This window comes from Lathyrus oleraceus, chromosome 2 (genome assembly GCF_024323335.1).
Source record: "Lathyrus oleraceus cultivar Zhongwan6 chromosome 2, CAAS_Psat_ZW6_1.0, whole genome shotgun sequence".
NCBI classification, from domain to species: domain Eukaryota; kingdom Viridiplantae; phylum Streptophyta; class Magnoliopsida; order Fabales; family Fabaceae; genus Lathyrus; species Lathyrus oleraceus.
In genome coordinates, this window is record NC_066580.1 from 146,257,037 (window position 1) to 146,401,215 (window position 144,179).

A 144,179-nucleotide genomic window follows, 5' to 3' on the forward strand; every position below is an offset into this window, starting at 1 on the left:
TGGAGTAAAGTCACTTGAGACTTTTGTTCAATTGGTTTTTATTTAGTTTAACTTTAAGATTCAATGTCGTTGTTACCGGCATTGTTGGTACAAGATCACTTTGGTGTTATAGTGAGTAGAAATCCCAATTTACATTATTTCAATGTCTATTGAATTAATGGCGCTGTTGTATGCTATTTAAAGAGAACATATTAAACACTTGATGGTGAAGGTGCTTTTATAACTCCTAGTTCTGTTCATCTGAAAAGTTCATTCTATGGTGGCGTCGTCCAAAATGAAAAAGATGAAGACAAACTTGCTCGTTGCAATTTGAGCTTTTCGTTTAAAAGTCTAAATTCATTTAGAAAGGTGATGAATTCATCTGAAGCCATAGATCTGAAATCATCACAATATGGGAAGAACCGGATAGAAGAGCATAAAGATGCGAGTCAAATTGATCAAAAGGCAAAGGAAAAATCTCCTCACTCATTAAATGGTTTTGATGACACAACAAATGAATCGTCAAACTCATCTACTAAATATACAAATTCTAAATCAATGAAAGAAGAAATTAAAAATATTTCAGTAGATAGCTTGAAAGCATTGCAAGGTAGCAATGGTCATAGACATGAAGATCATGCAGCTTTTGTAGACAAAAACAAATTCAGAGATCATTGCATGGAGAAACTACAATCTGACTTTATCAGTGAACAACCATTGACCGTTTTTAAACATGACAGCAAGTCCGAGAAAGCCTCTACTTCCGAGGATGTTAAAAAAACAGTGCAGTTGGGAACATTCCCTTTCCTTGTGTGAACAGCATAAGCAAAGAACGTAACCGGCTTTCATATTACGACAATCATCATTTGGGAAATCTTACACTAGTCTCTGCAGATAAAAGTTCAAGTTCCATTTGCCTATCCAAACAATCTTCAAGCATTGTCTACCCACCGCCACCAAACCAATGGTTAGTTCCTGTCATGTCTCCATCTGAAGGTCTTGTATATAAGCCAATCATTGGACCATGCCCTCCAAATGCCGGCGGCATCATGACACCACTTTACGGAGCTTGTGGTGCATTGAGCTTGAATCCAGGAACCAAAGATGTTTTAGATCCATCTCTTACGAGTTTTCATCAAAAGATTGGAATCCTTTCTGGTTCATCATTACCACAACTGTTACCACCATTCATTCTTGGAAGATCTGACGCAAATATTGAAAGAAACAAGAGTATGAGAGCTGAATTATTGAAACTCACAGCAGAACAAGTTGAAGAGTTAAAGAAAAAGGCTAATGAATTTGATATTCCAAAAGGGTCAGTTCACACCAAAACCTGCCTTGCTGTAAACCAAAGCTGAAGACGAATACATGGGTCAGCAGCAAGTAGAATCGCCGACATATTTGGTGATCTTGCAGCAGCATACCACTGATTTACACTGCTATCCTGCCAGAAGTTAGCCCCTGCAATTCAATAAAAAGAACCAACTCAGTTCAGCTCATGTCAAGATGGAATTTGCAACATGCTACAAAGCCATAAAAAATTTAAACTTCATAGCCAATTCCTATTCTTTGAAACGCGGAAAGGCCTCCTTTCCGGACGGTAATTTTCCCTTGCAATAGGAATCAGTATCCTGTCATAGACAGGGACCCATAAAAACAACACTTGCCATATCAAAATTTGAGAGGATCATGCTAGAGTTCTTCGCAATTCGAACAAATATTCTGCTGAGAACCCTGTTAGCCTCGGTGTAGTTAATTGTGATACCAGCCTCGTCCTGAAATCCCCAAATCTCAATGTTTCCCCAACAATCCGCAGCAGCATAGAGACACTAACCAAATCACATGGAAACAGTGATCGGGGTTTAAAAAAAAATTGAAAGGATTTGACGGGCTTGCGATGTCAATAGGCAATGGCAATGTTGAGAGCGCTGGCAATGTTGAAGGGAAAACTGTTATGCAAAATAGTCCAGTTTCTAAAGAGATTGCAGCTTCCAAAATGATGGTGCCAGTTACCCAAACCAGTGTTGCAGAAAAGTTTGTTAGACCTGTACTTTCTTCATGTATGACCACATCATTGGAGCTGAGGAACCCTTCAACTGTTCCAGTTGGTGCTCCACAACCTTGTGGAGTTTTTGCCTCCCGAACCTTGGATGCAGAATGAGCGTGAGCTGAAACGAGAGTAAAGGAAACAATCAAACCGTGAATCTGCTAGAAGGTCCAAGCAAGAAAAACAGAATATGAGCGTTAAACCAATGCCATGTGAAGACCAAAGCTCTTCTTGTTTTCATCGTTCTCACTGCAGTAAAACGCGAATAATTACCAAGTCGGTTAAATTTCAAAAAAATCTCAAATTGGCATTAAGACAAAAAACGAAGAAGAAAGCATGAGTTCAGAATACCTTTTCCAAATCTAGCATCAAAGAGACCAATCCAAATTCTGAGCACCGAAAGGACTTGGCAGAGATACTTCTTGGATCCACCATACCAAACTGAAAACCCTAATTTGTTGAACATAAATAGGGAGGAAGAGAATCAGTGAAAAAGGAGACGAAAAATTGGAAAGGCTTGAAAACGAAACCCTAAGAGAAATTGGAGGCGGACAAGAACTCCACCAAGAACCCTAATCCCCAAATCAAAAAGAAACCAGTATCTGAAGAGGCGAAGGGAGAAGATTCGATCATTACCTGAGCCGTCATCGTCGCCGAAGGTGAGCTTTTACTTGAGTCTCTTTGAAACCAAATTTGTGCATTTCTTATGAGCGATTGAGAGAGAACCTGAGAGGTGATGAATGATTGAGGATAGTATCATGAGAGTTGAGGGTGAAAGCGCGATTGAGAGAGAGATTCATGGAGAATGGGTTTTGACGAGAGAGACATGAGGCCGAGAGGGTGATTTTTGTGAAAGTGAGATTGGGAGAGAACGAAGATGGAAGCATCTGTTAAGCTATTTCAATTTTCTTCTTTAATTTATTTTTAAACAGAATAAATTTTGGAAACCATTAAAAGCTTCGTTTAAACTTCCTAAGTTTTAGTTAATAAATGTTTTCTTATTCTCCATTCATTAGTCCATTGAAAAACCCAACAGCCAGGCGGCTAGGGTATCTTTTCTTGGTTTCTCCCATTTGGTAGTCCAACAGACTACTTCATTTTAGTTTCTATTTTCTTTTTTTAAAAAACTTTTATTCCAATTTGTTCTGGTTTATATACCCAAGTGTTTGTTGTAAATAATAACTAATCATAAATGGCCTAGTGGAGAGAGGGTAGTTTCATAGTCTTTAGTGGAGTGGGTTCGATACCTATATGTAGCATTTTATTTCTTTTAGCATTCATTTTTTTTATGTTTATGTTTTATTATAATTTCTCCTATACTCATAGTTTCATTATTGTTTAATAACACAAATTTGATTTCTTTTAATTTCATCATCCATTCAAAACCGCTTTAAACTATTAAAATCACACTTTTCTCGATTCAATGTCGAGCCCATTTCCATACCCTTGTAAGTCGATTGCTTTTAAGCATCGCCATCAACCTCACATAGCTTACTCTTGGGCTTTCTTACAATGAGCCGGTTCTCTTGCACTTACACTCATACATTGCATTATTTGTTTGTTTGGGCCTGATTTAATTATTTCATGATTTTTGAATCCCCATTTGACAAAATGTACCCACTTCCCCGACGTGTAATAATTTTGTACTATTTTATTTCTTTATTTGTTTGACTGTTTAGTTAGATACTAACACAAGAATAAAATCAACCATTTCCAAAAAAATACAAAAATATGACTCGACCCAACGTCGAGTATTTTCTCAATAAACAAATCAATTCATTTCTCCCTCCCATTCTATTCCATTTCTTTCAAACTTTCATCAAACGCTTGATTCAACGTCAAGCCATTTTTTCTAATAAAAACTCAAAAAATATTAATTCATAGTTAAGACTTTTCAATAAAGATGGAAGTGGAACGTGGTGTATACCGCGCACTCCTGAGACTAGGATTCGAGATGTATATCTCGCCAATCCTAGCTCTCGCCATCATCCAAATTTATCCACTGTGTTTTCTCTCAAACACTCATTCAAATTTCTCTTGAACGTCCATCAATACTTGATCTAGGGTCAAGTCATTTTCACAACAAAAACTCAAAATAACTAATTCTTATTTAACACTTTTTCAATAAAGGTGGAAATGGAACATGGTGTATACCATGCACTCCTGAGATTAAGATTTGAGACGTATGCCTCGCCTATCTTAGCTCTCGCCATCGTCTAAAATTGTCAATGCGGTTTCTTCAAACCCTTTCTCAATCAAACCTAAAAATACTTAATCTCTAGTAAACACTTTTGCCAACAAAGATGGAAATGGAACATGGTGTATACCGTGCACTCCTGAGGCTAGAATTCGAGATGTATATCTTGCTCATCCAAGTTCTCGCCATCACTCAGAATACATCCAACCAATCAAACTCTTTTTCGCCACCGTGTGTAAGACCCCAATTTTGTCCCTAAGATACCTCATCATATCATATCATATCCTTGCATTGCCTCAAGGATCATTGTGGACCTTGCTTGCTTTCTTGTGGGTGGGTTATCTTTTGAGATGGTTTCTTGATCACCAAGCATGTTTTGCATTTGTATATCATTGCTTTTCATTTGTTTACTAACCAAAAGTACAAAAATATGTCATCTAACCTGGTTACTTGCAGATGAAGCAATTACAGGTCAAGGCATTCAATGCCTTTCAATGAGCAATAGATGGTGGCCATTCTGAAGAATTTGGACCCCACAGTCATTAATCAAGAGTTCATATGAGTTGTGATATCATTTGGAATCAAAATCTCAGGTGGTAGAGGCTTGAATCTCATCAAGGCATTCTTCAGTCAACTGAAACCCTAGCCAGTCAACTACAAAGTCAACTGTGGATTTTGGAGGTGGGAAGTGATGGGAGATACTTCATTCATGTTCAAACAAGTCTCATTTGACATTTCAAACACTCTCTTTGAAGGATTTGAGGTCCAGTCAAAATTTGCCAAAAATAGAAAGTGACCTATAATTTGAACTTTCCAAAAATGGAAAGGTTTTCATCCAACTTCAACTTCAAATTACATGACCAAAAATTCTTCAAATGAAATTTTGTTGAACATGAAAGTTGTAGATATTTCTCTCCCATTTCCAAAATGTTCAAGAACATCAATTTCTCATTTGTGGTTGAAGAGATATGATCAAAATATGGCCAAGTGTGGATTGAACTTTAAAAGGGCATAACTTTCTAACCATTGCTCCAAATCATGTGGCTCTTTTTGCTAAATTCTTGTCATGACCTATAATTTCATAATCTTGCATTGCATTGCATCATTTCTTATTTCATGATCATTTGCAAAAATCTTGATTTTTGGAGGGAATTTCTAAAATTCAAAATTGGTAATTCATTTGAATATTTTACAATTGCCAATAACTCCAAAATGTCATTTTAAGTGAATTTGAACTAAATTCGTGCACTGTTCATTAACCATTCCCATGCAAAGGTGAAAATGCCAATTTGTCCAAACACCTCCATTCTCCCTAATTTTTCATTAAGCATTTGTTAATCTTGATTAAGCATGACTAATTAGGAGTATATAACCTCAAACCCTAAGAGAAAATGCTAACGACAATTCACAAATTTCAGATCTACAAAATTTCTCTCAAACATTCTCTCAATTTTTCTCACAATTCTTCAAAGCAATTGCATAATTCTTGCTTCATTCATCATCTAGCATCATCACTGATCATTATTCAAGCAAGGTTCAAGTGGATTCGTGCAAATTCAAGTTGCTCAAAGCAAGAACATCAACAATGGTGGATTCTCCAATCTGTTGAATCGTGCTCAATTGGACATCAAGAACTCCTCCAATCCACTCCACAAGCTTGCTAGAGGAAGATCTAAGCACTACAAGGCCAGGAACTCGTGGATTTGAAAGCTGCTCTTCGAGAGGTGTTGAAATCGATCCTCTCTTTTCTTAATTTCATTATGTGAATCTTGTATATCTCTCTCTTGTGAGCATGCTGAGCTTTAAATCACTTGATTCCATCCATTATTCATGAAGTTTCGAAGAATTAAAGTTTGACATGAAAATTTACTTTGATCGATCCATGCGATTCTTGATGTTAAATGTTATGCCAATGATTGATTCATGTTCTAGTTTGTTTAGGCTTCATGAATATGTGCTCATTTCAAATTTCTGGAAAAAAATGTTCATCCACGTTCATGTATGCTTGCTGTTTTTCTGGAAAATTTGAAGAAGATGATGCATGTGCTATGGCAACGGTTTTCTGGATGATTACGCCACGCTTTTCTGTTTTCTGAAATTTCGCTAAAACCGTTGCCAATTGCTAGGGTTTACGTACTATTGGTTGCATGGGAGCTTCATGCTCCACTCTGATTGGCCAAGGCATTTGTTAGTAAAACGGTGCGTTTAGGGATTAGGCGCCAATCATCAAATTCAAATTAATTCCATATTATTTCAATTAATTCATTTTCCTTTTCAATTTTTATTTCATTTTTATTTTGCATCTTCAAAAAATCATAATAAATCAAAAAATGATCCAAATGACATGGGGATTTTTGATATGGTTTTCTCTTTTCCTCTAGTTTTTTATCAGCATGATAATCAAAGTTGTTCATGGCCTGGATTTAATTTTGCTTAGGATTCTTGTACATGTATGCATTTTGACATTGCTTTGCCTTTTCCTTTGTGAAATAATGAGATTTAATCCAATGCTTCTGAAAATTTGTATGATGAAACTACACTCTTTGATTGATATTTTGGTGTTGAGTTTGCATTTTTATCATTTGGGGTTTCTGGTTTGTGAATTTTCTAAGTAGGTGTGACAATTTGTGTCACACCTTTTGATGTTCATCTTATGCTATGTGTTTACCCTATCAAATGATGCTCAATTGTTCTGATTTTTTGCATGCTGATCATATGACATGTCTTGAATATGCATGAATTTTTCCAGATTTTTGTGAATCATTTTTGATTTAATTGGGATTTTCCTTGCTGGTTGATCACATGTGGACTTTGAAATTGTCTTGAACTTAGAATGATCATGAAATGCATTTGGTAAATGATATTGATGTGAGACTTTTTGCTATGTGTCAATAATTGTTTGAAGTTTCATCATGTCAAATTTCAGCTTCTGTTTTGAATTTTTTCCTCATCTTTGACCCTAGGCTTTGACCTAATGGTTTGCCTCTCATCTTTGAGCTTTGTTTTCAGGTTAATCACTCAAGTTCCATAGTTGTTGATGCTCCATCATTTGGGCACTTGATGTTTACCATTGTCTAATAACATTGTGTGTTTTGTAGGGTTGTTAACTCATTTGAGCTTGACTTGTGGCTTATGCCTTTGCTTATTGGGTTTGACTGTTGATATTAATGTTGTTTGTTTGTCTGTACAGTTGAACTGATTTGTTTGATGTTTCCACAGGTACATAAGTTGCTTAAGTTCACTTTGAACTTGCTTTTGCTTGGTTGCTTAACCAATTAGGTATAACCTCTCTTCTTCATGTTGTCTGGAAGACCTGGCATGTTATGTGGTCAGGCACCTGTCTGAAGCCCTCCTTAAGAGGCAATGTCTTTGTGTGTTTAATTTTGTGCTAAGTAGGAAAAGTCCTTTGATAAGGCAATTGGCAGATAGAAGAGATGTGTAGTCCATCTCCTGCTATTCAGTGTGTCATCCCTTTGCTCACATAACATGTTGATGCATTGTGGATCTTAACCCAAGATCTATAGAGTTTAATCTTTGTGGAGAAGAGTTCCAACTTTCTGAACTCCCGCACCTTCTATTATTCAAAAGCTCTCCCTGACCAGGGATAAGAGCTATGAGGCACACCCCTCATCTCCTTTTCATCTGCTTCACCTTAACTCTCAATGTTAAGGTTAAGAGCACAACTTACCCCATTCCAGTTGACTGTAAAGTCTAACCTTGTTTGAGCCTAATTGCTTGTATATAGTGTGTGCTAATTGACTTGTTTGGTTGATTGCTTGATTCATTTGTGCATACTTGCTTATGTGTGCCTTTGTGCATTTATCATCATTAATTGTACATCATTGCATGATCATTGTTCATTGCTTTGTGACATTCTTGCTTTGCCCTTTTGAGGAGTCAACTGTAAGTCCATTTATTGGCAGTTGTTTCCTATGACCGTTGAGGAGTCAATTATAAGTCCAGTTATTGGCATTTGTTTCCGGTGATATGGTAGGAGATTGGTGTAAGTCCAGTTGATTGGCATCCGGTATCCATCCTTTGTTTTGGCTTAGGAGATTAGTGTAAGTCAATTGTAAGTCCATTTATTGGCAGTTGTTTCCTATGACCATTGAGGAGTCAATTGTAAGTCCAGCTATTGGCATTTGTTTCCTATGATTTGGTAGGAGTCGAGTATAAGACCATTTATTGGCAACTTGTTTCCTCTTTACTTTTGTTTTGCTTGTTATGTGTGAGGAGTCAATTGTAAGCCCATTTATTGGCAGTTGTTTCCCATGATCATCCTTTGGAGATTGGTGTAAGTCCAGTTGATTGGCATCCGGTATCCATCCTTTGTTTTGTGCTTCAGTGAGATTAGTGTAAGTCCAGTTGATTGGCATCTGATATCCATGTTTTGTTTTGCTTTAGGAGGCTAGTATAAGTCCATTGAGTGGCATCTGGTATCCGTCTTTGTTTTAGGAGATTGGTATAAGTCCAGTAATTGGCATCCGGTATCCGCTTTTGTTGACCTTGCCTGATACTTTGTTTATCTGTTATTTGCATTGTTACCTATTCCAAAGGAATCACTTGGATCATCTTCCATATGATTTCAAGAGGTGAACATCTAAGAAGTTTTACTCCCTCACCCTTCCATTTTTGTGTGTGTTTTCAAAACTCTCTTTTCACATGATAATTCAAATCTTGACATTTATTGTGCAAACATTCTCATTTCTTTTCAAACTAGAAAACTAGGCTTTAAGCCTTTGACTTTTCAAACTTCATTTTCTTAATACTTCTTTGAATCAATTTAATCATACTTTGACCATACTTTCATGAATACTCAAACCAATTAATCTCACTCACTCAATTGCTTTTGTGGCCCAAGCCCACTTCTCACTTAAGTTTTCATGCATTAGCCATAGGTTTGATTTATCCTAGTTGGTTGATGTTAATCTCACCTTTTGTCCTTAGTGATCGAACTGTAAGACTTCCGTACTGAAAACAGGGTTAACCCCTCTAGTACGTTGAAGCTTTTCTCACATGGTGGACTTGTTGTTTGTATAAGGTTGAGTTTTCTCCCGTGGATAACGAAAGACCTTAGGGCTTTTGTTTAAAATGAACCCACTCATATTTTGGAAATCTTTTAGCCGAACTACGGCGTTTTGATCCTTACCTTCCATGGAAAGGTACGTAGGCAACGGGTTCATCCGTTCAAACACAAAAACAATAAAAGTTGTATATTCTTTTCTCATCCCTTCCATCATTGTTTGCACAATATGTCATAGACAAATAAACTTTTTATACAACAAGTGTGAAAAGAGGTTCCCTAGGAGTACCTAGGACATTTTGGGTGCCTAACACCTTCCCATTGCGTAATTAACCCCTTACCCAGATCTCTGACCTTTTCATTAGTTTTCTATGTGTAAAACTTCTTAGGCTTTTGTTCGCTTTTTAGCCAATCCTTTGGATAAATAAAAGTGCGGTGGCGACTCTATCTTTGTATGCTTTGCTTTTGATTTAATCAATAAATCATAAAGTGACGAATACCCCGCTACACCGTGCGACTAATCAAAGAACCTTTTTCATAAATGAAAGATATATTATCTTAAGTGATACAAAACAATGTTTCGGCCACGATTGTTTAGTCGAGATAAGTGACGCTTTTCCGAATGTAGATTTATAAATCCGTTCGATGTGTGGTATGCGTCCACTCCTCATCTGTTTTGGGTAAAACAATGTTTTCATCGGTTAATACAATATAGCTTTCTCTAAAATCGACCAACAAACAAACATTTTTCTACCCAGAACTACGTAAGCCTTGATTTCTCTTTTGAGATACGTAGGAGCATGATTTATAAATCTTGTCAGGCCCACTAATAAAAAACTTAGGTTTAATCCTTCGTCAAAAATCCAAAAACATTCTCCTCTCATCCTTTCTTTCTTTCCCACCTAATAATTCGAAAAGCCTAATATTTCAACTAACACTAACGCACACAACTAACCTAATCGTTCCCGTTGAGTGCAACGGACGTGAGGGGTGCTAATACCTTCCCCTTGCGTAACCGACTCCCGAACCCTGATATTGGTTGCGATGACCATATCTTATCCTTTATTTTAGGGGTTTTATCGATATTTTCCCTTTCCCATTTTGGGAATAAATAAAGTTCGGTGGCGACTCTGTTTAGTCCATCATTGCGAGCGTGCGACTGCGCTTCGCTTTGTAGTCGTATCCCCATTTTTTTTCGAGGTGCGACACCAGGGCTGAGCATGTTTCTTTCCAGGAAACCTTTTCATTGATCATATGCTTTTGCTGCCACCAAAGTGCTAAATCATAAACCAATGTACTATCCTTCCTGTGATTCTGCACAGGATCTTGAAGATGAGATATTCCAACATCTTTTAAAACATCATTTATCTTGAGCTCCAAGGATAATCAATTAAATACTTGTACTTGGCACAAGTAGACATTGATCTTAAATCCTTTCCCAATATTCCTTTCAGATACTTCCACCATAAGAATACTTTGAAACTACTCTTCTAGTGTCAACATCTTCTGCTTGCAAGCACCTCAATAGATTTGAAAGTCTTCCCAGATTAAATTCACCCTTAGGAATGAGAGAGATGAATTCTTCCTTGCAAATGTGTCACACACCCACCAGAACCCATGTGACACAGGTCGACAGCCAACCAGACCCTCGGTTGACCGAACGTGAGGAGGTTAACCAAAACTCCCCCTCAAATTAACAATCATGGAAGCTCCACACCAATATCCATGCATTGTACACACATGTCTCAACATGACATACACCATCCCTACCAGTGGCACGTAACTCTATGAGTTACACCTATACATACTCCAGCTGGCCATCAGTACTAGTGAAAGAAAACAACACCAGTCAATAGCAGATATGCATTGCCAGAGCATACTACCTCAACCAACCTCTGAATCTTCATATTCTCACTCCTTGAAAGAACTGCCACTTCTGAGCGTGGTGTTTGAATAACAAGATTCATGGTTCCAATCCTCTTCAATCAGGTTACCCCATCATTGGTTTCTAACATCCAGGTAACTTATCTTCCAACACAGGATAGTACTTCAAGGAACAACTATCCAATCCTGATCAATCTATAGGAATAAGACAAACAGCGGGAAATTGCACCGTGTCACATCTCAACCAGCTCCACTTCTAGAGATCAGAAGTCTAAAAGTGACCTTCTTGAGCACACAAACAGTTGACCCTACCCTTGTCAACTTAGCACCCACGGATGTCTCCTCTTCCAGGTCAGGAGTAGGTTCCAAACAAAAAGTATCCCTTTGTTTGACACCTAAACACATCTGCTCTTCAACCAGTAGCTGCATACTTGTTGAACAACATGTTCTAACATTACATAGAACATTAGTTCCATCTCCTTGTAACAGACCCTCTTTGAAAATCTTCAAGGTCTTCATATACACTACCCAAAAGAGTAAAAGAATCAGTGATCAGGTGATTCTTACCATCCTGTCGTGAGAACGTCATGATGAGGGACTTGAGGAGACTCAAGTATCTTTGACATCTTCAGTAGATTATGATGAAATCTTGAATACAGCAGCCTTTCATCCACATGAGGGGAACCTTCATCAGAGTTTGAGTTTAGCCAGGTATTATGCAGTGAAAATCATAATACAACTCAACCTATGACCACGCACTTCACCAGATCAGCCTCCAAGAACATACCAAGTTTGAATATGTTTCAATACTAGCACAGTTGTTCCACATAAAGGCCAATTGCCAACCTCCAGAGACAGGCACACACAGTTCCTGTCATGAATAGTCCATCCACCTACTTCAAGGGACCATTCAGGGAAATCACAGAACCTTCCACATGTTCCAACATCAGTACTGGCATAACTCCTTGCAAGATACCCGAAAGTATCACCCATGGATCTCATCCAGAAACAGAACAGGATGCCTGCTCTAATACCAATTGAAATTCTGGTATAGTTAGAGTTCAGATGTTCTACACGAAGTCATGACATCTGATCCAACATTGTTCCTAATACAGCAAGACAGTTAGGAAAAATAAAACCCAGTACTCATATGCACTCAGTCCCAGATGTCACGACATCTGCTAATCTACCACCATGGACAGAAGAACATCCAGTTTTGTCCATCTAGTACAAAGACACAATAGAGATCAAACATAGCCCTTTTGTTTATTGATCCTGCCTAGTTATCAGCATGATGTCTCAACATTGATTTGAACATCACCTGTTCCAACATTACAGAAGGATGAACTGTAACAGACCAACCAGTCTATCAGTAACAGCAGTCAATAATGAATGTCATAACATTCTGTTTTGCAATCAGACTGCAGGGTATGTGTTAGGTCTGTTATTCCCTTCATAAACAGACTAAAACCATACTGAGTTATAACATACAGAATATAGTGTGTAGAAGGTAAAAACACCAGTAATTGTTAACCCAGTTCGGTACAACATTACCTACTCTAGGGGCATACCAAGCCAGGAAGAAGATCCACTATTAGTAGTATTAATTCAGAGTTAAACTCCCCCGTTTACAACTCCTCACTTAATCCCTACCCAATGCAATCTATACCTAGGCACTCCTAGATAGAAACCTCCAGTTTCCATTCTTGTCACTACAATTACCATGTAATGTATAGATAACTTGAACATGCTTCACAGCTTCGTTCAAGAACATAACCACTCTTTCCTACAGGCTTTGAGTTACAAATAATCTCATGCTTTCAAGCACTGAGAAACATCTGGTAACCTTCCCACAGGTTGGGAGGTTTACCTCTCACACACACCCCTAATTTTTACATTGTTTGAGGCTTACAAATCCTAGGTTACAATCTACTATTTATAACCTAACCACCCAACTGGATTTGGGCCTTCAGAAATCGCAGCAAATCTTTCCTTTGCTGTTACAGAGCTGGCAGAATTCTTCTGCTACAATCATGGTCTTCAATCTTTTATTTCCTAAAAGATCTCCATATTTGGGAACTGTATATTCACCAAATATATTTACCAAATCTTCTGATTGAATCTTCAAGATCTTCACATAGGAGATAGGATATTCACCAGATCTCCTAATTAATCACAAACCAAACCAGAATTAACTGATTCAGTTTGATACACATGTGAGATGTCACAGTCCCGATGTCGTGACATCTTACATGACATGTTGGTCCAGATGTTGAACTTCTTCAACCCAACATATTAAAACAACAGAGGTGATTACATTATTTGTTTTACAAAATTAATGTCAATCCTAAGGTACTAACAAGATCAGTTTAAGTAGGGAATGAAAAGGCATAACCAAGAGAGTAAGAGATTTAAGAAAGCTAGATTTTGAAAAGACAATTTACAGAAAATATTTTGGAAAACCAACAAGTAAGATAAACAAGTACAAAGAAAAAGTAAGAAATAACAAGAGAGAGAGAGAGAGAGAGAGAGAGAGAGGGGGGGGGCACATCGAATCCAAATAGTAAATCGTTACTGCTCTACAAATTTTACCCAGATAGCTTCGTAGCTAGCATAACAATTTTCAGACACATGGATTTTTAGAAAACAAATGTCAAAGATATTTTTCATTTAAAGAGTTACAAGTAATCCTTATACCTTTTCTGAGTCTCAGAGCCTGATGCTTTTCATAAGCCATGTGTCATCAGAGAGAGTTCAATACTTTGATGAAGCTACTTCTGATCAATATTAGTCTTTGATACTCCATATTCATAATCAAGCTTTTTAATAAGATCAGAAACCATTTCTTAGAAAAGACTTAAGTCTTTAAAAGAGATAGGGTAAAATAATAAAAAAACTCATTAATGAATTAACTTGAACAACGTACTTTATGATCAAAACTTTTGAGCCCACAATGCTTGGTTCTGAATAAAGAATAGGAACAAGGGTATAAAAGAAGGAGACAATTTAAATACTTTCCCATTGTTCTAAAATTCTCAAAAGCAGACATATCATCTAAGATAGTTATGCATCAAGGAAATAGATACATGGACTAAAGTAAATAATATCTCATCCACAAAAGTTGTCTAGATAAAAATAAGGAAATTAGACATGCCTCAGTGTAGCTTCTGAACAACTTTTGGTTTCAACGATATTCTTACTAATGAGAATTAATCTTAAAGCACTCTTTTTGTTGAACCTGGTCATTATTCAGCACAGTCATGGAGTTCAGTAGTACCAATAACCATAGTACTCTTTTTTTGCTTTTCTCCAGACTCCAACTTTCCCTCCTCTTTCAGAGTCAGATTTTGAACATATGATTTCCTCATGTTATATTTTGTAGTTATCCATTGTTCATACGTTAGGACAGATGCTCTATCTTTTCCTTTTAGCATATCTGCAAACACAATTTCAGATTTTGGTACCCATAATCTTATGGGTTCTTTTGTGTTAGTTACTCTAGGCTTTTTCTTATTATGTGCCCTTGCGTTATAGTAATGTCTAGGCTCATTCCAGACTTTTTTTATAGGAATTATGTCTTGAATAAGCTTTGACATTAGTTTCTGAATTTTTCAGAAACTTAGATCCATAATTCTTAGGTACATGTTTTCTTACAACCTTTGACTTGAAGGTCTTAGGTTCTGAATTCCTTTGACCTTTAGATCATAGTGTCTGGTTTCTTTAAAACCACTAACTTAAAGATCTTAGGTTCTGACTTCTACAGAACTTTTGATCTTGAGGTATCTGGTTATATTTCAATAAGAACCTTTGACTTCTCTGTTGTTGACTCTGATAGATTCAAAACTTCAAAACTTTCAGTAGCAGACACAAGAAAATCATTAAGCTATTTATCAGCGTAGCTTGAAAAAGATGGTTCTGAGGGTTTCTTCCATGTCAAGGTTTTGGAATCAAAACATTTTTAATGAAGGCCCGAACCTTATCCTTTACTCTTTCTTACTTAATAGATCATTGATACAAGCTTAGTTATGTTAAGACCTATTGTCAAGAAATATTTGAGAGCCATATCTTGCTAATTTAAAGGTTCCTTTGAATCCTTTTTAGCTTGAGCAGCTAGATTTATTTCCAATGTCTCAATAGTTTCTTTAGAAGATTTATATTCTTCTTTAAGAAAATCAAGTTGTTTCTTAACAACCTTCATGTGTCTTGCCTTATCTTAACAACGGCTCATGAGATCGTGAATAAAAGTAACAAGAAGAGAACGAGATAGGTTAGAATATACCTCATCTTCCTCATTAGATTTTGAGCCATAACCTGACTTAGATTCTAAATCAGAGAGTGTGTTAGCCATCAGTGCAAGGTTGGCATTTCCAGGTTCTCTGTCTGAATCTTCTTCATCATAAAGTCCATCCCATGTTTCCATGAGACTCTTCTTGAACTTGATCTTGAAACTTTCCTTCATAAGGCTTACCTTAATGAATTTTTCCTTTTTTACATCAGGACAATCATTTCTGAAGTGACCAGGCTTTTTGCAGTTGTAGCAGATCTTTGGTCATCTTCCCTTAAATACAAGAGAAACTTTTTGCAAGATATCTTGCTGCTTTCTTTGAGTCAAGCTGCAAAATTTATTAATATTGTTCTTCCTCAATAAGCAGATCAAGACATTCCTACAACAAGCATGTTTGCCCAACGAGTTGGTATTAAAGATTAAATAATTCTTTCATACTCACAAAGCAAATAACTTAAAGCAGAAAAAGGTTTCTTGATTTCCACCAATAGTGCTTTAATCATGATGAACACTACTAAAAGTATTTTCATCTCTGACTTCACTTGTTTTAGAATCTAAGATGTCAAGCTCGAATTCTGATCCAAGTAAGAGGTTGAATCAGATTAGAGTTTGACTTCAAACTTTGTTGCACAATGGAATGTAAAAGCAAAAGTAAACAAAGAGACACATAATATATTATGGTTCCTCTCAACCCGAGAGTAGTCCGGCCCCCTTGTAGCACAAGAGATTTTCATTATAGTCAACATATTACAATTGCTCAATCCAACTATAGAGAGACTTCTGCTCAAGCAAGAGACTATCTTGCCTAAACAACATGTTAAGGACTTCCTGCTCAATCCCACGGAAAGAGACTTCTTGCTCAACCATACCAGATAAATACTTTTTACTCTACCCTCAAGCATGCGACTTCAATACTCAATTACAATGATCAAGACTTCCTGCTCTACCCTCAAGCCTGAGACTTCAATGCTCAATCTAACTAGAAAGAGACTTCCTTGCTTAAGCCAACTGCTCATGACTTTCTTCTTGAACCCTTGTTCAAGACTTCTTTGCCCAAGCACTCAGCAAGATACTTTTCTTGCTCAAACACTAAGTCTAAGACTTTCACATATTCTAAACAACAGTTTAGGATAGTAAATACAAATGCACTTGATACTCTTATCAGTGGTGCACAGTTACAACACAGATTCTGATGTCTTTAATATTTCTAAGATAAACAAAGATAAGAAATCATAAGACCCTATTATACCAGCTAACATATATACAAAAGTGTTCTTGCTTGTATCAGATCCTTATTTTGTTGTGTGGTTCTGTTGACAACTTCTTCAAAGACTTCCATGACATTTGAATCTTTAGCACTTTCAGAGTTTTCAATAATAATCAATGAACCCATAATTATCAACTTGAATAACATATCCACACACTTCTTCATATCCTTGAACTTACTTTTATTGGACTAGGAAAATAGTTGTTGAAGGATTTGAACATAACGAGCAAGCTTAGTGAAGAAGTATGCTAAGAGAGACCTTGGAGACTAGCATCTGGTATGAGGCTTTGTCCACTGAATAATAGCAATGCTCTCAGTACCTTTCAAAGTACTGGGTATCTACCAAAAGGTAGAATAGACTGAAGATATCATATCTCTATTTCTCGAGCCTTACAAAACGAAAACCTAGTTGACTTTATCCAGAAATCTAGGGATTTGATAAATTAAGACTGCTTTTAGTAGAGTCTACGGATCAAATTCCCTTCATCCTTTCAGAATCTGAGTTGTCATCAGAAGTTGGGTCGAGACCAGAGTCTGATGCCTTCAGATGCTGAAGAACTACTAAAGATGTTGATCAATCAGAATCTGAGTCACTTCTTTATGGAACTGAGTCTTTTAATAAGCTTGAAACCTTGATATAGTTTGACTTCAGAACCTGCACACTTAAACAACTATTAGCAAACCCTATTTTCCTTTAAATACATTGTTATCATTAAAACCTTTTAAGGGTGTGACCAAATCTTGTTCCAACAATAAATACATATCATCTTCAATACAAAGATGTCATGTGTTTAGGGCTCTCATTTCTTCTTCAGAGATCCAAATCATTTTATTTTATTTCTTCTTCAGAGATTTGGTACATCAAACATCACTACTCATATTGTTGTCGTTATTGTTATTGAGATCCGAAATCCTAGAGGTTCTCTCTTGTTATTTTTGTTGTTTAAGCATATTTATGTTATACGTTTATTGATGTTGTTGTTGATGATGTTGTTATTTTTGTTGTTGAGAATTCGTTGTTGAGACCCTAAACTCTAGAGGATTAATCTTGTTGTTGTTGCTAGTTAAACAAAATTATATTATATGTTTATTGATGTTGTTTTTATTGATGTTGTTGTTCTTGTTGTTGAGACCCTAAATCCTAGAGGTTGTTTATTGATGTTGTTGTTGATTGGTTTTTTGGGTTGTTGTTTAATGTAAGTTATTGTTTTTGAGTTGAGTTTATTAAATTTATATGTTGTAGTTTAGATCTTGTCATAGTTTTTGAGTTTGAGATTGATATTGATATTGTGATTATGCTTTTTGTGATTCTTTGTGCAGGTCTCATCTTGTTTTATCAAGTTGAGTTTATTATATCTAATATCATTTTTTTGTCTCACTATCCCCCTCTTTAACCATATAACCTATTAAATTGATTTTGGAAATAATCATATAAAAAATTATGTTGTATTAGAAACATATCTTACACTGATTAATGTTTTTCTAGCATTTTGCAACTCATCAGTTATCTCATGCTCTTTTATGGTTAAAATATCTCTAATGCTTCTAGTTTTTGTTCAACTTTCTTTCATATTTGTTAATTTTTCAAAGCATCAAATTTTATGCTTTCAAGAATAAACTAGTAAAAAAGTAAGTATTAAATAAAGAACTTGAAACATTGAAAATATTTTAACCATGAAAGAACGTGGGATGAGTGATGAGTTACATGATGCTTCAAAATCATTTATCAATGTAAGTTGTTCTTCAAATATAAAACAATTGTTCATATAACTATTTTCCTAATCAATTTTGAGAAGTTATATGTTCAATATAGGGTTTAGTGAAATAAGCAATCCACATTAGATTTAATAAACCTAAAATTATTTTACCCGTCGATTTTATGAGAAAACCGAGGTGAAAGGGTGGTATACCTGTCAATGAAATGTCAAAACCGATGGGGCATGTGTTTTCGCCATTTCACAATTCCAAAAAGGTCTTCATGGGGATCAAACACACGACCTTTACACAATACCCATCGATTTTTTTCAAACTGAGAGATAAAATATGCACTTTTCATGACACCCTTTGTTAGCTCGCATGTGAAACCGGGATAAGACCTATTTTTCAACCAAGGTGAAAGTCATTTTTTATTGTAGTCCATTGTTTAGCTCATTCTCTAAATCCAAAGTTATTATGTTTTAAATTGATACTTTTTGACTTACATCTTCTTTTGGATTACATAAATTTATAGATATATTTTTTATTGTAGGTATTATAGTACATAATGGCTAAGTAAAGATCCTAATAGAGTCCCTCCACATCAAGACATTGAGCTCACTAATGAAAGAGAAAAATCTTTCAGAAGGGTGTTTCCTGATGTTGATGAAAAGAGGACAGTGAATATAGAGTTCGCAAACTTCTTAGATGGAAGATAAGTTTTTGACAATCTTGATGCTATTGTTGATAGAGATAAAATGAATCCAAAAACATGATGGTTAGTTCATGGTGCTCGAGCTCCATTACTTCAAAAGATTGCGCTTAAGCTACTTGCACAACCTTATTCATCATGTTGTGAAAGAAGTTAGAACACATATTCATGTATTCATTCTTTAAAGAGAAACAAGATGACACCATATAGAGCGAAAAACTTTAATATATGTGCATAGTAGCCTTCGACTTCTATCAAGGATCACTCTCCAATATCATCAAGAGAAAACTAAAATATGGGATGTCACTGGAGATGAGCTTGGATCATTAGATGACTGTGGATTTTTTGAAGTTGCTGACTTGTCTTTAGATGAGGCAGACTTAGAGACTAGTTTTCTCAATGTGGAGCGACTATGATATGATTTGTATCATTTTGTTTTGGTGGATTTATGTCACTTTTTGTTGTTGATTGAAATTACTAAGTTTAAATAAACATAAAGTTTGCTTATTATTTTAAACTCTTTATAAATTGTGTTCATAAATTGCATTATTATATTAATATATAAAATACATATAATTGTTTTCGTGTTTTGTGTTTTTTACATTAACGGAGTTCTTGTATCTATGTCTGTGTTCGAGTCCGAGTTTCATAGAATGTAACCTATTTTCGATCAATCTTATTAAAGAATTGGTTTGCCAGTACTGCGGTGGAGTGGATTATTCTTAAAAGGGAGGACAAATTAGAAGAATATGAAGGGGAGGGATGGAAAAGGGGAGAGAAATGGAGGGGGAAATGGTTGAAAATTTAAAACAAAACAAAGGATTATTTATAGAAATAAGAAAAAAGAAAGGTTATACTTAGTAGACCAAAATATAATTAACATCACTCGAATTTATTTGAGTTTTTTTAAATAGACTCTACTAAATTTTTATATTATTTTTTACTTTTTTTAATATTCATATAATTTATTTAAAATTTTAAAATGAATTCCGTTAAGCAATACAATATATCTCAAATTTAATCATTATATAATATTTTTAAGCCAATTCAAGTAAATAGTTTGCAGAGAAACGGTTCAAAATTAAAGAACGACGCCATTGTGAAGTAAACATCCATGATTTATCATAAAAAATTGTGAGAAAACAGTAAAAAAAATTACCGATTTTCATGCTCTAAGTTCACCATATCTAACGCTATTATTTTCAAAATATTTTCCAACAAAATAAAGTCTCACACAAAATTATATAAAATAAAGATGCAATCAAATATAGGGGTGCAGAATCGAATTGATATCTCACTTATTTAATTTAAAAGATGAAAATTTCAAATCACTAAGATACTTGTCAAAAAGAATAAAAAATTAATTTAGAAGATAAAATTTAGTTATTATTATATATTTAAAATTAAATACAGTTTTTCTAATTTGAGTAATTAGCTAGATTAATTCAAATGTTAAAAGACAACAAAGAGAAATAAATGTTATTTAAAGAAGAGAGAAACATATATCAATTTTAATTTTATTTTATTTTCATTTATTAATTCAATATTTAAGATAAAAAATGATTATATAAACATAAATTTTCTTTAACTTTTGTGGTATTAATTTTACACCAATCAACTTAATAATTGTGGTATTAGTCCAAAGGGCTTGCCAATCCATACTTGACTACCCAAATTTTGATTCATATTAGTCTCAATCCAATCATCATGAGATAGACTAAAGAAGATAGTTGGAAACTTAGGATGAAGAAGGCCTTGCCAGGTTTCCTTAGCCACCGTGCAGTCCCGTAGGACATGCAGAACGGACTCTGCTTCACCTGGACAGTCCCCACAGAAAGGGTCTCTAAGCTTGAACTTATGTAGAAACATATTGGTTTTTAATCTTTGTGATATATAAGCCACACCAGGTTCCTAATTCTTCCAGGAACTTGCAGCTTCCAAATTTTTCTCCAACTCGGATACTGCATATCTTTGATAGGTTGAGACATATTCTCATAGGAACTAACAACGGAGAATTCTCCGTTTGTTGTTCCACTCCATATGCAAATTTCTTCTTGGTTGCTATCCTTTAGGGCAAGCTCAATACGTGAATCTTCTCAAAAATATCATAATGAACCTTAGACTTAATAAAGCTCCAATTACAATATCCTTCATTATCAATAAGGCTACTAAGCAAAATGTTATCTTGGATAGAGGCATTATTAAGCAGAACCTTTCTCCATCCAACGGTCATCCCAAGCATTTATCCTTTTCACATCCCCTATTTCCCACAAGATATGATTTTTAAGAGTAGCCCAATTTTTAGCAATATTTTTCCACTGACTTGAGTCATACTTTTTAACTTTCGTCACATTCCTATCAACTTATTTCCTTTTATATTTATTCTTCAAAATCTGACTCCACAAAGCCATGTCTCCACACTTAAGCTTTCAACCCATATTCATTATACAACCCCCATTCATCCGGCTAAGATGTCTTAAGCCCAATCCACCAGAATTCTTTGGTTTACAAATGTCATGCCATCTAATGGTACGGATCTTCTCAGTGTCACTACTATGGACCCATATAAAATCTATTTGAATCTTCTTCAAGCGCTCTTTAGGCACCATAATTCTCATCTTAGTGTAGGTAGGGAGAGCTTCAATAACAAATTTCGCAAGAGCAACATGCCTAGCAAAAGACAATTGATTGCGCTTTATCCACCAGGTATTGGCAGTGCCTTTGCCTCGGGCTCTTACCTGTCAAAGGCACCCCAACGTACATTCACAACTTCTCAACTTCTTTGAAGCCAAAAATGGAAGTTATGCTTCTTCTAGTACTCAAAGGGGTGTTTTCAGAAAACATGATTCTAGTTTTCTCCTTAGTGATTTGTTGCCCTGAAGCGGCACAAAACACATTCAGAACTTCCATGATGCTAGTGATTTGTCTTTTAGTAGCTTGTCCAAAAAGCAAGAGATCATCCGCGAACATGAGGTGAGAAACATTCAAGCCTTGTCTTTAAAACCAATCCAATGTTTATTCTCCACCGTGTCCAGAATCGAATGCCATAATTTATTCATACAATAAACAAAGAGATGGGGAGAGATATGGTCACCTTGTCTTAACCTTTTCTTAGTCTTAAATTAATCACCTTTATTCTTGTATAAAAATTATGAAAATTTTCTTTAAAGGAATTATTGATTTCAATAGTCTTATATCCACTTCCCTTGAGCATCCTTGATAGTCTGAACATGCTTTCTTCTTCTCTCCTTTGGAAGACTTTCACATGATAGAAACACATATTTCTATCACCAACCGCTAACCATTTATCCTTGGTTCTATGAAACCAAGTGATCTCTTCTTGACACATAATCCTTTGAAGCTCCTGTTGCAGATTGGGTTCCAGCGTCCTTAGCCCAGCATGGCTGCAACTCTTCACGAGCCTTTCTTTGAATTCCTTCAATTATTTTCCGTATATTCATAGCCATCGAATCCCAAATGGATGAACTTCTTACTGAGAATACCAAAGTGGATTCTAGTCTCCATGGTAATGAGCATCGCAGGTTGATTCTCCAGAATGTAATGATTGCAAACGCGAACAAAGGCCTTCTTACCAGCTCCATGACAATTCTAGAACATGATCTTAATTTGTTATTGGATCATAATCATAATTAATTATTGATGTGTGCCGCTTGGAGGTCCCTTGGCGTTTCCTCTACAAATTCCATTTCTAGGTCGTCATTAGTAGACCTTTTACCATTTTCTTTGCTCGTCTTTGTCTCCACTATTAGACGAAGCTAACGATCTAGAGGACGGGTGAATATATCACAATAAAATTTTCGTAAATTACAAATTTTATTTTGAAAATATTTACTATGGCAAGCAGAAATAATTATGGATTGACACTCGCCTATCTCGAGCCGTTATCGAAAGAATCATATATGTGTTTAAACCATAAGAAACATATGCTAATGATGAGAAAGAGAACCAATATGTATTACAAAATTTGTTTGAACAAAATCACACAATGATAATCAATTTTCAATGAAAATAGAAAACTAAAATTTATATAGACAATTTATCGAACCCTTAGTGTGCAATCACCAAGCTTAATTCTCTTTATGTTGAAAGTATAACTATTTAATTGCAATTGTTTAGATTGCAATGATCTTACAAAAATAGTTTAAGATACTTCAACACAATCAGAATTATCAGCTAAATAAATTGCTCACTAAATGTATTATCAAAATGGAGAGAGAGAGAGAGAGAGAGAGAGAGAGAGAGAGAGAGAGAGAGAGAGAGAGAGAGAGAGAGAGAGAGAGAGAGAGAGAGAGAGAGAGAGAGAGAGAGAGAGAGAGAGAGAGAGAGAGAGAGAGAGAGAGAGTATGTGTGTGTGTATGTGTGTGTGAGAGAGAGAGAGAGAACACCAAGATTTATTTAGACAGTTCCCCAATTATCCTCACTATAGGTACGTCTCTGGCCCTAATTCCAAATAGAATTGAGATATTGTAATTAACATTTCCAATAGTAGTTTATAAGAGAAGTAGTATCAATTCAAACCTCAAACCTTATGTTTAATTGTTGATCCTAGCTCATTCTTTTCCCTTGATCTCAGCTGGATCAAGTCACACAAGACTTCCAATTGATCCTACGGTTATTGTTACTCATTTGACCAAACTTCTATTCTTCAAAGCATTCACTCGCTTAAATCCAAATTGCAAAATCTTGACCCCAAGTCTTTCAATTGATCCTCCGGTTACCGCTACTCCTTTGCAAGAACCTTCGTTCTTCAAAGCTTTAACTCTATCCAAGGTGAAAAGACTTGTGCAAAAAACCCCAAATCAACCCTTGATCTCCTAACCAGTTTTATCAACGAAACTCCTAAAGAATACTAAACCCAATTATGATTACAACAATATTAAATTTGACCTTATCAATCTATTCTGGATGAACAATCAACAAAATGATTATGTGTAATTGTTGAATGTGTGAAGAAAAAGATTGAAGATGAAGAGAAAATTATAAGTATGTTCTTGGTTTCTATTTTTCCTGAAATGATGCATGAATGCATATTTATATGTGTGTGTATGTATAAAAAGAATAACAAACAAAACAGATTTTTAGTGAAAAATACAAGTTATGTAAAATAAATTGAATGTATTGACTCCAAATTCGAATGAGTAAATACATAAGGCTAATTATTCGATATATAGCTAGAACGGGTCGATACATTAAGGGAAGGGATAATTTGTAAAAAAAACACCTTTAGTAGGAGTCGACTCCAAGCACGGGGGAGTCGACTTATTCGTGTGATATATCGACCCATGCCAACAATGTATCGATACATTGAAGGCAGAGAGGTTTATTTGAAAACGCCTTACAAATGAAATTGGCTCCAAATGCGAATGAGTCGACTCATTCGCATTTTATGTCGACCCATGTGACCTATGTATTGATACATTAAGGTCAGAATCATTTTCTTTTAAAACTCATTCAATATGTATTGATACATAGCCATTTTATCAACCCATTGACTCATTTTTCATGAAAAAACATATTTTTAACTTGTAATAGCTTATTTAATCTGATTTTGCATGTCTTATTATGATGATGCACATCTAGACATAAACGGTAAGATCCAATATACACAAAGTACTAAGTGACCTAGTTTTGACATCATTCAAAACATACCTAAGAGAATAGTGCAGTCAGATCCACTTCTCCTTGTATGAGACTTTCTACCAGAGTTGAAAGAAGAATAGGAGAATAATAAAGGATGTTAGCAGAGGTTAAGTCCTCATTTTCTCTTAGGGATATCAAGGCAATAGGGCCAAGTTAATCCAGATTATTATGCCTACTTCTCTGACCCCCCTCCCCCCTCCCCATCATTAACAGTTCCTTTTTTCCGCTAAAGTGGTACCTTCTCTAATTTTTAAACCAGTAACAAGATCACTCGCTTCTCCCTTTGGCAATAATTTATCAATTTCACGCGGCCTATTGCCTCTTTAACCTCCCTTGAAGTTAACATTTTGAATTCCTCGATACGCCATTATTGAGAATTTCTTGACTTTATTTTGTTCCCTTATTGTCTCTCTCTTAACCTTGCTAGTATCCCACGATTTTGACTTGTTTGTTGTCTCTTAGCATCCTTAGAGACTTCTTATTCTCTTGAGTGAGCCTCTACTTGAGTGAATTTATCTTCTGTCTTCATATCCTCCATAGGCTCATCCAAATATCCACTAAGGGAATGGAATCTAGATCATATTCCACTATTTTCTCTTATGGCCTTCAAGGTCGTGCTAGCCTCGACTTTCTCTTTAACCTCATTTCCAAGCTCAAATTTTTGCTTTCGCATTCTTTTGGTTTTCTAGACAACCATCCAAGGCCCTGTAGTCGTATCCACCTTTTCCCTAACATTGTTGCCTTGAGGTTTCTCTTCTATATTCGTATTCCCTTTAACTTCAGTCTGGGGAGCCTTTTTATCAGAGCATCCACTTGTAGAGTGGCCAAATCTGCCACAAGAGAAGTACAAAAGATGTAGGCCTTCATATTCAACTTTATAATGACGACCTTTAATTGAGAACTTAGCAAGCAGAGTTTCATTAAATTCACTTGAATACACAGTCTCGCATATTTCCCTATTTCCCTAGAAATAGTGTTCTTGTCAACTTTAACAGTTTTCCCAATATGATAACCAATGTACGAAAGCACACGATTGTCGTAGTATTTTATAGGTAAACCTGAAATTATAACCCATATCGCAAGTTCTTCAATAACGCCACCAGCATAGCAGAAGTTTGCGCTCCAAGCTCTGACCATTAGATAGTCGTCATAGATTATTCAATGTCCCTCCAGAAGAGTGAATTCTTGATCTTCTTCGCTTGTGAAGGTGAGAAAATAAAATTAATGACCAAGATCAACTAAGTTGACTATGCCTTTTCGTGCCCACAGTTGTTGCAGTCTGTTCTCCAGCGCTTTGAACCCAATATGTCTCCCCAACATCTTAAAATTAACCCCTTTCTTCCACGGTAGCAAGATACGATGCTCTTCCTCCGACGATAATATGATTTCAGGACATTCATAGTCGTCATATTTTTGTTCTTTAATTCTGAGTCCTTTCTCCCTTTCTTAGGTTCCCAAAAGCTCTCTTCTAGTCATTCTTGGTCTGAACAAATTTCACACTCTTCCATTTGTTCACTAGTGACAATATTTTTGTAGGAAGGGAAGTTCGCTTGAGAGGGATGCATTTCTTAATCTTGCAGAGCTTGGATCAATCCTATCGAGGAAGAAACGCGAGTCACGACTTCAACCTACTATGTCCCCTCCGAATAGGTCCCAAATCCGAAGATGAGGAGTTTAAACCAACTCGTTAAAAAACACCTTCGTTGAACCGAAGAAACCCTACGGAAAAAGATCACAGCAGAACCCTAATCCCAAATCTCCAAAATCCTAACGAAGTCCAAAATAATTTCTTCATAAAAAAAAGGCTGAAAGAGAAGAATTTTTGAGAAATCATTTTCTAGTTTTGTTTTTATATGAGTGTTAATTTTTTTAAAACAACAAAAAAGCTCACATGTTTTCAATATTTTCATATATAAATCATTTCTAACTAGTATTAGCTCTTCTCTCCATCACAAATGTTGATTCTAAAAGTTTCATAACCTTTTAATAGTAAGCTTTTAATGACATATTTTAGAAAATGAAAATATAAAATATTTTTCACAAAGTAAACAGAAAACGATTTAATTATTAAACAAGACATCACATTACATGTCTAGATAATTTCTCTAGGTGGCTGTGGTATAGCTGCTGTAGTTCTGCAGCTGAAATTTCTGTTTCTTTAAGGAAGAATTATTCATCAAAGGAACTGCCTTCTAAGCTTACAAAAACTCAAAGACAAACAGAATTATAAAAGCATGAAGATAGTATCTCAATATAAAGCTTGAAGACCACACTTTACATGAAGATATAAGTGTAAAATCCAATAAAAACCAACAACTTTAATATGAAAAAGATACACTTGGTACAAAAAAAAGTGAGTCACATAAAAAGCCATCCAGGCTTGCATTCTTACACAAAATCACTGCCCCAACCTCAAAAAACAAAACTATGAAGGGTGCATGGTAACCTATACAGGGTTAGCAGTTGGATTAGAAAAACCTTCAAACACAAAAAAATCTGAATATTTTAGTGATTATCCTTTTTTCGAACAGCGAGCCAATTTCCACTCAGTTTGCTTGGACTTTGGCTTCTTGAGCTTGGAAAATCCATCATCATCATCGGATTCATCGCTATCATCACCCTTCTTCTTGCCGCGTTTCTTCTCTGCTTTTCCATATACAATAATCTTCCTTTCATCTTTCTCCTCAACGGGCTCGGATCTCTCCCTGGGCTTCCAAATGAATAGAGATCTGAAAAATTATAACAGGTAACTTAGGACCATTAAGATTAATAATAACTTATTGTTAAAGGAAAAACCTTATATCTAACTAGCAAATTCAAAAGCTCTTTATCTTCTAGTTGTTTAGGACTATTAGTAAGATAATGTGTGACGAATCATACCTAGAACTTCCAGTAGCTAGAATATCATCGCGTGGATGAAGCTTATTCACCGGACTGATTGTCGTGATGTTTGGGTCCATGACTTCCGCTACCAATTGCCCTGTACTGATATCTATAAAATCAATAGGATGCAACGCTGCACCGTTGAAATTTTCACTTATATAACGGCCAACAACGGCAAGTGACTCAGATGAATCCTGCAATTACATAAACAATAGTGTTCCATATATAAGAATAAAAGAAACATCATAAAGAACTGCGTAAATTCAAAATTTAAAAAAAAAACTACCTTTGGATCCCATTCAGCTTTGAAGGGTGTTAAATGGCGATTGAAATCATGGCTATGCACAATTTCTCGGCTAGGAGATTCCATGTTACCAAAGATAGAATCCCATATACGAAGACGGTTGTCCTGCGATGTAGTAAGAATTTTGTTTCCAGATATTGGAGAGAAATATGCAGAGTTAACAACACGCTTGTGCTCAAGGCTGCAAAGTGATGACCCGGCTTCTAAGTGACGCAAATCCCATATACGAGCCTAAAAAACGAGATCATTTTGTTTCATAGGTTGGTATTTCTAACATAAAACAATATTTTAAACTAACTTGAATATCAATCAATATATGAATAAACGGGAAGAACTCACGTAATGATCATTTCCACAAGTCAAAAGGATGTCCGGTTGAAGAGGATTGCAATGGATACCAACAACTTTACTACCTCTTTTATGAATCAGAACTGCATCACCATTCCTGTTGTTGGACCGCATGTCAACCCTATCAATGGCGAAGGGGGTTATATACTTTTGCTAAGCTAATTTGCTTCACTAACAAAAACATGATAAATGGACATGTGGAGAAAGTAAAAACCAAAGCTTTGTGGGTGAGCCAAAGGAAGTTACTTACAAGTGAAGAAAACCAAAGTTATCGGCAACAAGCACAAGACCTTTCTCACAATTAACATCCATGCCATAGAGCATTTTCCAAGTGTTCGGACCCTAATAAAAACAACACATACAAATAAACTTTTTGTTGCAAAAAGACAAGACAGACAATTACAGGATTACCTTGAGTAAACTCATGCGGTGAAGAGGTTAAAGAAATGAGTAGGAAATAAGTTAAGAAAGAAACACTTAGAGAAAATGTTACCTGCCATCCGTCCGGATTCAGGTTCATCGGAGAGGATGATATTCCAGTCTCCAAGTCAGTACAACTAACGGTTCCATCTGAGGATGCGGAATAGACCATGCAATCATTTCTAGGATTAAACCTACAAAATTTCTCATATAGAGTCAAACATTTGAACTTCAGGCTAAAACATGCAAATAAACTAAATGATGTCAACTACGCGAAGGTCGTGGTTTCATTAAGCAACTTACTTCATTGTATTCACTAAACAAGAATGTATGGTCCCATAGACTACTTTCTCATATACTTTTTCAAAATCCCAAACTCCGATTTGTCCTTTCTAGTACAATTGAATTAAAGCAGGGAAAAAAGAATCAGTGGCTAAAAAAAGGCAATCTTAAAGTTATTCCCAACTAATGTAATTCATTGATTATAATGAGTAACCTTATCCCCCGATAACAGGATGTTATTCTTCGTCGGGTGGAACTCCAAACTTGTTACCCGTCTACTATGATATCTGATAACAGCGCAATGCACTTGGTCTGGGATCACACATTTTGGCTTGATCTGTAGCATAAAAGATGCAACATGAATTTCAAAAACAAGAATCACATAACACTGGTCTCTGTGAAGAATAGCTTGGAACAAGATAGTACATAAACATTATGTAATCATATGAGGAATATATGGTTTCAAATTCAAGACTCTGTGTACGAAAAATATGAAAAATCCAATTATTTGTATCCACAATGAAGAGATTGAAAAGACCCTAAGAAAAAGCAAAAAATCTACATATGACTTAAACCTAAGGGTTCCGGCAAGAAAAGTACTATATGGCTAAAAAAAGTCTGTACTGTGTTATGCTGTGGAAACATATAGTAATGTTTGAACTAAATTACAAGATACCACATTGAAATAAATAAAACAGTAAAAGAATCACAATTGCAAATTTATGACACAGTAGAAATAAGAAATCGTCCAATTCGTCACAACTAAAGTAAGATTGACTATTAGTTAAAAAAGAGTTAGACTTACCAGAGGTATGGCATGTCTTAGCTGGCGTTCAAACACATACTCCAAAGGTTTAGTTGTTTTTCTGCGGGGTGCCGGAACAACACCATGCTCAGTAGAGACCCGATGCGGACAATTCAAAGTAGTATGCCCTTTAATTGAGAATCACAAAAGATGGTAAATATAAAAACAAAAATACATTCAAAAGCTGAACAGGTTACTGTCAAACTAGAGAGACTAATATGAGACAATGTCACCAAGATAATCGTTCTAATTGATAAAATAAAGAGTGTGTGTCTAGGTGAGAATTTATGATGAAATATGGTTTTCATGTTGGTTCAGTGTCACCAATAGCAGATTAAGGAAAATAGTGGAAATCTAGAAATTCACAATGTAAAATAGCAGATAGCATTATCGACAAACAGCGAAAGCATAGCATTTGGAATAACTCAATTATATCTATAAAAAGACATGCTACATGCAAATAAAAAATGAAATTGATGCAAAGCATAACTTAGACAGCATATTGAAAGGTTTACATATTATGGTGAATATAGGAGTATTACTAATTGACTCTTCACTTTTTTATTATAAAAAAATGCCAAGTTTAGGGAGCAGATTCTTCAGTTTAACTATTTTTAAAAACCTTAAAAGTCTATTTTTTCCCACTATTGCTGGTACATCAGCCAACAGAAATTGCAATTGAGAACGAATGCCACTATTCCCCAAATAGCAAATCTAAAGGTATGTCGCATCAAAGCGGATCAAAATCCATCATGATATAGCACTATAGCGCCGTTTATTTGACAAAACGAAACAATTTAATCTGAGTTTTATATTCGTCATGTGCTTTGCAACAAAACAAAACCACATAACTGACTCCACTAGTAGATAGTAGGATTGGTCCCCAGATTAGTCGGTTCTTAGGCCCAGTACATATGAACCACTAACTCCACATACTAAAAGCATGACTGCTATGTCAGACACCGACACAACACTAACACGTGTAATGACATTCAATCAATATCATTTTTCCTAAACTATTATCAATGCCTTCACGTTAGGGTCTGCGTGATGTATGTGCTTCACAGCCTAGTGAAGGTAGGTACATTGTATCGACGCATTTTCTCTACCCCTTCTCACACGAAAAAAATCAATTATGACAAGCTAAGCTATACAACCAAAACAAAACACTTTCATTCCATATAAAATCAAGTTTAGAGCTCATCATCACCTTCACAAACAAGCCATAAAATACCCTCAAACCGATCAAAACACTAGAGGAATCAATCCAATGCATGTTCAAATCCATCATACATCAGTATACCAATACAAACATCACGCAGAAGATAATAGTTATCACTTACCAGGAGTTTTACACAGAAAACAAGGTTTCATTGGGCAATCAATATAAGTAGCACCCTTAAACCCTGCTTCATGTCCAGGCTTCTTACACACCTATAACAACACCATCAACAACAATACACAAAATCAACTACCAAAACAAAACAGAATACCATTACCCATTAGGAAAAAAGAAACAACTTAGCATCAAAAATTAATTTTTTTCCCCATTTGTTAAAAAGAAAAAAAAAGGAGTAACCTTGCAAACTTTTTGGAGAGATAAAGTAATGGGTGTTTTCCCTTTACTGTTTGCAACAAAACCCAGTTCCATTTTCTTAATCTTGGCATTTTCAGCAACCCCATTTTCTTCTTCTACGAGTATTTCTTCTTCTTCTTCTTCATCGGATGAACTCTGTTCTGAGTCAGAGTCTTTCTCAATGAGAACTTTGGGGAAAGAGGTTCTACGAGTGATCGGGGCCATAAAGTTGAACAAATGAAACGACCCTTTTGCGGGAAAATTGAAAGGCGCACGAAGACAAAAGGAAGGGTTGGAAACTTGGGAGTTGGAGGGTTGGAAGTTGGAACAGGAGTAGTGTGAACACAAACAGGGGAATTGAATGAATGGATGTGATTTCACCGCTTGTTTTTGTTTTTTTTTGGTTTTGAATGGTACACGTCACGGGTATGTTAAATGTTAAATGACATGTTTACCCTACTATAGTAACCTACTTTAAGAGGAAAGATCTCTATTGATGAATTTTTAAGGATAGGCAGAAGTTCAAGGAGATTCTGTTGAGTTCAACGCTTTTATAAAATTGAGACTAATTCAATAAGTACATAAGATAGATTTTTCGTGTTTCAAAACTTAATAAGATTGTTGGAAGATTGTGAGACAAAAAACTGATTAGAGGGACATTTCAGGTCATTGTTCTTTTTGGCTCAAAAACAATAATATTGTCTTGGGTGAAAACCTTTTAGAGTAATAAAAGGGTGTTTCAGTTACACGAGATTTGTTTAGTTTGTAGAAGAAGAGTGGAAAACATAGAAAGTGAAGGGAATAAGGTTTATGGGGTGAAAGAATAATTCAAAAGATTGAGGGACAAATTTAGGTGATGGAATTGAGAGGTATATGGATGGGTGGACCTTTAAGTGAAACGGGTTGTGAGAGAGTAATGAAGTGGAAGTTAGCTTAAGTGAAATGAAGGAAATGGATCAACTTGAATTAATATATAAATGAAAAAGAGTGAACAATGAAGTTAAGAGGAATATTCGAAGGAAAGAGTGCTTCTTAAGTCATAAATCAAGAACTAAGTGGATAAAGGAAAAGGATATGAATTCAAGATATTTCCACAACATCATGAAATCAAGATATATGAGGAGTTCAATAAATTCTATTGAAATTAAAGGGGAATAGTTGAGGGGTGTATGAGATCAAGGAAAAAATAAGGCAATATTTCGAGGAGATATTTAGAGAGGGTCATGAGAATATGCCTAAATTAATAGGAATTATTTTTAATCAAATAAGTTATGATGGTTGCTCTTCATTGACCAATGACTTGGCAGTCATAACCCTTCAGCAAAATCGAAAAGAAAAAGAAGTTCGTTAAACGAACGTCCAAAGAGGACTTAGGCAAAAATTAGGACAATCTCGATGGACAAAAAGCTTCAAAAGTGGTCCAGACAAAAATTAGAGATTGAAGAGCAAAAAATATCAAATAAAGGTTGTCGTTAAATCCTTGACAAAAAAATAAAATAAGATTCAGTCACCACCGTATCAAAATCGAAGGGCCACCGACATCCATGACAAAAACAAAATAAAGTGACTGTCATTTCAAAAAAAAATCTTAAATCTTCATCTTTACATCGTGAAACACTCTTGGGAGTTGAAAGCGTATGTTGAATTAACTTAACGTAGGACTGAAGATCATCACGAATAAGGGGTGGGTTAAAACAAATTTGAGTCTTATATCCTTTCTTTCACAAACCATTAACCAGGCCACGTTATAACTCTCAAAAGACCTAATTGAAGCAGTATTTATTCTGAAAGCATGCTACAGCAAGGTTGCGTAAACTGACTCCTTAAGATTTGTTAATCTTCTGTATTGATATCATATTCTCGTTATATCTTTCACACACTTGCTAAATCGGCACTACATTTGGACTAATGGTTCATTCGTCATACACCATCACATCATTCCAATAAATGATTTTTTCAAAACTTGTATGAGCATCGCATTAAAATTACCATTTTTTGAATGAACAATTTTAACTACAAGTTAGTACTTAGCATCAAGGAAATTAAAAAGAAGCAATCAGAGAGGAACTTGAACATTCGTTGGTGATGACTCAAATCAAGACCACCTCATAACCGTATGGATCAGTGGCATGACATCCAATGACTATGTTAACCTAAGAATTGGTCAGTCTGAAACAAATCCCTAAGCATCAGTTGATTCAGGGAGGCAAATAATTTCAATGTTTAGTTAATATGGGGCAAATCTCTTCAAGGCTCGGGCATGGGCAAGTTACCTCAAGAACATAATGAAGCCCACCCTCCAAAGGTCGGTCTATCAAAGGAAAATTACTCTAAAAATTGTTTAATCGGGGGAAAACACTGCATGAGTTAGACACTAGGGCAAACCATCTCAGAACATGTCATTGCATAATTGTCCCAAAACTTCCTTTCGACGAAAACTCTTTCGAATACCCTACAGACTGGGGCAAGATAAATTGCAAAATGGTAAGTTCATTTCATACTTATAAGTTGATCAAGCATATCGTGCCAGACAATAGTAAATGCTGGTTTCAAACAAGAGATCACGCTAGTACAACATCATATAATCCCCTAGAAAGAAGCCTTGGGGCAGAGCAAAAGCACAATCGTCATGCATTGATCACATCGCTACGCTCATAAAGCCATTGTCCGATTGTCATGGCATATCGGTCAAGGAAGTTGAGGTTCTCTCAAGAACAAACACGCAACCTACCAGGAACAAATCAAACTTGGGGCACTAAGAACATCCACGGTCGTATCCTCCGATCATCGCATCATCAAAGACCGAGTGTCGGGAAGTCAAATCCTTTCACCAACAAAAGTCCAAATCATATTGGCAACTACCTAAAAAAACCAAATTCAACATTCTTAGAATCATCAGAAAACCAAATTCAGTCGACATTGGTATCCAGAAAATATCTCACCTTCGAAAAAGGATACCAATCCAAAACATCCAAACATTTATTTGCATTCAAACATGCATCGCATGCATCATTTCATGCATAACGTTCCTGCCGAAAAGAGAAGTTTAAACAAAAATAAAAAAATATGTCGTGTATCACTGCATACATAAATTTCTACTAAGATGAGCCATTATACATAATTATGACAATCACTTGGATTCCTACATGAAAAATACCCCCAGCAGATGCATCCTTACATCAGTGCATGCACAGTATTTCCACTAAGGTGGAATACTATGCAAAAATCAAGCGCACATAATAAGAATCAGGATCCAAGGTTAATCATAGGTATCCAAGTCAATCCTCAGCTAAGTCGGCGGTATTTTCTCTGAGTGAGTTCCTACTCTGCGTTGTTTTCTCATTGGGCGTTCCCCATTGAGTTACTTCCTTCAACCTTTTGTTGTTGAAGATGTTATCCTCAGTAAAGTCAGTGGTATTTCTCTGAGTGAGTTCCCATCTTGCTTGTTTTCTCATTGAGCGTTCCCTAGTGAGTTGTTTCCTTCAACCTTTTATTGATGAAATTTATATATTTCAGTAATACTTCCCTTCAACTTTTTGCTGACAAGGATGATGTTCCATAATAAATCTTTTTCTTCAACCTTTTGTTAATGATATCCCCAAGCAAGTCTTACCATTTATGTTTCAATATTACCCCAACAAGTTTGTTTTATTAGCCTTTTGTTGATAGTCTCATTCCCCAAACAAGTCTTTTATTATCATCATTTTGATGATATTGCCTTACTCATTAATCTAATCATCATTTCTCAGTGATGGTCATCATTCTTTGGGTGGTGGAAATTTTTTGAGAATCAGTATTTCCTATCATTCTATTGATGACCTTTGAAGTTGTGATCTAACCATCATCTTTTTTGGTAATGGTGATCTTTGAAATCTTTGCGGCTTACCGTTATCCTTTTGGTAGTGGCAAGCTTTATTATGATAACCATCATCCTTTTGGTGATGGAGATATGTGTCATTATAATCTAACCATCATCCTTTTGGTGATGGCGATATGTGTCATTATAATCTAACCATCATCCTTTTGGTGATGGCGATTCTTGAAGTTTGGTTTAATCATCATTCTTTTAGTGATGGCGACCTTTGTCATTATTATGTTACCATCATCCTTTTGGTTATGGTCATCATCCTTTTGGTGATGGCAAATCTTTGTCAGTATTATCTAACCATCGTCCTTTTGATGATGATAATCGTTGAAGTTATGGTCTTGCTATCATCTTTTTGGTGATAACAAGTTTTGTTGATTGATCATACCTTCATCCTTTTTGTGATGGTGATCGTTGAAGTTATGGTCTTACTATCATCCTTTTGGTGATAACAAGCATTATTATTGATCTTACCTTCATCCTTTTTATGATGGTGATCATTGAAGTTGTGTACATATTATCATCATTTCCTTAGTGTAACTAGGTTCTCACAAAAAATCACAATAGGAGAGAATATAAGAGAAGATCGATGGCATAAGCGTTGTCTAAGGAATCATCAACAAATTCTTTTCTACTTCCTTATTCTAGGGCTTGATTGTAAAGTTATGACGAGTAAGCATGCCTAAAATTCTCTTTTGTACGGTTTAGGTATAGTTGTCTTGTTACTTAAATTTTGATCCCTACCATGTAGTTCTATGTAATTATTTTTCATTTTTAATATTGATGGATTCTTCGTTCTTAATGCTTGTTTTGGAATAAAAATGTCCTTATCATCTTTCATTTCATCATAATACCAATAAAAGTAGTCACATCGAATTTTAGTTGACGTCTGCGTAAATTTCGGAAAACAGAATCCACTGTGCCAAAATGAAATTGGGGAATAAGTATAGATATTTTACCCTATAGTCTGGACATCCCTAAAATTGCTTCCCAAAATTATTAACCATCTTAAGCACAACAAAGTTACCTTACCAACAGGTAGGTATCCGTTGCATCTTCAAAGAAGATAAATAAACCCTCGATTCAGAATTATTAATGTCGTCTCCTTCATTACCAGACACTTTTTAAAAGGGAGTCAATTTTAGTGTTCGAAATGGAGATGCCCTAATTTTAACAAGGTTGAAGAAGAAAGCAATGAACTCTAATCTCACAAAGCAATTATGGAGTTTATAACATGTGATTGACCTGGATGCCACATCTTGCTGACAAGGATGAAACATTAAAATATTTAACACCATTTTAGAGACATGTCATCATACTTGAAAATATATGTGCTTAGAACTTTCAAGAAGTGGTTATCATTTATGAACTTAGGGAATTGATCTATATATTTTAGAGACCTTAAAATAGTGAGATTAGGGATATCAACGGGACAGAGAATGTACGGATGATGTTTCCCAGTCCCCCCTCAATTTTTTCGTTAAATGTTATTATTATATTTTTTATTTTATTATTTTAATAAATCTATAAATATGAAAGCATGTTAATGAGTATTTTAAATAAATAATATTTTAATCATGAATGAGAAAATAAATAAATAAGTTTGTACTTATATTGATTGGAATGTGTATTAAAATAAAGGAGGTGAGAAAAAGTAATCATAGGTATAGAATTAATAGATATTTTGTTTCTTATAGGAATAAAAAAAAGGAAATTAGACCTACCTTTGACATTCGCTACAATAACTTCCGGGACAACAATGATTTGCATCATGATTCTCTTCTTCGACACTGTGGAGAAAAGGAAACTTTGATTTCGGAAGCAAACCAACTGTCGAATTATTTTTTTTCGTTTCATTCCAAATTTCAGTATGTAATTTCTATTAATTAGTTATTAAACTTTCATATTCATCTTATTTCTTTTACCTTGTTTAAAATACTATTTTCTCGATTCTATTAATAGTGTCATTGTTTTTTATCTTCGTCACCATAATTTTGTTTTGCGCGTTTCTCTATGCACTATAATAAGTATTTTTCATTTACTCTTGCAAAGATTTCACTTCTCTGACTTCATTGATTTGAGCATTATCGCATTATCTCACCGTACTAGAGATCTCACGGCCGTATCGAAAAACTTTTCATCAACAATTCATCAATTTTAAATTTCTTGGAATATTTTTACTATGTACTACTCCCTCCGTTCATTTTTAAGTGTCATTTTTTGACTTTTTACACATACCAAGGAAGCTAATCATTATTGTTACTTTTCAAACACTAATTCTTCTTTTACCTATAATACCCTTAATTATTTATTACATTCACTTTATTTTTTCTTTCTCTACAATCATTATCTAGGGATAATTTTGACAAAATTGCAATTAATATTATCTTGAACTTTACAAGTGACAATTAAAAAGAAATAAATTTTTTTCAAAAAAATGACACTTATAAAGAACCGGAGTGAATATATGCAATAGACACAAAACATACACTTATAATAATCGATTACAATATTATAAGAATAATAGTTGCCCTCATAAAATAACTTGTCATTTTCGTTGGTAAAAATTACTTTTTATTACTTCTAAAACATTCAAATTTCACGAATTGATATTTTCTAGTGAAAGAAAAAACCAAACAATCCCCTAAATCAATAAGAAAAACACTCGGAGGATTGATAAATTTCCTCCCCCTGTAGTTCGCACCTACGCCCCGCTATTCAATCAACGGACAACGCTCCAAGCACCACCTTTTCTACACTTCCTTCGCGGGTAGCAGGGTTCTTTCTCTCCTCATTTTCATTTATACCAAGGTATCTATAACACTTGATTTACATGTTCTCTCTATGCAGTTCGATTCTAATAGTATATAAAATAATGTTTGAAGTTTTCTTTTCTGATTCCTGATTTATATTTGAAATTGAATCTCATTTCTAGTGCACACAACCTGTTTGACATAAATCCCAATATGTCATTTCTAGTGCACACAAACTGTTTGACATAAATCCCAAGCTCCAGTTACGTTTTATTATAACTTTGATGCCATCTTTCTATTATAGAGTGAAAATTATAATAGTTTATTATAATAAATTTTGCCCTAACCTAAATTCCTAGTTCTCTCTCTTTTTTTACTTGTAATAATCTTCTGTATATGGGTGTTGTTAGGTAAAGAGTAAAAGAGATATGAACCCGTTAACACTAGTGAAGCGCATTCAGAAAATCAATTCAAGAGAAGCTGCGCTAGGCATCAGCGAACAAGCTTCGTGGCATACCAAATACAAAGATTCCGCGTATGTTTTTGTTGGTGGCATTCCCTTTGATCTCACGGAGGGTGATCTCCTTGCCGTTTTTGCTCAGTATGTTATTCTCTTTTTATGCATTCTTCCTGTAAATGTTTATAAAAATGATTGAGATTAACTTTGATGCACCGTCGAAGTAAAACTCTCTACACTGTCAGCCAATCATAAACTATCTGTTGTGTATGATTTTTTAAGGTAGATAGGTTATGATTGGTTGATAGTATCCTTACATTATCGATGCATATTTATTAAATCTTATATTAGTTTTGGGTCTTGAAGATGAATACTTTATTATTATTTTTTATTTTCTGAAACCCAGATATGGGGAGGTTGTTGATGTTAATCTCGTTAGAGACAAAGATACCGGGAAATCGAAGGGTTTTGCGTTCCTTGCATATGAAGATCAAAGAAGCACTAATCTTGCTGTCGGTTAGTCTCTGTCCCATGATTCTAAAATATGTAGTTTTTAAAAATAAAAAAGTTGATTATCTTTTTTTTTTCCAGGGATCCAATGCTGAATTGCTTTGTAATGTTTGGTTTTTTGTGTCTTAGATAATCTGAACGGAGCTCAGGTTTTAGGTAGGATTATTAGGGTGGATCATGTTGATAAGTATAAGAAGAAGGAAGAGGAAGATGAAGAGACAGAGCGGCAGAAAAGGGAGGCCCGAGGTGTTTGTCGAGCTTTCCAAAAAGGGGAATGTACTCGGGGAGCTGGATGCAAATTTTCTCATGATGAGCAAGTAAGAGAAGCATTTACAATCCTTAATTTTCCCATGACCTTATCTTGAAAATTTTAAAATTGAAGTTTGACTAATGCTAAAACATAATTGAAGTGTTCATATGCAATGCCATTTGACTTATTTGAATGGTGTATTTTTGTATGATTGTCGAAGTAGAATTTTGTATTGGTTGTGGAGAATATCTGCTTAGGCTTTTGATGTTTCTTTGCTAAACGCAGGCTTCACAAGTTTACCTAAACTATTGAGTTTGACAACCAGAGAACCCTATTTTCCCTTTATCCCGAAACCTTGTAATGAGTGGAAACAAGAACATTGATGGTAATATTTAAGCAAACAATAACTCTGTTTGCATCATGATAGAAACCCATTAGTAACTACAAAAGCAAGTCTGTTTCACTAAAGCTTTTGGATGTAGAAACTAGAGCTAGAAATTCTGGAATCATTACTCCAGTTAAGTGAGCACAATACCAGATGTTAAGAGTTATACTATACTCCCTCCGTCTAACAATAAGTGACTTTTTTGTAAATATATTTTGTCCTAAAATAAGCAACCCTTTCAATTTTCAGTACAAAATTATTGTTTCAATTGCACCCTCTAATTAATAATACTTTCATCACTCCCAAGTCAACATCTTCCACTTTACATTGATGTTAATGGTGAATACACCAATATTTCATCAGGATAATTTAGTTAAAGAACTATTCTCTCTTTTTCATTTATATAGTTTTCTTAATCCATTTGAAATGACCTAGTGGTCACTTATTATGAGACAGAGCCACATAGGAATGAAAAGTTACTTGGGTTTAGCCTTAAGTATGGGCTTCACCCCCTTGTCTTTTTCTTATGTACCTACTCTCTTAAATATGAGGGCCACTAAACTCTGTACTGCATCACATTACATTATTCTCATGTCTTTTATCTTTCTACATGATATCTAGAGCCCCATAGGATTCAAAACAGTCTCTTTGCAGCCGGCGCCTTATTTAAAAACTCTTCACACCAGAGAACCTTATTTTCCCTTTACTTTGAAACTGTTGGACTTTCTGCCTTAATTGCGGTCTGCCCCTTGTCGCCTTAATTGTGGCACTTCGGCTTGCCTCATTGCAGTCCCTAACACCTTCATTGTGTTGGCTTTGAAGAGGTGGATTTAGTCCCATATTGCTTAGAGATATGACCTGTGTTGTGTTTATAAGAGGGGGCAATCCTCACCCTACAAGCCGGTTTTGTAGGGATAAGTTAGGCCCAACTCAAATTCTGAGATGGTATCAGAACCTATCCTAGATCCATTGTTGGGCTTCCCACATCGTCCACGCTTCGGGCTCATGAGGCCCAAGCGTGAGGGGGTGTGTTGGACTCTCCGCCTTAATTGTGGTCCGTCCCTTGTCGCCTTAATTGCGGCACTTTGGCTTGCCTCATTGCAGCCCCTAACACCTTCATTGTGTTGGCTTTGAAGGGGTGGATTTAGTCCCACATTGCTTAGGGATATGGCCTGTGTTGTGTTTATAAGTGGGGGCAATCCTCACCCTACAAGCCGGTTTTTAAGCCGGTTTTGTAGGGATGAGTTAGGCCCAATCCAAATTCTGAGAGAAACTATATAATGATTGTAAACACAGACATTGATGGCCACGTCTAAGCAAATTTCCCATGTAAAATGGTGCAGGATGGTAGGTGAAAAAGTTGAACATTGAATTTATTAGCAAACAACACTGAAGCTTGATGAATATGATTTTGCCATCACCTTGATTTTGATGATTAGGATATACCTTTTACACTGAAATTTATTCGAAGTTGTAATTGAATTGCATTGCACAGTTTTTTGCGCTTATTTCAACATGTATCCCCAAGCAGTAGTTTGTTTCAATTGTACTTTTGGGGGTATTATGGTATAGAATAAGCACTTACCACGAAATGTTTATGTACAAATTGTTTCTATAATCAAGGATGGAATGAGGGGGAAACTTTGCACAAGTTCTTTGTATATGTTGTTTCCATAAGCTACTCTAAAGAGCTTATGAAAATGAGCTAAATACAGCTTATAGTCATTTTGTAAAGTATTTTCATTAGCTCTTGCAAACTTGTACTCAAGTGCTTATGATACAGGATAACTCCATGTAAGCTGTTGTGAATGCCCCCTCTAATACCGATAAGGTCTTGTCCTCTTGCAGTAGTCTATTTATATGATAACCACTTAGGAAGTATTGAAAGATTATCAGTGATGGGATTTTGAAAAATGATTAAAATTAGTAAAAATCTTGGTTCCATACCCCACATTCTGCATATGTGGTGCAGTTGAAATAGGAGTATGAATTTCAATTCTCTATCTAATATCTTATGCAAACTATTTGTTGTCCAGCTACCCTATTGTATGTTTAGTTATGCACTGACTGCGTTATACTTTTGTAGAGAGCTGCAAATACTGGTTGGGGTGAGAAGGACAATTCTAAATGGGATAATGACAAATATGACGGTCCCACGAAAGAAAGAAGACATGATGTCAACCAATCAAATCGCTTTCCAGAAACTAGAGACAGAGACTCACGCCCAAGAGCCTATAGCAATACGATGGAATTAGACAACCATTCCAAGCGAAGTGATAGAAGAGAGGAAAAGATGTCGCGGAGGCATAATGACGATGAACTTGATCATCGGTCAAAAGAAGATCAACATAGGAAAGACGAAAAAAGATCAAGGAATGATTATGACGATAGGGAACCTGAGCCAAGGGATCACAGAAGGTCAATAAAGCGAGATGATGTCGAGTTTGAGCCCAGGTCAAGAGATTCTGATGTAAGAGAAGACAAAAGATTGAGTAGGCAGGATGTTGATGATTCTAGAAGCAAGTCAAAGGAAATGCATGGTAACCGGGAAGAGAGGAGATTAAGAAAACACACTGAAGATGAATCTGTGCCAAGGTCAAGAGAAGATCATGAGAGGAAGCATGGTAACCGGGAGGAGAGGAGATCAAGAAAGCACACTGAAGATGAATCTGTACCAAGGTCAAGAGAAGATCATGATGGGAAGCTAGATAACATATATAGAAATAATACTCATCGATCTGAATCAAAAGGAAGATATGATTCTGACCGAAGAGAAGACAAGAGAAGGTAATGGCAACTTTGAGGTCTGGGTTTATCATGGACAAGAAAGAGTATTGGAGTAAGTTCATTGACATTTGAAAACCTGAAAAGATGCTTAGTCATTTTGTCCATCATTTGATTTAATCGTACTTTCATAAGAGCTTTTCCTTTTGGAGTTGTGTTATTTAAATTTCAAAATATATAGTACATGGTATCTAACATCATATTTTTAGATATCTGATAGCTAGTATTTCTATCAAAATTGGTATTTTGTTGGTGTTGGCCCCTCCTAATATTGGCTCTATATCCTATTGAACCTTCTGTTTATACAAGTTAATGATTTAAGTTCACATTCTGAATTCGACTTGAGTTGAACTATACATCACTCTGAGTTCAATTCCATTATATAATGAGTTCAATTTTTACTGTGAATTTATGGAAGCTACAAAATGAAACTTTGTTGTGGACGTTTTTTTTTGCGGTGTCAACGTAAAAAAAAAAGGCAGATGACACACACGCCCCTTTTGCTTAGCAACACGTGTTTTGTTTTGAAATCTTTTTATTTTAAAAAAATCTTCATTTTTATTTGAAATCAGACTAAGTTACCTTTGACAATCAATTTGTCTGTATTGACTTTTATATTTCACAAGTTCAAATGTTAATGAACAATAGTATATACACTCTCCCAAGAAAAGCATATTTGCTTGAGTACATTTGTCATGCACAAACTGCAACTATTTTCATATTCAACTTAAAACCATTCAATGTTTTTCAGAGTAGAATGAATAGTCTTACATAAGATATAGTTGCTAACATACAGAGTAACTTCTTCCTTAATATGATTCCAAGAAAGGGAACCTCCAACTATAAAGAACAAAAGTTCATCAGTTGCTTCCTATAACATTATCAATAAATTTTCCAACAGAAATGAAAGAAGATCCACCACTTGCAATAGCATTCCTAGCCTTCTCTTTGATCTCTTGAACCTTCTTGTGCACAATGTTATCCCTATCCATCAAATCCTTCAACCCTTTCTCAATCTCCTCAGCCACCACATTTTCACTACCCTTTCTATAATCCACTCTCAACTCCACAGCTAGACCCCATTCCTTCACCATCCTAAAAGCATTAAGCTGCTGTTCTGCATAAATAGGCCATGTCAATATTGGCACACCAAACCACAAACTTTCCAAAATAGAGTTCCATCCACAATGTGAAACAAACCCACCAATAGCATTATGTGCCAATATCTCAACTTGAGGTGCCCATCCACATATCATTCCTTTACCTTCCAATTCCATCCATTCTAAAAACCCTTCTGGTAACCCTTTTTTCTCTGCATTGTTAGCCCACAAAAACCTAACTCCACTATTCTTTAGTCCTAATGCTATTTCTCTTATTTGAGATGGAACAAAGCTAATTCCCATGCTTCCAAAACATAGAAAAACAACAGATTTATTAGGCTGTTCATCTAGCCATTTCAATATAACATCATGTTGAGCTCGGTCTAACTTAGCACTAGGGTTACCTTTGAGATCTAACAAAGGTCCAACAGCATAGATAGGAGGGATTTTTTCATCATGATTAGATAATGCATCAATTGAATATTGTTCCAAATCTGAAAAAGTATTAACAATAATCCCTTTGGTGTCTCTAAACCTCTCAGCAAATTTATAATAAGCTACATATCCACCATCTTTGTTAAAAACAGCATCAGGTAAAACATTAGAAGGGACCAGATTTGAGAAACCATGAATCAAGAATTGACGATCAGGGTCGGAATCATCGAAAACATCCTCGATTCGTCGGTTTTGAAGCGATAGCATGAGACTTAAAAAACCAACATTCGATGTCATAAACAAATAAGAAGGGATACCGAGTTCATTTCCAACATCAATCATTGAAAGACAGAAGAAATCTAGGACTAACCCAACAACTTTGTCTGATAAAATGGTTTGTATAGTTGCTTTGACATGAGGTATGAGACTTTCCATAAAAGTTAAGATGAAGAACTCTGGAGATTTGAGGAGCTCTTGTGGTGGCAGTTCAACTTGAGGAAGATCAATGAGTTGGATTTGAGGCTGTGAGGCTAAAGCTGATTTGATGTATGAATCTGCAAAGGGAATGCCTGGGAATTTGATGCATATGACTGTGATGGAAAGATTGTTATTAGTGTTGATTAAGAGTTTTGCATATTCAAGTGATGAAGCTAAGTGGCCAATTCCTGGTGAAGGAATGAAAATTAGCTCTGGTTTTTTATTCATCTCATTCACAGCCATTTTTCTTTGTGCTTTCTTTCTGTGTGGTGTAAGACTCTGCCTTCGCATGGGAGAGGAATAGGATTACAAGGAAAAGGAATTATTTCTCATTTTACTAAACAATTATTTGAGCGCTACACCTTTTTGCTGGCACCCAATTATTTGATCATAAGAATCTTACACTTTTACCAAATCTTTTTAATTTAAATACAATTCAAACGACAACAACAAAGAACGCACATCATTTTCTCTACTATTGCATAAAATGTATTTTTCATTGCAAGTCTATATTGATCAAATTATAGAAAAATATTTCGATGTTGTTTTATTGATCATGAACATATATAATAATATACAGAGTTATAAATTGTATAATAGTAAATTAATTATGTCTAATCAATACAAATATTACCTTTGTAATATATCATTAGTGTACAATATATTTTCCAAATATATATATATATATATGTTGTAATGTTCTATCACACCCTCGCAGTTGAAGTGGGAGGTTGACGTACACTTAAAATATTTCGGAAATCTTGAAGGAGTATTAAGGGAATATCCTTGGAGAAGAAATCTTCAATTTGATAGCGTGATGGAATATGCAGGGCACATATCTGTCCACGAACTACTTTTTCACGTACAAAATGAATGTCCATCTCAATATGTTTTGTACGTTGGTGTTAAACAGGATTATCGAAAAGATATATGGTACTAATATTATCATAGTATACCATAGTCGTTTTGTGTATTGGACAATGTAGTTCAAGGAGTAAGTTACGTAACCAACATGACTTAGAGACGACATTGTTAACTCCTAAATACTCACCTTCCGCACTTGATCGGGACAACGTGGGTTTCCGTTTAGAAGACCATGAGTGTAAATTGTCTCCAAGAAAAACATAATAATCGGAAGTAGAGCGTCTAGTGTCGGGACTTCCATCCCAGTCAGCATTTATGTAAGAAATCAATGATGTAATGAATGAGGTATAAAGATGTAAACCATATTGACTAGTACCCTGAATGTAGCGCATAATGCGTCGGAGAGCATGCATGTGATCGTCCATTTGGTCATGCATAAAAAGATATATCTGTTGCACTGCATATGAGATATCAAGTCTCATGAAATTGAGATATTAAAGAGCACCAGCAAGGCTACGGTATAACGATGGGTCTTCATAGGGAGTGCTAGCTTTGGCGCTAAGCTTCAGTTTAATATCAACCGCAGTGAGACATGATTTGCAAGATGACATGTCTATTCGTTCAAGAATTTCATCTGCATACTTTTCTCGAGACAAGAAGAGACAACCATCATATGCCGAATAACTATAATACCAAAAAATAACTCAATGGTCCCAAGTCTTTCATAGCAAATTCAAAGCTGAGTCGTGATATGATAGACTTGCGAAGATCATCAGAGGAGGCGGTGAGAATGATGTTGTAGCACCTCAAATTTGCACCTACCTTTTGTACATACATTCTCATATTAGGTCATAACATTAACATAGTCCACTGCATAACATTGCATTGTCCTTTGCCCAAGTGCAAGTCCTCTGACAGGAATTAGGTCAAACTGGTCAGGAGATCAGTCCATCAAGCAAGCAAGTGCAATTTTCATTGAGCCAAGGCCCTAGGTTTGGTCCAACATGTTCACGTGACCTAGGGATCCTTTGGAAGTGTTTTGATCAAGGTTTGGATGCTCAGAAGTCATCAGTCAGTGTTCAGTTCACCAGAAACCCTAGAAAGTCCACTATGGTCAACTATGGTCAACTGTGCCTGATTTTATGGATTTCAAGGTGGGAGATGGTTTGAAAAGGTTCATTCATGTCCATACAAGTCTCATCCAACATTTCAAAGGTCAAGATTGAAGAATTTGAAGTCAAACAAGAAATTTCCAAAAATAGAAAGTTGACCTGTAATTGGAATTTGCCAAAAATGGAAAGTCTTGATCCTCAAAATTACATCATCATACAAGTTTCAAATGAATTTTTGCCCAACATGAAAGTTGAAGATCTTGTTCTCCCATTTCCAAAAAGTCCAAGAACACTCAATTCCCATTTATGGTTGGCAAGTTATGATCAAATCATTCTCAAAAATTTTTGAACTTCAAAGTGGCATATCTTCCAAACCATTTGGCCAAATTGGGTGGGGTTTTTTGCTACAAGTCCTATTTGATGTGCTCTATCCAAATCTTTCATCACAATTCACCAAAAATTTACCAATCAAAATGGCCTTTTTCCAAGTGACTTGAATTAAATTAAGTGAGGTGAAAAAATGAGTTTCCAAATTAAGCCTTTGCTATGCATTTTACCACTTGCCAAAGTTCTGAAATGATATTTGGAGATTGTCTAAGGCCCAATTCGCACTGTAGCTCATGCACATGCAACACTTAAGTGGGATTTCATCAATTAGCAAAAATATTCCATTAACCAAATTTGGATTACCATTTGATTAACCAAGCTAATACAAACCTTAAACAGACTATATATTTCACTTTTTCATTCTGAAAACCCTAGCACACTTTGCCAAAACAGATCAAAATCTCTTTCTCTCAAAAAACTCTCATGTTCTTCATTTGAACTTTTGGTTGAAAACCTTCAAAGAGCACGAGCCCTGTTGATTAATTCATCATCCACCAACATTTGTTAAGCTTTTGCAAGCCTCAAACCGTGACTGTAAAGCAAGGAAGCATCACTGTTCCATTGACCTTCTTCCATGGCAGTTTTCAATTTGAGCTAGAATCAAGGTTGCTGAGCCAAAATCCTTCTCCCACTCACCTTCTGGAGCATATTGGTGCATCTGTTTCAGCCATTTGAAGCCAAAAAACCACTGTATCATCACAGCTCTTCAGATTTGGTAAGAACTCGAACCTCACCATTTTCAAAATTATGACATGCTTTAGAAAGATCCTTCCATGCTGAGTTCATTGATGTTTGTGGTTTGAAAAATGGTTGAGTATTTTGAGAGTTACACTGAATTTAAGTTTGGTTGTTAAAGATGTTAGTGCATGTTTCTTTGTTGATAGCTCGAGTTAGGGGAAAATAGGACTAGATTATGATTGTACATGTTGAGATGGTTTGAATGATGTGTTTGATTCCCATTTCTGGGAAATTTGTTCTTCATCGTGATTGAATGTACACTGTAGCAAACCCTAGTTCATCCATGAACCCAGAATTCTGTTTGGGTCGTGTTTTGCATGATTACACTGTGCCATTGCCATGTGACCAATCGGAAAGCAGCATTCCCTTAAGTGAAACGCAGCGTTTCACTTAAGGGACCGGATTATTACCATTATGCCATTCTCGTTTTAATTATTTTATTTAAATCATTATCATTTCATTTTTTATTTCATTTGCATGGCCAATCTTCCCAAAATCATAAGTTGCTCATTTCTTATCCAATTTTCATGGGATTTTTTGTGGATTAATCCTCATGACATCTAGTTTTTTATGATATTTTTTCCAGATTTTTTGCACGTGTAGATTTTAAAAGATGCTAGGGTTTGTTCATTTTGATCATTTTGTGTATGTCTTACCAATTTGATTGTGAAATGGTGATACTTTATCCAATGCTTCCCAAATTTTTTGTGCTCAAACTAGACATGTTCATGGTGATTTTGGTATAGAGTTTGGAATTTTCTCATTGCTGGTTGTGGAGTTATGATTTTTTGAATAGGAGTGTGACAATTTGTGTCACACTATGCATGTCCAACTTCATGATTTTAATTCCATTGCTTAATTAACTCAATTTGGTTTGACTTTTTGCATGAATGTACTTATGGATGTCTAGTTTACATGTGAATTTTTCTGGAATTATTGATGGCATTTCCTATTTGTTTGATAATTTTCTCCCCTGTTTGGTCATATGTTGACTTTTTGTGACACATGTTCTCATTTGATTTGTGAAATTCTCATACATTATTGGATGGACATGAAATTTGACATGTGATTAGTAGACATCTTAAGGTTTATCATGGTTTTAGTCCCATTCATTTCTCATATGTTGTCACTGATTTATGATATTTTGAAGTTGGTGCATGTTTGGTTGACTTCTTTGAGCATGTTTGAACTTGCCTTGCCTTTCTGAATTTAATTTCCCTACTTCCTTTGATCCAAATGAGCTGAAATTTGGTATGCCTATCATGTTGTGAATGATGTTTGATCATGATTTATTTGAAGAATTTTTGAAATGTTTATGATTGGATTTGAGTTGAGTCATTCTGTTGACTTCTTTAAAGTTCTATTTGCCTTGCTTTGACCTAATTTGCTTGTGAAATGATGATGATGATTGATATGAACATGAAACCAATTGAGTTTGTTTCTTGATTGTTTGAACTTGATTTTGGACACTTGTCACTTGCTGTTTTGACTTTCTTATCTCTTTTTGACCCTAGGCTTGTCCTAGTGGTCATGTTGCTCATGTCTAAGTTTGTTGTTTCAGGTTAAGCCACAAATACCCAAAGAGATCAATACAAATTGATTGAGCTTGATTGATTATCATGACTAACTTGTTTGTTTTGTAGGTTGCTTGGCTCACATGCTTTGAGCCTTGTGCATTGCACATTTAACTGATTGTGTTGACTGTTGATCTCTATCTCATTTTGATTTAATTTTGAATTGTATACTGATGTTGTCTGACTGGTTTCAGGTACCTTTAGTTGCTTATAGTTCTTTGAGAACTTTGCTTTGCTTTGCTTAATAGCAATTTGCATTAAGGTATAACTTCTTATCTTCATGTAGTCTGGAAGACCTGGCCTGTTACTTGGCCAGGCAACTGTCTGAAGTCCTCCTTAAGAGGCAATGTTTGTGACTGTTTACATTTGTCCTTGTATATATTCAAAGACCTCCTAAGTGAAGAGGCAATTGGCAGAACCCAAGGGATATGCAATCTATCCCCTGCTATTCTGTGTGTCATCTGCTTTGCTCACACCACTGTGTTGATGCATTGCAGATACAAACCCAAGATCTTGTACAATTGTACAGTTGAGTCAGTTTCAAATGTGTAGAAGGGTTCCCACCTTCTGAACCCACACATTCTTGTTTTAAGCTCTCCCAGGCCAGGGATAAGAGCTGTGAAGTCTCATCTTCACTCACCTTTCATCAGCTTCACCCTAACTCTCAATGTTAGGGTTAAGAGCTAACATTACCCAGTTCCAGTGGTTTGTTTGTTGAGGTTGATATGACCCCTCGACTAAAACCTAACCTTGATTGAGCCCATTGTTTGCATATAGTGTGTGCTACTTGTGCTTGTGTGTTTGTTTGACTTGCTTCCTGTGCAAGTTAGGTTTAGTTTAGCTTGCTCCCTGTGCAAGTTAGGTTTAGTTTAGCTTGCTTCCTGTGCAAGTTAGGTGTGGCTTGCTTCCTGTGCAAGTCATGTTTAGGATAGGCTTACTTCCTGTGCAAGTTAGCTAGAAACCTTAACTTAGGGATGATTTGCATGATAACATCTAGGCTCGAGTCGTAGTCTCCCTAGTTGTGTCTCCCTCTGTTATCTGGTTAGGCTAGTCCTTTTTCCCTCCGTAGGGGAACTACGTCGCCCTGATCCTCATACCAGATGAGGTACGTAGGCAGGAGATGAGCTGATCTCTCCGGGCGCCTTTTCTTTTCTTTTTAACCTTTGTGTCTCCACACTCCTTGTGTGTGTTCGGTTCGGATGCTGATGTAAGTCCAGTGATTGGCATTCGGGCTCCACGTTTGCTTTCTTGTGTGTGTTTTGGTTCGGATTTTGATGTAAGTCCAGTGATTGGCATTCAGGCTCCACGTTTGCCTTTTCCAGTAAAGTACATCTTTGAGAAGCCGGCTCTCACCGGGCGCGTTGCTCGATGGCAGATGATTTTAACAGAATATGACATTCAGTACACGTCACAGAAAGCCATCAAAGGTAGTATCCTGTCAGACTACCTCGTCGAGCAACCAATTGATGACTACCAGCCAATGATGTTTGAATTCCCTGATGAAGACATCATGTATCTGAAGATGAAAGATTGTGAAGAGCCGCTTGTTGAGGAAGGACCGGATTCTGATGACAAGTGGACACTGATGTTCGATGGGGCTGTGAATATGAACGGTAATGGTGTTGGGGCAGTGCTGATTAATCCCAAAGGTGCTCATATACCTTTTTCTGCCAGATTGACGTTTGATGTCACCAACAATGAAGCTGAGTATGAGGCTTGTATCATGGGGATAGAAGAAGCCATTGATCTGAGGATCAAAACACTTGACATTTTTGGAGATTCCGCTCTAGTGATCAATCAGGTCAATTGAGATTGGAATACGAACCAGCCGCATTTGATTCCGTATAGAGATTACACCAGAAGAATACTGACGTTCTTCAAGAAGGTGAAGTTGTATCATGTCCCCCGGGATGAGAATCAGATGGCGGATGCTCTGGCTACTTTATCGTCCATGATAAAGGTTCATTGGTGGAATCATGTGCCACATGTTGCAGTGAATCGACTCGAGAGGCCTGCGTATGTGTTTGCAGCCGAGTCTGTTGCGATTGACGAGAAACCGTGGTATTATGACATCAAGAACTTCCTCAAGACTCAAGAGTATCCTGAAGGTGCATCAAAGAATGATAAGAAAACCCTGAGAAGGCTAGCTGGAAGCTTTTACTTGAATCAGGATGGCGTGTTGTACAAAAGGAATTTTGACATGGTCTTGCTCAGATGCGTGGATAGACACGAAGCAGACATGTTGATGCAAGAAGTGCACGAGGGTTCGTTTGGTACCCATGCTGGTGGTCATGCAATGTCGAAGAAACTGCTGAGAGCCGGATATTACTGGATGACTATGGAATCTGATTGCTTCAAATACGCTCGGAAGTGCCATAAATGCCAGATCTATGCTGATAAGGTGCATGTACCACCAAGCCCGTTGAATGTCATGAACTCGCCTTGGCCGTTCGCCATGTGGGGCATCGACATGATTGGGAAGATTGAGCCTACTGCTTCGAATGGACATCGCTTCATCTTGGTTGCGATTGATTACTTCACCAAATGGGTGGAAGCAGCTTCCTATGCTAACGTTACTAAACAAGTGGTTGCCCGGTTCATCAAGAAAGAAATCATCTGTCGTTATGGGGTTTCTGAGAGAATCATCACTGACAACGGTTCAAATCTCAATAACAAGATGATGAAAGAGCTTTGCAGAGATTTCAAGATTGAACATCACAATTCTTCTCCTTACAGACCGAAGATGAATGGTGCTGTAGAGGCGGCAAATAAGAATATCAAGAAGATTGTGCAGAAGATGGTCATAACATACAAGGATTGGCATGAGATGCTGCCTTTCGCTTTGCATGGGTACCGTACCTCAGTGCGTACGTCGACCGGGGCAACCCCCTACTCCCTTGTATATGGTATGGAAACAGTCCTACCAGTTGAAGTGGAGATCCCTTCTCTGAGGGTATTATTGGATGTCAAGTTGGACGAAGCCGAGTGGATTCGTACAAGGTTTAATGAGTTAAGCCTTATCGAAGAAAGACGGTTAGCAGCTGTGTGTCATGGGCAGTTATATCAGAGAAGGATGAAGCGAGCCTTTGATCAGAAAGTGCGTCCTCGGACATTTCAGATTGGTGATCTAGTTCTGAAGAGGATCCTTCCTCCCGGTACAGATAACAGGGGCAAGTGGACTCCTAATTACGAAGGTCCATATGTTGTGAAGAAGGTCTTCTCCGGTGGAGCCTTGATGCTTACAACAATGGACGGTGAAGATTTGCCGTCCCCGGTTAACTCAGATGTAGTCAAAAAATACTTCGCATAAATTGACCCGCTGGACAAAAAGAATAAAAGAGTCCAGGCAAAAAAGGGCATCCCGGCGAACCAAAAACAGAAAGAAAAGGTTCGGGCAAAAGTTAGGGATAAAAATGAAACGAATTTGTACACCCGGTAAGTCGAAAACCCGCAAGGGCGGCTTAGGCAAAAATGGGTATCCCGGTGGATTGAAAACCCGAAAGGGCGATCCAGCCAAAAGAGGGATTAGAGCGAAGACTACAGTCTGAGTTATCTGTACTTCATCGCGCTTCGTCAGCTGCCATCTCGAAAGATGTGATCGGTCCAGTCAGTCTTCTCAGAAAGCAAGGAGTTGGGAGGAAATTGATGATCTATGAATTATAACAGAATTGGGAAACAGTGGATGCCATGTTCACATTGCCATTAGGATAGTTTATTTTCCTTTTGTGCGCAATTACCTCTTCCTAGGAATTGCTTCCCAATGTATTTGCCTTTTTAGGCGCATTTTCAATCAATAAAAGTCGTTATTCAGATAAATTGCTCTCTTGCTTTTACTTTTACTGTTTTGTTTGCAAAAACGTCCGAATTTTTGATAAACATTACATATAAAAACATGGAGGCTAAACAATAACGTGCAGAAAGATCAAAACATTTGAAAATCATTTTGGATGTTGAGGACACTTGAGCGTATCTTGTCCGTGTACCCCCTGGGGGCATCTGTTATTCCGTTTTGCAGGTCGTTACTTGTGAGCATTCTCCAGCAGTTTATTTCCCAGAACAAAGCTTTTCTCCTAGCTACGGATTGGTTAGGTCGTCCCCGAGTGGAGCGGGTTTCATGAGATATTTCGCCAGCAGAGTTCATCCTACCGGTGGGATGGACAGGTTTCAGTATCAGAGTGATATGTGCAACCCCAGCTCGAATCTATTCTACCTGTGGATTGCGTGGGTCGTCCCCAGCGGAGTAGTAGTTATTCCCCAAAGCAGAGTTTATCCTACCTGAGGCTTGTTTGAGTCTTTCCCAGTGAAGCCGCTTTATCACTCCCCGGTAAGGTCGTCTTGTTACTCCCGTCGAGTATTATCCCCAAAGAGTTGCCTGGTCTGATCCCCAGCGGAGTATTGGTTGCTTCCCAAGCGGAGTCCCCGAGTGGGTTAGATCCCGTGAAGGATGTTCCCCATCGGAGTTTATCTTTTCCCCGACAACAGTTTTGTTTCTCCAGCATGAGTGAGAAGTCGAGGCTCTCCCCGCAGAGTATTTCTCAGTCAGAGTCTCCCCGCAGAGTTGGAGTATCTGATCGTTTTGGCTCCATAGCCAGGGTTCATTTACATTTTGCATGTAGGAATCATTGCATCCTCAAAATGCGTAGCATTTCCATTCATATGGAGCATTACGCCATAGAAAAATTCAAACATATGCATTCATTGTGTTCGAAACCCCATCAGACTGTATCCCCTGCAGAGGCGGATTTTTGTTCAACCTGTACGACACATTTGCTACAATTGCTCCAGTCAACATCTGGTGTTGACAATCCCCACAGAGGTTTATTTCCTCATCCGTTGGTGAAAGGAAAACCTGTTTCTCCCCAGTGAGACCCCCGCAAGTGTTCAGTCTTGCCCTGTCATTTGGTAGATGTCAGTATCCTGTCAGCACCCGCGTGTGTTGTTTTCTTTGGTGTCGGTAAACACCATCTTTCGGTGATTTCCAGTCATGCGTAAGTGTCTGGTCTTCTTTGGTGTCGGTAAACACCATCTCTCGGTGCTTTCCCAGTCATGCGTAAATGTATGGTCTGCTTTTGATGTCGGTAAACATCATCTTTCGATGTTCGTAACGTCGTCCTCCCTTCCCTAGTGAAGATTTATCCTCTCCGTTGGTGTCGATAAACGCCGAGTTTTTCCCATTCGTCCGTTGACGTCTGGTTGTATTTCTCTTTTTCCCATTCATCAGTAAATGTTTGGTCGATCTTTTTTTTTGGTGTCTGTAAACATCATCTTTCGATGTTAGTAAACATCGAGTCTTCCCATTCATCAGTAAATGTCTGGTCGATCTTTTTTTTGGTGTCTGTAAACATCATCTTTCGATGTCTGTAAACGTCGAGTCTTCCCACTCATCAGTAAATGTCTGGTCGATCTTTTTGGTGTCTGTAAACATCATCTTTCGATGTCAGTAAACGTCGAATTTTCTCCCATTCATCCGTTGATGTCTGGTCGAGTCCTCCCATTCATCAGTAAATGTCTAGTTACCTCTCCGTTGGTTTCGATAAACGTCAAGTTTTTCCTGGTCATCCCCAGTTGGTTACCTCTTCGTTGGTCTTGGTAAACGTTGAGTTTTTCCCATTTCGTCCGTTGACGTATGGTTGTATCTCTTCCAGTCATTCATTAATGTCTGGTTACCTCTCCGTTGGTCTTGGTAAACGTTGAGTTTTTTCCCATTTCGTCCGTTGACGTATGGTTGTATCTCTTCCAGTCATTCATTAATGTCTGGTTACCTCTCCGTTGGTCTCGGTAAACGTTGAGTTTTTCCTAGTTGTCCGTTGGCATCTAGTTGTGATTTCTATTCCCATTCATCATCGTTGTGATGTCTGGATGTGGCCGTCTCCTTTGAAAAAAAAAAGAAAAAAAAAACCAAAATACCCAGTAATAAATATCAAACCCCAGTGGACGTTTCCATTGGTGGATCCCTGTATTGTGCAAATTCTACGGTTCTTGGTATTCAATCCCTGTTTACCCTGAAAGTCTGATAGTCGTTGCTATCATCCGTTCGGGTTCCCAGCTGATTGAATAGGGGCAGCTGTAGCACCTCAAATTTGCACCTACCTTTTGTACATACATTCTCATATTAGGTCATAACATTAACATAGTCCACTGCATAACATTGCATTGTCCTTTGCCCAAGTGCAAGTCCTCTGACAGGAATTAGGTCAAACTGGTCAGGAGATCAGTCCATCAAGCAAGCAAGTGCAATTTTCATTGAGACAAGGCCCTAGGTTTGGTCCAACATGTTCACGTGACCTAGGGATACTTTGGAAGTGTTTTGGTCAAGGTTTGGATGCTCAGAAGTCATCAGTCAGTGTTCAGTTCACCAGAAACCCTAGAAAGTCCACTATGGTCAACTATGGTCAACTGTGCCTGATTTTATGGATTTCAAGGTGGGAGATGGTTTGAAAAGGTTCATTCATGTCCATACAAGTCTCATCCAACATTTCAAAGGTCAAGATTGAAGAATTTGAAGTCAAACAAGAAATTTCCAAAAATAGAAAGTTGACCTGTAATTGGAATTTGCCAAAAATGGAAAGTCTTGATCCTCAAAATTACATCATCATACAAGCTTCAAATGAATTTTTGCCCAACATGAAAGTTGAAGATCTTGTTCTCCCATTTCCAAAAAGTCCAAGAACACTCAATTCCCATTTATGGTTGGCAAGTTATGATCAAATCATTCTCAAAAAGTTTTGAACTTCAAAGTGGCATATCTTCCAAACCATTTGGCCAAATTGGGTGGGGTTTTTTGCTACAAGTCCTATTTGATGTGCTCTATCCAAATCTTTCATCACAATTCACCAAAAATTTACCAATCAAAATGGCCTTTTTCCAAGTGACTTGAATTAAATTAAGTGAGGTGAAAAAATGAGTTTCCAAATTAAGCCTTTGCTATGCATTTTACCACTTGCCAAAGTTCTGAAATGATATTTGGAGATTGTCTAAGGCCCAATTCGCACTGTAGCTCATGCACATGCAACACTTAAGTGGGATTTCATCAATTAGCAAAAATATTCCATTAACCAAATTTGGATTACCATTTGATTAACCAAGCTAATACAAACCTTAAACAGACTATATATTTCACTTTTTCATTCTGAAAACCCTAGCACACTTTGCCAAAACAGATCAAAATCTCTTTCTCTCAAAAAACTCTCATGTTCTTCATTTGAACTTTTGGTTGAAAACCTTCAAAGAGCACGAGCCCTGTTGATTAATTCATCATCCACCAACATTTGTTAAGCTTTTGCAAGCCTCAAACCGTGACTGTAAAGCAAGGAAGCATCACTGTTCCATTGACCTTCTTCCATGACAGTTTTCAATTTGAGCTAGAATCAAGGTTGTTGAGCCAAAATCCTTCTCCCACTCACCTTCTGGAGCATATTGGTGCATCTGTTTCAGCCATTTGAAGCCAAAAAACCACTGTATCATCACAGCTCTTCAGATTTGGTAAGAACTCGAACCTCACCATTTTCAAAATTATGACATGCTTTAGAAAGATCCTTCCATGCTGAGTTCATTGATGTTTGTGGTTTGAAAAATGGTTGAGTATTTTGAGAGTTACACTGAATTTAAGTTTGGTTGTTAAAGATGTTAGTGCATGTTTCTTTGTTGATAGCTCGAGTTAGGGGAAAATAGGACTAGATTATGATTGTACATGTTGAGATGGTTTGAATGATGTGTTTGATTCCCATTTCTGGGAAATTTGTTCTTCATCGTGATTGAATGTACACTGTAGCAAACCCTAGTTCATCCATGAACCCAAAATTCTGTTTGGGTCGTGTTTTGCATGATTACACTGTGCCATTGCCATGTGACCAATCGGAAAGCAGCATTCCCTTAAGTGAAACGCAGCGTTTCACTTAAGGGACCGGATTATTACCATTATGCCATTCTCGTTTTAATTATTTTATTTAAATCATTATCATTTCATTTTTTATTTCATTTGCATGGCCAATCTTCCCAAAATCATAAGTTGCTCATTTCTTATCCAATTTTCATGAGATTTTTTGTGGATTAATCCTCATGACATCTAGTTTTTTATGATATTTTTTCCAGATTTTTTGCACGTGTAGATTTTAAAAGATGCTAGGGTTTGTTCATTTTGATCATTTTGTGTATGTCTTACCAATTTGATTGTGAAATGGTGATACTTTATCCAATGCTTCCCAAATTTTTTGTGCTCAAACTAGACATGTTCATGGTGATTTTGGTATAGAGTTTGGAATTTTCTCATTGCTGGTTGTGGAGTTATGATTTTTTGAATAGGAGTGTGACAATTTGTGTCACACTATGCATGTCCAACTTCATGATTTTAATTCCATTGCTTAATGAACTCAATTTGGTTTGACTTTTTGCATGAATGTACTTATGGATGTCTAGTTTACATGTGGATTTTTCTGGAATTATTGATGGCATTTCCTATTTGTTTGATAATTTTCTCCCCTGTTTGGTCATATGTTGACTTTTTGTGACACATGTTCTCATTTGATTTGTGAAATTCTCATACATTATTGGATGGACATGAAATTTGACATGTAATTAGTAGACATCTTAAGGTTTATCATGGTTTTAGTCCCATTCATTTCTCATATGTTGTCACTGATTTATGATATTTTGAAGTTGGTGCATGTTTGGTTGACTTCTTTGAGCATGTTTGAACTTGCCTTGCCTTTCTGAATTTAATTTCCCTACTTCCTTTGATCCAAATGAGCTGAAATTTGGTATGCCTATCATGTTGTGAATGATGTTTGATCATGATTTATTTGAAGAATTTTTGAAATGTTTATGATTGGATTTGAGTTGAGTCATTCTGTTGACTTCTTTGAAGTTCTATTTGCCTTGCTTTGACCTAATTTGCTTGTGAAATGATGATGATGATTGATATGAACATGAAACCAATTGAGTTTGTTTCTTGATTGTTTGAACTTGATTTTAGACACTTGTCACTTGCTGTTTTGACTTTCTTATCTCTTTTTGACCCTAGGCTTGTCCTAGTGGTCATGTTGCTCATGTCTAAGTTTGTTGTTTCAGGTTAAGCCACAAATACCCAAAGAGATCAATACAAATTGATTGAGCTTGATTGATTATCATGACTAACTTGTTTGTTTTGTAGGTTGCTTGGCTCACATGCTTTGAGCCTTGTGCATTGCACATTTAACTGATTGTGTTGACTGTTGATCTCTATCTCATTTTGATTTAATTTTGAATTGTATACTGATGTTGTCTGACTGGTTTCAGGTACCTTTAGTTGCTTATAGTTCTTTGAGAACTTTGCTTTGCTTTGCTTAATAGCAATTTGCATTAAGGTATAACTTCTTATCTTCATGTAGTCTGGAAGACCTGGCCTGTTACTTGGCCAGGCAACTGTCTGAAGTCCTCCTTAAGAGGCAATGTTTGTGACTGTTTACATTTGTCCTTGTATATATTCAAAGACCTCCTAAGTGAAGAGGCAATTGGCAGAACCCAAGGGATATGCAATCTATCCCCTGCTATTCTGTGTGTCATCTGCTTTGCTCACACCACTGTGTTGATGCATTGCAGATACAAACCCAAGATCTTGTACAATTGTACAGTTGAGTCAGTTTCAAATGTGTAGAAGGGTTCCCACCTTCTGAACCCACACATTCTTGTCTTAAGCTCTCCCAGGCCAGGGATAAGAGTTGTGAAGTCTCATCTTCACTCACCTTTCATCAGCTTCACCCTAACTCTCAATGTTAGGGTTAAGAGCTAACATTACCCAGTTCCAGTGGTTTGTTTGTTGAGGTTGATATGACCCCTCGACTAAAACCTAACCTTGATTGAGCCCATTGTTTGCATATAGTGTGTGCTACTTGTGCTTGTGTGTTTGTTTGACTTGCTTCCTGTGCAAGTTAGGTTTAGTTTAGCTTGCTCCCTGTGCAAGTTAGGTTTAGTTTAGCTTGCTTCCTGTGCAAGTTAGGTGTGGCTTGCTTCCTGTACAAGTCATGTTTAGGATAGGCTTGCTTCCTGTGCAAGTTAGCTAGAAACCTTAACTTAGGGATGATTTGCATGATAACATCTAGGCTCGAGTCGTAGTCTCCCTAGTTGTGTCTCCCTTTGTTATCTGGTTAGGCTAGTCCTTTTTCCCTCCGTAGGGGAACTACGTCGCCCTGATCCTCATACCAGATGAGGTACGTAGGCAGGAGATGAGCTGATCTCTCCGGGCGCCTTTTCTTTTCTTTTTAACCTTTGTGTCTCCACACTTGTCATACCCCAAAATTTGCCCATTAATATTTCAAGACATTTCAGGGCGCTCCGACTCATTTTTATGACACTTAAAGGAACAAAGGCCCAGCTCGCGAATGACCCAAACTGGCCTACTCGCTACACGCTCACCTAGTGATAATATGAAAGTGGTTTATTTGGAAGCGGAGGAAAAGGGGTGCAAAAAGAAAAGAAAACGAACCAAACAGCAAAGGCCAACCCAAAGTACAAGAACACGGGTGTGGCATCTGTGACGAGCGTCACAGAGGCTGTGACGAGCGTCACGCCTCGCACACCCCTGTGACGGGCGTCACACATGGTGTGACGAACGTCACACCATTCCCCTACTTTGTGGGCGCAGGCAACGCTTCAGAGACTTGAAGATCCGTTGGGCCCTATATCCACGTACGTGTTGAAGACCTTTTTGGCAGCAGGCATGACCTAATGACAACAATATAAATAGCCTCCTTGAAAACCTAAAAAGGGGAGCTTTTTCCGAGATTCTTTTTCCTTTGCCGTTTTCGCCTTTGCATTTTTTCTTCTTTTCCAGCAGCTTAGGCATTGTGTTTTACAAGTGCTACACTATTTCTTTTGCAATTCCTGATTCCCTTTTGGTATTTAGTTAATTCTTTTCGCACAATAGTTTCTACAACGGAAACTATTGTGTGCCTTTTTACCGAATCTAATCTTACGGCGGCAGCAAGGTCACCTCCGCTCAAGTCGATCCGATCGGCCAATTCAAGGTTGCGACTCAATTGCAAACAGGTTTGCGTTACTATTATCGCTTTATGTTCCTAATTCACATGTGATATCATAATTGAGATTCATAAATATATTTGAGGCTTTGCATGTAACTTAAGTATGCCTGGATACTTTGAATTGTTGTAATGGATGTCGCTGTTCTTCGTCCTATTTTGATCTTTGCCCATCTGACCTGTTTTATCATAACCATGCTTTGTTTACCTATTACTTTGGTGCAACTCTCGATTGCACCCTGATTTGGTATTCTAACCCGTTTGCTGAATTTTGCAAAGGTTCATATGTCCCAGGAAAAGATTGCTGTTTAGGGCTTCCACTTTATTTGTGGGATACCCTTGTGGAGACTCACCCTAAGTGGCCTAATTAATTTTAATGTGTTAATTTTAATGTCTCAATTTTAATGTATTAATTTTAATGCATTGATTTTAGTATGGACTTAATTACTTAATTGACTTTAAAATATGACCTTTAAATAAGTGATCTTGGACATCTCTTTGCTGCCTTACGGTATTACGGTATAACGGTCATGTCCCGCGAATGTGGGGATACGCTTAGCAATGACCCTTCGATTAAATCATCATAAAATAAATCATAGTCCCTCGGATGTTGCCTTCAAAAATACGATTTTGTCCCTCGATGACCCTTCGGTGTAGCCTACGGTTAAATGATGATCGTCCCTTCGAATGCTAAGGTATCCTTACAACTGTTGCCTTCAATGACCTATCGATGACCCTACGATGACCCTTTTACATCCAAAGGGTAAAATTACTTACTTCTCAATAGTAAGGACAGTTTTACCCTCATAAGGATAGGAAACGTTCATAAAGACCTTAGGAAGGTATAACTCTCAATTACTGGATCATAACCTAAAACATTTTCCACCCCTCACACTTTACACTTTACAAATCCTAGAAAATCACCACTTGGTATATATTCATACTAGAATCATTACCGAGTTACATTTTTCTAAACCATTTTCAAAATCAAACGAGATAACCACTTTGTATACATTCATACGAGAATCATTACAAAGTTAAACTCTCTTTTCAAAACATTTTCTAAACAATTCACGAACACTTTTCAGACAAAAATATAAGTGATCCAGCAATTAAGAGCCCATGGATAACCATGGATACAAAGGGTGCTAACACCTTCCCTTTGTATAATGTACCTCCCGAACCCAAAATCTAAATTAAGGTCTTTCCTGTTCTTTTCCACCTTTCCTTATTGGATAAAAGAAAAGTCGGTGGCGACTCTTGCTAACCGCGACATTGCGATTAAAACCACAAAAAAGTCAGTTCACCGTATGACAGAACTGGCGACTCTGCTGGGGACTACAAAGAGAGGTCCATCTTAAAAAAAAAAAAAAAAAATCATTTATGTTTTATCATTCCTTCTTTTAAGGGGGCTTTGAGTGAAAGATCCTACACCCGGATCTAGTGTACCTTAGGTAAGTAGCAATAGATCATCGCGACTATCCGGCGTATACTGGAATGGTCAAAATGATAGCTACGGTTAATGTGACACTTTGGTTGTCCTGATGTTCCTCATGTTACTTGAGGAAAAATTTGGCTTCCGCGTGGTGTCATTAAAGCATTAACCAGACCTTTAGAACCCTAGTAGACTCATCCTAGCCATTAGAAAGTAGTGAGATAACTGACTTCGGTTCCGACTGAGGTTGGTTGATACTCGATACTACACTCTTTGAGATTGGACTTTAGGGAAGCTTCGGTCAACCACTTGGTGTTGCACTGAAGTGGACCTAAAGAAAGGTCGATGATTTGAGATCCTTCTAGAACCCGGTTACTATTCTAGGACAGGTTGAACCAACTAAACTTCAGTGGGGAGGGTACTTACCTATGGAACTCATGCAAGCCTTAAAACTTAGGAATGATTGTTGTGTGACTTGCTTGTGCTTGTTATTTATTTAACCTCATAACATCATAACATCATAACATCATAACCTCATGACATCATAACATTGTACTAACCATTTCAAGGACTTAGGAATTTAGCTTTGCTCTGCAAACAGGCTATGGCTCCCAGGAAGACCATCCGGATCAATTTTGTAGCAATCTCTCCTCAACTCAAGGATTTAGTGTCAGAACTTCCCGATCATGCTCAGTTCATCAAGAAACACGGTCATCTCCTCAATTTGGTTACCACTGGTTTCAAAGAAGATATGATGAGAGTCCTATTCCAGTTCTTCGATCCCAAACATCATTGCTTCACTTTCCCAGATTATCAGTTGGTACCCACATTAGAAGAATTCTCCCAGCTGCTTGGGATACCTATCCTGGATCAAATACCTTTCAGTGGTTTAGAAAAGAGGCCAAAATCTGAAGAAGTTGCCGCAGCTTTACACATGACGAAGTCCGACATCGAAGCTAATTGGGTAACAAGGAGTGGAGTTAAGGGTTTACTTGCCAAATTCCTGACAAATAAGGCCCGAGAATTCTTAAAAGTTATGAACGTCCGTGCTTTCGAAGACATCCTGGCATTGCTAATCTATGGCTTGGTGTTATTCCCTAATCCAGACCAATTCATAGACATGAATGCTATTAAGATATTTCTCACTCATAACCCTGTACCTACCTTGCTGGGAGACATTCTGCATTCCCTCCACACTCGTACCATGAAAAGGCAAGGGACTCTCATGTGCTGCATACCTCTATTGTCTAGGTGGTTTATTTCACACCTTCCTCAATCAGTCTTGAAGAATGAGCAAAATCTGAGATGGTCTCAAAGGATAATGTCACTCTCCCATTCAGACATCTGTTGGTGTCCTCAGTTCAAGGAAAAGGTTACCATCATCGATCGTTGTGGCGAGTTCCCTAATGTACCACTCCTAGGAATAAGAGGAGGTATTACTTACAATCCTGCTTTAGCTCTGCGACAGTTTGGTTGTGCTCGAAGAGATGGCCCACATGAAATGATCATCGAGGGCATTGTGTTCGACTATGACAACGATTCCCAAGGCCACTGTCAAAGATTTGTACGAGCTTGGGGCATGGTGAAGAGAGGTACGGTAGGACAGAAAAATTCTATTCCTATGGAACCTTATCTCAGATGGGTACGCGCCAGAGCTCGTGAACTTGTCATGCCATATCTCGCAATCGGACCTCAGATTGTCGAACCTGAAGCTGAAGGAGGTGCTCCTCAGATCATTCCTTATCCAGATATGCCTACCAACATTGAGGAACTAAAGAGATCCTGGATCCAGTTGAGAGAAGAAAGGGATACTTTCGAGACTCAGTTCGTCGCAGAAAGGAAGAAAGTGTTAGAACTTACCAGTCAGCTTAATGAGGAACGAAGACTCAATGCGTATCTTCGCCCAAAAATAAGTCGCCCCTGGGAGACTTGAGCTTTCATTGTATTTTTATTATCATTCCTTTTGTAATGAACATTGATCAAAGAAATTAGCGATAAACATTTCTCTCTTGTTGGTGATTTACGCAAAGTTAAATTCCAAAAGTCCTTGAAAACATTTCATACATTGCATAGCATAACATTGCATAACAGGTATTCTACAAGTTCAATATTCTCACGGTCTTCATTGCAAACAGAAAAATGGATCTCGAACAAACTGTCAAGGATCTCCAGACTCAGAATGCTCAATTCAAGGAGATGATGCTAAGCTTATCCAAGGGGCAGGAGGAACTGAAGGCTCTGTTGTTCGAAAAGAAGAAAGACAAGAAAGCTGTGAGTTTCATTAACCCGGGAAGAAGGCGTAAAGGACAGGCTATGGGAATCAAACTTGGAATCCCGAATGGTCCAGAAGAGGGGGCGGAGAATGACTCAGAGGAAGAGAATGCTGATTTCTCCAACCCTGAGGATGACGACGAGGACTATGAAAATGAACAGTACTCTCCAAGAGATGATAAGTACAAATTGCTGGAAGAACGCATGCTAGCTATGGAAGGTCAGAAGACGCCTGGTCTAGATTTCGAAAGTTTGGGTCTGGTCTCCGATGTGACCATTCCCCGCAAATTCAAAATCCCCACTTTCACTAAGTACGATGGTGCATCCTGTCCTCAAATGCATTTAAGGGCTTATGTGAGAAAGATTCAGCCGCACACCACTGACAAGAAACTATGGATCCATTTCTTCCAAGAGAGCCTGTCTGGCACACAGTTGGAATGGTATTATCAGCTCGAGAGCTCTGACATCCGCACCTGGACTGATTTAGCGACAACCTTCTACAAGCAGTACCAGTACAACTCTGAGTTAGCACCTACCCGGCTACAGTTGCAGAATATGGCCATGGGATCTAAAGAAAGCTTCAAAGAGTATGCTCAGAAATGGAGAGATTTGGCTGGCAGAGTCAAACCCCCTATGACTGATCGAGAGTTAGTGGACATGTTCATGGGTACACTGACTGGCCCATTCTACAGCCATCTACTGGGAAGTTCTTCATCAGGTTTCACTGAACTTATACTGACAGGTGAACGGGTAGAGAGCGGCATTCGAAGTGGAAAGATACAGGCAACTACTTCTGCAAGCACCAAAAAGTCCTATCAGGGAAAGAATGAATCAAATGCTGTGTACAGTGAAAGGAAGCATAACAAGAAGAATCGTGACCATACTGTTGGGGCAGTTACAATTGCCGCCCCGCCAGCTCAAAACTTCCAGCAAAGACCAGACAGACCAAGAAGGCAGTTTACCAAGCTCAATATGACTTTAGCACAAGCACTGCAAAGTATGCTAAAGGTAAACTTAATCACTCTCATAGGTCCTCCTGCAAATGTCAACACTACTTCGCCTCGTTATAATCCCAATGCCAGGTGTGCATATCACTCCGATAGCCCCGGGCACGATACAAACGATTGTTGGTTGTTGAAGAACAAAATTCAGGATATGATCGACGCTGGGGAAATTGAGTTCGAGCCTCCGGAGACTCCTAATGTCATCACTGCCCCTCTGCCTAATCATGACAAGACTGTCAATGCTGTGGAGGATACTGATAACGGTTGTGACTTGGATAGCTGGATTCTCCCAATAATTGATGATGGACTCAATAATTGGAAGGCTGAAGACACTATCCCGATTTTCTCTAGTCAGGAGTAATTGTTATTGCTATTTTAGTGTTTCAAAGCATTGTGTCTATACCCGTGGCATAATAGCTAATTTTTCAAGGGTTTGTCATTTTTCATAAGCATATTCATATTCAATAAATCAATGGACTTTTTTGCATTCAAATATTGCGCTCTTTATCTTTCCTGTCATTTTTCAAACAAGCTATGTTTTCTTGCACACACTCACGTAACAATTTGCCGATCCATATCCACTCTGGATCCTGTTGGTAATGACTCTGCTACTGTTCATTATGACTTTGAAAATCCGATCTACCAAGCCGAGGATGGAAGTGAGGAAGATTGTGAAGTCCCTGGAGAACTTGCCAGACTGGTACTACAAGAAGAAAAGACCACGCAGCCGCATGAGGAATCAATTGAAATTGTAAATCCGGGTACTGAAATAGACAAGAAAGAAGTCAGAGGTTTCTTGGGACACTTGAATTACATTGCCCGATTCATTCCACACTTGACTGCTACTTGCAAACCTATCTTCAAATTACTGAGGACAGTCAAGAGATGATGAATGTCAGGAAACTTTTGATAAAATCAAGAAGTGTCTCCAAGAACCTCCAATTCTGACACCACCAGTTGAAGGAAGACCTCTAATCATGTATTTGACCGTGTTAGAAAATCCAATGAGGTGTGTTGGGGCAACATGACGAGTCTGGTCGAAAAGAGCATGCCATATACCGCCTTAGCAAAAGGTACCGACTGTGAAACAAGATACTCATAGCTCGAGAAAGCTTGCTGCGCTTTGGCTTGGGCTGCTCGCCGACTAAGACAGTACATGTTGAATCATACCACTTTATTGATTTCTAAGATGGATTCTATCAAATATCTACTCGAGAAACCTGCTGTCTCCTGAGAGAGTTATCACTGATAATGGTACTAAACTGAACTCTACACGCAGTTCAAAATAAAGCACCATGACTCTTCTCCGTACCGGCCAAAGACGAACGGCGCCGTGGAGACTGCTAATAAGAATATCAAGAAGATCATACATAACGTACAAAGACTGGCATGAGATGTTACCTCTTGCTCTTCATGGTTGCGTACTTCGACCGGGGGCAACTCCGTTCTCTTTAGTCTATGGAATGGAAGCCGTCTTACCAGTGGAAGTTCAGATTCCCTCTCTAAGAATTGTGAAAGATGCAGGCTTAGATGAGGATGAATGGATTCAAACTCGACTCGATCAGATAAATTTGATTGATGAAAAGAGACTTGCGGCTGTTTGTCATGGGCAGATATATCGGAAGCGCATGACCCAGGCATTCAACAAAAAGGTCAAGAGACGAGTGTACCGAATCGACAACTTAGTTATCAAGCATATCATTCTACCACAAAGTGATCCCAGGGGCAAATGGACTCCCACATACGAAGGGCCACTTGTAGTTAAGAAGGTATTCTCTGGTGGAGCCATGATACTTGCTACAATGGACGGCGAAGATTTCCCGCATCCTGTGAACGCGGACATAGTTAAAAAATACTACGCATAAAAGAGACCCGCTAGGTCGACGTACCTAGGCAAAAGTAAGGGCATCCCGGCGAACCAAAAGGGTTCGGGCAAAAATTAGGGATAAACATATAAAGACGTACACCCGGCAAGTCGAAAACCTGAAAAGGCGGCTTGAGCAAAAAAGGGTATCCCGGTGGACTGAAAACCTGAAAAGGCGGTCCAGGCAAAAATTAGGGAAAGCGTATGACTATGCCCCGTTCTCTGTCAGCTTCGCCCAAGTTCAAGGGACCGAACAAGCCAATCACTTCTATCCGACAGCAGGAGATGAGATGCTTGAAGACATAATGACGGTAGTGGATTTAAAATCAACAGGACTTTTCCTGCATAGCTTTTTCTTTGTTTTCTCGGCAATTTCCTCTTACTAGGATTTCTGTCTCCTTGTACACGATTTGCCTGTTCATGGGCCCTCTTTCAAAATCAATACAATTTCATTTCCAAAAAGACGCTTTTGTTTCACCTTTTCTGTTTTGTTTGCGTAAACGTCCATTGATTTAACTTGAATTGATATATGCATTTGAATATGATCAATGTTTACAAAAAAAATGCATGCCTAAAATGGCAATAGCAATTACGAAAAGACTTTAGGATCGAGGAGAAGGTCTAATCACGCTTTCCAATGGATCCGTTGCTAATTCTATTCCCCAACAAGAGCCAGCTATTCCCCAGAAGAAGTCGATATCATCAGACAGATTGATCATCTCTTCCATCCCCAGCCAGGCTCTGTTGAGTGGTTCCATCGTCAGACCGAAATCAAGTATCCCCCAGCTAAGAAAGGGTCATCAATACAAATATCACCGACCAGAAGACCGAGATTTATTCCCCCAGTAGAGTCCCCTGGAAGAACGTTTCAGACGCATAGTGCATTCATTACATCATTTCACATCACATACCTACATACAATTTTCATTCCGCATCATATACATTACATCATTTCATAACATATACATGCATACAAAGCTCGCATTCATTCCAGACGCATAATTCACTCATTACATCACTTCACAGCACATGCATGCATACAACATTTGCATCTCATGCATCATGACATGGCATGAAGCTAACTTTATTTTTCAGGTTAATCATCCTCCTGACACAGTCAAAACAAAGGTCCATTCAGACGGACATCCTCATCAATTACATTCAAAATTCAACTATAACCCTCAGACACTGCCTAGCATACGGTATATTCCGAGGTGTAGTCTAGCGTACGACTACTTTCTTCTTCAGATACATCTTTTAGATCTGCTCCATGTCAACATCCATTCTGACATCCTCCTAACGATGGCATCTATAAGCCCATCCCAAATATTCATTGCAAATACAGCATACACAAATACTATCAGATATGGCCTACCGTACGGTTCTTTCTGATTCAGCCCAACATATGACTCCTTCCACTCAGATACGATCTAACGGACGATCCATTCTGATCTTCAACTATCCCAACACGGTCTAATGTACGACCCAGTTGGACCTTCACTTCTCAGGTACTGCCTAGCATACGGTCCATCCTGATTCATCTCAACATATGACTCCTTCAACTCAAATACGATCTAGCGTACGATCCATTCTGACCTTCAACAACTCAGATACGATCTAGCGTACGATCCATTCTGACCTTCAAGTCAGATTCTGCTCAGTGACAGTCTAATGTACGACCAAGTTAGACCGTCAAGTCCTCGGATTCTGCCCAGATATAGTCTAATGTACGACCAAGTTAGACCAGATTCTGCTCAGTGACAGTCTAATGTGCGACCAAGTTAGACCGTCAAGTCCTCGGATTCTGCTCAGATACCGTCTAATGTACGACCAAGTTAGACCAGATGCTGCTCAAATACAGTCTAATGTACGACCAAGTTAGACCTTCGTCTCCTCAGATGCTACCTAGTGTACGGTACATTTCTGAAGTGTAGTCTAGTATACGACTACTCCCTTGCTCAGGTGCTACCTTCGGACAGGTACATTCCTGAATGGTAGTCTGGTATACGGCTACTCCCTTACTCAGGTGCTACCTTCGGACAGGTACATTCCTGAATGGTAGTCTGGCATACGGCTACTCCCTTGCTCAGGTGCTACCTTCGGACAGGTACATTTCTGAATGGTAGTCTAGTATACGACTACTCCCTTGCTCAGGTGCTACCTTCGGACAGGTACATTCCTGAATGGTAGTCTGGTATACGGCTACTTCCCTTGCTCAGGTGCTACCTTCGGACAGGTACATTCCTGAATGGTAGTCTGGTATACGGCTACTTCCCTTGCTCAGGTGCTACCTTCGGACAGGTACATTCCTGAATGGTAGTCTGGTATACGGCTACTTCCCTTGCTCAGGTGCTACCTTCGGACAGGTACATTCCTGAATGGTAGTCTGGTATACGGCTACTTCCCTTGCTCAGGTGCTACCTTCGGACAGGTACATTCCTGAATGGTAGTCTGGTATACGGCTACTCCCTTGCTCAGGTGCTACCTTCGGACAGGTACATTCCTGAATGGTAGTCTGGTATACGACTACTCCCTTGCTCAGATGCTACCTTCGGACAGGTACATTTCTGAATGGTAGTCTAGTATACGGCTACTCCCTCTTCAAGCAGATTCGGCCTAACGGACGGCTCTATCTGCAACTCAGAAACGATCTAGCGTACGATCCGTTCTGATCTTTCATCCCCATCAAAGTCATTTGCCTAACAAACAGCTCACTCTGGTATTCAGATACGGTCCAGTGTATGATTCATTCTGATCCCTTATCCCCAGCAGTATATAGCATACTCTGACTCCCCAGCGAAGTCAACAGCATGATGGATGATTCACTATACGATCTAGCGTATGACCCGGTATGACATCCATGTCTTCAGACATTGTCTAACGTACGACGCAATCTGGAAATCTCCTCTACCTGGATGGCATCTTTAAGCCCATCTCCACCAAGACTAATTGGCAAGTGCAAAATTTTGGGGCATTCTAGTGTTCAATAATCTTTCACCTCTAGACCACGAACGGCACATACCATTCTACTCTCTCGGTTCAAGAATATTGAACAGGGGCAGCTGTCATACCCCAAAATTTGCCCATTAATATTTCAAGACATTTCAGGGCGCTCCGACTCATTTTTATGACACTTAAAGGAACAAAGGCCCAGCTCGCGAATGACCCAAACTGGCCTACTCGCTACACGCTCACCTAGTGATAATATGAAAGTGGTTTATTTGGAAGCGGAGGAAAAGGGGTGCAAAAAGAAAAGAAAACGAACCAAACAGCAAAGCCCAACCCAAAGTACAAGAACACGGGTGTGGCATCTGTGACGAGCGTCACAGAGGCTGTGACGAGCGTCACGCCTCGCACACCCCTGTGACGGGCGTCACACATGGTGTGACGAACGTCACACCATTCCCCTACTTTGTGGGCGCAGGCAACGCTTCAGAGACTTGAAGATCCGTTGGGCCCTATATCCACGTACGTGTTGAAGACCTTTTTGGCAGCAGGCATGACCTAATGACAACAATATAAATAGCCTCCTTGAAAACCTAAAAAGGGGAGCTTTTTCCGAGATTCTTTTTCCTTTGCCGTTTTCGCCTTTGCATTTTTTCTTCTTTTCCAGCAGCTTAGGCATTGTGTTTTACAAGTGCTACACTATTTCTTTTGCAATTCCTGATTCCCTTTTGGTATTTAGTTAATTCTTTTCGCACAATAGTTTCTACAACGGAAACTATTGTGTGCCTTTTTACCGAATCTAATCTTACGGCGGCAGCAAGGTCACCTCCGCTCAAGTCGATCCGATCGGCCAATTCAAGGTTGCGACTCAATTGCAAACAGGTTTGCGTTACTATTATCGCTTTATGTTCCTAATTCACATGTGATATCATAATTGAGATTCATAAATATATTTGAGGCTTTGCATGTAACTTAAGTATGCCTGGATACTTTGAATTGTTGTAATGGATGCCGCTGTTCTTCGTCCTATTTTGATCTTTGCCCATCTGACCTGTTTTATCATAACCATGCTTTGTTTACCTATTACTTTGGTGCAACTCTCGATTGCACCCTGATTTGGTATTCTAACCCGTTTGCTGAATTTTGCAAAGGTTCATATGTCCCAGGAAAAGATTGCTGTTTAGGGCTTCCACTTTATTTGTGGGATACCCTTGTGGAGACTCACCCTAAGTGGCCTAATTAATTTTAATGTGTTAATTTTAATGTCTCAATTTTAATGTATTAATTTTAATGCATTGATTTTAGTATGGACTTAATTACTTAATTGACTTTAAAATATGACCTTTAAATAAGTGATCTTGGACCTCTCTTTGCTGCCTTACGGTATTACGGTATAACGGTCATGTCCCGCGAATGTGGGGATACGCTTAGCAATGACCCTTCGATTAAATCATCATAAAATAAATCATAGTCCCTCGGATGTTGCCTTCAAAAATACGATTTTGTCCCTCGATGACCCTTCGGTGTAGCCTACGGTTAAATGATGATCGTCCCTTCGAATGCTAAGGTATCCTTACAACTGTTGCCTTCAATGACCTATCGATGACCCTACGATGACCCTTTTACATCCAAAGGGTAAAATTACTTACTTCTCAATAGTAAGGACAGTTTTACCCTCATAAGGATAGGAAACGTTCATAAAGACCTTAGGAAGGTATAACTCTCAATTACTGGATCATAACCTAAAACATTTTCCACCCCTCACACTTTACACTTTACAAATCCTAGAAAATCACCACTTGGTATATATTCATACTAGAATCATTACCGAGTTACATTTTTCTAAACCATTTTCAAAATCAAACGAGATAACCACTTTGTATACATTCATACGAGAATCATTACAAAGTTAAACTCTCTTTTCAAAACATTTTCTAAACAATTCACGAACACTTTTCAGACAAAAATATAAGTGATCCAGCAATTAAGAGCCCATGGATAACCATGGATACAAAGGGTGCTAACACCTTCCCTTTGTATAATGTACCTCCCGAACCCAAAATCTAAATTAAGGTCTTTCTTGTTCTTTTCCACCTTTCCTTATTGGATAAAAGAAAAGTCGGTGGCGACTCTTGCTAACCGCGACATTGCGATTAAAACCACAAAAAAGTCAGTTCACCGTATGACAACACTCCTTGTGTGTGTTCGGTTCGGATGCTGATGTAAGTCCAGTGATTGGCATTCGGGCTCCACGTTTGCTTTCTTGTGTGTGTTTTGGTTCGGATGTTGATGTAAGTCCAGTGATTGACATTCAGGCTCCACGTTTGTCTTTGCCTGTGTTGGTTTGTGTGCGTGTTAGCCGAGCTACGAATGCTCTGATTCTTCTTCGTCCAAGAAGATACGTATGCATAGGATGCGATATCCTAGCGAGCATGTGTCGTTTCGCCAGTCCGAACTACTTGGACTCTGATGTCTATGCATGATAGACTAAGTAGGCCCAGGATGCGATATCCTGCCGAGTTCAGTCTTGTTTGTTTTCCTGTGTCTCTTTCAGCCAGTGTGTGTGTGTGTTTGAGCAGTGTTTTAGCAACCATTTTCCTTCCTATTGTGCGTGGATCCCGTCGAGTACGACGGATGCGTAGGGGTGCTAATACCTTCCCTTCGCATAACCGACTCCCGATCCCTTTCTCTTTGGTTGCGAGACCATGTTCTTTCCAGGTTTACTCTGAGCATTTCCTTTCCCTCCTTTGGGATAAATAACGCACGGTGGCGGCTCTGTTGTTCTTGTTTCCCGCCGGTTTTTCGCGTAATGCGACAGATGTCGTCCACATAAAGAAAAAGATATGCCATGTGTGTATCTTTTTAATAAATGAAAAGAGAGTTGTTCGACTTGCTTTGAGAGAATCCGATATAATATACATAATATGCAAAACGTTTCAGATCCTTAAACCCAAAGGTTGATGCATATACACCATTTCTTTGAGTTCATCGTGGAGAAAAACATTCTTGATGTCTAGATGATGAATTTTCCATGCTTTTGAAAAAGAGAGACCGAGTACCGTTCAGATGGTGACTAGTTTAACAGCCGGACTGAAAATGTCTTCCCAATCTATGCTAACCTATTGACCTGTACCATTACCTACACGTCGGACTTTATGCCTCTCAAAAGAACCGTCAGATTTTTCTTTATGCCTAAAAATCCACAAAGAACTAATAACATTTGCATCAGGTGGACAAGGTACTAAATCCAACTTCTTATTTTAAATAAGAGCATTGTATTCATCATCCATAGCTATTTTTCAATTTGGGTCTTTTAGTGCTAACACAAGGTTACCAGGGAGATGAGATTTTGTGACATGTCTGTGAGTATTTATGTATTTTTGATTGAGTTTAAAAATTCCATGTTGGATTCTCGTAACCGGTTTGTTTTCAGAACTAAGGGTAGGCTGGTAAATGAGAGGAAGTTGGATATTTGGTGTAGTAGACGTGGATGTAAATGCGTGGGTCAGTTCAGAGGTGGGTTGAGCCGAGTTGTGTGTTTGGGTGGGGTGTGCTAGGTTTGGCTGGGGATGTGGCCGAGTAGATGGGAAATGTTGGGCTGATCCTGATTGATGAGGTGGTGGGGAATTTTGTTGAGAGATGTGGGCCGATGTCATTGGATTTGGGGTAGATTGGCTAATAAGGTGGTTTATTATGTAAGGTGATAATTCATTATCAAGAAATTGATACTTTTTGAGATTGAGAGTGTGCAGCTTAGAGAAAGGAAATTCCGATTCATCAAATATGACATGACGATAAATGACGATTTTATTTAGTGATAAATCATAACGTTTGTATCCGCGATGATTTGAAGGATATCCTAAAAAACGCATGGGGTGGAACGAAATTGGAGTTTATTTATGGTGGTTCATGGAAAAAGGGGGTAACATAAACAACCAAAAATTCTTAGATGAGAGTAGGATGAGTCCTTTTGAAAAAGAAATTTGAGAGGTGATTGATAATTCAACTTTTTATTTGGTAAAATATTCAATAGATAAGTTGCCATTTGTAAAGCATGGTACCAAAAAATTTACGGTAAAGAAGCATGAATTAGTAAAGTCCGAATTATATTATTAATAGAATGATTTTTTCATTCAGGTTTGCCATTTTGAGATGAAGTATGAGGATACGAGAAACAAAATGAGATTCCATTCGCTTCACAAAGGTTTTGAAAATTACTATTGACATGTTCTCTACCATTATCACATTGAATGTTTTTAACTTCCCTATGAAATTGAGTTTTAATATATACTCTTAAATTTTCAAAAGTTGGAAAAATTTGAGATTTATGTGAAATTGGGAAATTCCACAAAAAAAGAAAAAGAGTAGTCCCAAATCGAGCACATAATATTTATGACCGGAAGCTCTTAATACAGGAGATGTCCAAACATCACTGTAGCACCTCAAATTTGCACCTACCCATTTGTACATACATTTTCACATTAGGTCCTTAACATAACATAGTCCACTGCATAGCATTGCATTGTCCTTTGCCCAAGTGCAAGTCATCAGACAAAATTGGGTCAAGAAGCTCAGGAGATCAGTCAGACAAGCAAGCAAGTGCATCTTTCATTGAAGCAAAGCCCTAGGGTTGGTTTATCAAGTTCATATGATTATGTGATCATTGTGAAGTGGTTTGGCCAAAGATTGGATGCTCAGAAGTCATCAGTCAAGCTGAATTTCAGCTGAAACCCTAGAAAGTCAATTGTGGTCAACTGTGGTCAACTGTGCCTGATTTTATGGGTTTGAAGGGGGGAGATGGTTTGAAAGGCTTCAGTCATGTCCATACAAGTCTCATTTGACATATCAAAGATCAAGATTGAAGAATTTGAAGTCAGATGAAAAGTTTCCAGAAATAGCAGGTGACCTGTAATTGGAAACTGCCAAAAATGGAAAGTTCTTCTCCTCAAATTTACATCATCATACAAGCTTCAAATGGAATTTTGTCCAAAATGAAAGTTGAAGATCTTGATCTCACCTTTCCAAAAAGTCCAAGAACACTCATTTCTCATGTGTGGTTGGTAAGTTATGATCAAATTATTTTCAGAAAAAGTTGAAATTCAAAGTGCCATAACTTTTGAATGGAAAGGCCAAATTGGGTGATTCTTTTTTGAGCAAACGACATTTGACATGTACTTTCATGATGCATCATCACATTTCATCAAAAATCATCATAGCAAAAGTCCATTTTTCAAGTGTTCATTTTGCATTTTGGTGGGAAAAATAGTCAATTTGAAAAATACATGTAATTTTCATACCAAACCACTTCCAACACACCATAAACAGAAATTGTGACTTGCTTCAAGTGCATTTGCACTGTTTTATTGGCTGCATTTGGAAAAGGTCATTTTGGCCATTTTAGCATAAAACTCCATTTTGCTAATCCACTTGAATTTGCTTAATCATGTTTAACAAAGTGATTAGTACATCATATAAGTTCCTAATTGTAACTGTTTCACATAATCACAATTCATTTTCTCAGATCCAAAGCAAAATTCTCCAAATTCTCTCAACTTTTCTCACACTTTTTTCACTTTGATTCATCAAATTTCACTGTGCTTCGTGCTTGTTCTTGTGTGGTTTATCATTGGCAGGTACTATTGATCATCTGTTGAAGGAGAAATCGTGAAGAACTTGGCTAAATCGCAACTGTTGGAACCTTGCTCATCCATGGCATCTTGAAGTTTCTTCATCATCGAGCACTACTGAGCTACGATCCTCGGTTCATTCATCTTCCACATCCTTAAGGAACTTCTGTTTTCACGCTTCACATCCAAAAAACGCCAAATCACGAACTGCATCATCACTAAGGTCAGAACTCGATTGACATGATTCTTGAAATTAGATTATGGCTTATGTAGATCTTGTAACGTAGAACACGCTGCAGCTTGAATCGTACGTTTCCATTAAGTATTGATGAAGAAATCTTGATTCGAAGTTTGATTGCTAAAACTTGTTTGAATCGATCCTCTTGCCATGAGTAGATTTAGGTTAAATCCTTGTTAGATTAATGATGTATGAAGCATGCCGTTTCGATTGGTATATTGCTTGCATGTTTCTGTGATGATTTGTTCATGAGCATGATGAATGAGCAAGAACACGATGAACACTTTGAATTTCGTTTCCAGAATACGATTAGATCCATCGCCCGCGCCTTTGCATGTTTTTTGTTGTTTATTTGCCATGTGTCCAATTACCGCTTGACACATCACTTAATGAAACGCAGAGTTTCATTAAGTGAGCAGCTTAATTACAACAATGCCACTGCCTCCATTTAAATTCATTTTAATTGATGAATGTTTATTTCATTTTCATGATTAAACTTCAAAAAATCATAATTAATTCATGGATGATCCAAATTGGTTGGGAATTTTTGCATCCATCTCCATTTTTCATCTAGCTTTTTATAGGCATGATAACACAAGTTGTGCACGGGTGGTTTTTATTTTGGTCTAATGTCTTTGATCATGTATGCTTTTTGCCTATGTTTTGCCATTTCATTCATGAAATCTTGATGCTTGCTCCAAAATGCTTGAAATTTTATATGCATGATCTAGACTCATTCCTGGTGATTTTGGTATATGGTTTGCTAATTTTGCATTTCTGGATTGTGAGATATGATGTAATCTTTGAAGGTGTGACCATGTATGTTAAACCATGTCTTGTTCATGTTCCTGATTTTATTTTCCATACTTGTGATATGCCAATTGCTCTGAATTTTTGCATGTGATTACTTCTGTATGTCTAGTTTGAGCATGATTTTTTGTAGATTTTTTAGATTTATTTCCTATTTGATTGGGATTTTATTTTCTGTTTAGTCATTTGTTGACTTTTTGTGAGACATGTTTCTATTTGATTTGTGAAATTCTCATGCCTTATCATATGAAGCTGGAATTTTGTGGATTGGTTCTTAACATGTTTAACTTCATTTTGGCTTTGGTGTGGTTCATTTATCTTGTGCCAATTCTGTTTTGAACTCTTTTGAAGTTGATATATGATTTGTGGCCTTGTTTGAGTTTGTTTTTGCATGCCATGACTTCATGAATTAAATTTCCATACTTCCTCTGGTCCAAATAGCATGAAATTTGGTATGTTGCTCATTGAATGTGTGCTGTTTAGACTTGAATTTTCTGGGAATTTATTGAGCTATTTTGGTATTGGTTTGATTGTGATCATTCTGTTTGCTCCAATGTGATTCCAAAGTGCATAGTTTGACATGTTTTGTGTATGAAATGGATTTGGTGCATAGTTTTGATGTGAGACCAATTGGATTCTACTCTTGTTGGATAAATCTTGGTTTTGGATAATTTTCACTTTCTGTTTTGAATTTTTCACCTCCTTTTGACCCTAGGCTTGTCCTAGTGGTCTTGTTTCTCATGTTTGAGTTTGCTTTTCAAGTTAGGAAGCAAATGCTTTAAGGAGATTAATACAAGTTGATTGAGTTTGGTTGATTGTTATGAACTAACTTGTTCTATTTTGTAGGATGCTTAGCTCACTTGCTTTGGGCTTGTGCTTTGCACATGTGATTGATAGTGTTGACTGTTGATTCTTATTTGCTTGTTTTGACTTTGTGATTGGTATACTGACTGTATTTGATTGATTTCAGGTACATTAGTTGCTAATAGTTCTTTGAGAACTTGCATTGCTTTGCTTGATAGCATTTGCATTGAGGTATAGCACCTTCTTCTTCATGTAGTCTGGAAGACCTGACCTGTTACTTGGCCAGGCACCTGTCTGAAGTCCTCCTTAAGAGGCAATGTTTGTGCTTGTTTATTTTTGTCCCCAAGCAGGAAAAGACCTTTGTTAAAGCAATTGGCAGACACAAGAGGTGTGTAGTCCACCTCCTGCTATTCTGTTGAGTCGTCCCTTGGCTCATATCACATGTTGATGCCTTGTGAACATTAACCCAAGATCAGTTGAGTCAGTGTCATAAGTGTAGAAGGGTTCCCACTTTCTGGACCCACACTTCATTGTCTGAAGCTCTCTCTGACCAGGGATAAGAGCTGTGAAGTCTAATCTTCACTCACCTTTCATCTGGCTTCACCTTGACTCTCAATGTCAAGGTTAAGAGCTAACATCACCCAGATACAGATGGCTTACTCTTGCAGCCTAACCCCTTGATTGAGCCCCACTTGTGTGTATATAGTGTGTGCTATTTGTGATTGTTTGCTTTGCTGTTTGTGCTGATTAAGATAGGCTTGCTCCCTGTGCAAGTTAGCTAGAAACCTTGACTTAGGGATGATTTTGCATGATAACATCTAGGCTCGAGTTAGTCTCCCTAGTTGTGTCTCCCTCTGTTATCTGGTTAGGCTAGTCCTGTGTACCTTCGTAGGGGAACTACGTCGCCCTGATCCTCATACCAGATGAGGTACGTAGGCAGGAGATGAGCAGATCTCTCCGGGCGCCCGTTTTGTTTTGTGTTGTGTGTGTCAGGAGATGGATGTAAGACCAGCGATTGGCATTCCGTATCCTCTTGTTGTGTGCTTGGAGTCCGGTATAAGTCCATCAAGTGGCATCTGGTTTCCAGTGTGGGTGTGTTCGGTTCGGAAGCTAATGTAAGTCCAGCGATTGGCATTCGGGTTCCATGTTTGCCCGTGTTTTGTGTAGGAGTTTGACGTAAGCCCAGCGATTGACAGTCGATTTCCTGTGTTGTTTTGTTTGGCGTGCATGAGCCGAGCTACGAATGCTCTGATTCTTCTTCGTCCAAGAAGATACGTATGCATAGGATGCGACATCCTAGCGAGCATGTGTTTTCCCCAGGTCGAACTACTTTGACTCTAATGTCTATGCCTGATAGACTAAGTAGGCCCATGATGCGATATCCTGTCGAGTCCGTCTTGTTTGTTTTCTTGTGTCTCTTTCAGCCAGTGTGTGTTTATTTGAGCAGTGTTTTAGCAACCATTTTCCTTCCTATTGTGCGTGGATCCCGTCGAGTACGACGGATGCGTAGGGGTGCTAATACCTTCCCTTCGCATAACCGACTCCCGATCCCATTCTCTTTGGTCGCGAGACCATGCTTTTTCCAGGTTTACTCTGAGCGTTTCCTTTCCCTCTTTTGGGATAAATAACGCACGGTGGCGACTCTGTTGTTCTTGTTTTCCCGCCGGTTTTTCGCGTAATGCGACAATCACTATTTAATATATCAAAAGACATAAAAATAGAGTTTTGTGAATCAATAAATGACAATTTAATATGTTTACCAAGAGGATAAGAGTGGCAAAAAGCTGAATTTAACTTTGAAGTAGGAATAAAATCAATCATTTTATTTTTCCTAAGAGAATCTAAAATAGATGCTCCTAGGTGACCCAAACATTGATGCCAAACTGAAGTAGATAAAACTGTAAACTTAGAAGCAAATATGTTTTTATTTTTGGTTTTGTTCATGATGTGATAGAGTTGGCCTTGACTCTCACATCTCACTAGAACCATCCCTGTCTGAAAATCATTCATAAAAAAACTAAACAAATCAAATTCATCAGAAACATGGTTATCAATAGTGAATTTGTGAACGTGGATTAAATTTTTAATCAATTTCGGTGCATGGAGGACATTTGATAAAGCTAATGGAGGGTGAGGAAGGGGTAAGTTAGCATTTCCTAAACCATGATTATGAATTGAAAGACCATTTCCTACTATAATACTATTATTTTTTCTCAAATTAAAATAACATGAGATATTACCATGTGTGGATGTCTTATAAAATGTTGCTCCAGTGTCTATGTACCAAGATGAGTTAGACTGAACAAGATGAAGAGTGTAGAGAGCAACTTCAATATCTTTCGGGCATAGGATAGTTGTAGCAAAAGCAACTGGTTGTGGAATGGATCCTAGAATTCCATTTTATTGAGTTTTTGGGCTAACATTGGGCCTAATCCAATAACATGGGGAAAGTTTTACCTCATACACCTACATTTAGAAAAGTTTACTTCGTACCCCTACGTTTAGCCTCATACTCCTACAATTCTTCAAAAATTCCAATTCTACCCTTAACTGGTTTTAACTAATTTACCATTTCATTTTTACCATTCAGTTGAAACTTTCAAAAATTACACATTTCACCCTCGCACCGGAACTCCTGGAAAAAGACTTCCGGTATGTATTTTTTCCAAACCTAAAGACTTCACAAAAGACATCCGGAACACACAAAGTAATGAACCGGAAGTCTTCACGAAAGAGTTCCGGTTCTTTAAGAAAAAAGTCACGTTCCAGAACACTTTTTGAAAGAGTTCTGGTAAACAAAGTGACACATACAGGAACTCTTTGAAGAAGTCTTCCGGTTTGTGTATTATGTGTTCCGGAACTCTTTCAAGAAGTGTTCCGGTTTGCTTTTTATTTTTATTTTTATTTTTAATTTTTGTTTTAAAATTATTTTTATTGTGCAGAAATGGAAAATCTTCCCCAAATATGTGTAGATACTTTTGATGCGTTTATAACGACTGAAAGATTTGGTACACGAGAAGAGGTGATCAGATGTATTAAAGAGGTTGAAATCGATAATAAAGTAACTGTTATTATCAGTCGTTCAGATACTGAAACAGGGAAGAGAGGGAGAAGTAACAAATTAATATTTGGTTGTGATAAAGGTGGGAAACACAAGAGTACTGATAGTGGTACCCAAAGTGCGTCCAAGAAATGTGGATGCTCATTTAAAATCAGGTCGATTCCGACGAAAGATGGGTCTGGTTGGAAGATTGATGTAAAATGTGGGTTACATAATCATGGTTTACCTGATAGATTAGAAGGTCATTCCTTTATTCGTAGGTTGACCACATATGAGAAGCAACATGTCGTTGATTTGAGAAAGAGACATGTACCACCTAGACACATATTGCTTTTCTTGCAAGATCGAGATCCTGAGAATGTCACTCGGATTACGCAAGTATACAAGCATAAGAGTGTGATACAAAAAGAGATAAGAGGTCCTAGAAGTGAGATACAACATCTGTTTAAGCTTATTGAGGATGCAGGCTATGTCTATTGGAGTAGAAAAAAGGATGACTCGGAAGTTATGAAAGAGATATTTTGGGCCCATCCTGATTCAGTTAAGTTGTTGAATATTTTTTCAATTGTGTTAGTTATGGATAGCACCTACAAGACAAACAAATATAGACAACCTTTGTTTGAAATTGTTGGCATGACATCAACCGAGTTGACTTTTGCTGTTGCATTTGTATATATGGAGTCTGAGCAGACAGAGAATTTTAGTTGGGTATTGGAGAAACTAAAAGAGTTGTTTGTGAAGAAAGACTTGTGTCCACAAGTGATTTTGACAGATAGAGATCTTGCTTTGATGAAAGCAATTGAAATTGTGTTTCCCAGGTCGATTAATTTGCTATGTAGATTTCACATTAACAAAAACGTTGGTGCCAAATGCAAACAACATGTGGTGAATGACCTGCAAAAGACGATAGACACATTATGGATGGAAGTTGTTTGGGCTAGTGATGAGGTTGAGTATGGTCAACGGTTGCATCAACTTGAGCAAGCATGTGTTGATTATAGTGGATTTATGAATTATGTGAAAGACACATGGTTGACTCCACATAGACATAAATTTGTTGGAGCATGGATTAATCGAGTGCTACATTTGGGTAACACAACGACTAATCGGTACGTCTTATAATTTTTTATGTGTTATTTTTATATGTGATATTTTTTCTATGTACTTTTTATGTGTTATTTTAAATATTTTTAGGGTTGAATCTGCTCATTGGAAGTTAAAGCAGATGTTAGGAAACAGTATAGGTGACATGGTCAAATGTGGGGAAGCTATGAATAACAACTTGAGGTTACAACTGGGAAACATTAGAGCTTCTTTTCAAAAGAGTTTTTACGAAGTTGAGCACGCGCACATAAGTCCCTTTTATGGTTATTTGTGTGGTTCCGTATCTCGAGCTGCTTTGAGACGTATTGCTGAAGAGTTATTGAGAGTTGATTATGTTGGAACTAACAGGCAAAAATGTGGTTGTACTCTTATAACATCTTATGGGTTACCTTATGCTTGTGAGTTAGGAAGATACACACTAGGTGGTATACCGATACCCATAGATGCTGTTCATGTTCATTGGAGGAAACTAACTATGGAAGTTGAGTTAGAGGTAGGTGTCGCATCCGCGAAAAAACAACCGGCGGGCTAAAACAAAAACACAAACAGAGCCGCCACTGCGCGTTATTTATCCCAAAATAGGGAAAGGAAACGCTCAGAGAAACCTGGAAAAAGCATGGTCTCGCGACCAAAGAGAAAGGGTAAGGGAGTCGGTTACGCAAGGGGAAGGTATTAACACCCCTCACGTCCGTCGTACTCGACGGGATCCACGTTCTAAAAGAAAGAAAAGGTTGCTAAAACATCACACACACACACTAAAGACAACGCAGGTGGGGTTAAGAGGAAGAGGGCTCGCTAGGACATCGCGTCCTATGCCTACATATCTCGTCGGGAACGAGAATCAGAGCTACTGTAGTTCGGCTCACGCACGCCAAACAACACACGCACAAAAACAGGCAAACATGGAGCCTGAATGCCAATCACTGGGCTTACATCAGCATCCGAACCAAAACACACGCACACCGGAACCCAGATGCCACTTGATGGACTTACACCGGCTTCCAAGCACACCACAAGAACAAACAAACACAATCAGGATACAGACAGCCAATCGCTGGGCTTACATCCATATCCTGACACGCAAGAAAGAAACAAGCAACAAGTCGCTAAGGAGTCAGGCACTCGAGCCTAGCAACTGTCAAACAAACACACACAAAAAGGAAAAAAAGTGCCCGGAGAGACCTCGCACGGCCTCCTGCCTACATACCTCGTCTGGAACAAGGATCAGGGCGATGTAGTTCCCCCCAAAGGGGGAGAAAGACTAGCCAGAAACAAAGGGAAGACACACTACCAGGGAGCTGTACTCGAGCCTAGTGTTATCATGCATCATTGCCCTATGTTATGGTTTCTACCTACTTGCACAACAGCAAGCTAATCCTATCCAGGAAGAAAGCAAGCATGCAAGCATCAACAAAACAAAACAAGCATTTCAAGCAAATATTCACATAGCACACACTATATCCAGTCAAGTGGGCTCAAACAAAGGGTTCGACTGCCGAGGCAAGTCATCTGTACAAGGGTAGAATTAGCTCTTAACCTTGCCATTGAGGGGCTAAGGTGAAGCCAGATGAAAGGTGAGTGAAGATTAGACTTCACAGCTCTTATCCCTGTCTAGGGAGAGCTTCTGACAAAGGAGTGTGGGTTCAAAAAGATGGAACCCTTCTACACTCAAAGACTCTGACACAACTGTACAAAGTACAAGATCTTGGGTTTGTGTCCCAATGCATCAACACAGTGATGTGAGCAGAGGGACGACTCAACAGAATAGTGGGAGATAGATTGCATATCTCTTTGATCCACCAATTGCCTTAATCAAGGACTTTACCTGCTTGGCACAAAGTTAAACAATCACAAACATCGCCTCTTAAGGAGGACTTCAGACAGTTGCCTGGCCAAGTAACAGGCCAGGTCTTCCAGACTACATGGAGAATAGAAATTCTACCTCAATTGGTTTAAAAACCAAGCAACAGCAAGCAAGTTCTCAAGGAACTGTAAGCAACTTAATGTACCTGAAATCAATCAAGTATCATCAGTACTCAGACAAACCAACAGTAAACAGCAAATGGTTAATCAGTTAATCTGTACAGACAACACAAGTTAATGCACATAAGTGCAAGCCATGAGCTCAAACTCAAGCATCTATCCCTACAAAAGACAATAATGTTAGTGGACAACATCAAACAAATTCAATTTACAACTTGCATTGTACTCCTTAAGCTTTTTGCCTTTCAACCTGAAAATCCACACCAAATGTGAGAAACTAGACCACTAGGCCAAGCCTAGGGTCCAAAGGGGATAAAAAATCCTCAACAGCAAGTGAAATCTATCCAAAATCACATTCAAATAACTTAAAAGCAAATGCAATTGGTCCCATGCTCATATCAATCACCATTATCATTTCATGACCTAAAAGGTACAAACTAGGCAATGTGCAACCTCAAATGACCAAACAGAACTATCTCAACCAAAAGCATACCAAAACAATTCAATTAATTCCACAAAAATTCACACCTAAACAGGACACATTCAATGTATAACATGTCAATTTTCAGCTCAATTGGACAAAAGAAAGTAGGTCAATGAAAATCAAGAAGTCTAGACAAAATTATACAAGCCAATTCAAGGCATCAACATAAGCATTAACTTCCAAAAATCATAAAACAGTGAAAACATATTAGAAATGAATGGGATCAAAACCATGATGTCCTACAATGTGTCTAGAATTCTCATGTCAAATTTCATCTTCATCCAATACCATATGAGAATTTCACAAGCAAAATGCCAACATGTGTCACACAAGGTTACCAAATGAACATACAGAGAAGAAAATTATCAATCAATTTGAAAATGCAACCAAAAATTCCAGCAAAAATCACATGTTATCTTGACATATCAATGATCATTCATGCAAAAAATTAGAGCAATCAAACATCTCTAGGCCATGCAAATAAAATCAGAAAGTTGACCTAGCTTGGTGTGACACAAATTGTCACACCTCTATTCAAAAAATCATATCTAATCAACCAAGTATCCAAAAATCACAAACTTTACATGAAAATCACCATCAACATGTCCAGCATAAGCACAAAATTTTTCATCCATTTCTTTAAAGGTATGAGTATTTCATGAAGGTTTTGGCAAAGCATACAAAAATGTACACATGAACAAAATCAATAGGCCAATTAAATTTCCACACGTGCAAAAATTTCACGAAAATCCCCATAAAATTCTACACAACCTCATGAGCATGGCACAAAAAATTTCACAAAAATTGGATGAATTTTGAAACATCTAGGAATTTTTGAAGATCATGTACCAAAATGAAATAAGAAAAGAAAAATGAAATGAAATAATAATTAAATAAATGAAGCAGTGGCATTTTTGTAAATTTTAAAACAATAGCCAAAACGACAGCGTTTGGAAAAGAAGCAGTGGAGCGCTCTGATTCGCTGGCGCTGGAGGGAAACATCATTTTCAAACGAAAAACCAAGGCAATGGATCAAACAGCGTATTTCATCATGTTCTTCAACAACAATTTCCAGAAAATGCAGCAAATTGAAGAACAACGAATTGCAACCAAAATCAACAAATGCATAGCCATTGGAACCGTCCTTCAATGTAGATTCAAGATATGTGATCTATTTAACCTAACTCCTACTGTGGCGAAGGGATCGATCGATTAAAGGTTTGGCATCAAAAGTTCAAAACGATATATCTCACTCATCAATTAACCAATTCAAAAACTAAGCCTAGCATGTTGATCTACATTGAACACACTACAAAACGCATATCTCAATTCAAAGAATAGTGAGATTCGATTTTTGGTACCTTGGAGATGGCAGTGATGATTCTTGAAGCTTTTGCGCACGATTATCCAAAACAGATGCAGATGAAGCTTTAGGAAGATGATTGGAGAAGCTATCTCAGCTCAAACACGATCCAGAAGCAAGAATTCTTAAATCACCATTATTGAGCTCCTTATGAACAGTCACGATTTTGATGTTGTTGGCATGAATCTTGACGAAACAGTTGGAGAAGAAGGTTCAAGGAACACGAATCAACAAGAATTTTGCAAAATGATTGAGAATTGGTGAAGATTTGGTCAAAAAAAGTTTGATGAAGATTGATGAATTTTGGTGAATTTGGAGGGAAAGTTGGTTAGGTTCTTGAGAATTGTGATTGTGATTTGCAATTCAGTTATGATTAGAGCTAAATACCAATCCCTTAATCACTCTCTTAATCCAAATTAGCAAAAATGAAATGGATTAGCATAATGTGAAACTTTAAGTGAGAGTTCCAAAATGCCCTTGCCAAATATCGAACCATGACAGCTCATGACATCTCAAGCAACTTCTAAATATCATTTGTGATGTGTTGCAAAAATCCTCATTCCAAAATTCCATGTATTTCTCAACTTGGACCATTTTGCCCTTGGATTTTAATTAGTACACTTGAAAATTGACCTTTTGCATTGACCATTTTTGATGAATTTTGATTATGCACCATGAAAGTACATGTGAAATGGAGTTTGCTCATAAAAAGATCACTCATTTTGGACGCTCCATGTGAAAGTTATGCCACTTTGATTATAGGTCTTTTTTTGAAATTGAATGGACCATAACTTGTCAACCATACATGGGAATTTCAAGTTCTTGGACTTTTTGGAAAGGTGAGACCAAGATCTACAACTTTCATGTTGAACAAATTTTAATTTGAAGCATTTTTGGACATGTAAGTTTGTGGTGAAAAACTTTCCATTTTTGGAAACTTCCATTACAAGCCACTTTCTATTTTTGGCAATTTTTGTCCTGACTTTATTTTCTTCTTCCTTGAGCTTTGACATGTCAAATAACACTTGTTTCAACATGAATGAAGTGTATCCAACTCTCTCCCACCTCCAAATCCATAAAATCAAGCACAATTGACCACAGTTGACTTTTCAATTGATAGATGAATTTGGCAATGCACTGATCAATCTGAACCCCAATTCTCTGATGAAATGGCTCAATGATGAAGCCCTAGCCTCAATAAGCTCAATACAATCATAAAATGATCCCCATATCCATCATAGACCCCATCTCCTTGCCATGCCCTGATTGGCCCAATGCAGATGATGATGATGTATCACTGCAACCAAGATGAAAACCAATCTCCTTGAGAACCCAAAACCCTAATTTGGACCTCCACATCCTCAGATGATTAATGACCAGTCCAATGAAACCCTAGCTTGCACCATGACCTCTTATCTCCTGATCAAGACTTAAGAGGATGACTTGCACAATGTAACCACATGATATGCAATGCAATGTTTAATGACCTAAAAATGCAATGCAATATGTTAAGCTAGTACCAAGAGAGGAGGGCAAATTTTGAGGTGTTACAGCTGCCCCTATTCAATCCACTGTGAACCTGTCGATATGAATAGCCTCGACTTTCAGATGATCAGGATGAAGAGTGATTGAATACCAAGAACAAACGAACAATTTGCACTCTGATGGGATAATAATTAACAATGCCTGTCAGAATCAGCAAAGAAACAATCTTGAAGAAACATCCATCTGGAACGGAGAAAGTCAGCCTGATCACCGAAACAAAACGTCGACCTGTATACCAAAATAAATGGTAACACAGGGATAACCATGGCCTGAACACCACATCCGCTGGGGATTACTATCTCTCTTCTTTTTATGCTTTTCTTGAACCCCGAAATTTCCTTTCTAACTGATAATCTTTTTTCATTTTCTTGAACCCCGAAAAGTTTTTTCTTTCGCGCTAATGATCCCCGATCACTGCATTTGAACCCCGATACTGTTTGCCAAAATAATGAACCCCAATCTCCAGAAAACACCTCGTGTCTCCTTTTCTCCATTTGAACCCCAGTCGCCTGACGATAACTTGCGATCGCCATTGTGAACCCCATTCTCCAGAAAATGCCTCAACATTTCCCTTTCTCCATTTGAACCCCGTTCTCCAGAAAATGCCTAAACATTTCCCTTTCTCCGTTTGAACCCCAATCTCCAGAAAATGTCTCAACATTTCCTTTTCTCCATTTGGACCCCGTTCTCCCATCTCTCGTGATAATTCCGCTGGCAACATCGGAAATAACACCAAACCACTCTGAGGGCGACATATCAGAGGGTACACCTTCACAAAAGGAAGGTAACATGTGCATCTCTTCTTCAGAAGACACCCCTAACGACTTCTGTTGGCCTCTGCCAAAGTCTAAGGTGACACATGAACAGAAGATAATCCTAAGGACCTCATCCTGGATATAATCTTCAACTCCAATCTCCATTTGAACCCCAGAAAATGCCTCAACATTTCCTTTTCTCCGATTGAACCCCGATCTCCAGAAAATGTGTCAACATTTCCTTTTCTCCAGTTGAACCCCAAAATCGCGCTGATCGCGTAACGTCCTTTGATGTTATTTCCATCTCTGCTCGATAGAAAAATTTCCTCCAATATCGCACTACTGGGGAACATTGCTGATCTGACGTCTTGATGCTAAACCCCTCAGAGTAATACTTTCAACCAGACACTGACTGATGACTGGGAGAAAACTCGACGTTTACTGGACATCGAACAATGATGTTGACAGGACATCAAACAATGATGTTGACAGGACATCAAACAAGGATGTTGACAGGACATCAAACAAGGATGTTGACAGGACATCAAACAATGATGTTGATAGGACATCAAACAATGATGTTGACAGGACATCAAACAAGGATGTTGACAGGACATCAAACAATGATGTTGACAGGATATCAAACAATGATCAACCAGACACTAACTAATGACTGGGAAATACTGTTGCTCCAAAATCACGATGCTGAACCCCTCAGAGTAACATCTTTCCACTTCCATCTGTCAAAACCCAATCTCAAGCGGTAACCACTGCTTGAGTCGCGCTGATCGCGTACCATTCTCCGATCTTCATTTCCATCTCTGTCCGACGGAAAAGTTTCCTCCAGCATCGCACTACTTGGGAATATTGCTGATCTGACGTCATGATGCTAAACCCCTCAGAGTAATACTTTCAACTTCTGTCGAAACCACCTCTCAAACAATAATCACAGCTTGAGACTAGCTGATGCTTGCAATATGATGCATGATTGATTTTTCTGCGTAATGCTCCATAATTATGGAAATGCTACGCGGTTTATTATTTTTCTATGCAATATGCTATGCTTACGCTACATGATGAATGCATAAAAGGCATCCCCCTCAAGGGATTCTGCTGGGGAGCACGAGACTCTCTGCTGAGGAACTCGTCAATACTCCGATTCCACCCTGATGGGGAATAACACTGCTGCTGGGAAAAGGCAACCCTTGCTGGGGAAGAAACTCCTTTGCACCCAATCCGCTCGAGAAACTGCTGGGGATACAACCACCAACACTCTGTGGGGATACAACAGTCTTCGACTTGCTGGGAAATCAATCCCCACTCTGCTTCGGGAAACCCTCACAGATACCTGCCAACTTCACTGGGAAATGCTCACAGATAGCTCTGCTGGGAAACAGCAGCCTCCAGACCTGGCGACTGGGGAAGCATTGATCTGACACCTGCTGGGGATAACCATCCTGTCCCTGCTAGGGGAAACGAATGCTACTCCGCTGGGGACAACCCATGCAATCCATAGGTAGCATCAACTCAGCTGGGGATGCAGATATCAGTCTGCTATGGAAACTCATCCCATCCACTGGTAGGATGAACACTGCTGGAGATATATTTCATTGAAACCCGCTCCATTCGGGGAATAGCAACCTCCAGGCCTGGCTGCTGAGGAAACACCGTTTTAAACATGCCGGGGATAACCATCCTGACTCAGCTAAGGGATCCACAGACCTTGGATCTGCTGGGGATTTAGTCCTCACAACTCTGTTTAGGGACTTAGCCGGGGAAATGAGAGAAGTTGGCACAGAACACCCATCGACTCGTCGAACCACGGTATTCGCCTCCCAATCTCGCATCAGCTTTCCACTTTTGAGAATTCCCAGACTCGTCTGGACCTTTTCTGCTCCATCATCTTGTATTCCCAAGTCGCGCCGCACTCTCCGAAGGGCAAACTCCTGGGGACTATACAGACTTTTCAATCTTCTGACTTTGAAGAGTCTTCTTGATTAATTCCAAAGGTCGTCGGACGTCTCTCGTCGTCTCTTTACCGTTCTCCAACTCACTTGTCCCTGGTCAGACCCTGCGGGGAATTTCTAGAAACTTTCCAATCTTCCGACTTTGAAGAGTCTTCTTGATTAATTCAAGGACCGTCGTACGCCTCAACGTCCCTTCATCATTCCTTCACTCGTCCCTGACTGGACTCCATGGGGATTTGTTTTTGCCAACAGCTTCCACATCACAACCTGCAAGTGAGGGAAAATATCTAACAGTACCTGCAAAAGAGATCGTTAGATAAAACCGTGCCCCAGGCGTGTCAAGATTTCAACACTTGGGTCACTCAACCTTCCGAATAAGATTTCAAGCTTTCAATCTTATAAACATGCATTGGAAGGGACCTGTATGTCTTAAAATGCAAGATTCTTTATAAAAAATAATTGGATGTTTTTGCAATCAAAGCGGTAATGAAAACAAAAACAAAATCATTTGACTGAATATGCATTTTATTGATTGGAAAAGTGTGGCTCAAATTGAGCAATACAAAGGAAGCAATTCCTGAAAAGAGGTAATTGCGCACAAAAGGAAAAATCTATCCTAATGGCAATGTGAAACCCGTGATCTCATCGAGTTCCAACTCGGTTACACCCCATATGTCCTCAGACTCTCCGTGCTTCTGCCTTCTGAACAAGACGCTTCTGATTGATCCCTACCGGGTATTATCCATGATGCTTTAACCAAAGCGCAAACGATCATGCTAGACGCAGTTGTTCGTTTCAATCCCTCTTTTGCCTGGACCGCCCTCTCAGGTTTTCAATCCACCGGGATACCCATTTTTGCCCAAGTCGCCTTTCCAGGTTTTCGACTTGCCAGGTGTAAATTTTTTTTTCATTTTATCCCTAATTTTTGCCCGAACCTTTCTTCCTTTTTTCGGTTCGCCGGGATGCCCATTTTTGCCTGGACTATTTTATTCTTTTCGTCCAGCGGGTCTTTTTATACGAAGTATTTTTTAACTGCGTCCGCATTCACAGGGGATGGAAAATCTTCGCCATCCATGGTCGTTAACAACAAGGCTCCGCCAGAGAAAACCTTCTTGACCACGAACGGACCTTCATAATTTGGTGTCCATTTGCCCCTTCGATCATTTTGAGGAGGAAGGATCCTTTTCAGCACCATATCACCGACGTGATACACTCGAGGTCGCACCTTCTTGTCAAAAGCACGCTTCATCCTTTGCTGATATAACTGCCCATGACAGATGGCTGCTAGCCTCTTTTCCTCGATTAGGCTTAGCTCTTCATACCGAGTCCTTACCCATTCAGCCTCTTGCAATTTCACGTCCATCAGGACTCTCAAAGAGGGAATTTGGACCTCAACCGGTAACACCACTTCCATTCCATATACCAATGAGAAAGGAGTTGCCCCGGTAGATGTACGCACCGACGTTCGGTACCCATGCAACAAACTTCGTACTCAGCCACCCTTGTTGGTGCATTCAAATGTTATCCGGGCAACGAAAGATTATTCACCTTAACCTCCCCATCAGACATCAGAATCCGTTCGGATTCAGGGTCAGGCCCCTCCTCCGGGATCGGTTACTCTCAATCTTTCGATTGGAGCACCTCGAGATGTCCTCATCAGGGAACTCAAACTTCATCGGTTGATAATCCTCCACGGGTTGCGGGGCGATGTAATCAGACATTACACTCCTCTTATTGCTTTCTGAGAGTATCACAAATCAGTCAACATTCTTTTGCCCTCTCACAACCCGTCCAGTCAATACTAGATCCTCAAACCCATACTTGATCGGATCCATCTCGAAATCCACAAAGTGGTATGAACCAGCATATACTGTCTCAGTCGGCGAGCAGCCTATGCCAAAGTACATCAAGTTTTCTCGAACAGTGAATGTATTGTTTCACAGTCGGTAAACTTTTTGCTAAGGTAAATTGCATGCTCTTTTCGACAAGACTCGTCATGCTGCCCCAGTACACACCTCATAGACCCCTCGAGGGCCGTCAAGTACCAGATTAACAATTGTTCCTTCCACAGGAGGTATCAGAATCAGAGGTTCCTGCAACTTATTCTTTTATTTTCAATGCCCCTTGGCAATCATTATTTCACCTGACCGTTTGATCTTTTTATTCTTGAATGGGTTCCCGCGTAGCTGTTAGAGGAGATGTGAACCATGACATGTAGTTCAATCTACCTAATAGACCACGAACCTCTTTTTTGTTTTCGGTTCAGGCATTTTTTTTTTTTTTTTTTTTTACAGGATCAACCTCGATTCCTCTTATAATGAACCCCCAACGGCTTACCGGCCTGCACTCTGATAGTGCACTGTTTGAATTCAACCTCAGTTTGAATTGTCTCAACTGGTCTACTCAGCTTGGCCAGATCTGCCAGATGCCCCTCTTCTGGTCTGGGACTTTGCTATCATGTCATCAACATAGCATTAGATTCCACGATGAATCATATCATGAAACAAAGTCACTCTGATACGTGACATCGGCATTCTGCTTCTTTAGAGAACAGTCTTCTCTCCATGGTAGCTTGTGCACAACGGCATCGGTATCCGACCTTGGCATATCTTGACACAATCAGGTCAATGTATCCACATGCTCTTTCCACAGGGCTACCATTCTGCTTTCGACTCGCCTCTGAAGCGGCCCCAATTTTCTTCCTTTCCGACCTCGGCGGCGCTTGGAATAACAATCTCAACTCGCTTCACGTGCGGCTGAATTACCTCCTCCTCTTGTTTCAACAACCTGGTTAATTCCAGCAGATCACAATCTTCTTCGTCTTCTTCTTCAGCAAGATAGATCGGATTGTCGAAGTCATATGAGGTGTAACCAAATTGTTATCAACGAGATCCGGAGAATTATTTTTTGCATTCGGAACGAGACAAATCAAAAAAGGAGAAAAAATGAAAATAAACATTGCCATTTTTATTTGTTTTTAAACTGCAAAAATAAATGAAAAACAGGGAACACCGCTTTTTTGACTGAAAAACATCCATTTATTAATGATGCAAAAATGTTGCAAATTATGAACATGAGGTGGCCCTTACAATGAACCATTACGTGTCGGGCAACACGTATGGCTTTCATGCAAATAAAATTGAGAAACAAGAAACATTACTCTTCCGAATGAGTGACAGTGCGGATCTTTCTAAGCCTTCCAGCTTCCTGGTACGCACGGCTTTATCCACGACCCCAGTTCACAGTCGCTGTCAGTCTCTTCCCCCACCGCACAGACGCGATCTGAATCCTCAGCAATTGCACTCACCATCGCCTGACCATGTGCCGGCATGGGATTGGCATTCACGTTGGGAGATGGAGCAAAGTTGATTGCTTTAGAATCCACCAGGTCTTGGACTACGTGCTTAAAAGCTTTGCAGTCCTCTACACTGTGCCCGGGAGCACCCGAATGGAATTCACATTTGACATTCTCATCGAAATTGGCTGGCCTTTGATCAGGTCTCAAAGGTGCCAAAGTCCTCAACTGTACCAGCCCCAGATCCTTCAACTTCTTCAATAGGCAAGAGTATGTCACAGGCGGCCTGTCAAAATGCCGATCATTCATCCTCCCCCTGACTTGATATCCAGCCCTCTGAGGCCTCTGCTGGAATGGCTGACGCTGCTGTTGCGGTTGCTTCTGTTGTTGTGCAGGCTGATTGTCAGTAGGAATAGTTACCGCAACGGTGTGCTGGAAGTAACGATCCCTGCCGGGTCCTCTTTGAGCATAAACCGCACTAGTATCACCCTCATTTTTACGCTGACTGTTCCCGAAGGGCTTCTTCGATCCTGATGACGAAGCATTGCCACCCTGGATTTTCCCGAGCTTCAGCCAGCTCTCAATTCTCTCCCCAGCCACCACAATGTCGGCAAAATTTGTGACGGGACAACCCACCATCCTTTCAGCAAAAACCCCCTGCAGGGTACCCATGAAGAGATCAGACATCTCTCTGTCCACCAGTGGAGGTTGAACTCTTGCAGCCAACTCCCTCCACCTCTGAGCGTATTCTTTAAACCCTTCGTTATTCTTCTGAGACATACCCTGCAGCTGGGTACGACTCGGAGCCATATCAGCGTTGAACTGATACTGCTTAAAGAAGGCATCGCCAAGATCTTGCCAGCTCTTGATATCAGAAGATTTCAGCTTGGTATACCATTCCAAGGATCCTCCAGACAGACTGTCTTGGAAGAAATACATCTAAAGCTTTTGATCCGTAGTGTATGCAGAGATCTTGCGGACAAAGGCTTGAAGGTGAGTCTCCGGGCAGGAACTCCCATTATATTTGTCAAATGCAGGCGCTTTGAACTTCTGTGGGATCACAATCCCCTCAACTAGCCCCATGTTCGACATGTTGACCACCCCAGGAGTGGCATAGCTTTCAAGAGCTCTGATCTTTTCTGCCAGCAATTGTATCTCCTTGTTCTGTGGCTGGGCACCATACTGACCAAAAGGCTCGTTGTGCATGGAGAATTGATCAGCCTCTCTGTCCTCCTCTCTGTCATCATCGACCCCAAAGAAAGGCGGGAACAGACTATCCTTCAGATTATGCCCCAGACCGGGCCCACCACCAGTATTATCATTTATCATACCCACAATTGCTCTTTTTCCACCGTCTCTGGATCCACCAAGCCCCTGGTTGGAGACACCATCCAGGTTAACCCCACTGTTTGCTGCGGAAGCCAGCTCGAGCTTCTCAACCTTATCAGCCAAAGCCTTCTGACCAACTGCAAAACCTTGCATAATGTTGATCAACTCATTCATTTTGTCCTTCAGCTCGAGGATATCTGTATTTGGAAGATCCATTAGTCTGGGAGTATTGCGTCTGGTGAAGTATCTGTGAGGACGGGTTGAGTGCAAAGGTACAGTTCTGCGAGCACGAGCAATGATTCCTGCAAAACAGCAAACAGGTTAATATGCATGAATGCAACGTCTATCCATATGAGGAAGATTCTGTCCTTCGATCCTGGTTTCATCGAGACAGATAATATTTTGACATCCACATTCTAAAATTCAAGATGTCTCTCAACCAGATTCTCAATCAATAATACTCCCCATATGGCTAGACGTAGGTTCGATGCAGATGAATGCAAAATGAGAATGATGCAGATGTATGAATGCAATGCATTGCCATCCTCCAAGTCATCTGATCATCTGTTGCTCTGAATCACAACCCTGATCTCTGAACCGATCACAACCATCTGAAGGAATATGTAACCATAAATCCATCTCAAGGGTTCCGAAATAAACGGAAGAAAGATACATCATCATCATCATCAAACCATCTCTGAACAGATACCCATAATCATCTGAATCGGCCCGGGGAATCCTGAAATAAACGGATCCCCACTGATAAATAACTCGGACAGCACTCCGGCGTCTCGGCAATAAATGACCATAAATCCGACTTATAAATATGACCCTGATCAACGGAACCAAAAGTCACCATCTGAGTCACCAACAGAACATCTGAAAGAAACACCGTCCCCTCACAGGTAAATTCTAATCAGGTCACCCTAAGGCGGATAATAGCCTCGACAATCGGGCAGAGATACTCAATGGATTTGCCCTTTCGGGTGTGCCATTGTAGCTCCCTTAAGACCGTCTAAACCAAAGATCCGGGAAATGACCGGTCACCAGAGTCAACAGCTCAAATGAAGTAACTCAACCAAAGTGGCGTACCCCACAGAGGAAAGCACTATCAAATGAACCTCGTCCGGCTTGTGGTACATCACATTGCCAGGCACATGTTGACCTAACATGAAGGAGGCAACATGAGACCACACTAATCCTAGGTGTATACTCGGGCCTGGGTTTTAGCCCCACTCAGAACACCCACCCCCAAAACAGAGGAACCACCTGCACAGAGGACGGCAACATGATAGTATGATGCATGCAAGTATTTATGCAAATATATACACTGTTAGAATAATGAATGCAATAAATAAAGCAACATAAGCAACCTAAACTATCCTAGAACGCTAGGAAGGACTTGCTTAGGGAAAATGGACCAGCACAGGTCAACATCATGAATCCCCAGCAGAGTCGCCAGCTGTCGCATCCGCGAAAAAACAACCGGCGGGCTAAAACAAAAACACAAACAGAGCCGCCACTGCGCGTTATTTATCCCAAAATAGGGAAAGGAAACGCTCAGAGAAACCTGGAAAAAGCATGGTCTCGCGACCAAAGAGAAAGGGTAAGGGAGTCGGTTACGCAAGGGGAAGGTATTAGCACCCCTCACGTCCGTCGTACTCGACGGGATCCACGTTCTAAAAGAAAAAAAAGGTTGCTAAAACATCACACATACACACTAAAGACAACGCAGGTGGGGTTAAGAGGAAGAGGGCTCGCTAGGACATCGCGTCCTATGCCTACATATCTCGTCGGGAACGAGAATCAGAGCTACTGTAGTTCGGCTCACGCACGCCAAACAACACACGCACAAAAACAGGCAAACATGGAGCCTGAATGCCAATCACTGGGCTTACATCAGCATCCGAACCAAAACACACGCACACCGGAACCCAGATGCCACTTGATGGACTTACACCGGCTTCCAAGCACACCACAAGAACAAACAAACACAATCAGGATACGGACAGCCAATCGCTGGGCTTACATCCATATCCTGACACGCAAGAAAGAAACAAGCAACAAGTCGCTAAGGAGTCAGGCACTCGAGCCTAGCAACTGTCAAACAAACACACACAAAAAGGAAAAAAAGTGCCCGGAGAGACCTCGCACGACCTCCTGCCTACATACCTCATCTGGAACAAGGATCAGGGCGATGTAGTTCCCCCCAAAGGGGGAGAAAGACTAGCCAGAAACAAAGGGAAGACACACTACCAGGGAGCTGTACTCGAGCCTAGTGTTATCATGCATCATTGCCCTATGTTATGGTTTCTACCTACTTGCACAACAGCAAGCTAATCCTATCCAGGAAGAAAGCAAGCATGCAAGCATCAACAAAACAAAACAAGCATTTCAAGCAAATATTCACGTAGCACACACTATATCCAGTCAAGTGGGCTCAAACAAAGGGTTCGACTGCCGAGGCAAGTCATCTGTACAAGGGTAGAATTAGCTCTTAACCTTGCCATTGAGGGGCTAAGGTGAAGCCAGATGAAAGGTGAGTGAAGATTAGACTTCACAGCTCTTATCCCTGTCTAGGGAGAGCTTCTGACAAAGGAGTGTGGGTTCAAAAAGATGGAACCCTTCTACACTCAAAGACTCTGACACAACTGTACAAAGTACAAGATCTTGGGTTTGTGTCCCAATGCATCAACACAGTGATGTGAGCAGAGGGACGACTCAACAGAATAATGGGAGATAGATTGCATATCTCTTTGATCCACCAATTGCCTTAATCAAGGACTTTACCTGCTTGGCACAAAGTTAAACAATCACAAACATCGCCTCTTAAGGAGGACTTCAGACAGTTGCCTGGCCAAGTAACAGGCCAGGTCTTCCAGACTACATGGAGAATAGAAATTCTACCTCAATTGGTTTAAAAACCAAGCAACAGCAAGCAAGTTCTCAAGGAACTGTAAGCAACTTAATGTACCTGAAATCAATCAAGTATCATCAGTACTCAGACAAACCAACAGTAAACAGCAAATGGTTAATCAGTTAATCTGTACAGACAACACAAGTTAATGCACATAAGTGCAAGCCATGAGCTCAAACTCAAGCATCTATCCCTACAAAAGACAATAATGTTAGTGGACAACATCAAACAAATTCAATTTGCAACTTGCATTGTACTCCTTAAGCTTTTTGCCTTTCAACCTGAAAATCCACACCAAATGTGAGAAACTAGACCACTAGGCCAAGCCTAGGGTCCAAAGGGGATAAAAAATCCTCAACAGCAAGTGAAATCTATCCAAAATCACATTCAAATAACTTAAAAGCAAATGCAATTGGTCCCATGCTCATATCAATCACCATTATCATTTCATGACCTAAAAGGTACAAACTAGGCAATGTGCAACCTCAAATGACCAAACAGAACTATCTCAACCAAAAGCATACCAAAACAATTCAATTAATTCCACAAAAATTCACACCTAAACAGGACACATTCAATGTATAGCATGTCAATTTTCAGCTCAATTGGACAAAAGAAAGTAGGTCAATGAAAATCAAGAAGTCCAGACAAAATTATACAAGCCAATTCAAGGCATCAACATAAGCATTAACTTCCAAAAATCATAAAACAGTGAAAACAAATTAGAAATGAATGGGATCAAAACCATGATGTCCTACAATGTGTCTAGAATTCTCATGTCAAATTTCATCTTCATCCAATACCATATGAGAATTTCACAAGCAAAATGCCAACATGTGTCACACAAGGTTACCAAATGAGCATACAGAGAAGAAAATTATCAATCAATTTGAAAATGCAACCAAAAATTCCAGCAAATATCACATGTTATCTTGACATATCAATGATCATTCATGCAAAAAATTAGAGCAATCAAACATCTCTAGGCCATGCAAATAAAATCAGAAAGTTGACCTAGCTTGGTGTGACACAAATTGTCACACCTCTATTCAAAAAATCATATCTAATCAACCAAGTATCCAAAAATCACAAACTTTACATGAAAATCACCATCAACATGTCCAGCATAAGCACAAAATTTTTCATCCATTTCTTTAAAGGTATGAGTATTTCATGAAGGTTTTGGCAAAGCATACAAAAATGTACACATGAACAAAATCAATAGGCCAATTAAATTTCCACACGTGCAAAAATTTCACGAAAATCCCCATAAAATTCTACACAACCTCATGAGCATGGCACAAAAAATTTCACAAAAATTGGATGAATTTTGAAACATCTAGGAATTTTTGAAGATCATGTACCAAAATGAAATAAGAAAAGAAAAATGAAATGAAATAATAATTAAATAAATGAAGCAGTGGCATTTTTGTAAATTTTAAAACAATAGCCAAAACGACAGCGTTTGGAAAAGAAGCAGTGGAGCGCTCTGATTCGCTGGCGCTGGAGGGAAACATCATTTTCAAACGAAAAACCAAGGCAATGGATCAAACAGCGTATTTCATCATGTTCTTCAACAACAATTTCCAGAAAATGCAGCAAATTGAAGAACAACGAATTGCAACCAAAATCAACAAATGCATAGCCATTGGAACCGTCCTTCAATGTAGATTCAAGATATGTGATCTATTTAACCTAACTCCTACTGTGGCGAAGGGATCGATCGATTAAAGGTTTGGCATCAAAAGTTCAAAATGATATATCTCACTCATCAATTAACCAATTCAAAAACTAAGCCTAGCATGTTGATCTACATTGAACACACTACAAAACGCATATCTCAATTCAAAGAATAGTGAGATTCGATTTTTGGTACCTTGGAGATGGCAGTGATGATTCTTGAAGCTTTTGCGCATGATTATCCAAAACAGATGCAGATGAAGCTTTAGGAAGATGATTGGAGAAGCTATCTCAGCTCAAACACGATCCAGAAGCAAGAATTCTTAAATCACCATTATTGAGCTCCTTATGAATAGTCACGATTTTGATGTTGTTGGCATGAATCTTGACGAAACAGTTGGAGAAGAAGGTTCAAGGAACACGAATCAACAAGAATTTTGCAAAATGATTGAGAATTGGTGAAGATTTGGTCAAAAAAAGTTTGATGAAGATTGATGAATTTTGGTGAATTTGGAGGGAAAGTTGGTTAGGTTCTTGAGAATTGTGATTGTGATTTGCAATTCAGTTATGATTAGAGCTAAATACCAATCCCTTAATCACTCTCTTAATCCAAATTAGCAAAAATGAAATGGATTAGCATAATGTGAAACTTTAAGTGAGAGTTCCAAAATGCCCTTGCCAAATATCGAACCATGACAGCTCATGACATCTCAAGCAACTTCTAAATATCATTTGTGATGTGTTGCAAAAATCCTCATTCCAAAATTCCATGTATTTCTCAACTTGGACCATTTTGCCCTTGGATTTTAATTAGTACACTTGAAAATTGACCTTTTGCATTGACCATTTTTGATGAATTTTGATTATGCACCATGAAAGTACATGTGAAATGGAGTTTGCTCATAAAAAGATCACTCATTTTGGACACTCCATGTGAAAGTTATGCCACTTTGATTATAGGTCTTTTTTTGAAATTGAATGGACCATAACTTGTCAACCATACATGGGAATTTCAAGTTCTTGGACTTTTTGGAAAGGTGAGACCAAGATATACAACTTTCATGTTGAACAAATTTTCATTTGAAGCTTTTTTGGACATGTAATTTTGTGGTGAAAAACTTTCCATTTTTGGAAACTTCCATTACAAGCCACTTTCTATTTTTGGCAATTTTTGTCCTGACTTTATTTTCTTCATCCTTGAGCTTTGACATGTCAAATAACACTTGTTTCAACATGAATGAAGTGTATCCAACTCTCTCCCACCTCCAAATCCATAAAATCAAGCACAGTTGACCATAGTTGACTTTTCAACTGATAGATGAATTTGGCAATGCACTGATCAATCTGAACCCCAATTCTCTGATGAAATGGCTCAATGATGAAGCCCTAGCCTCAATAACCTCAATACAATCATGAAATGATCCCCATATCCATCATAGACCCCATCTCCTTGCCATGCCCTGATTGGCCCAATGCAGATGATGATGATGTATCACTGCAACCAAGATGAAAACCAATCTCCTTGAGAACCAAAAACCCTAATTTGGACCTCCACATCCTCAGATGATTAATGACCAGTCCAATGAAACCCTAGCTTGCACCATGACCTCTTATCTCCTGATCAAGACTTAAGAGGATGACTTGCACAATGTAACCACATGATATGCAATGCAATGTTTAATGACCTAAAAATGCAATGCAATATGTTAAGCTAGTCCCAAGAGAGGAGGGCAAATTTTGAGGTGTTACAGTAGGTGCAGATGATGGATCAGAGGTGGATATGACTTGTGCAATGGATGAATTATGGAAACGATTTAGGTCATTAGATGTTATTGGGAAAAAGGCATTAAAGAGTAGGGTATGTGAACTAGCATACCCAATAATGACTCCATTGTGTCCACCACCCGAGAAATTAAAAACTAAAGGAGGAGTGAAGAAGAAAGGGAAAAAACCAGCAGAATATAATATTTATAGGGATCCTTCGTATCATGAGTATGCTGATAAGGCATCTCAATCTTCACAAAGGCAATCTCAACCATCACAGACTTCGAAGAAGTTAAAATTATCAAAGAAGCAACCACAATTAGGTCATACATTGAAGATGTAGTTAATGTTGAATCAGATGGTAATTGTGGATTTAGAGTCATTGCATCATTGCAAAGATATGGTGAGGATGGTTGGCCAATGGTTCGCAGAGAGTTGGGGTTGGAAATAATAGACAAGGATATGTCAACTTTGTATGACAAGTTATTTTCTAATCAGTTGTCAGAAGTGAGACAATCTTTGATGATAGAATCCTTTGGTTCACAGCCACCTGAAAAATGGTTGACTCTACCAGATATGGGTTACTTGATAGTGAATCGCTATAATGTTGTACTTGTCTGTTTAGGTAATCCGTGCATGACTTTCTTTCCGATGACAAGTTCACATTCACCAAATGTCTCTATTTATTGCATAGGTTTTGTTAACTAAAATCATTGGGTTCAGGTACATATTTTGTATGACAAGTTATTTTATATGATTTAATATTTTAATTATTTCACTTAATATTTTATATGACTTAATATTTTAATTATTTCACTTTATCAGGTTAACATGAAAGAGGGGTTTCCGTTGCCACCGATCACATTAGATTGGAGGAAATTTCGTTCTCATACAGCAACTGTTGGTGTAAGCCCTAGAGGCCAATACTTTTTGGTACTTGTATCGAATTATTTATTAATAATAAAGGCATTTTCTTTATTATGGCTGATTAATAAAGTCCCTGGAATAGATAGTCCGTTTAATGTATTAAGTGTGACTTAATCATGAGAACACATTAAACATAAGGACACTATTCTTAAAGTATCCGTAGTCGAGCTTTAGTGTGAAGTGGGATAACATTAAAGCATTAAAACTATTATGTTTGTAGACTGATGATCACATCTCATGGATCATGGATAAAGAGTTATCAAGTCTTAAACATAGGTATGAATATTAGGAGTAATATTTATACCGGATTGACCCGCTATGAGAATACTATATAGAAAGTTATGCAAAGTGTCATAAGTTATTCTCATGGTGATAATGGTGTATTCCACTCTTCGACCTGAAACCACTATGAATCCTAGATGTGGAGTCGAGTGCTTTATTGCTGATCCAACGTTGTCCGTAACTGGATAACCATAAAGACAGTTGATGGATACTCCACAAAGCATGCTGAGGGACATGAGTGACCTAGATGGAATTTGCCCATCCTGCATAACAGGATAAATGTCTATGGGCCCAATATTGAACTGGACAAGGATGACACGGTCTATGCCTTGTGTTCAATATAGACATAAAGGCAAAAGGGTTATTATACACATAAGTATTATCACAGAAGGTTTTGTCAGATCACATGATATTTTCGTGTCTTGGGTAGCAGTGATGTGTTGCTAGATACCGCTCACTGTTTATTATGTTAAATGTGTGATTTAATATAATTGCCAACGTCACGAAAACCTACAGGGTCACACACAAAAGACGGATTGATGAGAGATAGAGTAACTAAGGAATACCGTAAGGTACGGTGCCCTTAAGTGAATTATAGAACATCGTAAGGTACGGTGTACTTGAGTAGAATACGAAATATGGTAAGGTACCATGGGCTTAAGTGATTTTGGGCATATTATAAGATATGGGCCAAAATACACTTAAGTGGGCTTTTTAGCTTGAAGCCCACACAAGTGGTTCTATAAATAGAACCCTTGTGCAGAAGCATTAAATAGCGGTTGCATTATTTTCGTTTTCTCTCTCTCTCTCTCTCTCTCTCTCTCTCTCTCTCTCTCTCTCTCTCTCAAAGCCTTCATTCGTACCAGCTAGCACTGAGATTGAAGGAATCCGTTCGTGTGGACTGAGTAGAGACGTTGTCATCGTTCAACGTTCGTGATCGCTTCGTGAATCTGCATCAAAGGTTTTGATCGTCACAAGAGATCTGCACCAAAGGTTTCAATCGTCACAAGAGGTAAATATTCTATCACTGATCATGACCATTCGTAAGGATCTCTAAAGGAGAAAATTTTAATTTCCGCTGCGTTTTGGACCGCAATTCTCCTTCAGTGGTATCAGAGCCACTTACGAAACCATGACTCGGATAGCTGTTTATTTTCTGTATTAATATGATTAAAAGACAGAATGAATCAATTAATTAAACGAGTAATTAAATTTGGCATCATGAGTGTACGAGTTGGATGATTGATGTTGACTATGCTTAGGAACCGACATTAGTATGGTGAAGCAGCGATACATCGATCGTCCATAGGTTACGCAATTGAGACCGATCAACTTATATATGATATAAGTAATCCTAATGCAAAGTACGGTATATGTGATATACTATTTCTGTTTCGTTCATTCAAACACTAAATGGTTGTTTTCCTTTGAGCGATCAATGGTCATTTGCTTCGGAATCCGACATTAGTATGGTGAAGCAATGACCTGTTGATCAATCATACTGAATCAACAATCGAGGTGTGTTTGACGGTCTGAAATTGGCGCATTAGGGTTGGTGACGGCGCAAGGGTTGTGCCGTCAAGGAGTTGTGAATTTAGGGCTTTTTGGAACAGGTCTGTAGACTGTTTCAAAGTTCCGTTATTTTGGCCGCGTGATGTTCGTCACGAGCTTGTGACGAGCGTAACAAGCTGGCTGTGACGGTCGTAACGTGCCCTGTGACGGTCGTCACACTCACATGGCCTGTGACGGTCGTAACGTGCCTGTGACGGTCGTCACACTCACAGAGTCAAAATTTTGGGGTTTCTGTTTTGTGACTACGCAAGGGTTGTGTTGATGCAAAACAATGTCCATTTCAAATGAATTGTTCATTAAAATTTTGGAACCCTCGGCTAACTCTGCGTAGTGTGATCGGTCGCCGAAATTTAACTTTGTTTTAATTAATTAAAGGAATTAAAAATTAATAATAATAATAATGTGTTTGTTATTATTGCCTTGTGGTGATCAGTTATGGCCTTAGTTGTCCTTTATTTTGTTTTGGATTTTAAATACGACCTGCGTGTCGTGCCTCTCCTTTTAATCTCTTAATGTAACTTCTTTTCTCATCTCAATCCCTCGTATGTAAAACGAGTTTCTTCTGTAATGTAATGAAGAAAGAAAAGAAGACAATGTTATGAAGAAAGAGAGGAATTCAATATCAAAGGAGGACAACCTTGAAGATCTTGCTTGGAGAAGCTTAGAGAAGAATTCAATATCAAAGGAGGACAACCTTGAAGATCTTGCTTGGAGAAGCTTAGATCGTTATTAGGTTAACTTAGGTTCTCTCATTGGCTTGGGAGAACAATTGCGCTAGGGGCCATAACTGTTTCATTATGTATGTTGATGCATGTGTATGTATGTTGATGCATGTGAATATATGTTGATGCATGTGAGAGACGATTTATATGATAAATAAGCCGGTGAGATCAGAACAATTGCAATTCCCTCAAATTAAATATTAAGTTTATGCTTTCCAAGTTTTAACACTCATCAAGACTAGTAATGGATAATGTAGGTTTCGCCTACGCGAGATGCATGATCTATATATTAGTAAGGTGCGATGGGATAATTGTAATATCCAACTGTTAAAACAATGGGTCAAACTTAACTAAACAAATTATGAGAATATTATATATGTTTGCTTTCCAAGTTTTAGCACTCATCAAGACTGGTATCGAATAATGTAGGTTTCGCCTACGCGAGGTACATGTTTTGTATTAGTTAAGGTGCGATGGGATAAGTGTAATATCCAACTGCTAAAACGATGAGTCAAACTTAATTATAATTTTCTTATATGTGTTTAGAAGCAAGAGTTGGGAATGATCCATATGATGGATTGGAATAAGGAGTTATTCACCCAACTGAAATTTTCGAGAGTTGTATGAGATACAATTGGAAGGAGTTCCTACCTAAATAACCTAGTTTTGTGTAATCCGCCTACGCGGACTTAGAACGAAGTGAAATATGGATCTCGACCCACTAGAAAATCTTCCAACGGTATTTTCCGAATCAAATGATGAGGGTCATTTGTTTTGAGTAAAATAGTGGGAGCATATTTAATTAAAGGCCTAATTAAGTATGTCAATGATACTTATATAATCATTTATCCTTATGTAGATTACCATGACAGCAAACACCTCTAACAAACATTTTTTGCGATCAATCCTTTTCAAAGAAAAATTGTCTGGGACAAATTTTCTAGATTGGCACCGAAACCTGAGGATTGTCCTCAAACATAATAGAAAGTTGTATGTCTTGGAGACACCTGTTCCTGAAGAGGAACCTCCTAGTTCTGCACCTAAGGCAGAAAGAGATGCTTATAAGAAGCATGTCGATGATGCCAATGAAACTGCTTGTCTCATGCTGGATGTCATGAACTCAGAGTTGCAAAAGCAACATGAGAACATGACAGCGTTCGATATGATCGAACACATGAAGATGCTCTATCAAGAGCAAGCAAGGCATGAAAGGCTTGAAGTTTCAAAAGCCCTTTTTCAAGGCAAGTTAGCTGAGGGAGCCCTTGTAGGTCCCCATGTGCTCAAATGATTGGGTATGTGGAAAACGTTGAAAGGTTGGGTTTTCCCTCGGAAAGGAACTTGCGACTGATTTGATCTTGCAATCGTTGCCAGATAGATTCAGTCAATTTGTCCTAAATTTCAATATGAATGATTTGGACAAATCTCTTCCTAAACTACTAGCCATGTTAAGAACTGCTGAGCAGAATCTGAAGACAAAAGGGAAGTCCATTCTGATGATCGGAAATGGAAAGAGACATAACAAAAGGCCCACCAAGCAGGGTGATAAAGGGAAAGGCAAGGAAGTTGCCAAACCCAGACCCACTGTTGCTGTTTTAAAGCCTAGTGGAGGCATAGCAAAGGCAGACACCTGCTTCCATTGCGGTAAGACCGGACAGTGGAAGAGAAACTGCCCAAAGTACTTGGAAGATGACAAAATCTCCATTCACGGGAAAAGGTGAAAGAGCTGATGATCTTTTGGCCCTCATACATACTGATGTATGTGGACCACTGAACATACCAGCCAGAGGAGGTTTTCAGTACTTCATTTACCGATGATTTCAGTAAATACGGTTATGTGTATCTAATGAAACTCAAATCGGAGTCCTTTGAAAAGTTCAAGGAATTCAAGAATGAAGTACAAAACCAACTAGGTAAGAATATTAAAACTCTTCGATCAGATCGAGGTGGTGAGTATTTAAGCCTAAAGTTTGATGACCATCTGAAAGAGTGTGGGATCCTATCCCAGCTTACTCCTCCTGGAACACCCCAATGGAATGGTGTATCTGAGAGAAGAAATCGAACCCTGTTAGACATGGTCCGATCCATGATGAGTCACGCCGATCTTCCAAACTCCTTTTGGGGACATGTACTATTGACAACAGCTTACACACTTAACCATGTTCCATCCAAAAGGTTGAGAAGACACCATATGAGATATGGAGTGGTAAGAAACCACATATGTCTTACATAAAGATTTGGGGTTGCGAGGTTTATGTGAAACGACAAATTTCAACTAAGCTTGAGCCCAAATCTAACAAATGCTTATTTGTGGGGTATCCTAAAGAAACAAGAGGGTATTACTTCTACAATCCTTCTGAGGGCAAAGTGTTTGTCGCTCGAACTGGAGTTTTCCTAGAAAAGGATTTTATTTCCAAAGGAACCAGTGGGAGGAAAGTAGAGCTTGAAGAAATTCAAGAATCACAAAGCATCGACACACCTATGGAGGAATTGGAGCAGGAAACACAAATAGTTGTGTAAGAGCAACCTGCTTAAGTAGAACAAGACCAGCGTAGGTCAGGCAGGATACGTCACCTACCTGAGATATATGGATCAAGGTGATGTATTACTCATGGATCAAGATGAGCCTGTGACCTACTCATGGAATCTTTGTTTTGATGAAACAGTAAAACAATATGGATTCATCAAGAACGAAGATGAGCCTTGTGTCTACAAGAAGGTAAGTGGGAGCATGATCGTATTCCTGGTATTATATGTAGATGATATATTACTCATTGGAAACGATGTCCCTACCCTGCGACAAGTAAAGTCTTGGTTGGGGAAATGATTTTCTATGAAGGACCTAGGTGAAGCAACCTATATATTAGGAATCAGAATCTATAGAGATAGATCATAAAATGCTTGGCCTAAGTCAGAGTACATAGACAAGGTGCTAAGACACTTTAATATGAATGATTCCAATGGTTATGTGTTTTGCTGAAATGGTGGCGCTGTGAGCTTGAAAAGTTCAAAGCAAGATACAGTTGCTGATTCTACAACCGAGGCTGAGTATATTGCTGCCTCAAATGCAGAAAAGGGAGTTGTTTGGATCAAAAGTTCAATAGTGAACTTGGCATAGTCCCTAGCATTGTGGATCCCATTGGTCTCTATTATGATAACAATGGTGCTATCGCACAAGCTAAGGAGCCTAGATCTCACCGACGATCCAAACACATACTTAAGCGTTATCATCTCATTCGAGAGATAATAGATAGAGGAGATGTGAAAATATGTAAAGTACCTACACTTGACAATATAGCTGACCCACTGACAAAGCCTCTTGCGCAGCAGAAGCATGATGGCCATACTAGATCAATGGGCATACGGGGTATGCCTGATTGGCTCTAGTGCTAGTGGGAGATTGTTGGTGTAAGCCCTAGAGGCCAATACTTTTTGGTACTTGTATTGAATTATTTATTAATAATAAAGGCATTTTCTTTATTATGGCTGATTAATAAAGTCCCTGGAATAGATAGTCTGTTTAATGTATTAAGTGTGACTTAATCATGAGAACACATTAAACATAAGGACACTATTCTTAAAGTATCCGTAGTCGAGCTTTAGTGTGAAGTGGGATAACATTAAAGCATTAAGACTATTATGTTTGTAGACTGATGATCACATCTCATGGATCATGGATAAAGAGTTATCAAGTCTTAAACATAGGTATGGATATTAGGAGTAATATTTATACCGGATTGACCCGCTATGAGAATACTATATAGAAAGTTATGCAAAGTGTCATAAGTTATTCTCATGGTGATAATGGTGTATTCCACTCTTCGACCTGAAACCACTATGGATCCTAGATGTGGAGTCGAGTGCTTTATTGCTGATCCAACGTTGTCCGTAACTGGATAACCATAAAGACAGTTGATGGGTACTCCACAAAGCATGCTGAGGGACATGAGTGACCTAGATGGAATTTGCCCATCCTGCATAACAGGATAAATGTCTACGGGCCCAATATTGAACTGGACAAGGATGACATGGTCTATGCCTTGTGTTCAATATAGACATAAGGGCAAAAGGGTAATTATACACATAAGTATTATCACAGAAGGTTTTGTCAGATCACATGACATTTTCGTGTCTTGGGTAGCAGTGATGTGTTTCTAGATACCGCTCACTGTTTATTATGTTAAATGCGTGATTTAATATAATTGCCAACGTCACGAAAACCTACAGGGTCACACACAAAGGACGGATTGATGAGAGATAGAGTAACTAAGGAATACCGTAAGGTACGGTGCCCTTAAGTGAATTATAGAACATCGTAAGGTACGGTGTACTTGAGTAGAATACGAAATATGGTAAGGTACCATGGGCTTAAGTGATTTTGGGCATATTATAAGATATGGGCCAAAATACACTTAAGTGGGATTTTTAGCTTGAAGCCCACACAAGTGGTTCTATAAATAGAACCCTTGTGCAGAAGCATTAAATAGCGGTTGCATTATTTTCGTTTTCTCTTCTCTCTCTCTCTCTCTCTCTCTCTCTCTCTCTCTCTCACTCAAAGCCTTCATTCGTACCAGCTAGCACTGAGATTGAAGGAATCCGTTCGTGTGGACTGAGTAGAGACGTTGTCATCGTTCAACGTTCGTGATCGCTTCGTGAATCTGCATCAAAGGTTTTGATCGTCACAAGAGATCTGCACCAAAGGTTTCAATCGTCACAAGAGGTAAATATTCTATCATTGATCATGACCATTCGTAAGGATCTCTAAAGGAGAAAATTTTAATTTCCGCTGCGTTTTGGACCGCAATTCTCCTTCAGCAACGTCTTGGATGTTAGGATTTGCAGGACGTCTACAACATTGGCAATTACTTACACCTATATTAGCATGAATATGTACTCAAAACATGAATATGTAATCAAAACATGAATTTTATATTATGTCTATTATATTCAGTTCTAAAACTTAATACATAAATCAACGTGAACGAGAAATATGCAAAGCTTCAAATAAATCAGCAAACTGTGGATCTTCCTCTTCGGCATTAACTTGTCTCAGATAGCGATGAATCAATGTAGATACACGAGCCCAATCAGGATCAAATGGTCCGGCGTCATATACAGGAACTGGTACCTCTCTTGGATCGTCACGATGGGGAGGTACCAACCGTGGATGCGAAACATAATAATACCACTCCAGATAACCATCTTCTACATCAGATGGAGTGGTGGCCAGGGTAGTTGGACGGATCACAGCGATAACGCTCTGATGGTAACCAATCCAATCAACATCAATATCCGTCGCCATCATACAATCAAGATGTGGGGATGGAACATACTGCCTATACCCGAACTGACGTAAACATCTGTCAGGCAAGTATGGAACAACTGTGTCACCCCACTTCAAACACCCCTTGTAGAGACATATCTCATCAAGCTGATGCCATGCTCTATGATCCTCAAATGGACGCCATATGACGTCGGCAGGTGTCAGCTCGTCCAAAATAGACCGTAAATGATCAAGCTTCAGGATTCCTTGCTTATACGACCATCTCATCGCTCGAGGAAGACCACAATTATCAACTGGTTTCCAATTCTCCCCTCTTTTTCCAACAATTGGAAAGTACTCGTGAATCCAGCACTGTTACAAAATACAAACATAATAAATAAAATAAATTAAGTTAACATATTTTATAAAATGAATCCAACACTTAATAAAATAAATTAAATTATATACCTGTAGGAGAGTAGGATATCCACCGAGCTGTTTGCAACTGAACATGGACACATCTCCAAGATATCTGTATAGGGCAACTAGTGCAACTGCTCCCCAACTATATCCTGAACATCTATCTAAGTCCGTAAATAGTAGGAGGTATCGTGCCTCTACAAGTGTAAAGGTCTTATCGACAAAAATGGTGGAACCCACCAACATCAACAGATACGCTCTGGTCGCATATGCCCAGCTGGAAGCAACTCTATGCTGTATGAATAAATCGTATAACCACTCCAACTTATAATACGAACCCCTGCAGCTACGAACATGTGATTGTGCCTCACCCTGTGACACTCCTAAGTAGTCAACAACAAGTTCAACAGCTACCTCTTTCGTGACATCCTGAGGACTCCAGAAGATACCCTTGATGGGCAAGTGAAGCAGACATGAGACATCATCCAAAGTAATGCTCATTTCACCAAACGGCATGTGAAATGAAGATGTCTCTAGATGCCATCTTTCCACAAATGCAGAGACAAGATTTGTGTCTATCTTGTTCAAACTAGTTCTCTGAAGTGAAGATAAACCAGATCTAGATACCCAACTCTCCATCTGTGGTGGAAGAGCCAATGGAACCCTAGATGTCAGCTTCAGTCCATGTCCAACAACCTTCAACTCTTTCTTTGGACCTCTTTCCTAAAAATAATTAAAACACATATTAGAAAATACAATATAAAATATTCAACTATTATTCATTTTCAAATATATCTCGTTTAATTACCTCACCAAACCATAAATGCCGAGCAACATGATGCTCGTACTTCACCAAAAGAGACGTATCGTACGACCCTCCTAGATATCCAGCCGGCTCAACTGGAGATGAAGATGCGCCCCGGCCTAAAGTGCGGTCTGGAATCCTACCATCTGCACCTCGTCTTCGAACCACTACAAAAAAATATTATAAAAAAATTATTAAAAAAAAAAATTAATTAAAAAAAAAAACAAAACAAAAAACAACGCACCGGAACACTTCAAAGAAGAGTTCCAGTGTGGAAAAATAAAAGGTTGACAACCGGAACACTTCTTAAAAGAGTTCCGGTTTAGTTCATCCAAACCGGAAGTCTTTAAGAAAGAGTTCCGGTATACAACCAACCAAACCGGAAGACTTTCTAAAAGACTTCCGGTTCAATGCCCCCAAAAGGCAACAATTCGGAAGACTTTAGATAAGTGTTTCGGTATACACTATGTGAACCGGAAGACTTGCTCTTAGTGTTCCGGTTTACAATGCCAAAAAATGCAAAAATGTGTGTTCCGGAAGTCTTCAAGCGCAAATGGGAAAAATTTCCATTTCTGAAAAATATACCCTATTTATATGAGGGTATTTTGGTCAAAAAAATTTATTTGTAGGGGTGTGGGTACAATTGTAGGGGTACGAGGTAAAGTTTTCCTACATTTATCCCTACACCCCTATATTTTATAAAAATACCAATTTTATCCTTATATATTTTTAACTAATTTATTATTTTATTTTTAAATTAATTTTTTTGTGTGTACCGGAAGACTTTACAAAAGAGTTCCGGTACTCATTTTTCAAATATTTTTTTAACATTTTTTTGTATACCGGAAGACTTTGCAAAAGAGTTCCGGTAGTCAATTTTTGTGTACTGGAAGACTTTGCAAAAGAGTTCCGGTAGTCATTTTTCAAGCATTTTTAAAATATCTTTTTGTGTACCGGAAGACTTTGCAAAAGAGTTTCGGTAGTCATTTTTCAAACATTTTTTAAGTATTTTTTTGTATACCGGAAGACTTTGCAAAAGAATTCCGGTAGTGAATTTTTGTGTACCGGAAGACTTTGCAAAAGAGTTCCGATACTCATTTTTCAAGCATTTTTTTTTGTATACCGAAAGACTTTACAAAAGAGTTCCGGTAGTCAATTTTTGTGTACCGAAACTCTTTTGCAAAGTCTTCCGATACACACAAAAAAAAGTTAAAAAATACTACCGGAACTCTTTTGCAAACTCTCCCGATACACAATAAAATTTAAAAAATATTTAAAAATAAAATAATAAATTAGTTAAAAATATATAAGGATAAAATTGGTAGTTTTTATAAAATGTAGGAGTACATGGATAAATGTAGAGGTATAAAGTAAAGTTTTCTAACATTGGTAATGGAATGGAGGAGGAGCCCAATGAGGACACTGTTGCCACTGTTTCGAAGAAGAGGGCTGCTGCCACTCTGATTGTTTTCCACGTCCACCACCGCCATAATACTGTGAGCCACCGCTGTTGTGATTATGGTGGCCGCCTCTGCCGGAGTTCCTACCCTTGTTACTACGATTGCTATTTTTGCCCCTGGCGTTATTGTTACTGCAATAACTATTGTTGTTGGTGACCGGACGAAAGAAATTGATTGGAGGAGCCATCGAAGATGATGAAATGTCATTAGAGTTTCGTGATTTCACAAGTAAGGTTGTCGGAGAAGAGGTGTTTCTAGATTCACGTTCAACACTTGGATCATGGTTGATTCCTCTCATTCCAACCGTAATTTTTCTGTTTTAAACACAGGCAAAGGATCATGTTGTTGAATATATGTGACACCTACATACGAGTCAGTGAGCCCGTATCACTGAATGTAATCCAGTTTTCAAATCCACCATTCAATCATTTTTCTAATCATCTAACCAATGTACTGTGTTAAAACCAATGATTAGCATTTCACTGGACAAAAAGTGCACGGGAGAGGATCTCTTCCCGATTTTGCTATAAATTTATTATATCTACTATCATAGGTTTAAAAGGTTTATCTTATTATTTTAGATCTAATCTTTTGATAGTCAAATTTTCTGTATTGCTTAAGAAATTTCAAACGTTCAGATGTTAATAAACCATATTATATCCACCCTCATGATGGAAATCCCCCTAAACCTATGGAGAATTTCAATCAATCTTGATGGACAAGATTGTTATTACCCACATAATAGCAATGAAAAGATAAGAACAATGGAGAAAGAAAGAAAGTAAAGAACGCTGAAGGAGAAAAGTAATAAAATTCTGCAGAGTTTCTCTCTGCCCACAAATTGTGGAAAACTTCTTATTCACTTTGCAACTGTAAAATACTGTGAATTACAAGTGTTATGAGTACTCTATTCACATCTGTTGCAAAATAAGGGTTACTCCCTCTATTTATAGATTTAGGTTAACTTGGACCTCAAGCCAAAGCCCAAAATAGCTAACACTTCTAAAATAGGCATAAGTCGAAATCCTGTGTGAGGCAACATGCTTCGACACTTAGACGCAATAACACAACTCAACATACTAGGTGGTTCGACACTTCCTTGCTCTTGTCGAGCAACCTGCTTCGACATAAGGGATTACAATTCAACATACCACCTAATTCATTGTGTCTAAGCTATCTACATTCATCATAGCTCTTATTCTCCTGAACACTTTGAACTGCACTCCCTTCGTCATGATGTCTGCAATCTGATTCTCAGTTCTGCAGTGTTCCACATTCATCTTCCCATCTGCCACCTTCTCTCGAAGATAATGGAACCTCATTTCGATGTGCTTGCTTCGACCATGTGCTATCGGATTCTTCGCCAAATTGATAGCTGGCATGCTATCGATCTTCATGGTAATTGCTCCATGACTCTTCGCTGTTATCTCTTTGACCAGATTCACCATCCATGTTGCTTGACATGCACAAAGAGAAACAACTATGTATTCTGCTTCGCACGATGATAATGCCACTACTGGCTCTTTTCTCGAACTCCAAGCAACTGGTGAACCACCTAGCATAAACACATAGCCAGTTGTGGATTTTCGATCCTCAACATCACTACACCAACTTGAGTAAGTGTATCCCACTAATTTGCTTTCTTTTCCTTCATCAACTGCAGGAAATAAAATGCCATAGTCGAGAGTTCCTTTCTAATACCTTAGTATTCTCTTCGCTGCTGCTAGATGTGATACCTTTGGCTTCTGCATGAACCTACTCACCATACCTACACTGTATGCTACGTCAAGCCTTGTGTGATAAAAGTATCGAAGTGACCCAATAAGTCTTCTATATTAGGTTGGATCGACATCATCTTCATCAGAATCTTTCGACAGTTGTAATCTGGGCTCAACTGAAGTCGAAGTTGGGTTGTAATCTTGCATCTCAAATCTCTTAAGAATTTCGCCTGCATAACTTCTTTGATGCATCATCAAACCTCTACCACTCTTGTAGAATTCAATACTAAGGAAATATGAAATGTCACCTAGATCTGACGTTTCGAATTCCTTGTTGAGATCACCTTTGGAGTCTTCGATCTCCTTCTTGCAGCTACCTGTTATCAACAGGTCATCGACATTGAGACATAGTATAAGCAGTTCACTCTTGCTTCTTCTTACATATATTCCATGTTCATATTTGCACTTCATGAATTCCTTCTCCCTTAGAAATCCATCTATCTTCTTGTTCCAAGCTCTTGGAGCTTGTTTAAGTCCGTACAGGGCTTTATGCAGCCTGTACACTTTTCTTTCTTCGCCATGTTTCACAAACCCAGGTAGTTGTGCAACATAAACTTCTTATTCTAAGAGGCCATTAAGGAATGCACATTTCACGTCCATCTGACACATTTGCAGTTGTTCATGTTTCCTAGACCAACAACCAACCTGATTGTTTTGATCCTAGCAACAAGTGTAAAAACTTCATCGAAGTCGATTCCATCTTTCTGAAGAAATCCTTTTGCCACAAATCTCGCCTTGTGTCGAGTCACTTATCCTTTGGGATTCAACTTCATCTTGTATACCCACTTCACATTGATTGCCTTCTTGTCTTGGGGAAATTCAATAAGTGACAAAGTGTTGTTGACTTCGATTGACTTCAGCTCTTCGTCCATTGCTTTCATCCATTTCGAATCTTTCAATGCATCATTTGCATTGACAGGTTTGACATCTGTGTAGAAAGCATAGTGTACCAGCTTACCTTCTTCATTGACCACATCATCTGATGTAATCACACATTCTTGCAAGCTTACATGGATGTGTCTTGCTCTTTGAAGTCTGCTTGGGTCTGCTTCACCTCTGACTTCTTCCTGTCAAACTTCTCTTTCGACTTCACTACCTGGTTCATCATAAAAGATTCTCACTGAATCTTTCTTGACATTCTCAGTTCAATCCCACTACTTAAGATCATATATGATCACGTCCCTGCTGATCACCACCCGTCTATTCACTAGATCGAACAACTTGTATCCTCCAATCGAATGATATCCTTTCAAGATCATCTGATTCGACTTGTCATCAAGTTTTCTTCTCAACTGATCTGGCACATGTCTTTGTGCTATAGATCCAAACACCTTCAGATGACTCAAGCTAGGCTTGACACCAGACCAACATTCTTCTGGTGTGATTACTTCTAGCTTCTTTGTCGAACATCTGTTCAGGATATATGTCGCAGTCGACACAACTTTTCCCCATAATTCTTTGGGTAGATGCTTGCCTTTTAACATACTTCTAACCATATTCATGATGATTCTATTCTTCCTTTCTGAGACTCCATTCTACTGTGGAGTGCAGGGTGGCACCACCTCATGCACAATCCCTTCTTTTATACATAATGCATCAAAATCTTTTGACACATATTATCCACCACCATCAATCCTCAAAATCTTGATCTTTTGACCGCTCTGTCTTTCAACCATAGATTTAAACTTGGAAAATACCTCAATCACTTCACTTTTCTTCTTGATCAGGTAAGACCACAGTTTTCGACTGAAATCATCTATGAATGTAACAAAGTATTTGTTACCTCCAATCGAATCCACCTGGAGAGGGCCACATACATCAGAGTATATGACTTCAAGAGTTGCCTTCGACCTGCTTCCTGCATCCTTACTGAAGCTGTTATTATGTTGCTTCGCTTGCACACATTCTTCACAAACTTCATTTGGAATGTCGATTTCTGGTAATCCTATTTCTTCTCTTCAAATCTCCGATGTCTTTGAAATTGATATGTCCAAGTCTATAATGCCATATCCATTCATCTCTGTTGGCTTCTGTTGCAAGGCAGTTATGCTCCATCACATTTAGTTCAATCTTGAAGGTTCTATTCTGAGACATTTGAGCCTTCAAGATCAACCTTCCATTTGAGTCGAGAACTCTCATCATCTTGTCTTCAATCGACACTCTATAGTTCTTTTCGACTAACTGCCATATGCTGAGAAAATTAGTCTTCATGCCTGGTATGTATAACATATTTGAAATTACTGACCTCTTGCCATCTTTCCTCATAATCAGAACATCACCAACACCTTCAGCTGCTAGAGTGTTGTCATTTGTAAATTTCACCATATTCTTCATTGAGGGCTTTATGTTGATAAACCAATCTTTTCTTCTAGACATGTGTGATGAGCATCCTGAGTCCAAGTACCACTGGTCCTTGTGTTGGTGTAAGCCCTAGAGGCTAATACTTTTGGTACTTGTATCGAATTATTTATTAATTAATAAAAAGGCTTTTTCTTTATTATGGTTGATTAATAAAGTCCCTGGAATAGATAGTCCGTTTAATGTATTAAGTGTGACTTAATCATGAGAGCACATTAAACATAAGGACACTATTCTTAAAGTATCCGTAGTCGAGCTTTAGTGTGAAGTGGGATAACATTAAAGCATTAAGACTATTATGTTTGTAGACTGATGATCACATCTCATGGATCATGGATAAAGAGTTATCAAGTCTTAAACATAGGTATGAATATTAAGAGTAATATTTATACCGGATTGACCCGCTATGAGAATACTATATAGAAAGTTATGCAAAGTGTCATAAGTTATTCTCATGGTGATAATGGTGTATACCACTCTTCGACCTGAAACCACTATGGATCATAGATGTAGAGTCGAGTGCTTTATTGCTGATCCAACGTTGTCCGTAACTGGATAACCATAAAGACAGTTGATGGGTACTCCACAAAGTATGCTGAGGGACATGAGTGTCCTAGATGGAATTTGCCCATCCTGCGTAACAGGATAAATGTCTATGGGCCCAATATTGAACTGGACAAGGATGACACGGTCTATACCTTGTGTTCAATATAGACATAAGGGCAAAGGGGTAATTATACACATAATTATTATCACAGGAGGTTTTGTCAGATCACATGACATTTTCGTGACTTGGGTAGCAGTGATGTGTTGTTAGATACCGCTCACTATTTATTATGTTAAATGCGTGATTTAATATAATTGCCAACGTCGCGAAAACCTACAGGGTCACACACAAAGGACGGATTGATGAGAGATAGAGTAACTAAGGAACATCGTAAGGTATGGTGCACTTAAGTGGAATACGAAATATGGTAAGGTACCACACACTTAAGTGATTTTGGGCATATTATAAGATATGGGCCAAAATACACTTAAGTGGGCTTTTTAGCTTGAAGCCCACACAAGTGGTTCTATAAATAGAACCCTTGGGTAGAAGCATTGTCACTCAGACTAACACTCAAGTGAAGACTTGGAATTTCGTTTCCCTCTCTCTCTCTCTCACTCAAAGCCTTCATTCGTACCAGCTAGCACTGAGATTGAAGGAACCCGTTCGTGTGGACTGAATAGAGACGTTGTCATCGTTCAACGTTCGTGATCACTCCGTGGATTTGTATCCAAGGTTTTGATCGTTACAAGAGATCTGCACCAAAGGTTTGAATCGCCACAAGAGGTAACGATTCTATCACTGATCATGCCCATTCGTAAGGATCATTAAAGGAGATTTTTTTTTTAAATTCCGCTGCGCCTTGGATGGCAATTCTCCTTCACCTTGAATCTCTCTTATTCTCTTGTTGTAACCATCATCAACGTCTCTTCTTCTTCGTGTTTCACCAGCTTTGCATAAGTTTCTTGATTCTTATGCTTTTTTGGACAATCACTAGAATAGTGACCATACATTTCACAATTGTAATACTGAATGTGACTATTGTCTGACTTTTAACCACCACCTCTTTCTTTACCTACAACACCACCTCTTTGTTTGCCTTGGTTCCAGGGTTTTCTCTGATTCGACCAGTTTCCTTCTTGCTGATTTTGACCAGTCGAATTACTGTAACCTCCTCTGCCTTTGTTGACATTCCATCTTCCTTTGCTTTTTCTTTCTTTTGCTGATTGAGCCTACAAAGTCATATCACTATTTGACTTTCCTTCAGCTCTTTCAGCCATTTTTTGTTCATGAGATTCAAACGTCCCTAGAAGCTTTTCCTTTGTCAGTTTTGACAAATCTTTCGACTCTTCTATGACTACTACCACGTGGTCAAACTTTGGAGCCAACGAGCTCAAGATCTTTCCAACAACAGATCTTGATGTCAACACTTCTCCATATACCTTGATTTGATTCACCAGTTTCATAACCTTGGTGAGGAAATCAGTTATGCTTTCACTATCTTCCATCTAAAGCAATTCACACGTTCTTTTGTGAGTTTGTAACCTCACTTCTTTCACATTCTCTGCGCCTCCGAACGATTTCTCCAGAATTTCCCATGCTTCTTTCGCCGACTCTGCATCACTAACGTTTTCAAATTTATCTGCATCAACACATTGATGGATCATAAAGAGAGCTTTATAATCTTTCTTCTTCAATTCTTTATGTGCAGCCTTTTCTTGATCCGTCGCGGCTTCTGCAAGCATTGTCACTCCTTCCTTCACAAGATCCCAAAGATCTTGATAACAGAACACAATCTTTATCTGCTTGCACCAATTCTCATAATTGTTATTCTTGAGAATCGGAAAATTTGTTGGAAAATGCCTGTTTGGATGATTCGTTGCCATGGTGATTTTCTTTCCACGAATCGATTAAACCAGAGCTCTTGATACCAGATGTTGAAAATCCCCTTAAATCTATGGAGAATTTCAATCAATCTTGATGAAGAAGATTGTTATTACCCACACAATAGCAATGAAAAGAGAAGAATAATGGAGAAAGAAAGAAAGTAAAGAACGATGAAGGAGAAGAGTAACAAAATTCTGCAGAGTTTCTCTCTGCCCACAAACTGTGGAAAACTTCTTATTCACTTTGCAACTGCAAAATACTCTGAATTACAAGTGTTATGAGTACTCTATTCACATCTGTTGCAAAATAAGGGTTACTCCCTCTATTTATAGATTTAGATTAATTTGGACCTCAAGCCAAAACCCAAAACTATAAAAGCCCAAAATAGTTAACACTACTAAAATAGACATAAGTCGAAATCCTGCGTGAGACAACATGCTTCGACACTTCGACACACTAACACAATTCAACACACTAGATGGTTCGACACTTCCTTGCTCTTGTCGAGCAATCTTTTTCGACACAAGGAATTACAATTCAATACCTCCAAATAAAACCATATCTGAAGAGAAAGAATATGCACATGTGCATGCTTACTTGAGTATATATTTGTCATACATAAACGGCAACAATTTCCATACTCAATTTAAATCCATTCAATATTTTTTAAGGTAGAATGAACAGTCTTACATAAGATATACTCACTAACGTATAGCATGACTTCTTCCTTCATATGATTCCAAGAAAGGAAACCTCCAACTATAAAGAAAATAAAGTTTATCAGCTGCTTCCTATAATATTATCAATAAGTTTTCCAACCGAATTGAAAGAAGATCCACCACTTGCAACAGCATTCCTAGCCTTCTCTTTTATCTCTTGAACCTTCTTGTGCACAATGTTATCCCTATCCATCAAATCCTTCAACCCTTTCTCAATCTCCTCAGCCATAACATCTTTACTACCCTTTCTATAATCCACTCTCAACTCCACAGCTAGATCCCATTCCTTCACCATCCTAAAAGCATTAAGCTGCTGTTCTGCGTAAATAGGCCATGTCAATATTGGCACACCAAACCACAAACTTTCCAAAATAGAATTCCATCCACAATGCGAAACAAATCCACCAATAGCCTTATGTGCCAATATCTCAACTTGAGGTGCCCATTCACATATCATTCCCTTACCTTCCATTTCTATCCATTCTAAGAACTCTTCTGGTGGAGACTTTACAGCCCACAAGAACCTAACTCCACTATTCTTAAGTCCTAATGCTATTTCTCTTATTTGAGATGGAACAAAGCTAATTCCCATGCTTCCAAAACATAGAAAAACAACAGATTTATTAGGCTGTTCATCTAGCCATTTCAATATAACATCACGTTGAGCTTGGTCTAACTTAGCACTAGGGTTACCTTTAAGATCTAACAAAGGTCCAACAGCATAGGTAGGAGGGATTTTTTCATCATGATTAGATAATGCATCAATTGAATATTGTTCCAAATCTGAAAAAGTATTAACAATAATCCCTTTGGTGTCTCTAAACCTCTCAGCAAATTTATAATAAGCTACATATCCACCATCTTTGTTAAAAACAGCATCAGGTAAAACATTAGAAGGGACTAGATTTGAGAAACCATGAATCAAGAATTGACGGTCCGTGTCGGAATCATCGAAAACATCCTCGATTCGGCGGTTTTGAAGCGAAAGCATGAGACTTAAAAAACCAACATTTGATGTCATAAACAAATAAGAAGGGATACCAAGTTCATTTCCAACATCAATCATTGAAACACAGAAGAAATCTAGGACTAATCCAAGAATTTTGTCGGATAAAATGGTTTGTATAGCTGCTTTGACATGAGGTATGAGAGTTTCCACGAAAGTCAAGATGAAGAACTCTGGGGATTTGAGTAGTTGTTCTGGAGGTCGTTGAACTAGAGGAAGATCAATGAGTTGGATTTGTGTCTCTGAGGCTAAAGCTGATTTGATGTATGAATCTGAAATGAGAATGCCTGGGAATTTGATGCATAGAACTGTGATGGAAAGATTGGTATGAGTATTGATTAAGCGCTTTGCAAATTCAAGTGAAGAAACTAAGTGGCCAATCCCTGGTGCAGGAATGAAGATTAGTTCTGATTTTTTCTTCATCTCATTCACAGCCATTGTTCTTTGTGTTTTCTGTGTGGTGTACGTACAAAGAGAGGATGCGTGGTCAGTTTTAATAGTTAGAGTATTGCATCTTTTTGCTAACATCCAATTATTTAATGAGTGGATGGCGTGCTATTATTATGCAACGAGTTTTCTAGAATTTTAGACATGATATCGTTTGCATAATAAACTGTTTTCAACTTATACGTCTCCCAAGCTTCACATCGAATTTCAAATGCGCCTTGAGAGAGCACCGAAATACTTGTGTTTACTTTCATAAATTTATTGTCAGGAAAAAATCTATCTGAGAATTCTTTTTTCCATCGTATCTCAGTTTGTCATTGTTTATAGGGGATTTGTTTCCTCTAATAAATAGAATATTTTTTTTTTATGAAAAAATAACATTTTGATTGATTATTATTCTTTTCTATAAAAAATATTAATTTGATCAATTATTATTTTTAAACGATGAAATTTTTTATGGAAAAGGCCAAATTTTTTATTACTAACTTTTCGAAGATTCTTTTTTATTAAAAACTCCGTTACTCTTATTTTATTTAACAACCAGACAATTAAAAGTTCATTTAATCTAAAATTTTACAATTTAAATGCAATTAAATTAAAATTGATAATATTTAAATTAATCTAATAAAAAATAATATTTAAAGACTCTTATGTAAAATTATTTTGTTACATACTTTAATTAGGTTGAATAATGTGTCAACGTATATAAATATATCACTACAAGAAAAATTCCCCCCTGCCACATGATTATCACGTGGCAAAGGTGAAAATCACTTCACTAGTCAAAAATAGCGACGTGTTGATTCACGTCGCTGGAACGCGTGTGGCAACTTTTTGTGACGTGATAAACACGTCGCTAATTTGCCAAAGGCAAATCACGTCGCAACATTTGAAATTTACTTCCTTCTGCGCTTAAACTTTGCCACGTGATATTCATGACACAACTTTGCCACATGAGTATCACGTCACAACATTTGAAAATGGATGGTATGTTGCCACATGAAAATCACGTGGCAAATTACCCACGTGATTTACACTTCACAACTTAAAAACAAAATTAAAATAAAAGATAAAATATATTGTTATTATTAAATTATATTATTAATAAAAGATAAAATAATTAATAAATAATAAAATATAGAATAATTAATAATTAAGTGAAATATTTTTAAATTAAAATTACACATATGAAAATGTATTATAAAAATAGCAAAGTAATTATTTATACAAAAATTAATATTTAAAACTAAATAAATATTACACATCAAATTCGTCGTCATCTACATCGTCTTCACTTGTTCTTTGATTTTGATTTCTACTCATGGACTGCATAAATTGTCTCATTTGCTCCTCCATATCGTGTTGTCTTTTTTTCATTTCCTCTAATTCGGCCTTTAACGCCGCCTCACGCTCCGCCGTCTCTCGTCTAGCCTCTGTTAGAGCCAGTTGCCTCACCGTTTCCATCATTTCAGGTGTCAATTGTGTTGGACGGGACGTTCCTTCCCCACTTGCAACTCTATCAAATAAAGTTCTATCTCCGGTTCTGTAGTTGCCAGCCAAAGGACCAACACCAAAAAAACACCCATTACGTCCCTTCCCTCCAGTGACTAAGCTCCAGATATACATATCCACGCGTGGATCAAGCGGATTAGAACCAACAGGTGTATATTGAGGATTTTCAACTAGAAATTGTGTGAGCAATCTTTGATACTCCTCCTACACATACAACAAATAAAATAATTAGATACAGTTGTGACATGAAAAGAATCCCACATATATTGTTGCCACATGAAATTCATGCCACAAACATTATTACCACGTGAAATTCACGCCACAAAATTGATAGAATTTTAACAAAAAAAAATAAAATAGAAACAACTTACTATAGTTCTTCTCGACCGATCATCAACCAAATCCCCCGATTTTTTTGTACGGGTCTTCACAAACAACTCATTAAGTCGGGGGGGTCTTCCTTGTGCCTGTGTCTGATTAATATAAATAAATTTAATTAAACACATAATAAATCAAAATATAATTTTAAACCGTAGTTATAATTTTTACCATTCGTTTTGCATGTTCTCCAATGCTTATACTTCCTGTAGCATTAAGGCAACCCCCCCTTTCGGATGCTCTCATGTCTTTTGCTTTTTGAGATTTAGCTTTAAAATTATCGGTAGCCCAATAGGCAAGAAGTTCGTCAAATACTTCCTTGCCTATCCAGTTGGGACGAATATTTCGTTCTTCCCAATCAAGTCTGACACGCCTAAGCATGTCAGAAAGTCGGACAGATGTTCTTCCCCGATAATTTTTTCTAATCATATATTCATCCATTACATTCCACGTACACTTTTCCTACAATGTTGTATGACATTCAAAAAAATTGTTAGATAAGTCTGTTACTCTTATGCCTTTTTTGAAGTCATTCTTATTTATTCGAAAGACATGATCTTTCGGTAGGAATCTGCGGTGACAGTCAAACCACGAACTTTTCCCCCCTTTTTCCAACGTGAACGCATGAGAGTGTTCCATGCAATGCGGGCATCCCATTTTTCCATGTGTCCCCCAACCGGACAACATGCCATATGCGGGAAAGTCGTTTATAGTCCACATCAAGGCTGCTCGCATAGTAAAGTTTTGTTTGCAAGATATATCATAAGTCCATTCTCCAATCCATAACCTCTTCAAATCATCAATTAAAGGTTGTAAATACACATCTATTCCAGCTTTTGGACTCTTTGGACCTGGAATGAGGCAAGTCAAAAACATGTATGGTTTTGTCATGCACATCTCAGGAGGGAGGTTGTAAGGGGTAACAATAACTGGCCAACAAGAATATCCACTTCCAGACGCTTGGACATATGGAGTAAAACCATCAGAGCATAGTCCAAGTCTGACATTTCTAGGTTCTGCTGCAAAATCAGGATGTATCATATCGAAGTGCTTCCATGCCGCACCATCAGATGGATGTCGCATTGTGCCCGAACTTGTTTGGTTTGTATGATGCCATGTCATTTGACTTGCACTATGCATTGAAGCAAACATTCTTTTTAACCTTGGTATGATCGGCAGATAAAACATGGACTTCACTGCCACATGTTTTTGCTTACGGTTAATGGCTTTACTGCGAACTTTGTATCTCGGACTCTTACAAAACTTACATTCCTCCAACGATCCATCATTAGTACCAAACTCATTATCGTAAAACAACATGCAACCATTAGTGCAACAGTCAATCTTTCTTACCTCTAAACCCAATTTCGACACCAACCTCTTTGCATCATAAAAACTTGTGGGAAGGTTGTCTTTCGTAGGAGTTGCGTCCAACATCATTTTTGCAAAGAATTCCAAACACTGGTCAGGAACATTCCAATTGGACTTGGCGGCCAATAATCTCACACACATCGATAATTTTGAGTCTGACGACCCTTCAAACAACGGCGTATTCATTTCTTGCAACAATTGATAAAATTTTTGAGCTTCCTCATTCGGCAACTCTTCCTGATCGAAGTCTTGAGGTTCATCATAGGTCACGTTAACCCCAAAAGCATCGCCAACCATGTCACTGATCAAACTAAATTCTTCCCGGTGTTCCATATGTGATCGACTGCTAGAAGCATGTGTAGTCGTAGTCCTTTGTACATTACTCGGCAACTGTTCTCCATTATATGTCCAAACCCAGTAATTTTTAATGAAACCCCTTCTCTTCAAATGACGTTCTACTTCCTCCGGGTCACTAATTATAGGTCTACATTCACATTTTAGACAAGGACATCTTACTCCTCCTTCGCTTAGACAACATTCTTGAGCGAAAGCCCATGTGATAAACCCTTTAACTCCTTCCTCAAAGTTCGGTTTAAGTCCACGTCTTCCTGGATACGTTCTATCGTACATCCAACTACGATAGTAATGAAAATATTCCATACTGCACATTTACAAAATCGTTACTATTTTAATTTCAAAAGTGATATTCCTCTATCGTCCAATTTAAAAATCGTTCTATCGTACATCCAACTAATTATTACGTACAATTTAAAAAAATTATATTATACTATTAATAAATATATAATATAACTATTACATACTTTATTGTTTAAACTAAACATATATTTATAAAACATATACCCTAATATGTGTTATTTAAAAAAAAAAACATTTTAGACATATACCCTAATATATATGAAATTAATGTTTTGTTTTTTTATACATTATTTTAAACATAATATTAATAATACAACTTCTATTTATTTAGTTATCTAAATAATATATATACACACTTATCAATTTTTACTCAAAACACTAATCTATTATATTTTTTAAACTAACCATATTATCTAAATAATAATACAACTTCTATTTTTAGACATGATTCATATTACTTTTTCTAATAAACAAAATATTTCGTTTTTTTTTATAAATATTATTCTGTTTTAATATTTTGTTTAAAAAAAATTATATATTATATTTCTAAAAAATATAATGTGCACATATATAAAGGCATTAAATAGTTTCTAAACAAAGTAATATCAAAGTTTTAATATTTCCAAGCTTGACATGATTTTCTTTTGAAATTTATAATTTCTCTAGAAATATTTAAAAATGATTTTATAAATAGGGTATTAATAGAGAGGATAGTATTGGTATTAATAGTATATTATATAAAATCTATTTCTAAACTATAAAAATTTAATACATAAAATATTCTGTTTTTTTTGTATAATACATTAAATATATAATACATTAAATATTCTGTTTTTTTAAAACTATTATATATTATATTTCTAAACAAATTCTAAACAAATTCTGTTTTAATAATACATTAGGGTATATGTTTTATAAACAAATTCTAAACAAATTCTAAATATATAATACATTAAATTTCTAAACAAATTCTATTTTAATACATAATGTGCACAAAAACAAAATCCAGTCCAAACAAATTCGATTTTAATACATAATAAGTACAACACATAATCCAGTCCAAACTCAATACATTTAACTAATCTGAAAATAATTAAAAAAAAAAATTAAATTTCACAATTTTGAATATACCTTGATGAAGACTTTGAATCTGTTTGCTCCAAATTCTTGAATGAATAATTCACTCTTAGCTATTTCTTAAAAAAAAAATACAATAATTAAAATAAAATTCATATATATTAAACAGAAATGGGTTTAAGTTGAAATAATAAAAGTATTTACCTTTAAGGAGAGAAATGGATTTGAAGCTTGAAGCTTGAAGGAGAGAAATGGGTTGAAGGGGAAAATGGGTTTAGGGAGAGAAATGGGTATGCAGAAGGTGGAAGGGAAGAGGAAATGAAGAAGAAGAAGAATGAAACGGTGAAGGGAAGAGGGAGAGAAGAGGGAAGGTAAAGGAAATGTTCCCACGTGGTAAACACGTCGCTATTTGCGACGTGATTTACACACCACAAACCATTCAACGGTCACATGTACCCACGTGATCAGCACGTCGCTATTTGCGACGTGATTTACACGCCACAAACCATTCAACGGTCACATGTACCCACGTGATCAGCACGTCGCTATTTGCGACGTGATTTACACGCCACAAAGCCTTCAACGGTCATCTGTACCCACATGTACCCACGTGATCAGCACGTCACTAGTTGCGACGTGAATTACATTTCACAAAACATTATTTGAATTTTAAATTTAAAATAGCGACGTGATCTGCATGTCACTACCAAATTTTAATTATTTTCATTTCCCCCCAACCTGAAAAGTTGTCATTCCATTTTTTTATTATATTTTTCTTTTAGCCACGTGAAATTCACGTCGTAATTGGCATTTTTTGCCACGTGCATTTCACGTCACTAAATCACGTGGCTGCACAAAGTTATTCTTGTAGTGTATAAAATATAAATTTAAAAAGAATTCTTAATTTTAAAATTTAATGCTTATATATAAGTTTGTATTTTTATGTGTTTTTTCTTAAAACAATCATCAACACATATATGTCAGTATTATTAAAACAAGATTATTTTAATTAAATTTATTTATTAATGGACAACCTGAGATGTAAGATTAAGAGTTACAAATACAAAATAGCCATTAAATTCAAATTTATTACAAAAGAAAAAAAAGTTGTTGTTAAAGATACGGTTGTAATCGGTAAGCTAATTATTAAAGAAAAATTGTTTAAAAATAAAAAATAAAATAAAAAATATATGATTTTAAATGGGCTTGTAAACAAAACAAAAAAAATCCTACTTCTTACTCCAATGTTGTTTAGCCTCCTTTCATTCTTTTTTTCAAATTGAGACTTCCATAATTTTTTGAAGTCATAATTTCTCTCTTTTCCAACCACTCTAAATCTCATATGACAAAACAAAGACCATATCTCATCTCTTCTCACCACTCTATTATCTTCTATGTAATTAAAATTGCAAAATAAGTGGGATTTGAAAAATGGGTTAGCCATAGTCCATTCATTCCGGAGCTACACTAACTTTTTACATGTAAAGATTTGTTCTTTGTCTTCCTGTTGGTTTATTTCTTGTTTATCTCCTTCCAGAACAATTACTTTTTGTTTTTCTCTGTGAGATCTCTTTTTACGCCCCCTACCATCATCTTCAGGCTTGTTTGTGAGTAATCAATTTCTTTTATTTTACTTTAATTAGATTTTAAATGATTCGTGATAGATATAACTATTCTGTTGCAATGACAATGGGGAAGATTAGATTATCCAAGATTCAAGTGACCAGAAGTTGAAGGATTGTGAAACAATAAAATATTATTATTCATCAACAATAATTATTCAATATTCAGAATTAAATTTAAAAGTAATTCCAAAAGTTTAAAAAATTATTTCAAATTAAGGCTAAGTCATTTTTGTTGTAGTGAGTAATTTGCTTTACTAATTCTTGAATGTGGACACACTTTTAGAAATACTACTTCCTTTTTAGTCTTTGCGGCTCTTAGCATCCCAAGAATACAATTATGTTTGACAAATATTCCTTTGTAATATTTCTTTGTGTGTCAACCATGTTTTTTTTAAGACAAAAGACTTTTCTAGATCTTGCACTCTAGCTTGTAACTTTTCCTTTCTGTGTAGTTCTTTCAATATTGGAATCGAATATAAGTTGTTTTCTAGGATCATTTCCTTGTGTACACATGTAAAACTAGCTAACACTATTAGTAGCTTAATGATTATAAAAAAATATAGATATTCACAAATATGAAAAAAAAAAAAATAATGATAAAAACTATTGTAGTGTCTTAAAAAAGTAAAGTCAGTCCCCAACGACGATACCATTTTGTTGCAGTGCAAATAACAAGTGTAATATTATCGCATCCACAAGTTGTGTTTTAAAGATGTTCAATAATTTTTATGATTCTAGCCAAATGGTTGTTTATAGATGTTTGGTTGTAAAAAATAAAATCACAGAAAATAAATTGAGATTTCGGTGTTAATAGTGAGAAAAATTGTTAAGGTTAGATTTCATCATCCTTATCCGCATGTATAATCATTCGTTAGTAATATGATCTTCTACTCAGCTACTAATAAGCCCAACTTTTTCTCTCACCGCGACTCATCTTTGACATCAAAGACGTGAGCTCAATTGTATTACCTAATAGATGATATCTCGCCCTATTAAATACAACAACATTAAGTTCCAACAGTGAATACATATACCATTTATTGGTATACATGAAGATACTAAACCTAACCCTATCTTTAGTCATTAACATCATATAGAAGGAGACTTGGATTTAGTAATGACCAACACCTTTGTATGTCAAGTCGTACCATGAGAACATGTTTTAGGTAGGTAATCAAAAACAAGCATTTAGAACGAAGAATAATCAATATTAAAGATTAAGTAGAATCACATCATGTCTGTAATCAATACATGAGTGTAAAGATTACTACACCTAACCCCAATAAAAGAGAATTAGATACGCATACTAATTGTAGCTTTAAAGTTAACTCCTAGAAGAAAGAGGTTGAACAACATCTATAACGATCCCTCGAGCAACATATTCGCCTTTTATTTTCCTCTTCTTATTTGCTCATGTTGAGATTTAAGGTGAACATACTTTATTTATGTACTACCTTGAATCTACGAAACTCCCTTCGAACTGAACTTGACCCTCCTATTTATAGGCTTGATAAAGGTAGGATGACTAGGCGCACCACCCATCCTCGCCTAGCGCACCTAATTTCTGAAATTGTAGTCATCATTGGTATAATTTTAATTTTGATTGTTTGTAAATTTGTGTATATATACATTATTTGATTGATCATGTATTTGTATTTTGTCAATTATATGAATATGCACTATCTTTGTAATTAATATTTGTAATTTATTTGGAATCATTTGTATTTGTTTGCTTAGGCTATAACTAGTATTGTACCTTTGAGAAAATATTCATTCTTTGATTTGGTAGTTGTATCCTTGAATTTGTCTCCTTTTTAAGCCTAACAATTTTGTTTTATATCAATGTGTTAAGTATTTGTTGAATCACAACTTAGAATGCTTTAATCAAGGTTGCAAAGATGTTTGATTCAAATCATTCATAGTGTGATTTGAATCATGAAATCTTGTGAAAGATGAGAATTACCTTTGTCTCATTTCAGACGAATCATATGAGAGTGTGAGTTGAATCACAAATCTTTTTGACTCAAATAATGAGACACACATGACTCGAATCATGACTTTATTCCTTTATTTCCAACCTTTGCTTCAATTTGTTGTTTCTTTGATTCAAATTATTACTTAATGATTTGATAAAAACTAATTGTTTTACGAGTATGTCTACCCTTTAGCACTTTCTCTCCAATCTCTTTTGTTTTGTCTTTGATATATAGAGAAGTGTGACCAAAAAGCTTCAGAGTGAGTGAATCTCGAAAAAAATTATGTGGTAACACAATCTATTGTAACATCAATGTGTGTTTTTTAAGTAGAACAAAAAAACTCAAGAGAGTGAGTTGATCAATCAATCGATGGAATTGATCAATCTATTAACATTCACCAAGAACCTAGAAATCCATTTTTGCCAAGAATCTAGAGTGAACCAAGTGTGTGTTCTTCATTCATCAAGACCTATCTCCTTGTTGATACATTCTAATTAACCTTCTAGAATGTAAATCTTATGATAATTAGCTATGTCTGAGATTCTTCAGATACTATTCATAATTTTCAAACTTTTTAAAGAACCATTGTTATAGATCTCCAACTCTAAAGATTGATTTGAGAGGTAGACTAAGGTACATTAGAAAATCTATTTTTTTTCTTTGAAGTTATGTTTTTTGTGTATCAAGTGGAAAAATCATTTCATGGACATGGATTCTGGTTGTGTGTTGTTCACAAAGAGAGAAAAGTTTTCTCTATACTCCATTGAATACTTTGGTTAAACCATGTGAAGGTTATCACAGAACAAAGTTGAGATTTATCCAATTATTCAAGGCTATTGGAAACCATTCAAATAAGTCTTCGTCAGATCTGAGGAAAGGATATTGTAAAAATGAAGCTTGGGGCAATTTATTATGGATAACAAGATTATTGGATCAAGATCATTCAGGATCTTAAATGAAGCAATTGAGTATCTGCGCCAACAAAAGAAATTTGTCATTTGATCTCTGTGTAGGTTAATGCAGTGTGGCTATTGAAGGTAGAGAAAAACAAGAAAGGGGAGTTTGAATTGTTTTCACAGATAATAAAAACTTTTGCAAATAAAACACACACGAAAGATAAATCTATCAACACAGAAGTTTATTCTGGTTCGCTTGAAATTCAAAGCTACTCCAGTCCACCCGGCCAAGGTGATTTCTCCTTCAACAAGGACTTAATCCAATAATCTAGAAAGATTACACCGAAAACGTCTAAGAGAGTAAATATCTCCTAGCCCTCTCAAGTTTACAGACTTCACAAGTCACTTGAGGAAATGTTCAACAACTGTTTTGAGAATATAATGAAGTGTTTAGTGCTTCTGGGTAAGCAATAGTAACACAATATAAGAACTGGAATGTTTCACACGTAGAGCAATAACTCGTGTGAACAAATTTGAACAAGAATGAAAGAGAATATATATTTTTTGTTTGCAGTATTCTTGTGTGTATGCTTCGTGCCTTGTATGATGACGATCCTTCCTTTATATAGTGATTTGAACAAGAGACCGCTAGCTGAGGCATTCATGAATATCTTGGCAATGATGGACTTTTAATGTCATTAAACTCGTTGTCCTTTCCATAGCAATTTTCGAGAGTGTTTAATCTCTTCCAAATATAGATTCATACCAAAAGTAGAAAACTTTGTAGCTAAATCTTTGTGTTTGACCTTGAGTCAGCGTATGCGGAGTTCATATGTTCTTGTTCAGCGTGTATACTTCAGATAGTTGCTGAGAGCAGGTTTACTTCATAAATTCTTGATATGTCTTTCTATAGAGCCTTCTTCAGAGTATAAATCATCAGATCAGTTGTGTAGAACTCTTCAAATTCAGAGTGTCTGAGTCTTCTTCCGTCAGACTCTGTGAGCTTTCTTTTCTTCAGAGTCAGAGCCTCTACTTTAATTTATTCTAAGTTGTCTATTCTGGACTTGCATGATGTCAAATGTTTATCTATCTGACCCTTTTTCTGTTAGAATCCTGCACACTTAGATAAATTTGTTAGGGTACCAATTTGTTTCATCCTTTGTTATCATCAAAACCTTAGAGATGAATTATAGACACAAAATCTTGTTCTAACAATCTCCCCCTTTTTGATGATGACAAAAACCTCAGACTGATGATGAAACAATGATATTTCATAAGAATTTAAAGGAGTTATCTTAGAGTCAGATGTGGGACGACCCCCTTGAGATAAGTCAATCTCCCCTTAACTTAGATGCTTAAGAAGTTTTAGATGTTCTTACCATATCTCCTTTCATAGTATAGCTTGTTTTTAACTTAGATACTTCCTGCAGAGCTTAGGGCTTCAAAATAAGAGTTTTAAATATGCACAGTGCATTAAGAGGCTTAAATAATATTTCATCAGAGCTGTTTTTATTCTCCCCCTTTTTGTCATACTCAAAAAGACATAGTAAAGAGAAGAGGTAAACCATAGTTCATTTAAGAAAGAGAAGTACAGATAAGAAACCAAAGCATAAAGAAATAGAGGAAAAGAAAACACAGAAAACATGGAAGATAAACACTTAGGGAAAACAACAAGAAACTCCTAAGGGTGCCTAAGGGTTCGGAGGAGGCGGCATCCTCTGAAGCAGCAGGTTCTGAATGTTGGAGTTTACGAAGTCCTGTTGATCCAATCTTGCTCTCACAGTCTGCTGCTCTTTCTGTAGCTCTTCAGAGTCTTCAACACTAAAGGAGCGAAATCAGAGTGAGATTGCTCCCCCTGAGTCAGAGCATCATCCCTAGCCTTTGCAGCTTCTTCCGCAACTATGCGTGTTGCTTCTTCAGCATCAGCCTTGGCTTTGGCTTCAGCTTCAGCAGCAACATCATCCTCAGCGGCGGTCTTTTCTGCAACTTCTCTTGCTATTTCTTCTGCTTCTAGATGAGCCTTTTCTTCAGCTTCTCTGTGAGCTCTCTCTTCAGCCTCTCTGGCCAGACGGTCCTGTAACCTCTCTTCAGCTTCTCTGATGAAGTCGTTTCAGACTTGTCCAGAGAGGCCTTTCAGCTTGAAAGCCTCAAATGTCATCCATCTGATCACTCTATTCCACTGAATCCTCTCTGCAGAGGGATCATCACCGATTCTAAAGTTTTCGGATAGATATCTGATCTTCTCCACTGAAGACTCAACAAATAAGGCTACTGCCTCTTCCAAAGTAGGAAAGGTGGGTTCGGGTTCAAATGTGGGAGATATAGGTATTGGTGGTGTGAAGATGGTTTCAGTGGGAGGTTCAGTCTTTTGAGTAATGGGGTTTTCAATGGGGGTTTCTGTGTGTGGTTCAGAGGGTGGTTTTGGTGGTTGTTCAGATGGTGAAGGAATATTGGTTTCTGGTTCAGGTGGATTTTGGACGGAGAGGGCGCGGGCCTAAAGTTGAGTGAGAGTAGGGGATTAAGGGTCAGATGGGTTAGAATCAGAGGAGATGGTATAGTAAGGTGGGGATGAGGGTGTTGAGGAGGGTGGTGATATGGGTTCATTGAACAGTTGAGCTTTAGATATGGGCAGAGTTGTGGTGGTGAGATTGAATTTTTGAAGGGGAGGTGATGGTGGGTTAGATGTGGGTGTTTCAGAGGGCTTTGTGGTGGAGGTTGTAGGTTAAGAGTGTGTATAAATTGGGGAATGTTGAGGTAAGGAAGAAGACAATTGCCCTAATTGTAAAGTAGGAGAGTCAGAGGGTTGACACTTACTTGGAGACGAGGTGGGGACCAGAGGCACAGACGGTCTGGATACAGAAGTTTCCCCCAGCTTCTGAGCTTTCTTCTTTGTCTTTCTTTCAGATGGCTCTCGCATCCTCTTCATGAAGTTTGGTGGATGTTCAGGTAGCCAATCCACCGAGAAATCAAAGATCTCAACGCCTTGATTTGCTAGATCCTGCAGATAGTAGGCGATGACTTCTGGGGGGTCTATCTTGGAGAATAGGTAGATACTGTTGGATATCTTCCTCTAATCCTTCAGAGCTTCCCAGGAGGTGTCCAGAGAATGCTTGACCATAACTTTCTCTATGATTCCCATGCTTTTCAGATTCCTTAAATTCAAAGGCCTTTCGGTGTCGACTGTCACATCCTCCATCAGATTGTGGCGAATCAGATGATCCACCAAGCCGCTCTCTATCAGAACATCGTAGCCCACAATAGAGGAAATAGGAATATAGAAAATAAAGTCAAAGGCTCGTGGTGACCGCCTCAAGCATCATGGAAACCACCACGCACATCAAAAGGCCAAAATCACAACTTTTCACTTGTGGCGACCACCACAAGCTTCATGGCGACCGCCAGAAACTTCATGGCGACCAATACAAGCTTCATGGCATCCGCCATGCAGTTCAGTCCTTGAAAAACTCCAGCTGAAAGAATCAGTCTTTCCATATCCCCCCTATTTTTCTCCCACGAAGTTTACACGACCATGACTCAGTTCAACTCCTATTATACTATAAATTGTTAGTTTTTAGAAGATTTCGGCATCCAAGTTTGTACGCCTAAGTTTTATTCTTAGTTTTAAGAAGAAAATACATTCGAAAGTGATAGAGCTCTCGCATTAGGGGACTATCACACCATAACTCTTAGGATTTTTATTGAAAGCTTGGATCAAAGTAATCGTGTTGGCATTAGAAGTTATTTTCTGTTCCGTTCTGTGTACTCGAAGTTTTTTCCACATTAATTCCAGTTTTTCAGGTTCTTTATATAATTGCTTTAATTTAATTTTATTTGTTTGAAATTTATTTACTTGAAATGTTGTGGTTAATTTCCATTACCATAAATTGCATGTTTATGTTTAATATCATGTCCGACTAAATTGCTTTGAGTCCGGTATGTGAGGTAGGTCTTTCCGACGAGACTCGGTAATAAGTTAGCGTAAACCTTTTTATAAATTATTTTTTTTGGTTTTGATTTTTAATTTTAAGTCTGAAAAGTTTTGTACGAGAGTGAAGACATAAAGGTTTCGAGTCAATACCACGAGAGTGTGAGGCTTGAACCGGATAGTAAAATTTGGACATTAATCTTAAACACAACGAGAGCGCTTTATGATTAATTAGAACTTATTGGTTTTCAAAAATTATTTCATGATTCAAATGGGTTAGAGAGAGAAAACATATGGTCTAGAAGTATAGCTAGAGTTAACAACACGAGAGTGCGAGATAAATGTTTTTAAATTAATATTTTTCTACTGAAAAGTGATTTAATACATTAACACACGCCAATAAATTATTGAGTCCCCGAGGTACACCCGGATCCACATTCCGGTCTCTCCTTTTTGATATATTTTCTAAACTTTATTCTAATTTTAGTTTTAATTTCCCCTAAATCATATTTTCATAAGCCTTAGATTTACATAACACCAATAGATATCGATAAGTTTGATTATTAGTCCTTATAGATTCAATATCTTTTAAGACTACACGATACAACTATGCATTTGCAGTTAGATATTTCGATAGACTCACTAAGTCACGATCAAGTTTTTAGTGCCGTTGTCGGGGACCAATTTATTCAATATCGTAACTCTGTTGTTGCGCAATATAGACTAAGGCAACTATTTTTTCGTTTTATTCGTCGGTTGTATGCCAAACACTCGTTCCTCGGGGGACGAGCTAATACAACCCATAAAGGAAATCGAGTGTTTTATTCTAAGACGCCGAGTTAGACAACTTTGTTTAGAATACAATATCCCAACTCATGATATGGCCGCAAATCTAAACCGTCCTCTCAAGGACTATGTTGCTCCATCTGAAGAGGAGCCATACTCGAGCATTGTACCTCCTGCCATCAAGGCAAATAATTTCGAGTAAAAACCTTCACTATTGCAAAATGTGCAACAAAACTAGTTCTCTAGTAACCTTACAGAAGACCTAAACCGTCATTTGTCAGTGTTTGTGCAGTACGCAGACACGTTGAAAGCTAATGGTGTCGATCCCAAAGCCATAAGATTACGCCTCTTTCCCTTTTCTTTGAGATAAAGCCAGATCTTGGCTCCAATCTCTACCATCTAATTCCATAATTACATGGAACGAATTAAAGAAAATTTTCTTAACAAGATACTTCTTACCTAGGAAAACAACTATGCTAAGAAGTCAAATCAACAAATTTAGTAAAAAAGACAACAAATCTCTTTTTGAAGCATGAGAGAGATACAATGATATGTTAAGGCTCTGTCCACATCATGGACTTGAGCCATGGCCGATTATCCATACTTTCTATAATGGTATCTTGTACAACACCAAACTAGCCTTAGACAATGCAGCCGGCGGCACTCTAATGGATAAAACCTACAAAGACGCCTATCAACTCATAGAAAATATGGTGCAAAACCACTACCTATGGGGAGGTGAGCAAATTTATGCAGAGAAACCACTGATAAAGTGTAGAATGTACGAATTAAATGGCATATACCATATCAATGCTAAAGTAAACGCCCCCACTAAGAAGATCGAGAGTTTGACCGTAACTCCAGTAGCTACCGTAGCTGCTGCAACATCTAATTGCGAGTTATGTTGAACCCTTGGATACAACACTCATGAATGCCACCTATTTGCTGGAATTCCATCCGACCAAGTAAACTATGTCCAAGGGAACCCGTACTCCAATACTTATAACCCTGGCTGGAGAAACCATCCAAAGTTCTCCTATAAGAATAACAACACACTGTTTGCTCCAAACCCAACACTTGTTATTCCTCCAGGTTATCAAAAAGGAGCACCCACTGCTCCTTAAGCACCTAAAAATTCAAATTTCAAACTAATGATGGAGAACTTTATTGCAACCCAAAGCTAACATAACAAAGAGTTTACAAACCAGAACACTGACACAAATAAGCTGATTAAGCAATTGGCAAGTAAGGTTGACTCTATGGCTACTCATAATAAAATGTTAGAAACCCAAATTTCTCAACTAGCCCAACAACAAGCAGCAACATCAACCCCAACTATAATATTTCTTGGCCAACAACAACCTAACCCGAAAGGCCATGTGTTAGATGCCCAAAAGTGCTTATTTAAGCTATTAAATGTGGGCATCTTTCACTCCTTTTTGTTGCTAAAGCATTCAAAACCGCCTTTGTTTTAGATGAATCGCAATACAATGTTAAACGATCTTGGTACCTTTGATTTGTGGGTTATTGCGCAGGAATTAGGCATGAAATAATAGAAAATGAAGGCACAAGAAAATGGCAAGGGACCAAGAAAAAGAATGCATTCATCAGCTTACTCGCTAGGCGAGTGCTGTGGCGAAGTTCTCGCTAGGCGAGCACCCAGCGAGCATCCAGCGAACATCTCCAGTATTTTACAGTAGCAAACATCAACAAACTCGCTAGCGAGCAGCCAACGAAGGTGGTAGCGAACACGCCCAAACTTGGTCAAAAGTGCAGCCAACACTCACTCGCTAGGCGAGCCATTAGCGAGCTCCCAGCAAGCAATTCCAGTAGCAAAACCTCCTAAGCTCGCTGGGGCGAAGGTTGAAGCGTGGGATTCGCCTAGCGATGGTTTTGTTCGCCTAGCGAACGTGCAAATCTGGCAAAGGATATTTCTCTGGGCGCAGGTGCCTCTGGTGCCTATTTTAGGGGCTCGCTAGGCGAACCATTATGCTCGCCTAGCGAGCATGACAGCTCAGTAGCAGCACTATAAGTAGCAGGGGCTACTTTTTGGAGCCATACTTTTACACTTCCATACTTTGTACTTTTTTTAGATATTTTCAGCATTGCTCTAGAGATATTTTGTAACCTAGAAACCCATTTTTCTTCATCTCTTAACATTATTCTACAAGAAGAAGGTGGATTCCCATCCAATCTCGATTCTTCAACTTGGATGTTGATCAACCTTCAACCGAGACTTGTTGTCCAAGCCACCATGAAAATGAGTGGCTAAGTTCTTCATTTTGTCAAGGTTAGATGTAGATGATCATTAGCTTTGTGTGTAAATGGGATGATCTTCATTTGTAAACTCTTTAATGATGAATATATGGTGAAAACTTTGTTTTATTGAAAACTCTTTGTGTTGGTTTATGATCGAGAGATGTTTACCAACTCTTTACCTAGGTTTTCATCCAATCTTGTTTGTTAGCTAGAGATAGTAATGAATGATTTTGTTCACCATAAGGTTGAAACAAAAAGTTGTCATTTTGATAGATTGTGTTAGAGATAAACAATGGATCAAAATGGGAAAACCCACAATGTGTGTTAGAGATAAACACATTGGGAGGACTTTGTGAAATAGTTTGTCATCTAAAGGAGTTTATAAGTTTTGTTGATCGAACATATACATGCCAAGTGATCGTCGAACCCTAACTTTGACAATATTTCTCAATTAGAAAAACCAAAACTTTTACCGCATTTTATTACACTTTTATGCAAGATACTGTGACTAAAACCAAAACCCCCTTGTTACTACGAGTTAAGAATTGAAACAACTGTCGAACGGCGGCGATATCTCACAATCCCTGTGGAGACGATAACAAAAACCCGACACTTAAAACTACACTTAACAAAATGGCGCCGTTACCGGGGATTGTGAATTGATATTGCGAGCATCGCAATAGTTGCTTGATTTTTAGCTTTCGAATTTTTGACTTGTGCTTGTAATTTGTTTGGTTTAGTGTGCAACTTTCGTTTTATGCGAGGGCAGATTCCCGTGGACGAACTTCTTTTTGATCCCGAGATCGAAAGAACCGCTAGGAGACTGAATAGCAAAACGAGACGAAGGAGGCAACAAGCTAGACAACGACAAGAACAAGGAGAAAGTTCTTCTACCACACATCCACCACCGTTCATACCTATGATGGATCAACCACCACAACCACCGCCCATTTCCACTCCATGTGTAAACAGTCCAAGGAATACTGCTCAGTTTGCCAACCACACGGGAAGGTAAGCCGAGATGAAAACGGGAACTCTTAATTTACTATATGGAAGTCCATTCACCGGAATGGACCATGAAGATCCCTTTGCTTTTCTCACCAAATTTTACGAGATAGCATTGGCGGCCGGAGTTGATCAAGCTCAAGAGCTACCGTTGTTCAAAAGATTATTTCCCCACGCTTTGCTCGGCAAAGCAAAAGATTGGTACTTAGATCAAACACCTGCCGTCATGACAGATTGGAACGTGTTGGAAGAGAAGTTCATCGAAAGATTTTTCTCCCACAACCGGTTCATGGAATCCAAGACGGCCATCTCTGTGTTTTCACAAGGGACCAACGAATCGTTGAATGAGGCATGGGAAAGATTCAAATCCATGCTTCGGAAGTGCAAAGGGCACGGTTTCGACGAATTGACTCAAATCCACATTTTCAAAAATGGCCTTCAACCGAATTGCAAGACTTTGTTGGATGCTACCTCGGGTGGTTCTTTATTGTCTAAAAGCGCCGAAGAAGCTACAAATATTATTAACCAAATGGCTCTAAATGACCTCCAAAGTCAAAGTAGAGGCAACTCTTTGAAGAAGCCGGGAGTGCTTGAACTTGGGACGAACGATGCTATTCTTGCCCAAAACAAACCCATTCCACAACAAGTGGAACTCTTAACTCAACAAATAAAAGAGTTGAGAGAACCTTCAAAAGCTAAACAAATATCTTGTTGTGAGCTTTGCAAAGGTGAGCATGACACCAGATTTTGTCCACCTCCCGGGTTTGAAGAAGTAAACTACATGGCGAACCAACGAGACTACCAACCGAGACAACAACAACAACAACCTTATCAACCACATCCTCAAAATCAACAACAACACTTCCAAGGGAATCAAGGGTTCCAACCTAGGAGTAACTATTACCATAACCAAGGTTATGGGGGTGGTTCTTCTAGCCGTCAAAACCCTCCCCAAAATCCTTACCAATCTCAACAACCGCCGATCGTGACTTCAAAGCTAGAAGAGACATTGACACAATTTATGCAAATGTCAATGGCTAATCAAAAAAGTAACGATGAGGCAATCAAAAACCTCGAGACTCAAGTCGGACAACTTGCTAAGCAACTAGCGAAACAACAACCCGATCCATCTTTTTCGGCGAACACGCAAACTAATCCTAAAGAGCATTGTAAAGCGATAACGACGAGAAGTGGAAGGGAGTTGATTAGTGAGAATAAAAAAAGAGATGGGAGTGAAAAAAGAGAGGAAGAAAAAAATGATGAGGAGAAAATAATAGAGGATAGAATTGATGGTGAAGTGGGGGAGTGGAGTGAGGAAGAAGTTGAAAAGAACGAAAAGAATGGTGAAGTTGAAAAGAAAGAAAGTGTGGAAATTGAGAAAAATAAGAGTGATGAAGTAATGGTGGAGGAAGTGAAAAAGAAAAGAGCGAGAAGTTCTAGAGTTTCTAAAGGAAAGGAGGTAGTGAGCGCTACTCCAATCCAAAACCTTCCTTATCCACATGCTCCATCTAAAGGGGAGAATGAACGGCATTACGCCCGGTTCATGGATATTTTCAAACAACTGGAAGTCAACATTCCGTTTGCCGAAGCACTGGAGCAAATGCCCAAGTATGCCAAATTCATGAAAGACATACTTACAAAAAAGCGGAGGTATACGGAACCGGAGACGATTGTCCTCGATGCTAGTTGTAGTGCGATCATCCAACGGACGCTTCCGAAAAAAGAGGTTGATCCGGGACGAGTTACTTTGCCGGTTAAAATTGGTGATGTCTATGTCGGATAGGACTAATTGATTTGGGGTCAAGCATTAATCTTATACCATTGTCTATTGTGAAGAGGCTTGGCAACATTGAAATTAAGTCCATCCGGATGACGTTGCAATTGGCCGATAAGTCGACTACCCATCCTCATGGCGTAGCCTAAGATGTTTTGGTTAAAGTCGACAAATTCTTTTTCCCGGTCGATTTCATTGTGATTGATATGGAAGAAGATGATGATGCTCCGCTCATTCTTGGCCGACCGTTCATGAAAACCGCGCTCATGATGATAGACGTTGACGACGGTTTGATGAAGGTAAGGGTCCAAAATGAAGAAGTTACATTTGACCTATTCGAAGCAATGAAGCATTCAAATGATAGACGTGATAGTTTTCGCATTGATGCGATTGAAGAGGTAACCTTTGAAGTTTCTAAGCATATTCATGAGATATCTCCTATGGAGTTAGCTCTTGATGACTCCTTTGAAGTTTTCACAGTTGAAGAAGAGCAAGCTCTTGATGAATTCTTAAGGGAACTTGATAGTTTAAACGAACTACAACCGTGGGAAGTTGAGGAGGAAGACTTGAAGAAGGAGGTTAATGAGGAAAAATCGCCTATTGAATTGAAAATGTTACCTTCTACTTTGAAGTATGCATTCCTCGACGAGACCAAGGCAAAGCCGGTTATCATAAGCAATCTTTTGACAAAAGATGAAGAAGCCTGTTTGATCAAAGTGTTGAAAAAGAATCAAGAAGCCATGGGTTGGACTCTTTCCGATCTCAAGGGAATTAGTCCTTCCTATTGCATGCACAAGATCTTAATGGAAGAGGATTTTAAGCCGGTAGCTCAACCACAACGCCGCTTAAATCCTACTATGAAGGAAGTTGTTAGGAAGGAAGTTGTTAAGTTGTTGGACGCGGGAATGATCTACCCGATTTCGGATAGCCCATGGGTTAGTCCTGTGCATGTGGTTCTGAAGAAAGGTGGCATTACCGTGATTCGAAATGATAAGGATGAGTTGATCCCGACCAAAGTTGCAACGGGGTGGCGTATGTGCATTGATTATAGGCGGTTGAATACCGCAACTCGAAAAGACCATTTTCCACTCCCGTTCATGGATCAAATGTTAGAAAGACTCTCGGGGCAACAATACTATTGTTTCTTAGATGGCTATTCCGGGTATAACCAAATTGCGGTTGACCCGACCGATCATGAAAAGACGGCTTTCACATGTCCCTTTGGAATTTTCGCATACCGTAAAATGCCCTTTGGGTTATGCAATGCACCAGCGACTTTCCAAAGATGTGTGCAAGCTATTTTTGCCGACCTTATCGAGAAAACAATGGAAGTCTTTATGGATGACTTCTCAGTATTTGGTGGTTCCTTTAGTCTATGCTTGGAAAACTTGGAAACGGTTCTTGAAAGATGTGTGAAGACCAATCTTGTGCTTAATTGGGAGAAGTGCCACTTCATGGTGACCGAGGGGATAGTGCTTGGCCATAAAGTCTCTTCAAGAGGGCTTGAAGTTGATCGTGCTAAAGTTGAAGTGATTGAAAAGTTACCTCCTCCGGTGAATGTGAAGGGAATCTGAAGCTTTTTGGGGCATGCCGGTTTCTATCGGCGCTTTATCAAAGACTTCTCAAAGGTAGCTAAGCCTTTGAGTAATTTGCTAGCCAAGGACCAGGTATTTCTTTTAACTGATGAATGTTTGCAAGCTTTTGAGATTTTAAAGGAAAAATTGGTTACCGCTCCAATTATAGTCGCTCCAAATTGGAATTTAAATTTTGAGCTCATGTGTGATGCGAGCGACTATGCAATCGGAGCGGTATTAGGCCAAAGAAAAGAGAAAAATTTTCATGCGATAAATTACGCAAGTAAAGTTCTTAATGAGGCTCAAATTAACTATGCCACCACTGAAAAAGAATTACTTGCGATAGTGTATGCGCTTGAAAAGTTTAGGTCTTATCTTATAGGGTCCAAAGTCGTAGTGTATACTGACCACTCGGCGATTAAATATTTGCTCACCAAACCGGATTCGAAGCAAAGGCTCATCCGTTGGATCCTCTTGTTGCAAGAATTTGATGTTGAAATAAAAGACAAGAAAGGATCGGAAAATTTGGTGGCGGATCATTTATCTCGCTTAGTTAATGTGGAGGTTACAGCTTCAGAGAAAGAAATCTGAGAAGAGTTTCCTGATGAAAAACTTTTTAAAGTTCAAGTTAGGCCGTGGTTTGCGGACTTTGCGAACCACAAGGCTAGTGGTTTGGTGCCTCCCGACCTAACTTCGAACCAAAAAAGGAAATTTCTCTCGGATGCCAAGTATTACGTATGGGATGACCCATATTTGTTTAAGTTGGGTGATGACAACCTTTTGAGAAGGTGTGTTACCGGCGATGAGGCGCAGAGCATCCTTTGGCATTGTCACAACTCGCCTTACGGCGGACACTATAATGGGGTAAGAACGGCCACTAAAGTCCTTCAGTCGGGATTTTATTGGCCCACTATTTTCAAAGACGCACATGCCCATGCGCAAGGTTGTGATAGTTGCCAAAGAAGCGGTGGGATTGGTAAGAGAGACGAGATGCCTCTCCAAAACATCCAAGAGGTTGAAGTATTTGATTGTTGGGGTATCAATTTTGTAGGACCATTCCCACCCTCTTATGGTAACGAGTATATGCTTGTGGCTGTTGATTACGTTTCAAAGTGGGTTGAGGCGATTGCCTCACCTCAGGCGGATGCGAAAACGGTAATAATTTTTTTGAAGAAAAACATATTTTCCCGTTTCGGAACCCCCCGAGTGTTGATTAGTGACGGAGGGTCACACTTTTGTAATGCACCGTTAGAAAACGTCTTAAAACATTACGGTGTATCGCATAGAGTGACAATCCGTATCACCCACAGGCTAATGGTCAAGCCGAAGTCTCTAATCGTGAGATTAAGAGAATTCTTGAGAAAACTGTGTCAAATTCGAAAAAAGAGTGGTCACAAAAATTGGATGAAGCGTTATGGGCATACCGTACCGCTTTCAAAGCTCCAATTGGGCTAACTCCTTTTCAATTGGTGTTTGGTAAAACTTGCCATTTGCCGGTTGAATTGGAGCACAAAGCATTGTGGGCCCTGAAATTATTAAATTTTGATAAGGATTTGGCCGGTGAGAAAAGGAAAGTGCAACTGCTTGAGTTGGAAGAGATGCGCAATGCCGCATATCACTCGAGTTGGTTGTATAAAGAAAAGGTAAAAAAATATCATGACAAAAAGCTTCGAAAGAAGGATTTTGTGCCCGAACAGTTGGTCATATTGTTCAATTCCAGGTTGAAGCTATTCCCCGGAAAATTGAAATCAAAATGGTCCGGGCCATTTCGGGTCAAAGAAGTCAAGGAATATGGAGCTATTGTCATTGAGGACATGGAAAAGAAGGAGAGTTGGACGGTAAATGGCCAACGTTTGAAGGTTTATCTCGGCGGTCATGTGGATCGCGGGAGCTGTGCTATTTCCTTGGATGCTCCTCTGTGAGCATCGAACCGTCGAGCTTATCCGACGTTAAACAAGCGCTTGTTGGGAGGCACCCCAACATTGTAAGTATTTACGGTTTTCTGTTATGTTATATTGGTGTCCATTTTGAAAAACCTTGCTGAATGTGCTTTACCTGCTGTTATGAAAAAAACAAATTGCTGTCATGCTCGCTAGCAGCTCGCTAGGCGAAGGCAGTAGCGAGATGATTCGCTATCTGCTCGCTAGGCGAAGCAGCAGTGAGCGCTGCGTGGCAACACTTTATTTCTGTTTCACAGGGCCACTCATTTGGGCCCAAACACTTGTTATTTCATTTTTTTTAGTCTGATAAAGGATCAAACTCACTCCAGAACTCACAATCACACTCTCATTTTTCATCTCACACAAAACCCTACTGTTACATTGCAAACCTCATTGTGCATTTCTACTTCTATCGATCTCTTTCACCAGGTTTGTCCTATCTCATTTACATTTTGTTGTCAAGATTAAATTTATGAATATGAGACATTTAGGGTGAATTTGAGGGAATGGGTACATTAGGTTTTGCATGTGGATATAGATTTGCATGTACCTTAGAACGATGCCTTTCATGATAAATCATTTTGTTCTGAAATAGATACCATGAGACCTTGGGTTTTTTCTGAAATTTCAGTGTTAACAAGGCAGAACCCAAAACCCGCAAGATTCGCTAGCACCTCGCTAGGCGAATTAGTGGCGACAGTAATTGGATATTCTGTTTTGCTTTCTAATCTGTTTTGTGTTTGTGTTGTTTCCTCTCTATGTCTTTGCAGATGGCATCCAGATCAAGCGCGCCTAAAAAGAGAAAGGTCGGGAGCACTTCCCGTATTGTGCCCTTACAATTCGACACCGACAAATTTGTCGGGCCAAAGCAAGCGGCTAGATATATCGCTTTGGAGAAGAGAAAGATTCTGCCGGAG

The 144,179-nt window shown here is 38.1% G+C and overlaps 3 protein-coding genes, 1 non-coding gene and 1 pseudogene across 4 annotated transcripts; 2 read left to right on the forward strand and 3 right to left on the reverse strand.

Moving 5' to 3' along the window:
• Nucleotides 1-959: 959 nt before the first annotated feature.
• On the forward strand, nt 960-2,366 carry LOC127122331 (bZIP transcription factor 1-D-like; annotated as a pseudogene).
• A 24,680-nt stretch (nt 2,367-27,046) lies between these two features.
• Nucleotides 27,047-31,823, reverse strand: LOC127118571 (protein DAMAGED DNA-BINDING 2). The gene is made up of 11 exons (XM_051048784.1): nt 31,372-31,823; nt 31,136-31,226; nt 29,793-29,920; nt 29,202-29,324; nt 29,009-29,097; nt 28,779-28,899; nt 28,536-28,627; nt 28,277-28,406; nt 27,920-28,168; nt 27,631-27,827; nt 27,047-27,479 (listed from the first exon to the last, which is right to left on the reverse strand). Exons 1-11 carry the CDS (start codon nt 31,591-31,593, stop codon nt 27,263-27,265), a joined length of 1,659 nt encoding a protein of 552 aa, XP_050904741.1. The 5' UTR covers nt 31,594-31,823; the 3' UTR covers nt 27,047-27,262.
• Nucleotides 31,824-37,785: 5,962 nt separating this feature from the next.
• On the forward strand, nt 37,786-42,728 carry LOC127118573 (zinc finger CCCH domain-containing protein 25). The gene is made up of 5 exons (XM_051048785.1): nt 37,786-38,044; nt 38,397-38,587; nt 38,850-38,959; nt 39,083-39,270; nt 41,675-42,728. Exons 2-5 carry the CDS (start codon nt 38,415-38,417, stop codon nt 42,377-42,379), a joined length of 1,176 nt encoding a protein of 391 aa, XP_050904742.1. The 5' UTR covers nt 37,786-38,044; nt 38,397-38,414; the 3' UTR covers nt 42,380-42,728.
• A 365-nt stretch (nt 42,729-43,093) lies between these two features.
• Nucleotides 43,094-120,658, reverse strand: LOC127118574 (UDP-glycosyltransferase 71K1). Its single transcript, XM_051048786.1, has 2 exons — nt 119,579-120,658; nt 43,094-43,707 (listed from the first exon to the last, which is right to left on the reverse strand). Exons 1-2 carry the CDS (start codon nt 120,586-120,588, stop codon nt 43,233-43,235), a joined length of 1,485 nt encoding a protein of 494 aa, XP_050904743.1. The 5' UTR covers nt 120,589-120,658; the 3' UTR covers nt 43,094-43,232.
• Nucleotides 120,659-135,183: 14,525 nt separating this feature from the next.
• LOC127124499 (small nucleolar RNA R71) lies at nt 135,184-135,290 on the reverse strand. The gene has a single exon (XR_007803983.1). It is a non-coding gene; the product is annotated as a small nucleolar RNA R71 (small nucleolar RNA).
• Between the last annotated feature and the right edge of the window lie 8,889 nt (nt 135,291-144,179).

What these genes read in the sequence shown, in the direction of transcription:
- LOC127118571 (XM_051048784.1), bottom strand. Translation starts at nt 31,593, where the DNA reads ATGGCCCCGATCACTCGTAGAACCTCTTTCCCCAAAGTTCTCATTGAG. An exon ending in CTTGTGGAAATGATCATTAC is followed by an intron (nt 28,169 to 28,276) that starts GTGAGTTCTTCC and finishes CTCGTTTTTTAG; the next exon opens with GCTCGTATATGGGATTTGCG. An exon ending in AAGCTGAATGGGATCCAAAG is followed by an intron (nt 27,828 to 27,919) that starts GTAGTTTTTTTT and finishes ATGTAATTGCAG; the next exon opens with GATTCATCTGAGTCACTTGC.
- LOC127118573 (XM_051048785.1), top strand. Translation starts at nt 38,415, where the DNA reads ATGAACCCGTTAACACTAGTGAAGCGCATTCAGAAAATCAATTCAAGA. An exon ending in AAGCACTAATCTTGCTGTCG is followed by an intron (nt 38,960 to 39,082) that starts GTTAGTCTCTGT and finishes TTTGTGTCTTAG; the next exon opens with ATAATCTGAACGGAGCTCAG. An exon ending in AATTTTCTCATGATGAGCAA is followed by an intron (nt 39,271 to 41,674) that starts GTAAGAGAAGCA and finishes ATACTTTTGTAG; the next exon opens with AGAGCTGCAAATACTGGTTG.
- LOC127118574 (XM_051048786.1), bottom strand. Translation starts at nt 120,588, where the DNA reads ATGTTAGCAAAAAGATGCAATACTCTAACTATTAAAACTGACCACGCA. An exon ending in CTTAAGAATAGTGGAGTTAG is followed by an intron (nt 43,708 to 119,578) that starts GTTCTTGTGGGC and finishes TAGTGGAGTTAG; the next exon opens with GTTTTTGTGGGCTAACAATG.